The following is a 101,610-nucleotide window of genomic DNA, read 5'->3' as shown; positions in this document are numbered from 1 at the left end:
CCCCCCCCCCCCCCCCCCCCCCGCGCAGGGTGATGTTGATGGAAAGGGCAATTGCTATGTTCACACAGCAACGCTGAACCAGCCCATTCCGACCGCTCACAACCATCACATACGTGACAAGCGGAAGAAATAGACAGTGTGATTTTAGAGGCGTTCCAAATGTTGCGTGTAAAAACATGTATGATTCAGGACCTAGTATAGAGTCAATGAACGCCCTTCCAAATGGTAGAGTCGGAACGTTCCTCCCTCACATCCTACCCAACCTTGCAACCTTCCATCTTCTTGTGCCTGCGCTTTCCCAACGCACACGTGCAGAGTCTGTTTACACTGCAAGAGCAGCAAGAGCATCGTCATTAGAGCCAAACCTAGGTCTTTATAAACAGCTCATCCCCCCTCCTCCCACTATCTTTCTCCCACCTCACTTTCGAATCAACTCTTCACATCTCTCGTCCTGTTTCCTACTCTTATGAAGTCCTGCAACCCTTCTTGGTCTACCTTCTTGGTCTACCTCAACCTCTTTTGATCGACCATCCACCGCCCTCGCTTCTCATCGAACTTCAGAAGTGCTGCGTTTGCAAGCAATCATCATCACCAGTTCAACAGCTCCATCGGACGTTCTCAACCCAGCAGACCCACCCTCTTCACTCTCGACCGCCTATCTCCTGCCTCCTCGGCGTCCTCGAGTACCCACAACAATGCGTCGACTGAGCAGAAGATACATGCTGGGGTTGCTCGGGTTCTGAGGTGGAGGATACAAGGGCAAATTGCAAAGGTAGGGTCGGCCTTCCCAGTGGTCCCAGTCCACATTGCTGAAAATCGAAAACGCACTGCGGTGCGCGGAGAGGTTGGATGGTGGGTATGTTTACCCCCTCCCCTTGCTGACGAGAACTTAGATACTACAGCAGAGTGGACGCAAGGATAGGGAAGGCGGGCTTTTTACATTGCACACAGCTTTTTCACCACCCTACCAGTCAAGTGTGGTTCACACGCAGGCTGACACGAAAAAAAATGTGTGCAGGTTCGTTCCGCGGTTCTCACAGCTCGTTTCGTTCTTATCCGGTTCCGAACCACGGTTTGCTCGGCTCACCTGCAATACTTGTCCGCGAAAGTCGACGCGCCGCGCGTCTGAGTCCCCATTTCCTCTACCTTCGCTGGTACCGAGCCCAGTCCCGACGCTCATACGCTCGTTTCGTCTTCGGGTGAGCCAGTGTTCTTGGTACAACTGGCAGGCTGAGCTTTGGTGTTGGACTTCGGGTTCGCGGACGATTTGCGGTAAGGGTTGGCAGCAGTGTGTAGAAGAACCAAGAATAAACGTTTGTCTCATCCACGATTCTTGCAACGCGTTCCAATCAACAATGGGTGAGTTCCAGTTGTCTTGTGGTTTCGCAACCCAGTGCTTTGCAACGTTTGTCTCCTCTTCGATAGACTGATGTATCGCTCGTAATGATGAAATATGCCCGTGCGAAGACTACCGAAGTTTGTACACAATTCTTGAGCGCCTTTGAGACTGCCCATAGCCTATGTACGGATAGACTGATCGAGAGCAGAGGCTATCGAGGCCAGGTGCAACGGAAGGAACGCAGGAGTTTTAGATGCCATTAGTCTACTGATAGGTGGAACCAGACACGAGGAATGTGCATTTTCACTTGAATCTAATCTTTTCCAAGACTACGAGATCAGATCAAGCATCTCTATGACCATCGTGTTCCTCCAACTCTCGCCTCTTGCGTATATGCTCGCCGTAGATACCCCAGAAACAAGCGAAGATACCCAATATGCTCGATGTGAGAGTGACATAGTACGCTGTGCGGTAACACGAGAGACCCAGCTCACATCCACGTTGACCATCTGGCTCAACTACCGAGTTGGAGTCATAGACCGCACCGTAAAAGAGATTGAAGACGTTTCCACTGACGACGGGTGCCAGAGTCATGAAGCCCCAGTTGACGGCGAAGCCATCGGGACCAAACGCATCGACTACAAGCGCTGGGAAGACACCGAATAGAACGCCATATGCGAGTCCGGAGAGTCCGGACACAGCCCACAGGAAGTGGGGATCCTCAACACGAATGGCGGCGACTTGAGCCAAAGCAAAGATTGTGGCAGAGATGGCTGCGCACCAAAAGCGTGAGTGATGTAGTCGCTTGACAATAAGATCGGAACCAATGCCTGAAGATAGACGTCCTAAGAAGGAACAGAGCGAGATTATGGACACATGCCATAGCTGACGGTCAGCGACAAAGGCGTTCTTGACGGAGTCGTCCCAGTATTTCCAAAGGGCCTGAACGTCGTGACCAATATTGCTGCACCAGTCAGTGATGACCACGATGGAAGTCTGGAGTATACATACTTGATTGTCATCAAACCAACTCCAGATAGGAGACCCATGAGTACCCATAGCTGCCAGAATTCCGGTTTGTTCAGAAGTGCCAAACCAGTGATATCTACACATGAGTGAGCCGACTTTTTGCTTGCTGCATCGTCGTCATTGTCGATGATGTCGCCAGGGCCAGACGAGAGAAGTGACGAGGTCTCGGTTGAGGGACGGTCCTGTTCTTCTTCGGCTGCTAGAAGTGGTTGGCAGGTGACAAGGGGAAGACAGGGGTGGAAAGAAAGCAGCGCTTACTAATTTCTTGCTGTGGAAGAGCAGATGATTTGTACTTGGAGCCGTTGGATCTCGTCTTGTGGAGGACATTGGAGTTGCGTCGCGTACGTTCGCTGGTGGGTAGCACAGCATAGCCGGTGCCAGCTTTGTGGTCGACGACGATGAGGAAGGGTATCGATACCAGAACGAGTAGGGAGGTGGCGAGAGAAAGCATCATAAGCAACCCAGAGGTATTACCTGGGAATGCTATGCCGGCGATGAGAGTGTAGAAGAAGGCGCTCAATCCGAAAGCAGCCAATGGGCAAGCAGTAGCCGATCCGCGATGAGTAGGCCAGTTGAGTGTCGCTGTGATTGTTAGCATAGACCCAACATGAGGTGATGAGGGTATTACCCGTCTTCAAGGCAGCCTGGAAGGCAGCACAGCTGCCCACACCGCTGAAAAAGGAACACAAGGATATCAGGCCAACGCTCATGTAGCCTGGACCTCCATCATATGCTGGCGACAGTTAGACAACAATCTGGCGAGCAGGTACTAGGTATTCTACCGAGCTTGATCGGATAGTAGCCAACAAAGAGCGCGAACATGCCGATAATCGCAGCAAGTCGCGGGCTCTTTCTATCCGTTATGATGCCCATGGGTATGCCAGAAGCATACATGCCCAGGTTGGCGGCCGTTCCCTATTATTGTAAGACGACGTTCGTGTGCAGGAGGTACGCAGGATGGCATACGACGACATTACTCTGGGTCGCAGAGAGTTGGAGCTTATCGGCGAACTGCGGTGCCCATGCTGAGTAGGCATACTGGGGTCTGTTAGCATCCCACTCCAGATGTATGACGGAGACGTACATTTGTACCACAAGCAAGCGCGATTGCGGTGGCAGCAACGACGGATATAATGCGCGTCTTCTTGTGGGTGGGAGGCTGCTCTTCGGCGACCATGTTGGCCAGTGTGAATGAGGTGTTATTGCAGTGCGCTGATCATCGAGTGCGGGAGATATCGAGTTGCGCAATCGCGGACTGGAACTGATATCGGCACTTGCTAAGCCGAGGAACTAATAGCGCAGGTAAAGATATGCAAAAGAAGCAAGCAAAGAACGAAGGACGTGGAAGGAGTCTATAGTGCGAAGCAAACAAGAAGTCAGGCTAACCCCAAGACACCACACCGATGTTTGTCGAGTGAATGGAGAGTCGAAGTGAAGCATGGCCGTTGCAGCTGATCGGAGATAAGATGGCCAAGGCGTGACTTGGCGGCAGGAGCCGCGACACAAGCGCATGCGCAGGAACGTCACCGGCCTCATCCTCGTGCCTCCAGCTTCTCCACAACACCACCCCGGCGACTCACGGCATCTCAACCATGGGCGCATTACTATCCGTCCCCTTCCTGGCTATGCCCGCCATGGGCACCGTACGTTGACACGCTCCGTCGCGACTGCGCGCCGCTAACATGGCCAGGTTTGGAGCGTTGCCGCCTCCTGCTGTGGCGCCGCGACTTGCAGCGCCGTCATGGGCTCTTGCGGAGGGAAATGCGGTAACAGGTAGGACTACGAGCCTGGGAGATATGTTCATCGTATACTGACTGCGCGCAGCATCGCCACCCGTATCGCATACGCGCTCATCCTCCTCATCAACTCGATTGTCTCATGGATCATGCTCACCGACTGGGCCATGAAGAAGCTTGCCCACCTCACGCTGGATTACGTCGACATCAAGTGCCACGGCGAACAATGCTACGGATACGTTGCAGTGCAGCGCATCAACTTCGCCCTCGGTTTCTTCCACGTCCTCATGGCGCTTATGCTCATCGGAGTACGGTCTTCCAAGGACGGTCGCGCCACCATACAGAACGGCTTTTGGGCTCCCAAGATCATGGGCTGGATCGGCATGATTGTCCTGACCTTCTTTGTCCCGAACTCGTTCTTCATCGTCTGGGGCAACTACTTCGCCATGGTCGGCGCGTGTCTGTTCCTACTCATCGGTCTCATCCTGCTCGTGGATCTGGCGCACAACTGGGCCGAGTACTGCCAGGAGAAGATCGAAACCACCGAGTCGCGCGTCTGGACAGGCATGCTCGTGGGTAGTGCCATGTCCATGTACCTAGCGTCAATCGCCATGACCATTGTCATGTACATCTTCTTTGCAAAGAGTGGATGCGGCATGAACCAGGCAGCCATTACCGTAAGTTGACTTCTGGACATATGCTGAAACTAGCTAACTCAGTCAGATCAACTTGATTCTGCTCCTAATTTCATCCGTCGCCTCGATCCACCCCGCAGTACAGGACGTAAACCCCCGAGCTGGTCTCGCCCAATCCGCCATCGTAGCCGTTTACTGCACTTACCTCACTCTGTCTGCCGTGGGCATGGAACCCGATGACCATCAATGCAACCCCCTCATTCGCGCCCGTGGAACTCGTAAGGCGACCATCATCATCGGCGCCATTGTCACATTTGTCACAGTTGCCTACACCACCACCCGCGCAGCAACATACGGCCTCGCTCTGGGCGCCCAAGGCAATCCTCACGGAAACGGCTACGCTCAGGTTGGCACCGAAGACTACGAACATGGCCTGGTCACACAGCAACCCGAGTCCCGTCGCGACATGCGCCAAGCTGCCCTACGCGCCGCCGTAGAGTCTGGCTCTCTCCCCGCCTCTGCACTCGACGACTCTGACAGCGAGGACGAAGACGATGAGCCCTCCAGCAAGAAGAACCCGCGCGATGACGAGCGCAACGCGACGCAGTACAACTACACCCTCTTCCACATCATCTTCTTCCTCAGCACAACATGGGTTGCCACTCTCCTCACCACAAACTTTGACGAGAAGGATGTATCCGGTAGCTTCGTTCCTGTCGGCCGGACGTACTGGGCCAGTTGGGCAAAGATTATCAGTGCATGGGTGTGCTACGGCATTTACACATGGACACTGGTTGCTCCTCTTGTGCTGCCAGATCGATTTGACTACTGATAGCAAAGCAGACAATTAGATCACGGCATACTTTAGTTTGTCTTTGTACAACATGTTTTAGGATTGTATTATCATCTAGTACTATGTATGGTTTCGCGTCCGCCCACGTGTCGCGATTTGAGTACGAACAGCATCCCACGTTTTGACCTTAATGAAGTATTTTGTTTGTTTCCTCGATCCATGGTTTGCTCCTGAAGTGGCCATTTGGTGATGTCTGGGAATCTTGGGAGCGTAGCCGGAAATCCATGTCTCCCCATGATCCACATGACTGGGGTGTAGGCATCTTTACTCAATGATCGTCTACGAAGTGCAGGTGTGAGTGATTCCCATGTTCGGCATATCATGCTCATGTTTGGCCGGACTGTGTGTTCTGACTCGTCCACCTCGTTCATGCGCCATTGTCGATTGCCCCGCTCAGCTCCGCGTGGCTATATGCACAGCCCATAGCTGTGACTGGAATCGTATGTGCACTGAATAAGACGCTCACCGTCGCCGCTTGTGTGGGAGTCCCTAGTAGGACGAATGAGGATTCGATAAACCACATTCTCCGAAAAGAATGCGAGTCTTCCCACCTCAGCCAGTATCAACAGGTACCTTGGGTTTGTTCTTCGATCCAGGGGGTCTTCCCAACCGTGGACGGCAGGTAGGTATCTGCTGCCTCAGCTTTTTATGACGGTGAGGGTCCTTCGGCGGCTTCGGTGGCTTCTCTACCACCACAGGCTCATCGCCCGCTCTACGCTTAGTCTTCGATCCTGGGGGCCTTCCCATGGTATGACCTTCGGTAGGCTTCTTTAAGGTGCTTGAGACTTGGCCTCCGCGTGGACGAGGCGCTTTCTCGGACCACATTTTCAAGGGCCGACCGAGCTTGGGCGCAACGGCTGGAGTGACCTTCTTATCCTTTGCAGAAGCCTTGGAACGCCCTTCGGGTGGCTCTTCCACTTCAACGACTGGGGCGGGTACATGCAAAATGTTGGCTGGGATCTGGCGCATGAGCTTGAGGGTTTCCTGGTCGAGGTTGTCCCTGTCTGGAAAGATGGGCGATCCCATCCAGGTTAATTGTATGTCTTTCATCGTTCCCGAAGTCTTGAACTTGTCCTGACTCTTCTTTGATACCTTCGTGTCTTCTTCTAATCCCTCCTCAGGATCTTCCAGTAAGGCCCGCGGGGTATGCCTCACCGTGACACTTACTCCTTGCAGCCCTCTCTCAGTTGCTGCCCGGTTCCAAACAAATTGCTCCACTAATCCCTCCCGCGATATCAGTATGAAGCCCATAGGGCACAAACTGTTCGCTATGGCTTTCATCACCCCCGTCGTAGCCTTTTTTGTTGTTACCAATAGCCCCAAGACGTCCTTGTTGCGCCAATGCGGTGGTACACCCTGAAAGGATCCTTCGAGTTCGCGGATATGTTTCGGGTTGACACTATTACTCCTTGCCTTGCACTGTACGATGACGGGCATGGGTTCTCTGAGAGGTCCCAGCACCCAGTGTCCAATCAAGTCTATGCCCGCATCCCCCATACGACCTATGCGTAAGAGAGAGAAGCCTAGGCGCATGAGCGCCTGCGCCGACATGTACTCGTAGATAGTACCGATAGCGAGAGTCGAGGTCAAATTCAGATTGGTTTCCTTCGCATATTCGAGGAACGAAGTAAGCGAATCGTGATACAGAGAGCCGGGCGAAAGTCTCAGTTTGGGTAGATCAATTGGCGCAGCATTGCGCGCTGAAGTGGTCGCGATTCGGCGTGGGACGCGGTGCGGAGTAGTTCGGGGGAGCCGTGCGAGGAACGAGGTTTGTGGGAGCCATAGTGGGCGGAGGGAAGGTCGCATCACGGTATCCTGAGATAGCGCTTGGGATATGACATATTTACACGAGAATTGACGCGACCTAGAGTGAATGTGGGTGCCAGGCGTCGAGTGGGGTGAATTGGAGGGAAAGAGCATTCGCGTATAATTTGAGCCCTGGATATGGCGGTGACGCGCTGGGCTAGCCCAGCCGGCGCATTCTACAACTCGGACGCGATACTTGTCTGTAGCATACACACTCAGATCAAGCACGCCAAACTCGCAGCTTCGAGACGCGAATCCCCAGAGACTTCTTAACAGCTAGAAGCTTCACGAATTCAACATATCCACCTGCCACCATGGGCGACATCCTCACCCAAATCCAAGATGAACTGGACATGGTACCACCCTCCAACCAACACACGATCCCTCCTCCTAACAACCCCAGCTCCTAAACCAAATGTCCGCCGCCCTCCGTCAAATCCGCGAAAACGCGCCACCAAGCGTCCCCGAAGGCCAACAACCCCTCGAAACCTTTGCGCAACTAGAAGCACGCAACGCCGCCGAGAACACACAACAAGGCATAGCCCAAGACCCCTCACAACAAACAATCGCGGCCCCGCCCAAACCCTCCCCAGAGCAGTTTCAAGCAGATCTGAAAGAAATGGCACAGGATATTACGTTGAAGGAACAGCAGATTGAGAGGTTGATAGCGCATCTACCGGGTTTGAATTGGAGCGAGAGGGAGCAAGTGGATAGGATGAAGGAGTTGGAGAGGCAGTTGGAGGATCTGGAGGGGGAGAGGGTAAAAGCGGTCAAGGATAAAGATGTCTTGATGAAGATGGTTGAAGATAAGATAACGGGCGTAGGGAGGGTCAGATGAGGTTATAATGCGGCTGAAGCAGGCGCTTTTAGGACTGCGATCGTGTACGTGTCGCACCGGTACCTCACGCTACGTCGCATACATCGTCCGATTTCTCAAGGATATATCATGACGAAGGCCGTCCGACCGCTTTCTAGCTGCTGCAGTGCCGCCAGCATGTCTGCCGTTGCGGCAACACGGATTACGTTGAATATTCAAGAAGCACGCGGTTCTGCACCACTATAGTGATACTTGCAGCTGTGTCGAGCTCAGCACTTTGCTATCACATGTTCCTCTCGCGGAGAGACTGATCACCGTGCAGCAGGATGGCAGCAGGATGGCAGCACTCTGAAGGGCCTTTCAAGGCAAGGAGTAGGCCGTGCCACTCAATAGATCACAATTTACTGATGGTCGAGTTGGAGGTTGAAGTATCCGCATTTTGAAGGTATCGTAATCTCATCGCATTCAGACTGGTCATCTCGCCAGTTCAATGCACGTTCAAGTCATCAGCAAGTATCATCTTCATCTCTCACACCAACTTCTTAGTGGTGGAACAACCGGATGTGCTGCTCAACAAAGGTGATACCCAGCTTCTCAGCCGTCTCGAACACGGCGCCATCGTTCTGGCTTCCCGTAGGCGCAGCAATGTACTTGGCACCACTCCGGTGCGCCCTGAAGACATTGTCGATGAAGGGGAAGAAGGCGTCAGAGCTGACAGCGACGCTCTCCATCTTGGAGAGCCACTCCTTGCGCTCATCGGCGGTGAATGGCTGGGGTACCTCTTCGAAGTTGGCCTCGAAATCGTCGCGCTCGATGCCTGACTCGGGCACGAGACCAGAACACAGGAGGTCGATGGCGTTGGATTTTGAGGGGCGCTTAGTGCCCTTCTTGAACTTGAGGTTCAGCGTCTTTGAGTGGAAACGCATCCACCAGTTGTCGGCTTTGTCACCAGCCAGGCGAGTGCAGTGAATGCGTGCTGTACAGGGATTAGTGGTTGCTCACCATATAGGATATTTCGAACTTACATTGCTGACCAGCTCCGAGACCGACGATCTGGCCATTGAGCGCGTAGCACACACTGTTGGACTGGGTGTACTTGAGCGCAATGGTGGCGACAGTCAAGTCGCGCTGGGCAGGCTCCGGAAGAGCTCCAGAGTTCTTGGGCACAATCACGGTGTTGAAGGTATCGGCAGGAACGATCTTGGCGTCGTTGCGGTGCTGCTTGAGGGTGATGCCGAATACGGTCCTGGTCTCCTCGGGGCCTGGGACGTAGTCAGGGTCCATCTGAAGGACCAGGTACTTTCCACCCTTCTTCTTCTTGAGGATCTCCAGAGCTTCGGCGGTGTAGCCGGGTGCAATGACACCGTCGGAGACCTCGCGGCTGATGATCTTCGCAGTCTGGACATCGACCTCAGCGGACAGGGCAATCATGTCGCCGAAACTTGACATCCTGTCAGCACCACGCGCCCTAGCGTAGGCCTGTGCCAAACCCGACTTCTCAATGCCCTCAATGTCGTCGACCATGTATACCTTGCGCTCCACCTCACTGAGGGGGACTCCGATAGCCGCGCCCGCAGGCGAAACGTGCTTGAAGCTGGCTGCCGCTGGGTAGTTGAGCGCCTTGGTCAGCTCCTGCACCAGAGGCCATGCGTTGAGCGCATCGAGCAGGTTGATGTATCCGGGAGAGCCGCAGAGCACCTTGAAGGGCAGAGACTTTTCCGGCATCGAGACGGTCGCGGGCTTTTGGTGAGGGTTTGCGCCGTATCGGAGGGTGAGGAACTGGTCGCCATCGCCTGCGTACTTCTTCCTGAAGAACTCTGAGATGGCGGTATCGTATGATGAGGTCTGCTCGAAAGCCTTCAACGCGTAGCGCTGTCTGCTGTTCTCTGAGACCTCGCCGTCTTTCTTGAGTTCGGTAAGGAGGTCATGGTAATCGTTGGGGTCGCTGATGATGGTGACGCGTGCGTGGTTCTTCGCGGCGGCCCTAAGAAGGGTGACACCTCCGATATCGATCTCCTCGACGGCCTCTGGGATGGTAACGTTGATGCGCGCGACGGTCTCGGAGAAGGGGTACAGGTTGCATACGACGAAGTCGATCTTGTCGATGCTATTGGCGGAGAGGTCTGAGTCGTCCGAGTCGAGGTTGCGCGCGAGAATGCCTCCGTGTACGGCGGGGTGGAGCGTCTTGACGCGTCCACCGAGCATCTCAGGCGCCTTGGTGATGGCAGAGACATCTTCTACGGGGAAGTTGGCCTGGCGGATCATCTTGGCCGTACCGCCCGAGGCCAGCAGTCGGACACCGCATTCGTGCAGTCCCTTGGCCAGGTCAAGAAGACCGGTCTTGTCATAAACTGACAGAATCGCTGTCGCAAAGAGTTAGGAGTAATCCATGGGTACTGGTAGCGTGTGATTACCTGTCTTTTGGCCTCCCATGTTGACTATGATTTGAGTGTTCAGTTGTCAATTGAAGAGAGAGGCAGTCAAGTAAAGCAGAGATCTGGGGTACAAAACAATGGCGCACGACACACTGTGGAGTTTTTTTGGCGTCGCGGGGCTCAGAAGTGACCTCATTTGCCTGCCCCTCCATGGCTTTAGCCCGATTGGCCAGAGCTCGTCTCCGCTACGCGACTGCGAGACGCAAACTCCAGATGACTACGGCTCGTATCCTTTAGATATACACGTAGCTCCCGCCGTGCATCGCCTGTCTTCCCATATCCATGTGTCGTACCGATCATGGCGTCCACTCACCGCTCGTCAGCTCTTCCACGCAGTGTTGAGCTATGAGCCAATCGCCATGGCCATGTCAATTATCGCGCCTCGGTTCTCCGTTGCGATACGCATATATCAGCCGCTGAATCTCTCAAGAATCACATCCGCCGCCATTTGGACCTCATCGCGGCGCGCGTTTCTTTTTTGTGTCACTTGCATGCACATCAGTACCCGCGACAAGTCACCACCCTCTCTAACTTGCCGCGGGCCTTCCGACCCATCCATCTTCGAACGCGTACTTCCATTCCCAACGCATTGAGATCCCGTAGACATCATGACAACACATAGTAGTACCGAAGACCTCGTCAGCCATCTCCAGTCCATTCTGCTGGAGCTCAACGCGAACCCCTATCCTGATGTCGCGTGTCCGCCAAACCTGCCTAAACGCGCTTCTGTAGCCCTCATCCTTCGCATACAACCAAACTACTCGCATTGGCCTGACAGCTCCGATAGCCCTTTGCCGCCTCGACGCAGACGATCATCTGTCGCACAGCCTCATTCCGAATTCGACTTTGAGTCGTCACTAAGCGCCTTCTTCTCACAAGAATGGGTCAAGCACGGCGACCCCGAGCTACTGTTCATAAAGCGAGCTGCACGGATTGGTGATAAGTGGAACGGACATGTTGCGTTGCCAGGTGGAAAGAGGGATCCAGAGGATGAGGACGACCAGGCAGCAGCAGCTAGAGAAGCGCTCGAAGAGGTTGGCATTGATCTGAGCCCTGCCAATGCGATCGCGGTCGGTAATCTGCCGCAGCGGATCGTCACGACGAGCTGGGGCAAAGTACCGTACGTCGTCACACTCAACATCACTTAGACTTGGATCATGGAGACTATAATCGACCGAACCTCGGCTGACCACAAGCAGACTCATGGTACTATGCCCGTACATCTACCTCCTGACCTCTCCCGCCTACCCACAGCAACGCCTGCAGCCCACCGAAGTAGCCTCGTCACATTGGGTCCCCATTCGCGCCCTTCTCTCGCCGGCTCTCCGTACACACGAATACGCCGATGTCTCGGCGCGTCTGGCAAAGTCTGAACTTGGTATCAAGCGCTGGTTCCTACAAGCCATGCTGAGCAAGATGATGTTTGCTGCCATACAACTCGTACCAGCCAACTCGACGCATTGCGCAACCATCCCCGATTTCATACCCGTCGAAGCAGCGCCACAGAGTGTCACAAATACAGTCAGAGAAGCATTGGCAGGCCCCGAGGGTAGATCCAGGGACCGCAAGCCTCCATTATTGCTATGGGGTCTGACATTGGGCGTCGTAAGCGATTTTCTAGAACACATGCCGCCACACAACGCGCTGGAGCTCTGGACATACCCTACGTTTACCAACTGGGACGTGAGGTTCGTCATGTGGGCCATGTCATACCGGTTCCGGAAGCAGAAGTCTCTGGAAATGAGCACAGCTGCCTCGAGCGTGACAACGACGAATAGTCAGGATGCGACAGGACTGCCTACACAAGACTTCCCAGGTATTGGCAGTGAAGCGCTTGGGTCTTTGGAGGAAGAGAAGCCCGGCGAGGTCGGCATAGCTGGCTTGGGTGTAGGAAGAGGGTGGGGACAAAGCGGGAGAGCGAAGATGATGGCGAGAGGCGCTGCAGTCAACTCCATGTTGGAGGGCTACTATCCGCTTGTCAGGAGGGCGGTTGCCACGGCACTTGTTGGGCGGATCAGTGTTGTGGCTTTGGTTGCGTTTTTGGCTTGGAAGAAGTTGGATGTTAGATCGCTAAGAGCACGACTGTAGTGGTAGAACGATACATCTTTTTGACGCGCAAACCTTTCGATTTTCATCCCCAATTCTCTGTCTGTTCTGCCATTATGCGCAATGCCAGACTAGGGTAGTCAACCTCATTTCTTAGTATGGTGGCCTGATTTCGCTGACAGCTGACTAGATAGCATTCGGGCTTCGTACTTGAGTCTAGTTACAGGTAAGAGCATGCTTCCGACGATGCCATTGGAACTGTCATTTGTTGAATCCATGTCAGGCTTTGAATACCACATCTGTATATGCGCAACGGAATAAACACTCCCAAGATCGACGTATCCTCCTCGTTCATCCATGCTGTACGTGATAGCTACTAGCGGACGAGCTGGTCTGCCCCAGTGTTGCTATTTCCTGGTTCAGTAGTGACTACATCAATACAATGAGGGCTTCATGAAGGGACTGGTCGGGCCGAAGATTGAAACATCGTGCTTCAAGGCCGTAGGGTCTGATGCGAAGATCTGCTGAAATTTGCTTGCACAGCACAGTCCCTACCTGCCCTTACGACATACCCTGTAAAGACCCCAATACAACATCCTCACACTTCGCATCATACTTCTCCGGTCTCGCAAACGAGACCTCCGCTCGATTCCCAACAGCAATCTCACCCCAACTCTTCTTCTCCGGATCAAAGACCGGCCAGCCCAGCTTCGTCAGTCCATCCTTCGAGTCCTCAGTGAACGCCGCAACAGCGCGCTGCACAAGCCTGACAGTGTCTTTCTGTGCCTGCGTTTGAGGGAGGCCACTGGCATCCGCAGAGCCACCGAAAATCATGTTCAGTTCAGTCCCGTGATACGCACCAGATGTAGGATACAGACGGGTATTGTTCCAGTCGCCGTAGTATCGGTAGACCCATGTGGGTACACCAGCATCGATGCGTGCATTAGCTTCATGGGAAACGGGGCAGACGAAGGACTCAAGGAGGAACTGGTCACCCTGCGCCTTCGTCACATTTCTACCTTGGGCAAAAGCTGGGATGACATAGTAGCTTTGTTCGTGGTCGTTGTGGCCGTGGAAATAAGGCAGTTTAGCGAAGTCGCCGGCTGCTGAGCGGGAGAGGTAGTCGGCGAAGATGGTTTCGTTGTCGACCAGGGGGTAGAAAGGCGGTGTTGAACGGACGGGACTGCCGCCTGGGCTGGGAGCGATCTTTGCTGCGGCTTCTGACAGGACTTCCCAGGTTTGACGGCGCATGCAGGATAGTGTGTCGTTTGATGAGCCGCAGCCTACTAGGTTGACGATGTCAACCCAGTTGGATCGTTGCTTTTCTGGGGTGTTCATAGGGAAGCTGAATGCGTTTCCTGATGTGGACATGAGACCGTGGACGATAGGGTTCTCCTTGTACGCATAGGACCACCAGTCCACAGCTGCACCGCCGGAAGATTGACCGGATATGACGATTTTCTTCGCGTCTCCGCCAAATGCTGCGATGTTCTTCTGGAGCCATTCCACTGCGAGACGCTGGTCCCGCAATCCTAGGTTGGTTTCTGCATCAGGGGCACCAGGGAAGCCAAAGACATTGAGGCGGTAGTTGACTGAAACGACGACGATGTCCTCGTTGTTTGCGAGGTATTGGCCATTGGCAAAGGGCGTGTTGGTATAGCCACCAGCGAAGCCTGTTCAAGTAAGACAAGTGGACGTTGGGGATGGGAGGACAAATGATGACCTACGTCCTCCATGAAAGAAAACATAGACAGGTTTCTTCGCCTTAGCAGACTTAATGCTTGGCTTCGACCAGATGTTCAAGGTAAGACAGTCCTCACTTGTGGGCATTCCAGCACCACCAGCAAACTGAAATAAGGGTTCAAATCAGTACCTATTGGCAGGTGTGGGTAGTGTTGCATATCAATGGTAACGTACTTGGAACGGTTAGCACAGTTATAGATAGAGTATAGGGTACTTCGTGTGTGTCAAGATGCACGAACTCGCGAGCTGTCGCTACGGCGTCTTGCACTGATATGCCCTCTGTTTCTGGGATTTCGTACCGGAGTCAAGGACAGTCAATGCTTGAGGAGTAAATCCAGGAAATTCGGGCCAGCTAGGAGGTTGTTGTGGGCAGCCACTGTGCATAACATCAGCCTAATAATACATGCGGCATCAATACCAGACGCCTACTATCCCTGTTCTGATCGTCAACACATTTGCATCCTATGGGCTGGTAACGCCAAATAAATGCTTACAAAATTGGCAGCAATATAATCATCCTGGCCTTTGTATTTCTGAGGCGCAGCGAATCGTAAAGCACCAAGTGGTGGCTGCGCAAATGGGATGCCCAGATACTCCCAGACCCCGTTGACTTTGGGTGAACGATGGCCTGTGATCTGCCCGTTCTCCGTCTTCGCGTGCTCGTAGGAGAATGTCTTCGGCGCAGCCAGAGACAACTCAATGGCACATAGCCACAATGATAGGGTTACAAGACTATGCATCTTGATCTAATCACTCCTTACAAGAGCAGCGATTGTCGACAGAGAGGTGCGGCTGAAAATTGGTGTCCGTAGGATTGTGTGCTCTTTGAGATGCAGGAGGCAATAAGAACGCTGGTCGCAACCTTAGATTCGATTGCTGCCGTGCGCGAATATAGTTGGAAATGCCTTCGATGTCCTTATGTCCGAACTACCCTGCAGGACAGCTCGTACAACTACGCCGCATACAAGGTTCCTTGACGCCTTTCCTCAAACGGGAGGCCGACGCGTGAAGGATTGTCGCTTATGTGTTTCCCGGGGTCGGAGGAACACTGATCGGTTCACCCGACCCGAAGATCACCACATTCGATAATGTCTCTCCACTGATAGCGATATGAGCTGTTGTTACAGCCAGTGAAGTTGGGTCCATGACATAGAGACGTGAAAAGGCAAAGTGGGCTCCACGGCACAAGCATTTGGTTGCAGACCGAAGGATGAGAACAAAGCATTCAGATAATGACCTTGTCCGCTCGAGGCTTCGACTTAGTTGTGTCTTTCGCACAGAGCAATTTGTCGAGCGATACGGACTTCCATACGAGATGACGTTCAATATGGGTTTCCCATTAGATGGTGAAGCCAACCAAGGATGGAAGCTGTACTTGACATCTCTTGTAATGATCATTGTCGCTGGCCTCACGGTCGTTGCCAGAATTGTCGTTCGACTTCGAGGAGATGTGGCATTACGCGCTGACGACTACGCGATCGTAGCGTCTTTGGTAAGTCCAGTGTATGCTCGCTGGTGTTCTGACTAAGACGTATTAGCTATTCTCCATATCGATGTCGGCCTTTGTTCATATATCTGTTGGGTACGGCTATGGCAAACACAAGGCTGATCTTTCGATCGAAGAGTTGCGGACGTGCCTCAAGTTTTTCTGGTTCGCGCAGACACCATACAAAGTCGTGATGTGCCTGAACAAAATCTCCGTTATCCTGTTGTACAAGCGCATTTTCAGTTCAAGCATGCTCATCTCACGCCACTTCCGTTGGATGTATTATTGCGCGCTTTCCATCGTTGTCGCGTCTGGGATTGCCACTGTTTTCGCGACTATCTTCCAATGCGTCCCAATCCAGCGATCCTGGGATAAGGATATCGAAGGAAACTGCATCGACAGCTCGGAATTTTGGGTCGCAAACGCCGCGATCAATATTACGACAGATGTGATCGTATTGGCACTGCCCATCCGGGAAATCTCGGGACTACGGCTCAAATCCCAAGAGATGATTCTCCTATACAGCATATTCTTGCTCGGCGGGTTGTAAGTATTGCTTGTATAGACAGCTATCTTGCGTGTGCATCACCATATGCTGAACATGCACTGACAGTATCATTAGTGTAACAATAACGTCCATACTACGTGCTACAGCCGTTACTAATAGCGTGCGCAACCAACGAGACGAAACCTGGGATTTTATAGAGCGAGGCCTCTGGACGTTGGCCGAGGCAAATCTAGGCATAATCTCCGCATGTTTGATTGTGCTGAAGCAAGTCGTGTGCCGCTATTTCTCGTCAGCACTTGGAAGTATAAGGAGGACGCCCAAAGCCAGGAATGAACACTGATAAACAATGGTGCTTCCACCTCATACAAGAAAAAAACCTGAACAGGCCTGCGGGCTACATCAAGACAAAAACCTGAAAAGTGGGTGACCCAACGTAAACGTAGGCTCCAGGGTGTTCAAGTTTTTCCTAGGGTGGCGTGCTTCACTATAGCATGTGTTGTGTTGATCGTGAACCCAGTGCCACACTCAAGGTCCACGTATGCGGTAAGTGGCCAATTGTGACGAGTACCTCGGAGACACGTGAAAACCCCTTTAGGGTCTGCGACTAGAGTGATCGATTTCCAGCACGAGACCTGCCCGGTGCATTTGAGATCATCGCCGCCCCAGCAAAACGTTTGTAACATGTGGAAATCGCCATTGAAGCTCGTCGCTTGCTAGTATGCGCCAAGATCAAGGTTGCAAGTCCCAGGATCGATCTGAGGGGCCCGATAAAGCCGTTGAACGTGTTTTAGGGGCGATCCTCCGCTCAATATTCTCCGTGATCCACTTGCCGGTGGTGATGGGGTAGTGGGGTTGGCATGTGAAAGTCCCGAGTACGTAGGTGCTAGTCGCTACAGCGCGACCACACTTATCGAAGATGGCCGAGAGAAGGCTGAACGCAGTTCCAGAACCGGATTAGTCTGTAAAGAAATGCGTGATGAGAAGAAGAAAGTTGACATCATTAGAGTGTGTTTGGGGCGAAAGATGTGAGACGTCCTGCTACAACGGCCCGAACGGAGGTGAGTCTCAGCAAGAGACCTTGAACGCGAGCAAAGCATAGCGAGTGCAATGTGTTCTGAGTATCGTGATACAGGTGTAAGAGGAGTACTGCGCTAGACGCCAATTCGACGTGGTTCGAGGACCGTTGTGGTATGGCTTGCGAGATTCTGCTAGCAAAGATAAGATAGACTAGCGTAACCGAGAGCGCCAAGCGATGCACCTGGACATGTACGGGGCAGTCGCTAGATGTGAGATGACGATGTATAGTTTGTTGGGACCGACAAAGTATGTAAGCCGACCGTTGAACAGCCGCAGTAGATAAGCGTCGAGGAGCCCGTCATGCGGTGCCACGCCATGAAAAGGCCTCTGGTAGCGATGGCAGATGTGATGGGAGCTCGAGACGTGGCCCAAAGGACCCCTCCACGTGTGGAGACGCGTTCGAAGGGCGAAGGCTGAACCTCGGCGGGGTCTGCGGCGAATCAATCTGGTTGAATGGTGCCTGGCGCGCTAGCCCAGACCCTGCAGCGAGGCCTGCACCATCCGTGGGAGGCATTCCGACTTTTTGCGATGTGCGCCCACAACGTTTTCGAGCCATTGCGGGCCTCCGTAGAGTGCGCATTGCTTTTGCTCGTGGTAGGACATAGTAGCCTACACACCCAGTAGTGTAGCGGGTTTCATTCGGCGCCAACTCAGACAATCGCCACCAATTCAAGCCCGGCAGATATCCACCTGGTACCTGCGGGCGACGACTCTAGGCGAGGCGCTGGAGTGCGGGTGGTGATGGGCACAAACAAGCGGTCTGCTTGCCATACTCGTGCCTAGCGACGCGCCAAGCCAGCGGATGAGAGCGATCTGCTGAAAATTCAGGGCCCCATGTAGACTGGCTTGTTGCGGGAGGGAGCTAGAGAATGCAGTGCTGGACACGCATGCCGGTGGAGATGGCACCGTGTACCACGCCTCTCGACCAGGACAGAGCTGTCCGTGTCCAGTGCGGTGGCGAGGGAGGGCAATGGTGAAAGTAATTTTTGCCGAGTGGAGAGAGATGCACAAGGTGTAGAGAGAAAGCGTGCTAGTTGATGGAGCCGGACCTGTCTGATTATCGAAGCGAAACGGCTTCTCGAACGCCCCTGGCTCGTCGACCTGCCCATTCCTACCCTGGCGCATACCCAGAAATTCATCGACACCGCCCTGAGGGCCCTGGTTTAAATTCCCACCTGTCCCGCACACACAGCGCCCTTCTTCACCCAATCTCTCTCACTCTCTGAAAGTCGTACAGACATTCATCCACCTGCCAGTCCCGGCACACTCACCAATTCGCAGCCTGCCCTGCATCTCAACAGTTGATAGCCCTCTGGTGCTGCAACTGCTCAGGCTTGCTCCCCACCCCCAACCCTCGTTCCCCTCCACCACCACACCACAACTTCTCCCACCATGGCAACCTCGACTGCCCGCGCTCAGCAGCCAGTGCTGAAGAGGAACATGACGGCCGATTCGACTGCCAACTCAGTCTCGGCTTCACCCTTCGACTCGCCAGCTGGCTCAGCCTCCAACACGTCGCTGTCCTCGATGGACGAGCAGCCCCAGCACTCTAAGAAGGCTACCGGCAAGCTCCTCGACACCTACGGCAACGAGTTCGAGATCCCCGACTACACCATCAAGCAGCTGCGCGATGCCATCCCCAAGCACTGCTTCGAGCGCTCTGCCATCCGTGGTCTGGGCTACGTCGCCCGCGACCTCGCCTCGCTCGCCGCTACCTTCTACGTGTTCCACAACTACGTGACTCCCGAGACGGTCCCCAACATGCCCCTCCGCGCTGGTCTCTGGGCCCTATACACTGTCCTCCAGGGCTTCTTCGGCACTGGTCTGTGGATCCTTGCCCACGAGTGCGGCCACCAGGCCTTCTCGCCCTCCAAGGTGCTCAACGACACTGTCGGCTGGGTCTGCCACTCTCTCCTCCTCGTTCCCTACTTCTCCTGGAAGATCTCCCACGGCAAGCACCACAAGGCCACCGGCCACATGGAGCGCGACATGGTCTTCGTCCCCAAGACCCGTGAGGTCTACGCCACCCGTGTCGGCAAGGCGATCCACGAGATCTCCGAGCTGGCTGACGAGACTCCCATCTACACCCTGCTCCACACCATCGGCCAGCAGCTCGGTGGATGGCCCATGTATCTCATGGCCAACGTCACCGGCCACAACAACCACGAGCGTCAGATCGAGGGCAAGGGTAAGGGCAAGAAGAACGGCCTGTTCAGCGGTGTCAACCACTTCAACCCCTCCAGCCCCCTGTACGAGAAACGCGACGAGCACCTCATCCTGCTCAGCGACCTCGGTATCGCTCTTGTCATCGCTGCTCTCACCTTCATTGGCAAGAGCTACGGCTTCAACAACCTCTTCGTCTGGTACATCATCCCCTACCTGTGGGTCAACCACTGGCTCGTCATGATCACCTTCCTGCAACACACCGACCCCACCCTGCCCCACTACGATGCCACCACCTGGACCTACACTCGTGGTGCCGCTGCTACCATCGACCGCGAGTTTGGCTTCATCGGACGCACCCTCCTTCACGGCATCGTCGAGACCCACGTCCTCCACCACTACATCTCCACCATTCCCTTCTACCACGCCGACGAGGCCACCGAGGCCATCAAGCCCATCATGGGCAGGCACTACCGCTCTGACACAAAGGATGGTCCCATCGGTTTCTTGAAGGCTCTGTACAAGAGTGCACGCTGGTGCCAGTGGGTCGAGCCCAGCGTCGGTGCTGAGGGCGAGGGCAAGGGTGTTCTATTCTTCCGCAACCACAACGGCCTCGGTGTGCCACCGCAGAAGATCGATGCTCCCGGAGCTAAGAAGGCTACGAAGATGGAGGTTGGCCCTGAGAGTGACAACGAGTAAGCGATGATTACGAATCTTATTTTTTAGAGCGGACTATTCTGCCACGGCGTTCGGGAGTCGCCCGATGAGGCTGCAAACTTTACTTCTTGCGGCGCACATTAGACTAGAAAGACCAGTCAAAGTATGATTTCGGTGTAGTGTAGATCTTTTGTCGCAGGCCCTTGAGGGATCAAACAATTTCAAAAGCTTTTCAATCAGAAGAAACCACCATGCAGTCGTGATTGTGAAGAAGTGAGATGGGTAGCTCGAGTTTCCCCGCACACGATGTCCGCGGTGACCCGGCGTAAACGTGACGTTGGCAGAGCCGCATACCTAGGTACACGTACGAAAGCCTGACCGGCCCTCCACACGCGTCAGATAGACTTCTTGCATCAAAGCCGTTGCCGCCTTGTTATCCCGGCTGCTTGCAAATGTTGCCTCACGAATACCCGCAGGGTTCAAGCTCGGAAAAAAACCTCTACTACACGCACACCGCCCCGGCATAGGCATGATGGCAAGAGTGGTGGCCACCATGTTGTAACTCATCGAGAGCAACGCGCCGTGGGCCAGCGTGGAAAGCATGTACAGTTTCATCGCCACCTATCATGGAGCGTTGAGCCATCTCAAGCTCCACCACACACAAGCAAAGCTTCTTCTTCAGTCAAAATGTAGCGACGTTGGTAAGGAACAAGATATCATCAGAAAACCTCGTCTGCTCCAGCTACCTCGCACGGTGAGTCGTGCTCTTGGGCACGTAATAGAGGATAGCTAGGTGGAGTGCCAAACTTTCCTACAATAAATTGTGCCCGAAATGAGTGAAGAAGAGAAGGTCGGAGGGCGGCCGGCGAGAATTTTGTGGCAGGCGCGAGCGGCGCACTGGCCAATCACGGCTGGATTATTCAGTCGCCAAGCCTGAGCGATGCCATCGTGAACGTCAGTTGGAGCTCCGCAGCCACAAGTCCATCGCCATCTTTCAGAGCCTCACAATGCTGCGGCAACAGATGATCCGGTCGCTGCGGAGGCCTGCCTTCCGCGCAGCCCTCAATGGCAGCCGGGCCTTGAGTGCCTCGGCCCGCCGCCCAGCAGACGTTGAGCTCACTATCGGTTTGTGCCACTCCCCATTGCGGGCGGCGAGGTATGCTAACGCCCGTGTCAGATGGAGAGAAGGTATCAATCGAAGGTACGAAGCCAGAACACACCCCCTCGTGACTGCCCACACGGTTCTAATGCGCCCCAACAGCCGGCTCGTCCCTCATCCAGGCCTGCGACAAGGCCGGAGTTACCATCCCGCGATACTGCTACCACGAGAAGTTGATGATTGCTGGAAGTTGCCGTATGTGCTTGGTCGAAGTGGAGCGGGCTCCTAAGCCAGTCGCCTCTTGCGCATGGCCTGTACAGCCCGGCATGGTCGTCAAGACGGACTCGCCTCTCGTCCACAAGGCGCGTGAGGGCATCATGGAGTTCCTGCTCGCCAACCACCCTCTGGACTGCCCCATTTGCGACCAGGGAGGCGAGTGCGATCTCCAGGATCAGTCCATGCGATACGGTGCCGACCGCGGCCGCTTCCACGAGCTTGAAGGAAAGCGTGCGGTGGAGGACAAGAACGTTGGCCCATTGGTCAAGGTAGGATTCTACAGTGTCTGGTCCCAAGAAAATGGCTTACAGATAGCAGACCTCCATGAACAGGTGCATCCACTGCACTCGTTGCGTCCGTTTCTCCAACGACATCGCTGGTGCTCCTGAGTTTGGCTCTTTCGGCCGTGGCAACGACTTGGAAATCGGCACATACCTCGAGACTGCCCTTGATACCGAACTCTCCGGAAACGTTATCGATCTCTGCCCCGTCGGTGCCCTTACTTCGAAGCCGTACGCGTTCAAGGCCCGCCCATGGGAACTATACAAGACTGAGTCCATCGACGTTCTTGATGGACTTGGCTCAAACATTCGCATCGACGCCCGTGGTATCCAGGTCATGAGGGTCATCCCGCGACTCAACGATGACATCAACGAGGAATGGATCAACGACAAGACCCGCTTCGCCTGCGACGCTCTCAGCACACAGCGCCTCGTCAACCCACTAGTCCGCGTTGACGATCAATTCCAGCCCGCCACCTGGGAGCAGGCGCTGGTCGAGATTGGCAACGCATACAAGAAGATCGCACCCAAGGGCAACGAATTCAAGGTTGTGGCTGGCCACCTCGTCGAGACTGAGGCGCTGGTTGCCATGAAGGATCTTGCCAACAGACTCGGCTCAGACAACCTGGCTCTTGACCAGCCCGGTGGCAGCGAACCCATCGCTCACGGAATCGATGTCAAGTCGAACTACTCCTTCAACTCCAGGATCTATGGTGTTGAGGATGCCGACTACATTCTCCTCATTGGCTCCAACCCCCGATGGGAGGCTGCCGTTCTTAACGCTCGCATCAGGAAGCAGTGGTTGAGGACAGACCTTGAGATTGGCTACGTTGGTGAGGACTTTGAGAGCACATTCGAGTACGAGAAGCTCGGAAGCAACGCCAACGACCTCAAGAGCGCTCTTTCTGGGGAGTTCGGAAAGAAGTTGGCTTCGGCCAAGAAGCCCATGATTATCGTCGGTAGTGGTGTCACTGAGCACGTTGACGCCAAGTCGATTTACGAGCAGGTTGGATCTTTTGTCGAGAAGAACAAGGACAAGTTCCACACCGAGGAGTGGAACGGCTACAACATCTTGCAGCGAACAGCTTCCCGAACTGGTGCCTACGAGGTTGGCTTCACCGTTCCCTCGTCTGAGGTCGCCCAAACCAAGCCCAAGTTTGTCTGGCTTATGGGCGCGGATGAGGTTAACGAAGCCGACATCCCCAAGGACGCCTTTGTCGTCTACCAAGGTCACCACGGCGACCGCGGCGCACAGCTCGCCGATGTCGTCTTGCCTGGTGCCGCATACACCGAGAAGTCGGTCACATACGTCAACACCGAGGGTCGTGTACAAATGACCCGTGCTGCTGTTGGCCTTCCCGGCGCTTCAAGAGAGGACTGGAAGATCGTCCGAGCGGCATCAGAGTACTTTGGCGCCGAGCTGCCTTACGACGATGTTGAGGCCCTGCGTGACCGCATGGAAGAGATCTCACCTGCCCTCAGGAGATACGACCTTGTTGAACCCGCATCGCTACCTAGCTTGAGCAAGGTTCAGCTTGTAGACCAGAACCAGGGCGCACAAGCAACTGGTCAAGCGCTTAAGAACCCCATTGAGAACTTCTTCTTCACAGATGCCATCTCGAGAAAGTAAGTCATTTCCACGTTACTCGCCCACTTTGTCACATCTACTGACCATAACACAGCTCGCCAACCATGGCCCGTTGCTCGGCAGCCAAGGCCCAGAAGAACCCCAAGACAAACTTCATGGCACCTGGTGAGCCATACCCACAAGTCGGCTATGGTCCTCAGGTAGCAGCAGCAGCGAACGTTTAGATGTGCATTTGGTCATGGTTGAATATTGGGCTTTATTGGGATTGTAAATAAGCATTGTGACACGTTTTCTCGATTTCGGCACGTGATCCGCGATAAGTAGAGAATCGAAGCGGTACCCGCGCCAGGTTGTTCAAAAATCCAGTCCCGTGGCATGTCTGTAAAGGTTGAGGTATTTAATTCCAAAATACCAAGCCTTCACACAGCCTTGTACAAGCCGTCAGCCAAGGCGCTACGCGTGTGCGACCCACGTTCGCCTTCGTCGCGATCTCTTCAAGATGCCAACCACTCCCCACATTTTCCACTTATATTACCACCTGTTGCTTTCTTGTGCAGACCAAGCCTCTTGTCATCACCACCAAGCTTTTGGTGTCGTTGTGTCTTGTGATCGCAGACCGCCCAAGTATCACCGAAACGCTAACATTTACCCCACGGATCGACCGAACAACTCTACATAAAAGGCGAACACCACTTTGCACAAGAAAGAGAGGGTTGCAGTCGCTTTAGTCGTCTCTCACAACCTCGTGAAGCAGGAGAAGATATTTGTTAAGCTTTGCCGTCAAGCTTCGCCGAGAGTTTAGCAGAGCCATCGAAGAAGCCGACATAGCCGTTCGCCGGATTTTGAGGGTCCGTTCAGGGTTCGGTGGCCAGCCATGCCTACCTTGGCGGTCAACAACTTCAACATTGTCTGTGCGACATTGGGAGGGTTCATTACGCTTTTCGGCCTCGTCAGCTACTTGATGAAAGAGCATTATTATCTTAGTGAAGCCTGTAAGTTGCTGACCGCCTGGGTCTGGACCATGGGAATCTTGGGCAAAGAAGAGCGCATAGCTAATCTGCGTGTGTTTAGTAATATCACTTATCGCTGGACTCATCTTTTCTCCACATGCGACGAATTGGATCAAACCAGAAGAATACGCTCTCAACGATGTCGAAGTGCTGGATACTATTACCCTGTACTTTACGCGCCTGGTGCTGGGTGTCCAACTTGTCCTCGCAGGTGTGCAGCTTCCCTCAAAATATCTGAAGACAGAATGGAAGAGCTTAGCTTTACTACTCGGCCCGGGCATGACGTTCATGTGGATCGTGACCAGTCTGCTTGTCTTCGCTATGGTCCCGCACATCAGCTTCCTGCATGCCCTGGCCGTAGGCGCTTGCGTCACACCCACGGATCCTGTATTGTCCAACTCCATCGTTAAGGGAAAGTTTGCGGATGCAAACATTCCGAAGGAGTTGCAGAAGATTATCGTGGCTGAATCGGGAGCCAATGATGGCCTTGGGTACCCGTTCTTATTTCTACCGCTCTACCTTATCGAGCATATTGGCCATGGAGGTCAGGGCTCGGACAACAGCACTAGAGTTGCAGTAGGCCTGTGGTTCGGTGAAACTTGGGGCTACACAATCATACTCAGTGTGGTTTACGGAGCTGCCGTGGGTTGGATTGCGAAGGAATTACTGCATTGGGCTGAAGAGCGGAAATACGTGGACCGCGAGAGTTTCTTGGTGTTTGCAATCACTTTGGCTGTAAGTTTCTCATGAGAATCTTGATGATGTGAGAGTCACTGACCGCAGAATTAGCTCTTCATTGTTGGCACATGCGGTATGATTGGTAGCGACGACGTGCTTGCCTGTTTCATCGCAGGGAACACATTTACCTGGGATGACTGGTTCCGCCTCGAAACGATGGACGACTCATTCCAGCCTACCATCGATATGCTCTTGAACGTATCCATCTTCATCTGGTTCGGCGCTGTCTGCCCGTGGCGCCTCTTCGCACACTCGCCCGTCATTCCCATCTATCGGCTCATTCCCTTGGGTATACTCGTACTGCTGTTCCGCCGTCTGCCCATCATCTTCGCTATGCACAAACAGATTCATCAGATTGAGCAAAAGCGACAAGCACTCTTCGTGGGCTTCTTCGGTCCCATCGGTGTGAGCGCCATTTTCTACCTCTACATCAGTCTCGAGTTTCTCGCCAAGATTCAAGTCGATGGCGAAGTCAGGGAAGATGCTGCATACCTGATGGAAGTCATGAACGTGGTTATTTGGTTCTTGGTAATCTGCTCAGTTGTAAGTACACTCGTCTTCCGTAATCTGAGAACCTTGTTTTCTAATGTCAACCAGGTCGTTCACGGTCTGTCCATTCCTCTCGGAAAAGTCGGCTTCTTCATCCCTCGCACCCTCAGCACAGCTTTGTCCTTTGCCCGCACAGGCTCTAACTCCCCCGAGGACACCGGTCCAGCTTTCCACATCGAGGGAAATGACCAGACCATCACCGATGCCGAAGCGCGTGTTCGCCGCCGTCCAGGCTGGTCGCGCAACGGTGGCGACTCGCTGCCAAACCGCGTCGTGCGCATCGGCAGGTCTATAATCAGTTCGGGGACTAGCTCGGCGAGTACATCAAGGGCTACATCAAGGGCACCTAGCACGAGCCGCTCAGCTAGTCAGCCACCAGTACCGATGGCCAGTGTCAACGCCTTGGTCTCGGACGGGGAGGGTGCGGCGCCCAAAGGAGGTGTGAAGGCTGGTGGTGAGAATGGCGAGGCGCCAGACCCGGCTGAGAGAGTCATTCCTGGAAGGACGATTCGCTTCCATGATGAGCAAAACAAGACCAAGGTTGGAGATGAAGAGTAGGGAATTGATGGTCGATCTTTTTCCTATGTTCAAGTCTGTGTGTTCAAGTCGAACACATTGGTGGCATTTAGCGACGGTATTTGAGCTATTTCGAGATTTATCTGAAGCCCGTTGTATCATCATACTCATTAGAGTATTAAAGACGTAAAATATCGTCATCATGTCCCGATTATGTCCACTCAAACCACACCAACAACGCCCTTCTCCCCACCCTCCCTCCTCGCGATCTCTTCTACATCCACAACCGTCCCCTCCCTAACACTCTTCTCCAACTCCTCTCTCTTAACCGCACACCTCGCACTATACGTCGCCTGATCCCTCTTACACTCCTTTTCCCAGAAGAAGTTTTCACCCCAGCACGCCACGCCGACCAATTCAAGCACTAGCACAGACACGACTAGTCCCGTGGTCGTTGCTATCAACCGCAGGCTATCGAGGTGTGCAAGAGGAAGAGTGAGTATGATGACAGAAACAGCAGCGCGGAAGAGGAGACGCACGGGTTTGCGGAGTCGCTGGTTGGGAATCGTGCGGTGGACGTGTGTTGCTGAGATGACGGTGAGGCAGAGGAGCGAGATGCCTAGACCGCCGCAGTAGAACCAGACTAGGCCATCGGAGATGTGGTCTTCGGAGCGGGAAACGAAGGTTTCTGATAGAGATTCTAGGGGTGCGGAGGCGGCGTCGTGGGCGCGGACTAGGACGCCGAGGGCTGATGCGGATAGGACGAAAGACATGATGAAAGGGAGGTGGGCGGAGAACCATGTCAAAGCTGGTTGATCGTTATTATCGGCGTGGGAGCGTTTGGGGGTCTGACTTACCAGAGAACACATGTCGGCGGATAGCATGTGTATGAAGATTGAACGAGTCAATCTCAAAGTACACCCAATTCAACACGAACGTCTGCACCAAACCCAGCACCGCCTTTCCAAAGAACGCATTGATACCCATCGCCACACTACTCTGATACAGCAAGCCCAATACACAAGACCCAAACACCAGCGTAACGAACGCATTCGTCCGCTCAATTCGATGCTCGATATTCGTCGCGGGATAGAACTCCAGACTCCTCTTCCACGACTCAGGCACGAAGCGCGCGATGGGCGATCCCGGCCGCTGAAGCAACACCATGCTAAACTGGCCGAAAAGATCGAACAAGATAGCCACCCAAATAAGTCCCTGTCGCTTCGGTTCCTCCACACTCACGCTCGCCATCCAAAGCACCGCCGGTATCAAAGAAAGTAACGCATTCCCCAACATACTCCCCCTCACCATGGGGATACGCCATGCGTACCAAAACCAACAGCTCGTCACAAACAGTCTCGCCGCGAGATAGAATCCTACAAGCGGTGCGTACGTTCTCTCCCACGCCTCAACCATGTTCGTCGTAAAGCCCAACAAACACGTTAGCAGAAAGAGTACAGAAACCCGCCTGATCACATCATCGCTATCGAACCACGACACCAGCACTCCGATGTCCGTCCAGAATTTCCAGCCCATGATGAAAGTGATTGTGAAACGGAGCAAGGACTGCGCGGTTGGATGTTCAGCTGCAGAATCGCCTGTTATGGCGATGATGCCCACGTAGAAGAGGTCAATGAAGAGTTCGTAGCTAGCCACTTCCTGTGCTTCTTTTGCGCGCCAGAGGAGCCCCTTGTGGAAGTACTGTCGTACGATAGGCTTTTGGTAGAAGTGGATTGCTGTACCGTGTTGACGATCAGAGTGCCATGTTTCTTTATCGAAGGAGGACTCAGCGAGGGAGTCTGTTGATGGGCCGTCTTCTTTGGTGCGTAGATGGGCTGAGTAACCGTATTTGGAGAAGTTGGCGTCGAGTTGCACGGCGTGCGAGGTTAGCATGTGGAGTTCGGTGGAGAGGGTGTCGAGGTCGCGGATTACGCGCTCGAATTCTTGGGCTAGGTCGCCATGGTCTTGGTGCAGTTGGCGGTGGTGCGCAGTGTGGTGGGCGTGGGTGTGGCGGAGTGCTTCGATCTGTGTGCGTTAGTAGAGCGATTGTTCCATGCCATGACTCTCTAATTCTTGTGTAGAACTAACATGTTCGGGAGATCCATGGATGACTAGGTCGAAGTCTTCTTTCTCGCTCGCATTGCTCAGCTTCCTCCTCATGTGATTTGCTTCATCGGGGGAACTCGCAATGTGCACCTTTCTTCCATCTGGTCTCAGAAAGTGTTTCAGCCTCTTGCCCGTGTGGTGACCAATGTGTGCATGATGGTGCTGGTGAGGATCATGCTGTGCGCTTGTTGTCGTGCTTGTTGGATCGTCCATGTCAGCAGCCGGCATGTGCGGAATACCAGCCATCTTGCTCATCACGAAGTAGGTGAAGGCGCAAATAACTGGGAGAGATAAAGAGAGGATCCCAGATACGCTATATGAACTGTGCAACGCGATTGTACCGACGCTGTCTCGCTGGGTCGAGAGTGTGGCTTGCTTCTACGGGGGCTAGCGCATACCCGATTGGTCGAGATGGAAAGTCAAGAGCGTGAATAAGCAGCTACAACACTTGGGTAAGCTGCGGGGCGGAAGCTGGAGTTCAGCTAATGTCGATTTACGAAATGACAGCTCCAAGATGTAGCAGGATTGTGTGAGACAGGCTGCTTTGGTTTCTTGGTTCCTAACTGATGAGGAAGGAGCGAGAGATGCCTATGAAGTCTGACTACGACGAGAGGCTCCTCAGCTATCTGTATGATCCTGCATAGATTAGTCAGGAATCAAGCATTGTGATGGCTTTTGCCCAGACAGCTAGGTCGGAAAGACAACATGAAGCGATAGGAACATGCGCATGCGGATACCGCTAGCAGTCGCCGGATGTCTGATTCTGTGAGATTCCTCCTGCTCATGCCGGAGACTGCGTATGAGGCCTTCATGGAGCGGACGAATCGCTGCAGTATATGCGTTTCCTCTATAAGTCAAGAACACAGTCCTAGCTTGTTGATAGTGTATATTGCTCGCTGCCGATATAGGCATACTCTGTGTCGAAGGACCTGAGCGCTTCGCTGTCCTCCGAGACTCTGTGTGTCCGCTGTCTATCGTTTCTTCGTCTGCCCTGCAGGACTCTGTGTACGTGCGCTCGCGCTGCCCGAGTCGGTCTTACCGGCCATCCACGAGGCGAGGTCAAAGTTCTGTAACTGCGATGCAGTGTTGGTGTTTCCGGAGCCCAGGACGCCGTTCTTCTTCATCTCCTCGAATTCTTCCTTCATCTCGGGGTCCACTACGCATGTGTCAGTAACCTTGGCAGTACCTAATGGGCTGCCGAGAGACTTACTGTTCTCCATCAGTTTGGGCATGCCGAAGATGAGGCCCATGGACACTATCGCCATGAGAATCATAGGATTCTTCAAGAATGACAGCGGTGAGACTGCGGCGTGTTAGCACAATATCCCCATTGCGCATTGTGGCGATGTCAACTTACAGCCTTGCCTCTCTTGGTAGAAGTACTTGGTTCCTACCGGCCTGGCTTCAACCACCAAACCGCTACCGCCCTCGCCGCGGCTCTCTCCCTTGTTGTCCCATTCGTTACCCAGGAAGGTCTGGTATGCCCTGATCATCTCCTTCTTCTCCCCGCTGCCCTCTGCCGCCTCTTCCACGGTGACATCAATCCTCAATGGCTCGAACGCATAGTCGCGGCAATGCACGGTAGCAAGGTAGCTTCCGGCGCTCACATTGTTGAAGTTGAACGTGTTGGAGCGCGTGAGATAGGCATCAAGGGGCGGGCCGGAGGACTGGAGCGTTGCGTGCGTGGTCGAGGGGAGCGTGGACGGATTGACAAGGACCGAGTTCGGGATTTGTAGCAGCAGACGTGCAGCGCTTGTGAGCGTCGCGAAAGACGAGAGGGTGGCGAGTGACGTCTTCATCGTGGCGTGGGTTGAGCGGGTCGTGAGGTTGATCATGTCGCTCTGGTGGGCGATGCTTGATGCGCGAGAACGCACGGGCCTGCTCAGACATACCACCTAGGTCAGTACTACTCCGTACTTCACTTTCCGCTGGGCTATCCCGAATGTCCGAATCAGAACAACAACATGTCGAGATTCAGGATGCTGGTCAGACCTTGAAGCTAAATCCTGAGCGGCCGACATTATCTAGGTATCGTAGCACTGGTAGCACGAGAAGTCAAGAGGAACAGCATCACGTAATGGTGAGATGTTGAGCTACCAAGACGAGGAAGTAGCGAGGTTGGCTTCATCTGCTACATTGTACTGGTACCTGAGTAGTATACATCGAGAAATGCTGCCTCCCACTCCCTCCTTCGAACTCATTGCTCACTCACTATCACTTTGCCTTGGATCCACTAGACTGAGGCGCGCTCTCACTTTGCTGCCTGGACTATATTCCCTGAGGACGTCATAGGAGTGGGCTCGTGCGCCCGCCACTGGACATATATTGTGCCCGCCCAGCTACTTCTTTCTTCTAACCCACCCACACGCCTAACTACCGCCATCGACGGTCTTTTTAGAGCAACGAACCTTCAACAGTTTCGGAAGTATCTTACACGCCTGGTACTGCTCGATGATATTGGTATTGGACTCTTGACGACGGCAGTTTGGCGCCGTGGTTTCTTCCTTTCTCTTATCCGCAACCCCATCCTATCGCTGCTGAGAGTCTTCGTAGGGTTCTCCTTTCACACCACTCGTCCGTTTAAATGGGCACTTCAACAGTGCCAGGGAGAATTCTTTCCGGTTCTAAGGCGGGGGTTAGCTTCTGCTGTTTGAACAGCCGGGTCAAAAGCTATTCTCTACTGCCGTCTTGAGGTGGGGGTCTCTTGTCAGCGATAGTATGATGTTGCGTCCTCTCTTCCTTGGTTCGCACTGAAGACATCCATACTTACCAGGTAGAACAGGCCGTTCTACTCTCATCTACCGGCGAGGTGTCCAGGTGCGAGCTGAGGATCGACAGGTCCCTTACTCACTATCATCTCCGCCAACTCCAGGCATGTTGTCCCTACTGATCAGTGGGCGAGAACCAGGTTCATTTGGCGTGAGCAACGGATCTCGGCGGAAGTCCCCGCGGGGGGCTACAATTTTTCTTTTCATTGATATGATCACCTTGTGTGGTCAGTTGAGGAAGAGAGTGGTGGCGGGTCTCGGCTACATGCGTAGTTGCTCGTTTGGAAGAAGTATAGCCCAAATACCCAGATACTGAGGTTAGTTCGGGACGGAATAAACGCAGTGGAAGCCGTATGGTAGCTGCTCGCGTATCGCATTCAGCTCGCAGCCCTAGATAGCGTCGTGCCGTTCCGAGGAAGGTTCAAAACGTCCTGCGTTGATGAGCCTGAAAAGATGAAGAATCTATTTGCGTGTACTGGAACAAAAAGGCAAAATTCAAACAATGAAAAGACACCTTGACTACTACACCCGTCGCCAGAACAGTCCAGTCAACCGCAACGGACTCCTTCCTTCGCGAGAAGAATCAGATAGTCCCGCACTGACACCCGGGAAGCACAAAACATCTTGAATCCTTATCTCCTCAAACCCACACCCTCACTACGTCGACCTTCCAACACATGGGATTTTGCGGCTCGCCCACAAAACCTATCTTCCATGCCAGCGAAAACTGCCTAGAGTCAAACCTCATAGCACACAGATACCAATTCTTGACCTTCTTTCGGTGGATCAACCCAATCAGGGGCCTTGCGAGTATCATCTCCGGCGATTGCAATGTACATGCTAGCGCTGCCCTCTTCGAAGCACACCAGTTGGTATGTGTCGGTCCCGGGCGTGAAAGTCGCGTACACGAGATTGGTCCCAGCAACATAGTCGAACTGCATTGCGGACGAGACGGGATCATCGGTGCCCCAAAGAGGCGGGGGCCAGTTGAGAATACCCTGGATGTCGTCGTAGGAGGATACGTTGTGGTAGAAGGTAGTGGGGGGACGTGCAGGGGTGGCAGTCGTGTCATCGTACAGGCATAGGCCTTCGTGGACTGCGGACCAATGGCAAACTCCGAGTGCGTGGCTGCTATCTGTCAGGATGAAGAAAAGGGCTGAAGGGTGGTCGTATGTACTCATTGAAGTTTTTGTCGATTGACTTGAGGATAAGACGGAAGCCATTGGACTGGTGCTTGAACAGACTTTGGGCGATCGTGACCGTCTGGGCTAGCAGAGTTGCGAGAGCTAAGGTAAAGAACTTCATGGCGTGCTAAGCTTGTGGATACTGGAAGGATGTGCTCGGATTTGATCAGCAAGCTTGTGGCTGTTGATGATGGAGTGCAGAAAAGGAACGGAAAACGGAGGCACGGTGCAGCTTTTGTACGGCATCGATGACGGGTACTTTCCCAGAAAGTGCGGACATAGATCGTAGGAGCTATGCGAACTTGAGGAAGTGGCTTTTACACAATATGTTTGTATGGCAGGAATTAACGTTGCAGCTTCTTACCCTTCTACGTCAATCAAGAAAAAGGCTAGATCGGCCTGCAGCCTACATTAATATAGAAGCATACAAAGTAGTTAACCTAGCGTTAATGTAGGCTCTAGACCTGTTTAGTTTTTTTTCCTGTGTAAGGTGCTTCAAGTGTCTTTCGTGAATTCTGAATGCTGCCGCCACTTCTCCCCAAACTTGAATATGCATAACGGGATGATGACCAAACACAAGCTCAGTGCGCCCAAAAGAGTGAAGCCTAGCCCATAACCAAGTGCGTCAGACAATGGACCAGTCGTGAGTGGCAGGAAGGTGCCCATAAGGCATCGCGTGACGATGACGCCCGTCATAGCCGATGCGGAGTACATACCGCAAGCGTCAACGACGTAAGCAGATAACGGTATAACAGTCAGAAGGAGCGAGAACCCCATCAGGGCCACCGAGGCGAGAAGCAGGAGTACAGGCAGACGGTATTCTGCGATCCAGCCGTATGCGATTACCGAGAAAGGCAAGAGGATCGCACCCAGGATAGAAAGAGGAAGGCGGTACTCTGGTTTTCCTTTTCCGCCATCGGGCCCGCGAAGCTTGACGTATATCCTATCGAGCGTAAAGTTGCATACTAATACACTGCAGAAAGATCCGACGCCTAGATATCTGTTAGCTGCCGTGGGTTCAAGCATATCAAGATACTTACTGAACGAGATAAAAGTGTAACCAATCTGGCCGAACTTGAAGTCATACCTGTCAAGCAAGATCGAGGGTAATGAAACGCTGACAACGTAAAAGAAGCTGAACGCGACCGAGGCAAATAGCGAGAGAAGCATGAGTACGCTCGAACCGAACAAGACCGCAAAAGGCCTGGTGATAGAGTGCCAGAGCTTTGCTAGATACTCATGCGTGCTCTTCGACTCCGGAACCTTTCCAGTTTCCTGCATCGTCTTCGCTGCTCTTCTTCTCAAAACAGCCATCTTGTACGTCTCTCTGAAGTAGACGAGGAACAGAACTTCGCACACGATAGCTAGTCCGGCGGCGATGGTCAACATGCGTCGCCACCCTATCGTCTCTGCGATGGTGCCAGAGATGGCAGGGCCGATAGCTCCTCCAATGAGCGGCGCAAGCATAACCAAAGACATTGCGGAGCCGCGTTGCTCGCTCTCGAAGATGTCTCCGATAATGGCTGGATTGAGGACGTTTGAAGCGACGCAAAGACCTGTGAGCATCCTCGCAGCAATGAACATGCCGCTGTTCTGGCTGCAAACTGCTAGGATAGTCGCAGCGATGAAGCCGATGTTACAAACGTTGAAGACAGGATAGCGTCCAAAAATCTCCGATAACGGTGCGATAAGTAATGGTCCAGCGGCTTCTCCAAGTTCCCAGATAGTCACGAGGAGCGCGCTGTTTGCAGAGCTCGATTGCTTTCCATCGAGATCCGAGACGATCTTGCTGGCGACCGGTACCACGCCAATGCAAGTAAACGTTCTGTAGACATGGTCAGCGTCGAAGTTCTTTTGACAATTGGAGTGCTGGGAGAATATGCATACACGGTGAACGCCATAAGAGCAAGCAACAAAACGATACCCCATTTGAAACCTGGCGACCAGTTGCGAGGGTCCTCAGGGTCCAGAGGCTCAAAATCAAGCGCGTCATTTCCAGCTTCCTCGGCATCATTCTCTTGTTGGACGCTTTCGTAGTCATGCGATATTATTCTGAGCAGAGGCTGCTCTTCGTCCGTGAGCACCATTGTGGCTTTTGTTCCACGGAAGGATTCCTCTAACAATATTCAAGATGAGATGATTGCGAAGCACCGAGGTTTACAGGACCCAGGAACTTTTTCACGGGACGAGCGCGGCGGATTGTGACTAATGAACGCCCTAGGGCGTGTTTGGGTATGGGGTAATCTTTAGCGTCGCTCAACTGCGGTGGGTGAGGAGCTGGCATCTGTTGAGCCGTCAACGTCCGTGCAGCATGCTTCCAGCCTCATATGCACGTCAACTAAGAAAAACAAGAACCTAAACAGGCCTGCAGCCTACATCAACATGGAAGCTTACAAAATACATGACCTGGCGTCGATGTAGGCTCCAGACCTGTTCAGTTTTGTATGAGGTGCGTGCAAAGTAGGATGGTTGGTGGGCATGGCGTTGTTCTCACGTAGAAGCTCAGCGATCTGCTCAAGTTCGATCTGTTCCAGGCTCATACTCTACATCATACAGCTGTGGCCGTTTGCACCATCGTACTCCTGCTCATTCCTCTTCCAGAGTCCAAAACGTTCACAATTCTTCCAGGTACCGACCCTGGTCCAGAGTCGAAAGATCAGGGTGTGTTCGACAGCAAGCACCAGTGTCTGAGCAAACCCTAGATACGCTTGCCGCTCGCATATCGAGCTATTCGGGTAACGTCAACCTAGGGACAAACTGAACAGGCCGCAACCTACGTTTTTGTGGTTACAGCCTACATCAACATGAAAACATGCAAAGTAGGTAACCTAACGTCAATGTAGGCTCTAGGCATGTTCGGCTCTTTTTCATTGTATGGTATGGTATCTGTCTAGCTATCGCATCCCGTTTCAGCCATAGTTTGTCAATCCTTTTTCTTTGATTTCCCGCACCAGTTCAAGCTCAAATCCCTCATCCTCTCCGCTGTCTCCTGGGTAAGCGAGTCTCGCGGGTATGCGCCGATAGCGAACATCATGGACAGGATGTCGATTGGTTCTAGATCTCGAGCCACTTGAAACCACAGCTCCATGGGCATCCGATCGAGACCTTGCGGTAGGGGTCGTCTTCTGTTGCTTGTATTCGAGGTCCTATCCACACGTACTATGCTGAAGTAGGTGTGCGCACTAAGCTCCGGGGCGATCCGATGCCGCTGCAGGGTAGGATAGATGGCTAGAGCAAGGTTCATAATACTACCGACACCCGCGTAGTTGATTATCATGAGGAGCAGTTCGGCGGGAAGGAGATTGAACAATCTATCGCATTTGTCATCAGACGGTGGCTTGTGCGGTGGCGGCGGAGGTGGAGGTGGAGGCGGAGGCGCTGCAGACATTGTTGCGTGAAAGTGCGTGAATGACAAGCGCACGCCAACCTAAAAAAAAACGAACAGCCTGGAGCCTACGTTGGCGCTGGGTCACCGCCTTTGCAAGGTTTTGACTTGATGTAGTCTGCAGACCTGTTCAGTTTTTTTCTTGTATGAGGTGGCTGCTCAATCGGTGTGAGGTTTGCTGGGTGACTCGGCAGCGACGGAAAGCAGCCAGCGGTAGATGTGGCCGGAGAGAAACCAGGCTCCTAGAGCGACTGCGGTAATGTATATCGCGATTGGGCCAAGTGATTGTGGGAAGACGTTCAGTATGAAGGGATCGAGTACTATGGTTGTTAGACGACGCATGACATGTTAGTGGGATTAGACGTACTGATATCGGCATCAACTGGAGGCGGGTAGTCCATCAATGTGCGATTGGTCGAATAGTAGGACGCTGCAGCCTGGAGGCGCAAGAACAGTACCGACTCTGGAGCTGCGGGCGGCGCTTCCTTGGTGTTTCCGTCGTCGTCCACTGGGTCGCGTCGAATGACTGAGTTATACTCTGATAACGAAGATATGAACTCGGGAGTATCAAATACGTGGGTGACTGAGTAAGTGTCAAGCCAGAAGTCGGTGGGTTGCTGGGCAGGTCAGTACAAACAATCATGTGAGACGATGCATGCGATATGCAACGGGAAGGAGCAGTAGACTCACGGTGGCCGGCCAGCAGATGCGCACCTCGTACCTCCTGCCGTCTTGCAGGCCGCGAAGCAAGTACCAGGACTCGAGACCGCGGGGCAGCGACTCGGTGGGAAACTGGACAGGGACTCGGATCGGGAGGATGGTGGACGAGGGCGACAGGTAGTGCAGGCCGAGGTCATCTAGCCCGGGGCGGACATTGGAGAGAGTCACAGGGCTGGGACCAAGGAATATCGTCTTCTCGACGTTGGCATTCACCGTCCAGGCCTGCGTGACGATGCAGAGCAGCCCGGCGGAGAGGCGCATCTTTGGCGGACAGCACGTGAAGATGGGGGAGAGTTGGGAGGACCGCCATTCATTGTCTCTCACGTCGGCCAGAGCAGCGCCATAGGCAGGCAGAGGAACAACAGGCTTGAATTCGTCCGATGAGGTCGTGTTTCTCGCGCAACGGCCAGGCAGCTGCATTGGACGTGTAGCTTAGCGCCGTGGTCCGTGATAGGCGGACCCTTTTGGCCTAAAAGTTCGATTCCACAACACAACAGCACTTCTCCCCCACTGCTCCACTCCCACCGACAGCAGCTTCAACCCTCGCCGCCCAGGTTCCCCCGAGACTCCATTTCGATACCCCAATTACTACCTTTGCTCTACGCCACCATGAGAGAAGTCATCAGTCTGAACGGTATGTCGTCCCTTGCGCCATGCGCGCCCTGACCGCCTGCAGCGGGACATCCCTGGCTATTTGTTGATGCTGACTTTGTACGCGTCTAGTCGGCCAGGCCGGTTGCCAGATCGCAAACTCTTGCTGGGAGGTGAGTTGCACCCGACGACACGCGCTGCTGCTGCTGCATCCCATTCTACGCCGGAAGAAGGGGCTGCGGATAGCTCACCGCCAGTGCGCGATATACTGACTCGGCTTTCCAGCTCTACTGCCTCGAGCACGGCATCCAGCCCGATGGTTTCCTCACCGAGGAGCGCAAGGCCCTGAACGACGACCACGGCTTCAGCACCTTCTTCTCCGAGACGGGTAGGCAGCTTTCGCCCCGGAGCGCCATTTCGACTGCTAACACTGCGCAGGCCAGGGCAAGTATGTCCCCCGTACCATCTACGCCGATCTTGAGCCCAACGTCGTCGACGAGGTCCGCACCGGCCCTTACCGCTCCCTCTTCCACCCCGAGCAGATGATCACAGGCAAGGAGGATGCCTCGAACAACTACGCCCGTGGTCACTACACCGTCGGAAAGGAGCTCATCGACCAGGTCCTCGACAAGGTCCGCCGCGTTGCCGACAACTGCTCAGGTCTGCAAGGTTTCCTCGTCTTCCACTCCTTCGGTGGAGGAACTGGATCTGGTTTCGGCGCCCTGCTCATGGAGCGTCTGTCCGTCGACTACGGCAAGAAGTGCAAGCTCGAGTTCTGTGTCTACCCAGCGCCCCAGGTCGCCACATCGGTCGTCGAGCCATACAACTCCATCCTGACCACCCACACCACACTCGAGCACTCCGACTGCTCCTTCATGGTTGACAACGAGGCCATCTACGACATCTGCCGAAGGAACCTCGGTATCGAGCGCCCCAACTACGAGAACCTCAACCGTCTCATTGCCCAGGGTAAGCTGCCAGAGCCTGCTTAGAAATCCACTCTGCTAACCTGACTCAGTCGTCTCGTCCATTACCGCCTCCCTCCGATTCGACGGTTCCCTCAACGTCGACCTGAACGAGTTCCAGACCAACTTGGTCCCCTACCCTCGCATCCATTTCCCTCTCGTCGCCTATGCTCCCGTCATCTCCGCCGCCAAGGCCGCACACGAGGCCAACTCGGTCATGGAGATCACCAACGCCTGCTTCGAGCCCAACAACCAGATGGTCAAGTGCGATCCTCGCAACGGAAAGTACATGGCCACCTGCCTGTTGTACCGTGGTGACGTTGTCCCCAAGGACACCCACGCTGCCATTGCCCAGGTCAAGACCAAGCGCACCGTCCAGTTCGTCGACTGGTGCCCTACCGGTTTCAAGGTTGGTATCTGCTACCAGCCCCCCCAGATGGTCCCCAACGGTGACCTCGCCGCTGTCAACCGCGCTGTCTGCATGTTGTCCAACACCACGGCCATTAGCGAGGCCTGGTCTGCTCTCTCGCACAAGTTCGACCTCATGTACAGCAAGCGTGCCTTCGTCCACTGGTACGTTGGTGAGGGTATGGAGGAGGGTGAATTCTCCGAGGCTCGTGAAGATCTCGCTGCCTTGGAGCGCGATTACGAAGAGGTCGCAGCTGACTCCCTCGGGGATGATGAGGGTGTTGAGGCAGAGTACTAGACGGCTTCTCACCGTACTGTGTAGCGTGTTCAAGAGCAGTATGGCTCTACATTGTTGATTGGAGTGTGTCTTGTTCGAAGCCTCGCTTTTGAAGAGAGACAAGTACCAGATTGATAATGGCGGGCTACGGCGTTTACAAGGAGAGCTTCTAGCGTACCTTCTTCTCCATACATGAAGCGATTTGGGATCAATTGTCCTCTTTCTATGTTACTCCCTTTAGTAATGCCAATAAATTGTCAAGCGGCACTTTCCATGATCTAACATTTGATCAAGTATTATAAGATGATTGATTGATCAGTAGACCCTTGCACAAGAAAAACATTAAACAGGCCTAAGGCCTACATGAAGATAGAAACACGCAAAGCAGGTAACCAACCGTTAACGTAGGCTCTAGGGCGTTCAATATTCTCCTCGAATTATGTGCTATATTGAGCAGCGAACGCTCGCTGTGCTACCCAGATAAATCATCACTGCATCAAAGCAACGATTGCACAATATCCCTCATTTAACCCCAGTACCTAGAAGTCGTCCTCATCGGCATCATCCCTAGCCAGCGCCTTCTTCTCCGCCAACTCCCTAATCTTCTCTCCAAGCACCTCCCTGCCATACCTACTCGCCACCTTACCCGCCAAATCCAGCATCTTGCCATTCGCATCCCTCATCAAACTAACAATCTCCAGCGCCTTCATCCCATGATCCTCACCCGCCAGACACTCCAACCCAAGCAACTGAAGCAGCGCACGGTCAATCGCCACTTCGAGCGTACTCAGCGCCGATTTCTGCGACGCCGTCGGACGCGTGTGGAGCAGGGTGGAAGAGAGTTGCGAATGTAGTGTCGAAGCGAGGATGAAGGCTTGTTCGTGGTCTTGCTGTTTCTCCTCGTTGGTCTGAGGCGCGTTGGCGTCTTCGTCCTCGTCTTCCATGTCGCTTTCCTCGCCTCCTCTTCTGTTCTTCTTGCTCCTGGCTTTGTCGATGACACTCGTGAGCGGGATTTCGAAGCCGAATTCGGAGAGGTGCGGGACGGGTGCTGAGGGGTATTGTTCTCGCCCTTTGATGATCATGCAGTGGAACTTTGCGCCTCCTATGCCTTCGGAGGATGTGGGTGATGAAGCGACGCCGACGGGCCAGTAGGACTCTTCTTTTCCGCCGCCGGCGCGGCGCGAGAGGAGTTTGGTGTCGAGCATGGGGACCCAGCGTGCCTGGCCGGTGTTTCTCCAGCCGAGGAGGGTGAGGAGGACGCCTGAGGAGTCGTAGATGTAGGGGTCTCCTTCTGCGGAGAAGAAGACGGAGGTTAGAGTTGTGCCTGGGGGTAGGGCGAGGATGTCGGAGTCTTGGTAGACGACGTCGTGTTTGATGTTTTCGATCGTGTAGAGGAGTTGGGTGCTGAGGTCGTTTTGGATGGGTCCGTTGCCAATCGTGAGGATGTAGTCGCGCCACGCTGCGCAGGTGACTGCTGGAGAACTCTTTTGCCTGTAGACGCGTACCGGAAGACCGAAGAGTGAGTATATGCGCACGTAGTTTGTCGATGTAGTTACGCAGACATATGAATTCGATAGTGCAATCGCAGTGACGGATTCTCCAGTCGGCAGATTGGTCCGCCATTCGGTTCTTGTCGTCCATGTCTCGTGCGGTCGGTAGTATATCATTGCTGGGTTGCCGTCACCTGTGCTGTTGGGTTGGCAGGCGAACAGTGTCCCGTTCTCGTTGAGGCAAGATTTGTCGTATAGGAAGACGTCGGTGAAGTGGAAGTTGCGGAATGTGTGTTCATCGTAGAATTTGACGCTTACTGTATGATGCTTGCCCTCCTGTTCCACGGTCTCGACATATCCGGTTAATGAACAGCAGAGTAGCCGGCGGTTTCCGCGCCAGGGTGTACTACCTGGTTGAAATGGCTCGTGTACTTGGGGACGGAAGAGGGCTGAGCTGTATGCGCGACGTTTCGAGGCAGGTTCTACGCCGCTAGTGAGATGTCCGTTTGGACGTTTCTTAGCAGCTGTGATTGCAGGAGCATATCCAGCGCCATCGTCGTCAATAACGAAATCCTCCATCTCTTCATCGCCATCCACTTGAGCTTCATCGTCCTGGAACTCTGGGCCCAAGATATCCTCTAACGAGTCCGGAGTTCCACTCCTTTGTCTCGGCCGTCCAGGGAGAGTCTGTACGTTGCCGTTCGTGAGCTTCGCTGGTTGTGGGACACCGGCTCGGCCTTCCGAGGGGTCGTGAAAGAAAGGAGCGGAGACTGTAGGCTTTTGTAGTAGGGGGAGATGTTCGTCGGGAACGAGGTCGGTATGGATGAAGAGTTCGCCTTCGTTGTTGGTGTACGATAGAATGTTCTCCGTTGGGTGCCATGCCATTGCGAGTATTGTAGCCTTGACATCGTCGAGCTTCTTGAGCTGTTTCTGTGTCTTGGTATCCCAAAGGCATAGGCTCAGATCGCTCGAGGTAGTTGCTAACAAGGCACCGTTCGGTGACCATGCCGCGGCGGTGATGTCGGCTGTATGACCTGTCTTGAAGACTCGCTGCCTCTCCCAATCACTCGTCGACATGACCTGTATCTGGCGCATGGCGGTGGGTGTAGCAAAAGCTCGCCCATCTGGATGCCAAAGGACTTTCGAACTCGTCTCCGCATCTGCTTCTAGGCTCTTGATCATGCCCTCCACTCTGTTGACCATCTCAGGCTCTCCGCCCTCCAGGTTATACATGTAGATGTGACCGTCGGTGCAGGATACGGCTAGTTGGGTCCCGGTCTTGTCGAAGGAAACGTGTTTGACGGCTCGAGGCTGTTCGCGCAAGCTTTTCATGCTCTTGTCTTTGACATTTACGAGGTTTACGACGAGTTCACTGCATTCGTTAGTGACCAGATCGGACGATTAGAGCCACATACGTACTCGCTGGCAACGGCAATCCAGTTGCCATCCGGGCTAAGAGCTACATCCCGTACTGGGAGCGTAGTCCTGACCAGAATCTCTTCGAACTTGCCATTATCGAGCGAGAACTTGCTCACTGTGCCGTCCTCTGAGCCGGTGATGAAGTAGCCATTCTGCCTAAGGATCAGTATGTTGCCCCAACCCTGATCATGTTGTATTGCGCACCCCAGCTACGACAGCAGTGTTGTTCTCCTGACATTCATCTATCGTGACTGGCTCGTCATCGGAGCCCGTAGTGAAGACGCGGCAGTAGTTGTCGACTCCGGCTGTGACGAGTTTCTTTCCGTTGGGTGTGTATGCGAGATAGGTTGCGCCAGGGGCATCTAGAGCTTCAATCAGAATGGCAATTCTTATTTATGATCCCGGTTTACTTACGGGCCTGTCGAGCGCGGAGGCGCTGTGTGGTAGCCATTGTGGTATGGTGTGATGGTTGCTACTCGGGAGTGCACCGCGTTCCGGTCGACGCGACCGCGTAAAGTGGGTGAGGCTAGCGCGCTTTGAAGACGCCCCCGCCGCCCTCATCATTCCTCCCGTCAACAACATCCGCCATCGTGGACTGTCCTTCGCTTGCAATAATGCTGCTGAGTACATTTTCTTCGTTATGTCTCATACCGAATCCGACCCGGAACTCTACGCCCTCCAGCACGGGAATAGAATCTCGTAACGCTACAATGCACAACAACGACTGCACCTTATACAAGAAAAGACCCGAACAGACCTGGAGCCTACATCGACGTTAGGTCACCTACTTTGCATGTTTTCATGTTGATGTAGGCTGTAGACCATCTCAGGTAATGTAACATTTCCATAATCGTGTACACTGTAAATAAATCATCATGACAAACGCCACGCTATGCACCCAAGCCCAGTACCGTCCAAGATCAGCGCCAATCATGCATCCACTTCTCTCCTTCCCTAAGCGTCCCTTGGAAATTCATCTTCCAACCCAATCGTCACCTTGACATTCATACTACCCAGCTCCTGAATAAGAAGCTTAGCAGCATACGGCATAGTAATCTTGCGAACCGCCTTTTCGCTCTCACAGAGCTTGCAGTAGCCGCTGTAACCCATTTGACCACCTGTCATCATCATTAGCAGAGGTCTTGTAAGGAAAATTCGAATAGTGAAGGGAAGAGAGCGACTTACACTTCTCACAGACATCCACATTATGCGCATCCGAACTAATCATCAACCGCTCAAGCAGTAGCTGACTAGCTCCATACGCAATCAAACAATCACGTTCCATCTCGCCCAGACGCAATCCACCGTCCCTCGCCCTACCCTCCGTAGGCTGTCTTGTGAGGATAGCGCGCGGACCCCTCGCACGCGAATGCATCTTATCCTGCACCATGTGCTTGAGTTTCTGGTAGTAGATCGGGCCGAAAAAGGTGTAGAATTGGTGGGCTTCTCCTGTGATGCCGCTTGTCAGGTAGTCTTTTCCTGTGTAGGAGAAGCCTTTTTCTACGAGGATCTGCGACATGTCTTCCACGGTGGAGCCGCCGAATGCGGTGCCGTATTCTAGTGTGCCGTTTAGAACACCGGCTTTGCCTGAGAGGAGCTCCATCATCTTGCCGACTGTCATACGCGAGGGGAATCCGTGAGGGTTCATGATGATGTCGGGGCAGATGCCTTGGTCGTTGAAGGGCATGTCTTCTTGTTGGACGATGAGTCCTGTTGTTCCTTTTTGACCGTGGCGAGAGGAGAACTTGTCGCCGAGTTCGGGACGTCGTGTTTGGCGCATGAGGAGCTTGATCAGGGTCGTTCCGGCTTCGTTCTCGGTGATGCAGGCTTTGTCGATGTAGCTGCAGTCGGGCATCTTGTACTTGTCGGGCTTGTCTTTGTAGACGTTTGTTGCAGGCCCGGCGGTGTCTTGGGGAATGGATTTCAGAAGATAGGCGTCGCCTGCTTCTATGCGCGCACCAACTTGGGCGATACCGTCTTGTCCGATGGCTTGGTGGCTGGTGTTATCCACATCGAGAGCGCCGGCATTGATACGGTCAGAGGTGCCGTTGGCATAGGTCTTCAGCGGTGTGACATGCTTCTTCAGAACCTGGCAGCGACCGAAGCCACGGTCGCAGGAGGCCTTGTTCAGGATGAGCGCATCCTCAATATCGTATCCGGAGTAGGACATGACAGCGACGGTTGCATTTTGTCCGGCAGGCAGCTTGTCGTATTTGGTGAGCTCAATGGTGCGGGTCTTGACCATGGGCTGCTGTGGATAGACCATCAAGTATAGCAGTGTGTCTATCCTCTTGAACTGGTTGTAGGCGATCGCGCCAATAGCTTGCTTACCCATAGCGCATTGGTAAGTGTTACGAGGCGACTGGTTGTGATGTGGGTATGGGATGAGACCAGCAACGGCGCCCAGTATGGTGAAGGGCTCGATTTCGAGATGTGTAGTGTATTGGTTGATTTCGCTCTCCTTCAAAGCAATGTTCGTGTCGTTCTCTTCGTTGGTATCGAGGTACTCCACCAGACCTCTTGTCAGGAAGTCCTCAAACTCCATGGTGCCCTTGCGAAGCGCCTTGAGGTAGCGCGAGGTAACCTTGGACCGTTGGTTTTCGACAATGATCATCGGCCGGCAGATTCGACCTTCGTCCGTGGCGATGTGAACTTCGCAGTGGTCGTGATCGATGTGAATGCTAGTGAACTCGGAGATTCGTCCCATTCTCCTGAGTTTCCGGAAGCTGTTGAGGAATCGTTTAGGTGTGTCGGTGACTGCGATAGGTGTACCGTTGAGACACACACTATATACACCATCTGCGTGGATCTCCTCTCCAGTCTGGAAACAGATATCTTCGGCACCCAGCATAAACACGATCTTGCGCACTGGATCATCGTCATCTTCGGTTGTGATATGCGTCATGAGCGCCAGGTTTTTGACCAAACCACAAGCTTCACCTTCAGGCGTATCGGAGGTGCACAGCATGCCAAATTGCGAGGGTTGTAGCGCACGGGGACCAGAGACCTTACGCGTCTTTTCGAACTGCGAACTGATTCTCGTCATCATACCCAGCGCCGCAATATAACTCAGTCTGCTCAAGACGTGAGTCACACCCGCCCTCTCCATCTTGAAACGCTTCAAACTCCAATTTCCAGTCGCAATGGCGCGCTCGACACCCATGGTGATATGGTTCTTGTGTACGCTGAAGTGCGAGAAGGCGTCAAATTCTTGCGCTCGGACGGGTTTCTTCAGTACTTTGTCGATGCTCAACTTGAAGTCGTGGTTGAAGCGCTTGAAGTGATCTTCGAATAAGAGTGACAGCATCTGTCCAGACAACTCGAGACGCTTGTTTCCGACATAGTCGCGATCGTCTACAAGCTTCGGGTCTTGCATGGCCATCAGAACTCGACGTGCCATGAGGGCCACGTATAGTGCCTTTGGTCGGTAGTTCGTGCCTTCGACTGGGACGTGGGGAAGGACAACGTTGGACAAACACTCGATAGCCTCTAAGTGATAGTTCCGACTGCGCGAGGTACCGAGCGGCTTCTTCACTAGTCGTACGCGGTGGCCGATATACTCAAGTGCTCGCTCCTGAGTGTGTATGCCTTCCTTTGCGCACGCCTCGAAATTGGCAGCGAAGTTATCTTGGTACGCGGTGTCCTCGCCGGCTATCAAGAGTATGATCTCCTTGTCGGAGTGTACACCCAGTGCCTTCATTACGAAGACAATCGGGATTTCTTCGGAAAGCGTGTTGTGGCGGAGGTACATGAGACCCTTCTTCTGAATAACGTACGTCTTGGTACGCCTCTCGTGTGTAGAACTCGTGACGCTGGCTTGCATGATGCCTTTGGCACTCTCAACAATGACACGATTCTTGTTCAGCTGCTCTTGAACCAGGATGACCTTCTCTTGTCCTCGGGTGATGAAGTAGCCTCCTGGGTCTAGCGGACACTCGTCCATGACTGCCATTTCGCGATCGTTCTTCCCTGCAAGCACGCACTTGTTGCTTTTCAGCATTATAGGCATACGCCCAATCTTGATACCCGTCCGCTTGACCTTTGAGTTCCCACGGGTATATATGATGTCCACTACTATCGGCGCCGCGTATGTCATGTCGCGCAATCGGCACTCGTTGGGTGTAATGGTACTGCGGTGGTGGTCGAGGTCATCTTCTTCCTGTCGATTTGGGGAAAGGACGCGAATGTCTGTGTACTCGAGAAGGAACTTGGGGTCGGTATCGCTGCGGACGAAACGGTTGGCCTTGAGGATTTTCTTGAGTTCCACATCGACGAAGTGGTTGTATGAGTCGACATGCTGCTTGACCAGTCCCTTGGTCTTCAGAAAGGCCGGTAGAAGATTCCACTTATCGCGCGCAGTATTGATCGGATCGGTCAGACTCTTTCCGTAGTAGAAGGGCTCGAGGAGGGCGGCAAACTCGTCTTTGGCGTGGGTAAGCGGCGCTTTTCGTTTTCGCGTCGCCTCTGCCGATGTGGAAGCGTTGGGATTGAGGTCAGTCGCGTCGTCGCCTGCTGTCGTATGAGGCTTTGCGCCTACAGCGTCCACGTCCATAGCATCGTCAACTTTCTGTACTGCGGGAGCAGCAGTCGCAGCATTCGCCTTCGCGGCCCCGCGCGGGGCAGCTTCGGGCTTCGCGACTTCCTAAAGTCAAATTAGTCCCTGGTCGCTACGATCATGCGAGACTTCTCACCTTCTTGCCCACCATTTTGTGCGACAGTAGAGCAGTCGGCGAAGGTTGAGGCGGCGGGTGAGTAGGTTAGTTCGACCGACCAGCTGCAGCAAACATTTGGCGTTCGGCGAGTCAGAAGTGAGAATTAATACTGACCAATCGGTAATCCGCAATAGTCTCAGCATCCGTCTGGGTGGGTGACCAACAATACAGACACCCAGACTCGCGCGAGCGAAACTTGGAAAAAGAGAACGCGCTTACAACTTACACAAGCATCACGAAGGTCTCAACTTAGCTTCCGTTGTCGGTATAAAGTGTCTCGGGAGTCACTGAATCATCACAGGTAAAGCACAAGTTATCTGCAGACAACGTTCAAGCATTTAGTGATCAGGACTCGGTTGCTACCAATGCTATGCCATTCAACGCCCGCTATGCCACCAGAAAGCTATCTTCCAAGATCCAGATGCAAGCCAAATCGAAACTATCATCTCAAGTCTCCAAGAAACCTCATGCCAAGGAGCCACCAGCCGTGAATCACCAGTCGTAGTCTGCAAGATCGTCACCCAGCGAACGCCGGTACTAGAAGGCATCGCTGACATCCGCCTCCCCGTTTATGCTTCGTAGTGAACCCTCTGCAAGATCAACCCTCAGCTGAGCCGTATCCGCCTCGCGTTCAAGACTGTCCCACTCCCTGAGTTTCTGCCTCTTCGCATCTTCCTTCTTATCGATCATCTCTCTCAACTTCTGCGCCTCGGCTTCAAGCTTCAGGATCTTGCTCTTGTCGTACAACTCGGGTGCTCTTTGGCCACCAGGGATCTCCTTGGGGAGGTCGGAGAGATGGTCTCGGAAGCGCATCGTACGGGGGTAGGTTGTAGCGGTAGAGTTGTTAGATCCGCGGAATGAGGGAGCAAAGGGTGCTGCTCCACTGGGTCCGCTGCTGGAACCACGTGGGCCGGATGGCGCACCACCGTAGTAGCCTCCTCCTCGTGGTCCTGCGCCCCAAGATCCTCGTCGTGAGGATGGGCCTGAAAAGTCTCCTCGTCCTTCGTATCCCCCAAAGCCACCGCGGCCACCACCACGCGGTCGTGTTGGCGCTGCTAGAACAGGGTTATTGCCCCGGGGAAAGGAGGGGGCCTGTGGTGTCAAGCTCGAAGGTCCAACTGGAGGGGATATCGCAGGGGAGGGATAGCTCCTGCTGGAAGGTCCTGTTGGTGGAGCTCTGGCAAAGTTGCTGTCGCCATTGCGGTACGAAGACGACGATGGTCCAGTAGGAGGCGCGAAGTCTCTATCTCCGCGCGGTCCTGTCGGAGGACTGTCGCGTCGACGTGGAGGCGATCGCTCTCGCTCGCGACTGTAGTCTCGTCCTCTATCGGGGAGACGCTCACGGAAAGGCGATCGTGGTGCTGAGGCGGGCTCTCTGACTGGTCGGTCTTCTACCAGGGCAGCCCGACTGGGGTGGATGGGTGGTGGGGAAGAGCGGCGGGACGTCGCTGCGGAGTCCCTACCCGACGCATCGTTCGAAGCATATGCTGGCCGCGCTGGCGAAGGAGACCTGCGACTCCTCCATGTATCCGCAGTGTAAGGGTCGGGACGCTCGCGTCTTGGAGAGGGTGAGCGGCGTCGGTAGTCGCGCGTGTCACGAGTGTCGCGGGCCGGAGAGTATCTGCGGGGAGGGCTTCATATAAGGTCAGCAAATGGCATGGCGCGAGGGGATACTGAAAGCATACCTATTCACCCGGGAGCGCGGCTCTTCGTACCGGCTCGGACGAACAGGCGAGCGTATACCCCGGCTCCTAGCTGGGGAGACATCGCGCTCTCTTGGTGGTGGAGACCTTTCGCGTGGTCGCGGGGAGCGAGTATACGAGTCGTACTGATCGCGGTCCCGTCGCGGCAGCGGTGACCTTGCCCTGTAGTCATCACGTCTAGGCTCATCTCGTCGCGGCGAAAATGCTCGGCGAGGCGGTGATCGAGGGCGTGCCCTCCAGTTGTCGTCGCGACGTGGGCTCCGGGATCTTCTCCGGAAACCAGGCGATCGACTGCGCGGACGCGATGAACGGCCACCAGGAACATATGTATCTGCCGAAGCTATACCGCGACGGATGGGCGAGGCGCGACGAGGAGGAGGCGAGGCGCGGCGGGGAGGAGGTGAACGGGCTCGGTAGCTGTCTCCGCGTGGAGAGCGTGGGCGAGGGCCAGGAGAACGCGGACGGTATGTGTTGGAGTACCTGTCGTCTCTATGGCGATGTTAGTAGATGCGCCCATAGTAGATGCCGCATGCCTGGGAACATGTTTGCGCATCGGAGCCTAGGCGGCCCTTGGTTTGGAGTCGACAAACCTTCGGTCTCCTCGATCTCGCTCACGATCCCTGTCCATTTCTGCGGCGAGGGTGATGTGCTGTGCCTATCGCAGGTAAACAATACTAAGTGATGTGGTCGTAGCGATTAGTCCGGGTTGATAGCTAACGACTGCGCTTGCTGGGCGGTGGTGGCTGGTCGTGTGTTGGGTCGCAAAAAGAGAAGTTCAGAGCCAAGCCTCCAGCGACTGGACGCGTTCGTAGGTCACGTGCGGGGGAGGCGTGCGAGCACTGGCCGTGGGTCAGTCACATTGCAAACAGCCAACCGTTTGATTCACATTCAACTTGGTCGCCGGATGTGCAATCGGGCAGCCGAGAGAGGGTACTGTGTGCGTGTGCGCGGTAGATCCAGAATTCCGTAGATAGCACTTCAGACAGCATCTGGTGTCTTCCCCCCTGCGCTCCTGACATCGCTACATCTTTTCGGTGCCCTCCAAATGGAAGCCTCAATCTACTCCTCAGTAGCCAAGACATTGTGTGTCTGTCGTCCCAGTCTGATGGTACCACCCCTTGACTCACGTTTTCAGCTATTGTCTTTCACATCCTTTGTCCTGCATGTCGCATCCGTCAAGCCTTTCGTCGACACGAGACGTACCGCCCCCTCCATAGTCAGCATACAATTCTTCCGTCATTCTTGTCCTTGGAAGTGAGAAATTCTTCATCTTGATTATGTTCAACTGCGGTCAACCTTGGCTGCCGCATGTAACGCCGTATCCCAATGCTGAATGTGCCGAAGCCCTACTGACCATTAACATCCGTGACGCCGGCTCCCTGACAGAGCTCTTGAAAAATGCAATCCGTAATCTTTTGTACAAAACACATGTCCTTTGCGGACTCTTGACCAACAGACCTAGCGCCTGGTCTTTCGCTCGTCCTCCCGCTTCGCGCGCTTCCTGCTCTCCTGGTTGATCATGTCCGCCAAATCATCTTGATCGATACTCTGCCATTGGCCTTGCGCTTCGGCTCTTTGCCTTGACTCGTACTCTTTCTTCAGTGCGTCCTTATCGAGCTTGTCACTATCTGCCAACTGGTCGACATCAACCGACACGTCGATGTCTCCAGCCTTACGCTTCCTTTGTGCGTGTCCAAGTGCGTCGCGCCTAGCCGCATCCAGGTCATAAGCGTGCTCTCCGCCAAAGAAACCAGTCGCCGAGATGTTCTTCTCAGGAAGCACTGTACCGGCGCTGCGGGGTACACCCGGCTCTTCAGTCTCGATTCCTTTCCGCTGCTTCCGGAGCTGGAACTCTCCACCGATGCTCTCTGCTCCTCCAATCTCGGATGGCATGGCAGATGCTGTTGTCATCGATGTCTGGATGCCGCTCGCGTCTTCGTCGCCTCCCTCCTCGTCATCTTCGTCTTCCTCCTCTTCTTCGTCGCTCTCCTCGTCTTCACTTTCGCCCTCAGCTCGTAGTGCTCCCCAGATACCACGCTCTACAGGCTCGCCGACATGAGTAGGCTGTTGTTGCTCTTCCAGTATGGCTGTTCCATACAAATCGCCTCCAAATTGTGGCTTGCCAGCGTCGTCGATTGGGGGTTTACCCCACTGGCCGGGCTGGAAGCCCCAGGAGGAACCAGGAGGGATTGGAGCGTTTACACCAGGGACGCGCATGTTCGGGTAGGATGGGGGAGGACCGAAGCGCTGCATGTTGATGAGCCAAGGGGGCGGATGGCCTGGCATCATTCCGAGAGCCTCGCGGAGCTCCTCGCTCAGCTCGCCGGGCTTGAGATTCACGAGATTGGTCTCGAACTCCTTGCCCTCGTAGTAGACCTCGCCGTACCGCGTCAACTCTGGCTTCGTCTGTCGCCTGAAGAAGGCATCGTATAGTTTTGCATAGTCGATGTCGAGCTTGCCGAGCTTTCCTTGGACGCGCTCTCGCTGCTTTTGCCTCATCGTCATGTCTGCTTGCTTTTCCAGTACTGCATCACGCATCTCTGCGATACCAGTTTCCTGGATGAACTTGGGTAGGGCGAACGGAGGTTTCTCGATACCGCGTTTCGATGAAAGGTACTCGCGCTTGAGTGACCAGTGGGTCGGGACGGGAATGACGTTCTTCGCCCCCTTGATGGAGATGAGCAGCTGTGGATTTGAGGATGACACATCCGTCCACTCAACCAACTCAGGCCGGGGGACCAGTGATTTCAGTTGCGCAACCGACAACTTGTTCATTTGCTTCCGCTGCTTCTTGGAGAGCTTGGGCTTGCCATCGTCCTCGTCCTCGCTGGGGATGTCGTCGTCGGAGAAATAGATGTCTGGCTTCTCCTCGTCCTTGGTCGCCGCTTCCTCCTCGGTCGGCTCCCTGAATTTCTCGAAGACGCTCTTGTATTCCTCAAACACGGGGTCGTCGAGGTCGTACTGGTTCGCGATATCGTCAACGGTGAGAAGGTTCGCGGGCTTGACCGCCTGTGCTTCGTTATTGCTGTCGCTTTCGGGTGCGGGAGATTCGCTCTCACGCGCAGAGTCAGCGGCCTCGGACGGTGTCTCCTGTATGGCTGTCAGTACAATGTATTGCGATGCGCAATGCGATGCGCGTGGTTTGCTTACAGAACGCTGTTGCTTCTTCTTCGCCCGGCGATAGGCGTTCTTGTTCACCTGCTTCTTGCCCTTTGCGACTGCGCCTGACATGGCGGCGGTGATTGCGCGGTGCGTCACTGGAACTCGTGATGTTTGATGATATGCGCGGCCCGGTCCGTGTATACAATCGCGCGATGTGGGTGGGTGCAAAGGGTGATGCGCGACAGGTCGAAGTCGAGGTGGAAGTTGCTGAGCTCGCGCCGAAAGATTGAGAGCCTGTCTTGGCGCTAACGGGGTCGCCCCAACCCAGCCCTAGCAGTTGTATTCACCCACGCCGGAACTTCAGCGGCAATTTTCAAACAACATCAAACAAGCTCACAATATTTGTGTTATCAAGATGTGCATGGTTCATCACTCTTGGTCTGCTATATCAAACATGACCCACGCGCTGCTTCATACAGCTCCAGGGCTGCTACACTATGACTGATCATCATCCTTGAAGATGTGTCCCCAGAATCCGCGGAAGTGCTTCTTCTGCCCAATCTCATTCATATCCTTGATCTCCTTAGGCGTCAGCTTGAACGTGTTCGCCCTCAAGTAATCACTCAGCCTCTGCTCCTTTCCACTCGTCGTAATTGGCACAATATCCTGGTCCATGCACCACCTAAGGTAGATCTCGTTCTCGCCCACAGCATACTTCTTCGTCAGTGCTCCCACGTAGTCGTCCAGAGGACCGGGCTTGGCTTTGGTGGCAGGAGTGAGAGGCGCATACGCGACGGTGGCAATGTTGTTCTGCTTGTGGAATTCGAGGAGTTCTGGCCTTTGCAGGTAGGGGTGGAGCTCGATCTGGTTGCATACTGGCTTGACTTTCGCGGTCTTCAGGATGGCGGCGAGATGGTTAGGGAGATAGTTGGAGACGCCGATGGACTTTGCGAGGCCGGATGCTTGAACGGCTTCCATGTCAGCCCATGCCTTCTGGAGGTCTTCGTCTGAGCCTGCAAACCACGGCTGGTGGATGAGGTACCTATGCTCGTCAGAATATAGATTGTTGATGCAGATTTTAGAGACATACAGGTCAACATAGTCCAGTTGCAACTTCTCCAGACTCGTCTTGATAGCTCCCGCAATATTTTTGATGTTGTCGTTGTTGACTTTGGTAGTAACGTATAGCTTCTCACGCGGGATGCCACTCTCCTTGATCGCGGTGCCCAACTCGGTCTCGGTCTTGTAGACTGCCAGTTATCAGCAAGGTTCTCAGACCCGTTAATGTGCAACGACTAGCATACCCTCGGCGCCATCAAGATGCGTGTATCCTAGCTTGGTCGCAATCTTGACAGAATCAATGATAGCCTGGTCGATCTTGCTTTCCTCGCCAGTCTTGAACCAGGCAGTACCAGTACCGTAGCCTAGCATTGGCATCGAAGTACCATCGTTGAGCTTCAACTTGGGAATGGTGATGTCGAGGTTGGCCATTGTTGCGAATGCTTTTGCTGGTGGTAGAAAGGGTATTCTGATGTGGTGAGACGAGATCCGATTGGATTTAAGCTGGTGTCGGGCGGGACAACTTATGCTTCGAGCGCAACTGAGCATCAACTGAGAAGGAGTGTGATGGTGGTCAAGTCCTACTGTGTTACGTGATTACCAGGATGCCGCGCGTGTCTCAATGCCGAAGGTGGGGTGATGCTGACAAGCGACGTCACCGCGAGCGCCTGCCCTAAATCCCGATAGAATACATTTCATTGCACCATTTCGAAACTTAGAGCTTTATCGCTACTGTACTAGGACAGCTATTTAGAAATTACTAAGCTGTTTAACATGCGCCGAGCTGCTGCTTCTAGGATTGTGTTCCTGCATGTCCGACGCGCCGTCTTGACTGGTCGCCCAAGCTACTGTTGGCTAGCCTGATGAAAGCACTAAAGGATATGATACGAACTTTAGAGAAGTAATGAAATGCCTTGCGATTACAGCAGTATGATGCATCGCGAGATGTTGAGAACATCGTCGTATCTACTGTGCTTGTACCAAGTTCTACAACCTCCAGGTCTGCGGCTCCCTTCTTAATGAAATATGAATACAAGTCGCCCGAGATGGCACACTATCAAGATGACTGAATATCAATATGGCCGCCCGTACAACCAAACGCCTCCTACTAGCCTTTACGTCTGTGCCAAGAAGATCAAACCCATCCGCATTACAGCGTGACGCTGGATCGCTGACGTGGTTGCAACCCACCGTCAAGACCGAAATGCTATTTTGTCTTCTCATGGTACGTCGTCTTCTCGTGCTGTGTCGACACGCGTTGCAGTGAAACGACTAAGTACTGTTAGCAACTGTCGCAGCGAAATGTTGATACCTATTGTACTCACCGAAGTCCTCGAGGTTCCTCTGCTTCTGCTTCCTCTTGAGAAGCTTTCCATGCATGAGATTGTCAAAGCCTTGACTACCCTGTAAAATATAATACACTCCCGCCATGATGCAGAAGATGCCGAACGAGAAAGCCCACACGCGGACCACAGCAACGATGTTTGTTCTTCCTCCTACAAACCAGCCAAAGATGGTGAAGCATGTAGCGAGGATGTCGACGACTAGGATCGCGCCAGCTAGCTGCCATGAAGGGATGGATGACCAGAATGGACCATTGGCGCGGGTGATGAAGATGAGCCAATTCTCAGTCAGGGTGATCTCGAGGAAGAGAATGGGGTCACGCTGGCCATGATTCTGGACAATGCCACCTTCGACGCCCTGTTGCTCGCCTGTGAGGTAAGGCAGCATTGTTGTCATCGTGATCCAAGTGCCTACAGCGAGGATGACGCCAAGGAGGATCGACATTCCCCATAGTTTGGGGAGATTCCATTTGACCGGAGTACGGCTATATGGCGCGTTATCGTAGGCGATAGCCAGCGTCGCTGCCTTCTGGTTAGCCCATGCACGAAGCACGCATAAGGCAAGACTTACCAATGTCAGCAAAGATTGCGATGAACACTACTAGTTGTAGGTTCAGACTTTCGTTGAGGATAGCGATCCAGAGACCCAGAAATATCTCGAGATGTAGTGATAAAGCGATACGGTAAACGACGTAAGCATACATGCGATGGAAGATCTGGCGCGAGGTCTTCAGCGCGTCGATGATTGCAGAGAGACCAGGGGCGAGGAACACAATGTCGGCAGCAGAGCAGGCGGCGTCAGAAGCGCCTTGCACGGCAATGCCAGTATCTGCCTTCTTCAACGACGGCGCATCGTTCACGCCATCGCCAGTCATCGCGACGAGGTATCCTCTCTGCTGCAGAATCTCTACAACGTTGTATTTGTGCTGTGGGAACACTTCTGCAAAGCCATCTGCACCTTCAACGAAGTCATAGAACTCTGAGCCAGGCATTTCGCCGCCGCCGCTCAGACCGAGCTTCTCAGCATCGAAGATGTTTGTGCCTATGTCTAAAGTCAGCCAAGGTTTACGCGTCGAGATAGTTCTATCCTTACCTAGGCCGAGCTGACGCGACGTCTCTCGCGCGATGCCAACAGCGTCACCAGTCAGCATCTTGATGGAAAGGCCCAGTGACTTCGCTTCGTTGATAGTACGATACGTGTCGTGACGCGGAGGATCTGAGCATGGCATAATGCCCAAAATTTCCCAGCGCTCATCTTCGCGCTTGCGAGCAACACCAAGCGAGCGAAAGCCGCGCGTAGCAAACTCCGCGACCTTGTTCTTGTACGAGTCTACGACATGCTCTGGAAGTTCACCGTCTTCCTCAACGGTCCGAAGCACGAAAAGTGGAGCGCCCTTGACGCATGTTATGCGCTCGCCTTGGGGTGACTCGACGACTGCCTGAACTTTCTTGGATACTGGGTCGAATGGATGAAATCTGATGGCTTTGTACTTGCTGAGCACATATTTGGCACGCGGATAGTGGCGTAGAGATTTGAGGAATGCCTTGTCGATGGCATCAATACCTTTCTTCTTCCTCGATGCGGCCAAGCAGGCAGTAAGCATCAAATCCTCTGGATCCACCCCTGGAACAGTATATGGCTCAGCTAAGGAGAGCTTGTTCTTTGTCAACGTTCCAGTTTTGTCAGAGCACAGGATCTCAACGCCAGCAAGCGATTCGATGGCGGAGAGCTTCTGCACGATGGCTTGCTTCTTGGCTAGGTACGCTGCACCGACTGCCATAGTCGTCGTTACAACAGCAGGAAGGCCGACAGGCACTCCGACGATCGTTATGGCGAGTGTGAACCGGAGGATAGTGACGATGTCGTTGGATCGATAGAAAGAGCTAATCCAGACAACCAACAATGATACGATGACCAAAACCAAAAGAATCGTTCCAATGCCGTGTAGTACCTGGGTGAAGTGACCAGGCCCGCTGGAAGCGCTTGCAACGAGCGATGCTGCACGCCCAACGAACGTCGAATCGCCGGTAGCTGTAATCACAACGAAAGCCTCGCCGCGCTTGACTGCAGAAGATGCGTAGCACGTATCTCCTCGGTGCTTGTCGACAGCCAATGATTCTCCAGTGATCGAAGATTGATCAACCTGCACGAACGCATTCTCCGTAACGATGCGCCCATCAGCTGGAACGATGACGCCCTCCTCGACTTGCAGAATGTCGCCAGGCACCACGTCAGATGCTTCAATCTCAATCAAAGTGCCGTCGCGTAATACAGTAGCCTTGAGGGCCAGCGTCTTCTTCAGTTCTTCCACGATGGAGCCAGCCTGGTACTCTTGGATGAAGCCTACACTCGCGTTCAGGAGGAGCAAGCCGCAGATGACACCAAAGTCGACCCAGTCCTGGAGTCCTGCAGCGAGAATGGCAGCCGCTTCCATGACAAATTGGATTGGTCCGACAAAGAACATCAGAAATTTGACCCAGTTGTTCGTTGACTCCTCTGCATATGGTGAGCAAGTGCTGATGGTGAGAAAGAAGAATAAGTACCTTTCATTTTGTTTTCGCCGAATTTCTTCCGCCGTATGAGTACCTCTGCGGACGTCAAGCCAATGCGCGTGTCAGTCTGTAGAAGTTCTTCTGGGATGAGGCGTGCGCCGCCTGGTTGTTGCGCTTCTTCCTCTTCGTAGTCGGCGTTTTCGCCATCTTGTGACTCTAGATCTTCGATGAGCTGATCTATGTCCTCATCCTCTTCTTCATCGTCCAACTCAATGTCATCCATGTGAACGTTCTTTTCCTGGAAATGGTACTTGTCGTATGTTTGGCCATTTGATGGATATATGCCGTCGCGATCCGGCGACGTACCGGCTGGCGACTGCATTTAGTCAGCTCTGATTAGACAACTGGTAGGTCAAGCCTAGTAGTGTTGGGGCTCTATGACAACTTACCTCGGACATCTTGATGTAATGCTAGTCGCTAATAATGTCAAACACTGTATGTAGTTTGCTGTTTGTATGATACAAGCGGCCAAGAAATATTTGTCGGTTACGCGAAGCGACTAGCTATGTTGCGAGTGCATCTGCGTCGATGTTGAGTGAAGTGTGGGCCAATGCGCTTTCATCCGTGGAAAGGGCTCCTCTGAGGCATCGTTGCGCGGGAAAGACTTCAGAGCGCAGAAAAACAACCCTGAGCCTGAACACCACGCGGGGTGCGTTAACAAACACAGTCGCGATCGCGCAACGCGACGTTTGTCGTCGGAGGGGCCTGCAGGAACGACCGAGGTGGGTTGGAACGACTCTGACCGGAATGTTGTGAGAACCCCACGGGTTGATGAGGCCACAAGGACGCGCATGATCAGCCTAGCCTGTTTTGAAGTTAAAGGGTCACGTCGAGAACCAGCCGCCAAGATAAGGTGGCCAGCTTGCGGGATCGCTGGGATTGTGAGCTGCGGCGGCCTGCTCCAGGGCTTAAGATTATTAGCTCGGCCCTTGGGGTTTAGTGCATTTGGCATCGCAATCTGTTTGGTATGTAGTCTGCGTGTCTATATTGCGTTAGTATGAGCAAAAGACACCAGACCATAATTTCATCTTCTAGAAACCGCAACGTATACGACCCTCATCGTGTGACTTGTTTTCATGATGTTCTGCTCGAGGACTCGTGGTGGTGTATTGCGCGATAAACTTCCGTGAGTAGAATCCTAAGCCCGCGCCTAGCATGGCCATCCCATGTCACCAATTCAAATCGACCAAATATTGTCACGGATCATCTTCGACATGACGTAGCGCGTATTCCTGTCAGCTTACCGATGACACACGAGCCTCGCAAGACGATCTATTGCGACTCTTCTAAGAGGCTGGACATGGCAGAACGGAACACGAGGATTATATGGATGAGCTGTTCATCAAGACTAAGCTTGACAAGGGCGCTGCGACGCACAGGTCATCCTCAATCTGAGTGGCGCATAGTGAAGTTGAGTTCTTCAATCCGTTGACTCGACGCCATAAAGGGCTCCAAAAACTAGATACGATGAACTTCGTGAAATTGGGTCGGCGGCAGCGCCAAGTTTGACTCGACCCATATCGAGTCCTACGCATCCGTCAAGCATTTGCTTGCCGCAAATATTCTATCCCGAATTTCATGTCAGTGAAGGTCTGGCTAGAAGTGTAAGAAAGTCTTGCCACTACAGCAGCCCATCGCGATGTGTGTGTCTGTAAGACCCGGTTTACTGCTTCTGGCGGGATGTCCCTATCCCGTCTGCGTGGAGAGCTTGCACAACAGTCTCTTCCAGCAGGCAGATAAGTAGTATAGGACAGAAATTGAGTCTGCCCTCATGAGAGATTGACCGCGCGCTGAACTCGTAAGGCTGACGCGTAAGATCCCTGAGCAATTGCTGTGCTTTTGGGGAGATCTGAGCAAATATTTTGTAGGATTCCGGTAAACGCACCGTGGACCCAGTTGCCGTGACGTTTCTTTTTCTTCATCTGGAACAGTATTGCTGGTGCACGGTGCACCAACGTGGTTCCAAGGTCGCCTCCGTCCGCCTCAACGCTACCCATAGCGTGATCGGACCTTCTGAAGCCCTTCCGTCAACACAGCGACTTGAGTAGGGCTCGAAGGACTGTCACACTAGACGTCTCCCGCCGCACATCATTCGAGAAGCGTTCTTCTCATATACTTGTAACGCATACGTGCATTCCTAAACTCAATTTCCTCGCGGCCTCCTGAAGCAGATCGGCTTACCTCGCTCCCTCTCTCTGGATCGACCGTTCGCGCCTGATGCAACCCTACACTGCCTGCGGAATGCGCGTAGATAAGGGAAGAGAACGCGAAGTGTCGTCCACCTGAGCGTGGCCGAACCGCGGGATGCCAGCTCGTCTGCTACGCGCCGCTGGGACATAGTAGAGCTGCGCATAACACCGCTTCTGCTGAGTCTGCTAGGCTGTCCGTTCCACAGATACAGACGGAGAGGTCGATGATCGATGGATAGAGAGACGCGCTGGATTACTGGCTCAATATCGGCGTTGGCTCCTGGCTGACAAGAACTACCCATGTAGGAACGAGGGAGGTCGGTCGCGTCGATTTGGTGCAGACTCTGACAAGCAGCTCGACGTCTGGACAACCGGAGATTGTGCCCATGTTGCGCGTCCTCCAAGCCCTGCCGAGTATATCTCTTTACCACGAACGTTATCTAGCATTGCAGCCAAGACACCGAAGATGAATGGCAAGTTGGCTGAGGACGCGTCCGAAGTTTGGTGGGGTGAGGCCCGTGCGCGGCCCGAAGACACTTCCACTTCCACTTCAAACTTCGCCCGTCTCCACGAAGTTTGTATCTTCATCATCCCTACAACTCTCGCTTGGGGTATGACGCTGTCGGAATTCTCACGACCGAAAGCTCTTTCTGGAATTCTTTGCGGCCATCCACTTCGCTAGCACTTATCGCTGCCCCTCCATAGACCTGCTCTTGCTTTCTTGTTCGTTTGGTGTTGTGGAAAAGAGATCGGCTCGCAGCAGCATTTCCAGCGACGGCAATGGGTATCTTTCTACTCCTGCATACTTGAGGTGCTCGCCTGAGTCCTGGTATTATGGTAGGCTATCTGCCATCTTGAGAGGTATCCGTAAGACAAAAAGAGTTGGGATCCAGTGATTGCCAGGTAGGCGGCGGATATCGCACCATCTGTATCGACATACCAGGATACGACGACTGGACATGCAATATGATGGACCGACGGCGAAAGTGTGATACAGTCGGTTCGGGGTTGCCTCAGGTCCCATTGAGGCGTCATGCTCCCCCTTTTCCAAGCCCTTTGTCCGCAACCTGCATCGAGAGGACAAACATCGTCTCGTTGTGTTCGGTGCCCATGCTAGCTTCGTGGGCGCATCGGGTGTCGTCCAGCGTCTGGTATAGCTGTCGCGTGGGGAGGGTAGTTGGGTCTTCTGCCGGTCGATGAGCGTCGGAGGAGGCTGCCACTGCCGTCAGCACATCAGGTCTGGCGTCGTCGAGTGTCATTAAAAGGGCGCTCCACTGGAAGGCGTGGTAGTGCACCTAAGATCGCTATAGGAGGCATGTCCGTCGGCAAGCTGTAGTCTGGTCAGCACGACTGGTCGCTCTACCACGAGAAACAGGGTGATGCACTTATCAGAGGCGCCGTCGATGTCTCCTTCAGCCAATGCTCTGCTGTGGATGGTCAAGTCTCAGGGACCCTTGCTGTGAGGGATGTTCGCGCTCATTACAGCGAGGGAAAGGGTCGGCTGAAGCGTCGGTTCGTGTAGCTCCTCTGTCGGTCGCGTTCTAGCTTGCTCCTATTGCAGCTGGCTAAGATGTCTACCCAGGCTCGACTTGGAATACAGTGTGACCCAGCGAGCTTCATAAAAGTAGCAGGCCTGTCCGGTCAGCCTCGTCATTCCGTAGGCGGCGCTCCGGGAGTTAGCGTATCTTGACGCCCGAGCTTCAAGCCACTGCGTACAAACTCGCTCCCTCCCTTACCCCACCACGACGATACATCAGTCGCCGGCCACGATTTCCGGGCGGTTACTCAGTACATTGGCTCGTAAGTTACCCCTCGCTGCATAGCTCAGGATCGAAGAGCTATCAAGTTCGCGTGCAGCAACCGTTGACAGACGTTGTGAGCAGAAGCGATACAGAAACTTCACGAGAGTTCGCTACTACGCACAATCTTAGCAGACGTCTCATCGGTATTCAAGCATTCTGATAACGAAGCGGCTTCTACTGCGGCACTGCAACGCCAACACACGAGTCCGACAGACCTCACCGTGAGTAGTCTGCATTCCTGGCCGCCTGCTAAACTGTTATTGACGTCTCGCACAGTTACGTTGCTACGCTTGCTACGCAGAAGTCCTCCAGCTTCGTCGTGTACAGCCATACGGTCAATCAAGACGAGCGACCACGAGCAAGTCCGCAGTCACCATCTACCACCCCGGAGAGCAACCGAACCAGAAACGCCCAAGATCATGGCCAGCGTGTGAGCGACAATGCTAAGGTTGTTCTAAGTTAATACTGACATCTCAAAGGCAAGCGTTTGGACCTCGTCCCCATACACATTACGATAACAAGGTGAAGCCTTGCCTGAGCGCCATGCCCGTCGAGCTCCAACGTAACACTCTGGATTATGTCACCGACACCCCTTCGGCTCTGGTCAATATGTGCCATGCCTCGAACGTCCTTTCGCATGTCGCGAACGAGTTTCTGCAGGCGGGTAGATGTCTCGAAACAAGTGGCGAAGCGAATCGCACCGCGTTCGACTTGGCTGAGTACCTGTTCGCCTCTGGAGGTGTCATCCGGCAACAACCCATTTACGGCTCAGACACAAAAGATAACACAACTGATCGTGTCATGATCATGGCTTCAGTGTTCACTACTCTCATCATCACTCGACGCTCGCCCTATCTCCGCCCGACCGAGCTTCACCCACTCGATGATGGCGCCATGGCGAAATACAAGAAAACCATAAACTCCTTCCGGGTTTTGTCATCGCACGCGAAACAGGAATGGTGTGAAGCGCTTTCGCGTGGCGAGGACCGAGCTATCCTCCTCCTCTTGTTCTCAGTCTTTCGCCGCCTGGATAACCTTGTCCTGCGCGGCAGCACACACTGTCTGCCTTTAAGGAGGTCTCTTCAACCCACGGCTGATTTCTCCGCAATCCGCGTTCTGGAATTATCCGACATCACCGACAAGGCGCTTTCTGACAGCTGTCGCTATATCATGACACTCTCAAGTTTGGATGAGCTGACATTCTCTGACATGAGTCTGACGCAGCCCAAGATCCGAAATCTGAGGGTAGACACGCTACACATCGACACCCTTCGCTTCCTACGTTGTTATGCAACGCCTGCAGCTGTCGCATGTATGGTTACAGCCTGTAGGTACCTCGAAACCTTCGAGTATACGGTCAGCGGTGTGCAGTACTACAAGTCTCACGATACTTACATCGGGAACAAAGATCTGCCGATGGTCGATCAACTGGGCCACAATGATCTTGTGCTGAAGAAAATAACGATCAGCTCCATGGACTTTGTTCCCAAGCTTGGCTTCTTGCGCATGAGCCCACTGCCTAGGTACTGGGTGCTGGAGTATCTGGACGTTGAGACGCGTTACTTGTTGTCTGATAAGGTGAACGCAATGCCTCAGGATCGGATCGATCATTCAATCGTGATCAATACGATGAGCAACTTGCTCCAGACGCTCATTCTACGCGATTGCAGCTGGGACAAGATGTTGCTGGTAATGAAACTGTTTGTGAGAGCGAAAACCATTGGAGGGAGGTGTCCTGACTTCACAACACTCTTCGTTAGCTACAGGAGGCCCATGACCGAGAATTCTTCGGCCCTCGCAAAGTTGCGAAAGCTTGCCTCAGCTTGTGAGGCTGCTGGTATCAACGTTGTCACCAAGGCCAAGGAAACAGGTTGGCTGAAGAAGTCCCGTAAGGGTCCCGCTCGTAGGTGATACTGTAACTGGAGTTTACGTCGCGACTCTATCCTTCTGCGAGTGTCACAAAATTCTGCCTGATCCTGGTAAGAGGTAGCTAGTAATTTTGAAAAGGCTTTCATGAACACGACAAGCTCATGGCAATAACAGACGCTGGTCTCAGTCCATACTGTCGACTACACAGCCAACTACACAGGTCGCGAATGTACAATAACCTAATACATTTTCTTCAATAGCCTTGATTGACAATTCCTTCTGTCTTTCGATTCATCAATGTTGTCCCCAGGTACTAGATCGATGTTGCAACAAGCGACATGAGTGTTGTGCTTCGACGTTTCGGCGTGCAGTGCTTTTTGTAGATGAAGGCGAAGTTGGAAACTGAGAAGCATCATGCACCTTTTTATGACGTAACCGGAAAGCACAATTGAAGAACGCGCGAATGTGCTTTGTGATAAATGCCCTTGCTTGGAAGGAGAGAACAACCGAGAGTAGTGCTCGTATATGTCAATTGGTGTTGCACGAGGCGCGGCATCGGAGCTTCTCAGCTGGCCAGAGTTGAGGTTTCCTTCATGCGCGCCAGCACACGTCCTCCGGACCGAATGAAGAGAGTGCGCCTTTGACTCAGGCTGTGGTCTAGTCCTGCTCCGAACTCTTCGACTCGTACCTTCCCATCATCTCCCAACACGCACCACAATGCGCAATACGCTTTCGCGCATACATGCAAACATCGTCCGCATCACGACCTCCGCACACTTCGATCGATCTGGGCGCACGTAGTATGCGCTGAAAAGCAAGGCTACCGTAACGCTGGTGCTTGAACTAGCACTAATCCGGTCCGCACCACACCCTTTTGGGCGCTACCCCTTCGCTAACGCCATTTGGCCAGCTGAACCATAACCAATTCCAGCATCACAACGAATAGCTAGGCGAAGCATGGTGTACTCGCGTGAACGCCCTCGGTAGCCCCGTAGGCGCCTGTGGGCTGATAACAAGCCTTCATCTGCGATGGCTGAGGAATCACAGCGCGAGGGCCACGTACTGAATTCCATAGGGCTGGCGTAAGGCTTGAATGAACGGTACTCTAGAAAGTATTTGGTTGGTACTACTGACTTTTGCATCGCGATAGCGCAGTGATGCAGATGTTGGTATGTGATAGGAATCTTGTGGCGTTGCTAAAGGATGCATTCACTGAACTGAGGCCTTCATGTGGCTTGCTGTATCCATCTTTCACAACATCAGTGCGGTAAGAAGCCCTCTGAGTATTGTTTCGTGCGGTTGATCCATATATCATGCACCCGTTCCTTTTCTTGAGACACGGCTCGCTACCCGACTACCTTTCAGACTCTGCGTTGGGAGTTGCATACGTTCATAGCAGGCCATCTGCTCTTCGCTCGTTACTTTCATAAACTCCACTCTCGTTCCAAACATCATGAAGCTATTCACCTACGAAACCTGGGGGGTGCCCAGGGCCGGCTTCGATCCTTCATACAACTTCGTCCGTTCGCACTTCGTCTCACCCGTCGTCCTCGCATGCGTCCGTGGCTTGCTGAGCATATACTGCTTCACGACCATCATAACATGCTATACCTGGCTGGCGAACGAGACGGCTACAATCAAACTCAAAGATGTGAACATAGGATCCTATACCATCCAACAAGGCAATGCAGCTATCGGGCAGTCGTTCTCATTCTTCACCTACCTCACCTTCTGGTCACTCGGTTTCTACTTCCTCGTCTCGAGCGTACACACATTCATGTATGCGTCCCGGCAACGAACATGGTTACACACGTGGCCAAAGTACTTGCAGCTCTTGCATAGCATGTACTACTCCACCATGACCTCATTTCCGTTCTTGGTCACGATCGTCTTTTGGGGTACCATGAACTCTGGGTGGCCAGCTGGACGATTCGAACAGTGGATCAACATCTCCGTTCACGGTCTCAACAGCGTCTTTGCTGTGACTGAGATCATGCTATCAGCAACCGAGCCACAGCCGTGGCATCATCTGTCGGTTGTCCTTGGAGTCTTGTCTATTTACCTTGGGCTCTCGTACCTCACGCGGTATACTCAGGGCTTCTACGTGTATGAGTGGATGAACCCGGCACACGGCAACGCCAGCATCGTTCTGCATGTCTTGGGTTATGCAGGCGGAATGATTGCGCTGTTCGTGCTCGCACGGTACGCAATTATGGCCAGAAATATGCTAGCGCGACGACTGCAGGGGTCTGAAGAAATGGAGTATGGCGAGAAAGGCATCCAGCTTGAAGATGATCGGTCCGATACTTGGTCGGCGAAGGTCGGGGTGGTCAAGCCGACGCCCATGCGCGTGCAGAAGAAGCCAGAGATAGTCGTTTCCGAAGTCTAGGAGGTAGTGCCGAATTAGCGTCAGGGTTTATGTTAGACATGGATTCAGTCATGATATTGCGCAATGCCATCCTTCGGATATGAATCAGCTTCCCTTTTAGGCTATGGAGCAAGGCCTTTGTGATCTGACATGTGCACCGTCAACTGAAAGCCTACTCCGGTCCCGCTGATCCATTGTACACACTTCCACTTCTGCATAGGTTGATCCCTGCCGGTCACAGCCTCAATGCAAAAGTATTCAGAGGCCAGGCGGAAGGCGGCTGTCCATGCGAGTTTCAGTGTTGGCTTGGAGGCCTAAGGCCGGGCAGTGAGGGGCTGGATGAGAGTGAACTCTCCAACGATCAACAAAACAATCCACAGTTCTCGATGTCATACCAAGACTGAAGCAATCGAACCCACGGGTGTCGCGGCTACGTGAATGTGCATTGTCGGTGTAGTGGTCTTGTGTACTGTCAGATGCGCAGTTGCCTCCTGTTTAAGAGACTCCCTGGCATCGATACGCGCAATTGATCACGTTGATAAGTGCTGTGCGATCTCTTCGGGGTTGCGAGTCCTGTACCGTCTGTCAAGCTTTGTCGCAGTACGTGCGAAAGACGTGTTCACCGCTCCCTTCTTGACCCACCATGTGACGAACCCGAGTTATAATGGGCACTGAATCTCGTCGACGGTCGCAAGAGTACTCCATATACACATCACGACTGGGCTAATCGGAAAAAGGCATTAGACACAATGCAGTGCCTGTAATTCAGACTTGGAGTAATTTCTGTGGGGTTTGACGCAGGTCTTTCATGAAAGTGGCTGATTCGATAAGGCCAGCGTCGTGACGCCATAGCTCGACATCGCCAACTGTCTTACATCGCGAGAGACGATGTCAAGGCGGCAGATGATGAAGACGAAGTCTGCCTTGTTGATAAGCGTCACGCCCAAGGTCCGTGACTAAAGAGATGTCTTTAGATCGATGATGAAAGCCTTCGGTACCGCTCTCCAGCGCCTTATGGTCCAGTGCTAAGAAAAAAGGGCAGTAGTAATGTTTCCTTATTGTTCCGCAGCTGAAAGCATCACGAGACAATGGAATGCCGAGCTAATCTATGTCATCGCCCGTTCGCACTGATGCGCATCAGCACCTGTGCGTTCATGTGGCTCAGCCCAGACGGGCTCTGACAAAATAGGTAGGGCCAGAAACGGATTGACAAGACGCACAAGAAACAAGTATTCCGAGTATTCTTGTTGTTGCCGCTGAGAAGGTGTGGTGATATCTGGACGCGACAGTGATGGTTGAGGATGCACGCGGACAGGGGACCGCTGCCATGGATGTGTTGCAGCCTCGGCTACGAAGTACTTGCCACGTTGGTGCTTAGCGCGCCCTCTATCTAAAATTAGGAGATAGGGGAGGCAGTGCTGGCGTACTCTCTTTCATCTCAATGGTCCTTGGTGATCGCGTCTTCCGTTACCCATTGCCACCTGCCCGACTCGTTGCATACTCAGAGTAGGATTGTTGCCGCTGGGCGCGTTCCCTCAGCGCCCTCCTTGTTGTTGCGCTGAATGCAGACCTCGGGAGGCGAGCGGCTGGCTGCACAAAGGTCGAGTGACCACGTACCGCCTTGAGCCTCACCGCTTACTGTTCGGTAATATCATGTCAGTAATGCGTAGGGCGTTGGAAGGGTTTCTCAGGTGCCGGACCCGTATCGAAGACGGCGAGCCTTGTTGAAGCTTGGGCGTTTGGCCTGAAAAGTTAGGCCAGCAATGCGTCTCAAAATCCTTTCAGATGAACCCAGATATGGAGTCCTCTAATTTCACATCCATTTCCGTCAGATCTGAGCTTCAATTGGAGATTCTCTGTCTTGGCCCCGTTGGTATGACTTGAACATGCACCGTTTAAGCAATCTGCACGTCCTTCTGTAAGGATTGTCCCTTCCGACATCTACACATGGCAATTTACCAGCTCACGCCTTACCCCTGCGCCCGACGACCACCGCCACCCCTCTGCTACGCCGCACTAAGGTTGCCAACCATATGTATCGCACCTGTTCCACTGGCAATACCACGCACCCGGGATTTCGGAAGCATAGAACAGTTGGAGCTATCGGATCTGCGAATCGGCTATTAGCATCGTTTAAACTCGCTCGAATACTACAGTGGTGCAGTAGCGCAACGCCCTCAAGCCGCACCTCACCTCCACATTCAACACCAAGCTCTTAGGCCTGGTCTGCGCATCCCTGCGTTCAGCCTTGGACATATCTGCATACGGTGCAGCTCTCTTTAGGATGCTACCCGGCGCCCAGCTGCTGACGATCCCGACCGCATCGTCGAACTATAAGCTTGACGACATCTCGTCTACAAGCAAGCTAGTTCTATCCTCCAATCGACTTATTCTCCACCTCCAGGGCGGCTCGACGCACAACGAAGACGAGGAATACATGGCACAACATAATCACCGTTCCAGCCGCTTGCAGACTGAGAATGAGCTGTGGCTAAATATGCCTGCCTCTTCTGCACAACAACAGGAGCATGGCCATCGATTAGAGCCATCCGCCTACAAAGCAACCTCGCAGCGGATCAGTGTATGTCCTACGAGCGGCTCGAACCTTAACAAGCCACTACCACCATCGCCATCCGGTCCAGAGAAACGATCTCACAAGCCAACCTTGTTGCGAGGGTTTCTCCGACGCGAATCTTCAGAGCAACCGGAGTCAACCCATCTCCGACCGGAACCGTATCAACCAAAACGGCACTCGGCCAGCCTGAACGTAGACACAAACAGCCAGCACCGCCACACTTACTCCAGAAGCATGCCGAACTCTCCCTACGGGTTCGGTCAATCTACTTATCAGGACCTGGCGACCTATCCTCGGGCGCATTCTTCAGCCTCAAATCACTCAGACGCCGTGCAGTACCAACCGTACTCGCTGCCACCACAATCGCAGTCCTCCCGGCCTCTACAACAACGTGCTGTTTCTATGAATCCTTACTTCGAGACAGCATCAACACCACGATCGCGCACTTTCCCCGAATCTACGCTTGGCGTTACGGCCCGCGACAACGCCTCTAGTCGGCCACGGCCGCACACAACATGGGGCTCTCCTACTGAGGCTTTCACTGACGTGTCTCAATTTCATCTTTTCGCAGAGGCTATGACCGGTCTACCAAACGACAACGAGTCCTTTTCACCAACCGGCCCACCGCAACTTCGAGGTTCACTTTTCGCCCGAAGAAACACTAATGACACTATCCCAATCCCTCTTCAACATCCTCAGCATTCGTCGAGAACCCTACCAACACGGCGGCCTGAAAGGGAACAGAGAGATGACTGGCAGAATTTTGAGCCACCGCCGCTTATCTCGTCACGAGCAGCACCTGCACTGAACCACACGATGTCGGTGCCCAATCCACCTCTCGATGCTTATCAGCAATGGCAGCCACCATCGCACCTGGACGCCGTTACAGTTGAACTGAACCTGCTGGGGCTGAATGACCCTCAAGGATCCGATGATGAACTTCCGGACTATCAACAAAGCCAGGCGGAAATGGCAGCGAAAAAGAGACAAGAAGCGTCAGCAAGGGCTCGCGAACTAGAAGCGAGGTGGAGGGGTACGCGGAGATGAATACGGCCATCGAGAAAGAGATCATCCCAACAAATCAAAACCAAATATACTGCATAATATCAAAGTTCACGTTCCTTCCGCATGCGAATGTTAATCTCGTCAGCCTTCGCGAAGGCTGACGAGATATAGGCTCCAGACCCAAATTTGGAGTCACTACTCCATATCGCCGGCTTTTCGATGGGCCAAACAATATCTAGGCTGCATATAGCCCCGGCACATCGCTCATGATACCTGACTCTAATACATCATCCGTGTTTCTCAACACATATTGATATCGAAGTAAACCATATACGCATGACTGCTGCAGTCATGGGGATGATGCAGCGTTGCGGCACCGCCCCCGCGATCGTCTGTCCCGGGCCGGTCTATCGTTCGATTATATGTATTGCCTACATTGGTGTCACGCCAATAGAACTTGTAAGGGTCAGATATTTACCGGAAAGGGAATTCGGCCCCTACATTGATTGACACCATGCGTACGAAAGAGTAATTTGCATGGATACAATTTCCAAAGTGAATACTGGTGTAGCTGATAGTCACGATAGGGAACATGGTCAATACTGTTGGACAGGTGTCTCCGGGCGGGTATCGCGCTAGCACACCTAAATTGAGCTGAGTAGTCACCCATAGTACATCCCTTCACGCCTAGCATGTTTGACGTTGTCACTTCGCTGTAAGCAAATTGGACATTGTTCAGTAGAGATCCGGACAGCTACATGAGATGTGACAAAGACATGGAAATATGCCTTGCGGACAGCCTCGTGCGGATCGAAAAATTGACTGCGTGATGTACCTGGCCGGTCATCATCCGGCTTGACAAGAGAGCGGCATGAACATGGTCGGTGATACGTACTTTTGAAGGCTGGCCAATCATTGAAGTTCTGAGTCACACCCTTTCCATGCCACGTTTTTGGGGCTTATCTAGGTACCGTCACATTACTAGGTTCCGCATGCTGTGAGAAAACGAAGGCTTGGAAATCATGTATGGTACACTCCTACAACTGCGCGTAGTCAACTGACCAGTCTACACATCACTAACCACGTTAATGGTAACACGGAAGTACCTAAGGACCAAGTAAATGCACGTAAGTCTCGAAAGAGAGCAAAGTAGATGCGGGGAGTTTGGGGGCGGAAAAGCTTATCATGCGCACGTTGTATGCTGTAGCATACCCAGCGGGCCAAGATCTCGACCCAGCACTTTCGACTGCATAATGTATCAATGAGGTTCTAATCACCGAAAAGTACAGTATAGCCAGTGAGTGTCCAAGTGGCAATGCTACACACCATACCTTTTTGTAGGCAAAGCACCACACTATCACCGCGACTCTCTCGCCATTCCCTTTTTAGGTAACACTACCGCTTCTGCGCTGAACGACCATTCCGCTGCATGAGCATGTGCAAGCCTAAGCGCAACGTTACACGGAACAGAGGCACGGTCGCTGTCGCCGCTACCAAGAGTTGTGGTTTACTATGCCCGCCAACCCGGAATTGAGGCTGTGCACACGCACGTCAGATGCACGCGGGCCGGAACGATCAACAAATGTTTGAAAATAGCAGATGATGCATAAGGGGGGAGATGAAGGAATTAGCAAGTCGATAGTTTACAGCTGCAGCAGTGATCACAATGCGTCGTTGTAGAACAAAGAGTATGAGGAGGGGTAATGGTTTGGGGGGTCTGGAAGAACGGTGAGCTCGCAGGTGCAGGTGCAGGTGCAGCTGACTGGAGGTCGCATACAGGCCAGCGAAGACGGATGTCTTCGCCTAATCGATCGACTGAAGTCATGCATCCCATGATGCTCCTACTGCAGGTGCAGTATTTGACTTTTGCGTTGAGTGAGTTGATGCTCGTTTTCCGGTCGGGATTTCGGCGGCCCTTCCCAAGATTTCTCTGTGCCCACGCTGGACACCTTGAGCTAGACCTGTGAGCGAGAGCGCATGACTTTTCTTTCCAGCTCCTTATCAGTCATGCCGTAGTCATCGTACGACACCTGTGCAAGGCGGAGTGGACTGCTGCTGTGCAGAAGTGTAGAGCATTTCGTTGATGTTCATCCCTAAGAAGCCTAGTGCAACTCCAGAATGATGACGTCATGATCGCGTGTCTCCTCCGCGCGACTACCCAGGTATTGATCGATGTAGCTGTTCACATTCACCGTTGACTACATGCTGTAGAGTCACATTTCTACGACTACCTAAAGCATTCTCGTTATCGATGTACCTTCAATTGATCGCTGCCTAGGCCAAAACGGAACGTCCTGCTACTAAAACCTTGGAAGTATCGACGCCTAGTACCCTTCATTCTGTATTTGATGTGGAAACAACAGGGTAATCGCTGGGCGTGCCTTGATCAATTTTCTCACACTCTCGAATGTCTCTTTCCCGTTTCATGTCATCAACCCAGCCCTTGAAGACAATCTCCCCCTTTTGTGGCCGTTGCATTACGCGGTGCATATACTGATTCTCCGCCGCCAACCAAGGCGGCTGGTAATGTTTGACAGGTAACTCCGGTAAGTTTAGCCTTGCGCTGGCTTCCCAGTCCGGATCGGTGATGGCTCTAGGTTCTAGTCCTGGTACCCAGAGAACATCTCCTCCAGCAAATTCGCCAGTGTGATCAACCCAAACTTTACGTGCGAGCATGAGCATGTACGTCTCATATGTATCCGCCACTATGAGACCATCCAGGTTGTGGAAGCGACCGAACTTTACGGCGAAGCCATCTAGCAAGACACAGATCTGCCAGTGTTCGCGCTTGGTGCTGCGCGATAGATCTTCCAGCATCCGGATCAGTGCGCTGCCGCTTAGTACTCCATCTTTCCAGCGTTCCTCACCAGTATCGCGCACAAGAGGAGCTGTCCCACGAACAAATCCGGGAGGCTGGCCAACATGATTGTTCCGAGGATCTAGTTTCATAGGTTGCTTCAACCTTGGAGGCGCTGGAGGGGGCGAGCTTTCCGGCAAGGGCGTTCTGTGTGAAGGGTCTGTCCAGAATGGCGACTCTTCCGTAGTTACGGCTTGCGAAGATGGAGGCTTTCGAGGTCTAAGGCGCGACAGAGCCTCTGGCGGCGGGTCCTGCATCTCCACATCGTCTGGCGAGTAGTCAAGATCCATTGGATCATCTGTGATGGGTTCTTTCCCTCGACCACGCCCACGAGATCTTAGATTCCGTGACATTCGATGAGATGTTGCGGTGAGGTTGTTATGAGATGATGATGATGATGATGATGATGATGGTCTTGCTGACTCCGTGACTAGAAGTACGTGAGTCCTCTCACTATTTGAAGCAGAAAGGTTTGCTATGCTTAAAAATACCACGTCACATGAGGAGTCATCAGCGAGACAAGTATGAACCACGAGACGCGCATTGCATCCTGGTCAATTTACGCATCACAAAAGCGTGATGTAGCACTTTCCGCCTTCAACACAACAATGGAAGGGCTATCGTGATAAAAACGATCGCTGAGACCGATCGCAGGCTACTCAAACAAGAGAACGGGTCCGTTGAACCTGCATTTTGCCACCTTCCACAACGTTAACCAAATTTCCCCTGGGCCCATCGTTGACCACACCCCTGAAAATTTCACACCAACGGCGATATCCTGGGACTGCGATGCCCAAAATTTGCAAGAAGCTATCCGTAGACTATCAACCAAAACCGAGGGAAAAATGGACAGTAATCCAGAAGCTCGGTAGCATGGGCGGAGGTCTGAACGGCGGCATAAGCAAAGTCCAATGTAGCAATCCAAAAGCTCGGGTTATGGTATTCATTGAGAAGCGCTTCAACAAAGAGGCGTTCGAGAACGATGTACCGCGCAAAGAAATCCAGATCTTGCACCAGGTCCAGGACCACGAGAATATTACTAAGATGGTGGACCACTTTTTTGATAAGCGCAAACCAGACGGAGCTGTGTATCTGGAGTATTGTACAGTAGGTAACCTGGCAGACGTCGCGCTCAATGTTGCTATGGGCGCCCACGTCAACGAACATAAGATATGGAGATGGTTCTTTGAACTGTCGTCTGCCCTTACGTACTGTCACCGTGGCCCGCAGCCAAATATGACCGATGACGAGATATTCCTGTCCGGTTGGAGTAAAATATATCATCGCGACATCAAGCCTGCGAACATCCTACTGACGATGGAAGGTGATACAGTTATAGCGAAGCTTGCCGACTTTGGATTAGCAGTAACTGAAGACTATCTGTCGCTTGAGCGTAGTATAGAACGCGCTATAATGGAACCAGGGGGGACGCCTGGGTTCGACGCTCCAGAATTTCCACTCTTCAGCGGCGCTTCAGATGTCTGGCAACTAGGCTTGAGTATGGTCTGCGCATGTACCGGAATCGTAAGCCCGCGAAGCAAAGAGTTCCCCCATGGTCAAAGATGGGACAAAGAACAACCGGCAGGCTCCAGCTATACCAGAGAACTCAGTAGCATATTGAAGAAAGCTCTAGAGAAAGACTTTGTAGAGCGGGTGCGCATATATCCCCTGTTGTTGAACATCAAGGCTGAATATGCGAAAATAAGGGAACGGCTTCCTGTCGACAAACGACTGCATAGAGTCTACGATCTAGCCGAAGAGCACGGCAATGGGAAGCCGCCAGCGGGACATCGCAGACCAAAGCATCATTTCACGAAGTGGGAGGGCCCGGCTCGTCCCGGACATACAGGTGACCATGGCAACCCAATGCCATTTTACGGAGCGGGATTCGATGAAGATGAGCTGGACCAGTTCAACCCCGGAATGGGATTTGGGCCTTATATGCCCGGTGATTTCGACCCGAGGCGCATGAATGCATTCAACTAGGCTTTATGATGAGTCCAAAGGCGTGATAAGGTAGCTGAAGCGGTCGGAGATAGCCGCATCATGTATTTCAAGAGTTGTGCCAACCCCACGACTCTTCGAGTTGGTTAATGGCCGCTGTGGGAGGAAAGCCATGCGATCGTTCACAGGCATACCATAGATCGCGAAGCTGTTCTTGATCCTCACGAAGCGTGAAGCGATCGCCGACTGGGAATGTTAGATATAGAAGCAATACAAATGTTACACACGACTACTCCTCGTCATAGTCGCGTTAGGGGATCGGAATGAGCTTACCTAATGCGATCGCGAAGCAGGCAACAAACTTGCAAGGAAACCATTTGGAGTTCGATTGGGCCACTCCGCATAGTGTGCGGACGTTGTCTTGCACGGCTCTATCCACAATAGCGCGTGATGCTTTGTGTGCTGGTCCAAGTTGCGGAATCGTCGGATCATGTACAATCAGCAGCATATGAGCTAAGAGGTTATACTGGGTGCCCATAACGTGGGTCTTTTGGTGGAAACGAATGTCCGGGAAGTTTCTCCCGCTACCGTCTCGATCTTGCCGGAAATAGTATGGGTCGAAGCTGTCAGGCCTACACTGTGTCCAGGATCTGTTCTCGTCCATCAGTTGGTTGTAGCGAGCAATGCTGTTTCTACCTTCCCCAAAGACGAAGTTGCTCACGTCGCCGAGGTGAGCAATCGTTCGTGTAGCCCAGATGGAGTCGTTAGCCGGCTCGAGTGAGCGATCAGCGGGGAAGATGTGTAATTTAAACGCGCGTTGCGTCATGAGTGAGATCCACAGTTCCTGACGAAAAGCAGCCCAGTAGATAGCCTGCCGCCGATCAGGTCCAGATGTTGCAGCGTATGATTGTTCAGCAGCACGGATTATAGCCTGGGTGCCGAACAAATGGCCCTGGGGGTCGGAGCCGATAATCGAGATGTTCATCTCTTCCAAGAGTCGCAAGATGACGGTTGCAGCAAGTAACGGCTCTTCTTTGATGGTGACGTTGTCGTTCAGCGCTGGAATCAGCGTGTCAAAGCATCGCTGATAGTAGGCATCTGCGATGTAAGGGTCGAAGTCGGTGGTTCGACTAAGCTGACGAGCAGATAGCGCAAGAATGGCGTTCCTGAATAAGAGTGATGATTAGTCGATTGCTAACGCATATACGCAGTAGACGCACTACATACATCAAGGTACTATTTTGCTTAGCCATCTGGACGATGTGAACCCCAAAATGATCTCTGGTGTCGACCATGTCGAACTTGCATTCGTCAGTCAAAGGCCCATTCTCCGGACAAAATACTCACGAATAATGCGACGTTCTCGATGTAATGCTGCAGCAGCATTGCCTCTTGCTCATGCTCCAACGGCCATAGGACAGGTTCACCGGGAGGCTGTTGATACACAAAGGTACTAACTCCCTCTTCCTGATGTGGCTGGTACGTGCTTGTGTTCGCTCGGTGGCCATGTAATGCTGGAGGCGCAGGTGCTTGGTGCTGCACAGGAGATTCCGAATTTAGTAACGACAGGACTGTGAGGTTTTCCGTAGGGGTGAACAAGGTTGAGTTTGGAGTCAAAGCAGTACCCGGAGCACTTCCAGGGGTACAGCTGGGTGATGGCGCATGAACTGAAGGGCTGTCGAATGGAGAATAGCCATCCTGCACATATTGAGAGCGAATTTCGCTCGATTCGTCCAAAAATTGGACTGCCAAATCGTGTCAGCGACAGATGCAACAGACCCGGGTAAGTTCTCACTTCGCGGAGGGTACGACACCCAAGGTTGTTCAACACTGAACGAATCTGAGATTGACGACCGCCGGAACCGTCTACCGCTTTCGTAGACGCATTCTTTCTTCGCCTGCGCACACCTTGCACATGCCGGCTGCTTGCCATCACCTATCGCAACGTCATCAGTATGCCGGCATCACTAGCGAGAGGCTTCCAGCTTACATCGATAATGACGCGTGCGGCATCGATTGCTACGAACGGTTAAGCGATGTCCAGGTCGTGCGCAAAGGATGCGAAGTCTCGTACCATGGCATTTGCGATAAACCTTAACGTAGTCGTGGAATCGCGAAGGATGCGTGTGCGGGCTAATTTACGAAGCTGGGACACGCGCGATAACGATGCGCAAAGGGGTCCAGGACGAGGAATGCCCGCCGAGATGAGCAGAGTCGTGCCCAACCATGTTCCACCGGTTACTAAGGACGGGCTTTGATGATCGCGTCCGCGGCTTCGGAAAATCCAGATAGCGTGTCACAGCGGCGACTAGCCCCGCTTCCTACCCCACATCTTGGCAGGGACGAAAGAGGTAAGTCTCCCCGGCACACTCGTCTGTCGTGTACAGATATGGCAGTGGCGATAGGTTTACACCACGTTTACGTTGCCGGAAGATTTTAGCAATAAGCTAGACACCCAAATATTGTCTCTCCCTGTACGGACAATTCGAAGCCGATTGCTACTTCATCACATCATTCATCATGCCCCATGCACTATCACCGGAGCAAGACGTGCCGAGCTTCAACGGCAAGAAACTCTTTGTCAACGATGGTTTGCTTCGACCAAGTCAAGTCGGAAAGTTGAAGGAGTCGTCTCCAGATATGCCCATGGAAGAGCTGCGTCAGCGCTACAGCGAAGATGGATATGTCTTCCTCAAGGGGTTACTACCAAGGAACGATGTCCTCAAAGCCCGCGAAGAATACTTCAAGGCGCTTGCACCGAGCGGCGTGTTGAAACCTGACACCCAGCCAGTAGATGGCATATTCGATCCTGAGAAGGACGCGGCAGACTTCCCTGGTATTGGCGCTGGTGCGGCCCCTGGGAATGGAAAGCCGGGAGAAGCGACAGCGGAGAAGTTCGTTAGTCTGGCGCTCGAAGCGCACTATGCAGATTGGTACAAAGAGACGTTTTGCAAGCACCCTGCGCTGAAAGACTTCATTGCCCGGATGACAAACTGGGGCGACAACACTCTAGGTGTCCGTAGAAGCTTATTGCGCAACAACACACCAGGAAACAAGGCCATCGGCGTACATTATGATCAGATCTTCCTCCGGCATGGCGAGCCGACGAGTGTCACTGCCTGGGTACCTATGGGCGATGTAAGCTTGACTGGAGGAGGCTTAATCTACTTGGAGAAAGGTGAGTCCTCTACTTCGTGATGGAAGATTCAGCAAAGTTAACGAGTCTGGTAGGTCATACGCTTGGCCGTGAGGTAGAGGGAGACTTCAACCGAAAGGCAGCGGAAAGTGGATTGAGCGACGAAGAAACGAAGAACGCTTTCAATCAGAACATGCTATCAACAGGGCTGCTCGCTGACGGTCCACGAGAGTATTCTGACACCTTTGACAGGCGTTGGTTGGTGACGAACTACGAAGCGGGCGACGTAGTCCTCCACAACCCGTTTGCGGTAGGTACCCTTGGGTTTGAGCTGACGTATATCTTGGCTAATAGTAGTCAGATACACGCATCCACATTGAATTATGACCCAAATAACGTGATTAGAGTTGGTACTGATCTGAGATTCGTCGATGGCAGCAAGCCATGGGACACTGTAAGTAAGATGTGCACATAAATCTACATGTTGTTGACCAGCATAGCGATGGGACAAAGACTACGAGTTCAACGACGGTGTGTAAGCGGGTCAATCCTGGGTATGTCTTTGGCCGCGATGGACAAGCGACTGGGATTGTAGTTGCGATAAAGCGTAGTTCACAATCATCATTCCTCAGACGTTCAAGCCCATACACGTCTCCACCCGTCAATATGGTACTTTGCTTGCCATAGCTTTCCAAAACTCACATCGCCCGCCCCTTCCACCCTCCCATGCATTTGCATCGGCCAAATTGATCTGGTTGCTGACGCCCGGATCGCTATAAACGTAGTAGTAAAGGTCGTCTGTCGCTTGCACCAAGGAAGGGATGCCGCCTGTAGCATTCATATTCAGTAGTACCGGCTGGTTTTCGTTCCACTTTGGCCAAGAGATGTCACTCGAACCATGCCCAGTCGCGGGCGGGATCGTCGAGTTTGCGACACCGCCCTTCGCGTCTTCGAAGCTTATCACCGGCGAGTTCTTTGTGATGAAATTGCCCCAAATCCTACGGAAAGCGTGCTTGAAGCTTTTGCCGGGCGTTGGAGTTCCGCTCCATAGCGCTTGCAGATCATAGCCATGATAACTTGGAGGCGCACTAAACTGATACTTCCAGCCCTCTGTAAAAGCTCCAGCAGCCCAGTAGCTGGGACAGACGAAGGCGTACTCCGCAAAAACGTTCAAGAGACGTTGTTGATTTCCTGTCCCAAATTCACTCATGTTGAGTGCCGTGGGTAGACCAGTACCAGATGTAGCGAAGCGCGTAGCATTGGGCTTCACGTCAAGGTCATCCCCAGAAAATGAGTATGTTTCTTCCAGTCGGGCTTTGTCGGATGCAGAGAAGTCGGGAAATGTCAGATCAACGTAGTCTCGGAAATCCTGCAGCGTGCGCGCGGTGGGAGGCGAGAGTGGCACGCCTTCGTTTGCCATGTTACCCGATAAGACACGCCTTCCCTTTAGCGACTTTGAAGTAAGGGTTGTGGAGAGGCGGTCCTGGACAAATGTACCGTCGGTTACTGGCAAGAAAGCGAAGGTACCGAAAGGGCCAGCTTCCGAAACTCTGGCGCTGGCATTCTGAAGAACGATGGTATCCGCTGCGCGGAGGCAATCCATACTTTCCTTCGTTTTTGAGCAGCCAGATGCTTCAAGGAACGCCGCATAGGCTTCTGCGGGTTGTTCATCGTCATAATCATGCTGATAGGGTACCCATGGACTCGCTGTGATAACATTACGGAAGAGGTCTTCTCTCTGCCGCCCACCGTAGGCTTGAGATTGGTAGAGAACAGCGCCTGCTCCTGCACTCTCGCCTGCAATAGTGACCTTGCTAGGATCGCCCCCAAATTTGGCAATGTTAGCTTGGACCCACTTCAATGCAAAGTTCATGTCAAGGAGCCCAGCGTTGAGCGCACCATGCTGCTTCACCTCTGGACTCGAGAGAAACCCGAAAGCGCCCAGGCGGTACTGTATTATGACGCTGACGAAGCCATTCTTGTTCGTGGCCATAAATTCGCTGGGGTCTAGCCCAGAGGCGCTGAATAGCCCGTACCCTCCACCATCTTGATCCTGTTAGCGAGGTCCGCTACGCTTTGTGCATTGCTTGGAAAGTGACTTACGGATCCAGAAGAAGACAGGCAGGTTCTTCGCGTGAGCTGGCGCGTATACGTTCAAGAACAAGCAATCCTCGTTTCCGATCGCGGAGGTGAAGCCATAAGCCGCTGGGGTCTGTGAAGAGGCGCCAGTCTGCGGACAAGCTGGTGGATCGCTCAAAGCTGATGCTGCCGTTCTATTCCGCACAGGGGCTTGAGGAGCCGCAAATCTGAGCTTTCCGAGTGGCGGCGCTGCATACCGAACACTGCCGCGCAAGGTCAACCTTTGGAGGATTGGGAAGATCTCAGACGGAAAAGTACCTTTTGAAGATATTGATGCTGGTATTGGCATCATGACTCCCCTCATAGACAGCGTAGCCCAGGTCAACCTTGGGTGCTTTCACAGCCCGCGGTATCGGCTCAGCGCCAGATCCAGCGACAAAGAGCGCAAGCGCCAACAAGATCCCCTGACATCTCATTTTGACTGTTGTTTGTGCTCGGAAAAGTATGAGCGGTCGGGAAAGGTGTCACCGTCGCTAGAGGCTGATGTAGACCGTGGCACAAAGCCCAAGGTTGCACGCCGTTGAAAATCCTCGCTGCATGTCAGCATCTTGCAGATGCTCACGATAAGCGAAACTCTTCGTCGTGAGCATGGCTCAATGTGCGCGCGATCGATGCGTTGATTGGCATGCTCGTACGGATGTCCTCCGTTTCGGTACGCTTGCCGTCTCCCGCCTGCCGCAAGAGCCCCAGCCAGGGGGCATAGAGCTGCAGACCTCGGAGGTGCAGATTGTCGTCATTGGACTCGATTTCTAGACACTCTGTTCAGATCCTCATGATTCGCGACCCAGGGTCTGAAATGCCGAAGACGCGCATGTAACGTGTTGACATTGTATAGTGTTGGACATGCATGCTGGGAATTGTGGTGGATGGTAGCCTCTAGGCTAACGGATCCGGCGCGTGGTGCGCTCAGCGATGACGTAGACGACGCGTCGGCGAACAATTGCCAGCTTTGGGAATATCGAGACTCCGAGACGTTTCGACAACGCGTTATTGAGCATGGAATCCGATGCGATTCTCTGCCTCACATGGATAGTATGGAGTCTATGGAGGGCGACGACACTGGATGGACTATTGCACCACATCAGCTACCCAGGTACCGTTCACCATCGCAGCGCGTCTCTTCAAATCAGTCTGTCGCGATAATCATTCTGCACCAACGGTCCATCGACACGAAAGACTGTCACAATGCATCACACGACTCGAGCATATGTTTACGCATACGTCTACCAGGAAAGGGCGTGACAGAGGACTGTCAGGGAGCACGAGCCGAAGAGAGGTGATTACGGCTGCTGTTGAATTCAATAATGTCAGGACAGCGACCAAACCTTCCACAATCCACGACTACGCTATACACTTTGTGGCCTTGTAGGCTGCCGGAAATACCTGCGCCAACTCACGCACCAGACATCAAGTCACACAGAATACGCGTCGAGTCCATGTCTGGCTGTCGCAGTCAACTATTCATCAATCCAGTCCTCGTATATAAATCCTCGAGGTTCTGCCTTTAATTCCTACTCATCGATCATATCAAGCGCATCTAACATAACGATTACTAGTAGTTTTCAGCTTCCAATTTATACACAAAGCAGCCGCAGCCAGCCCTAAACGTCTAAGCACCAAAAACCACACACATATCCGCCAAAACCCGCTCAACATCATGTTTCCAGGCGGCCGCTCGTACTACCCCTACCAAAACTCTCTTCAAGACGCAAACAACGGTGGCGGCTTTTACCCCGACCGCATGTATTCGCACCAGCCCGGAGCCCGTCGCGGCGAGACACGATACAATCAACTCCACGGCAGTGGCGACAGTGGTTGGAGTTATACCGGCGGTGGAAGGTATGGAAGGTTTGAGCCGTACGATAGGAGGGGCCCGCAGAGGCGGAGACGCTGATGGTAGGGGCAAGAAAGTGGTTCAGAGAGAGGAGAGACACCATTAAAGTTCGGGAATGAGGAAAATTGGATATCATGAGAATCAATGATGATCATTGTCATTGTAATAGTTTCATGCCTAAACTATCCGTACAATCACTGCGTTCAGTGCAGCCTGAAGATTTCCTCAGTGTCCCTTCTCCGTGTTAACCCTGTTTCGCAAAAGCCCAGATCTGCCGGAACTGAGGATACAATACTGGTACCGCGTTGGGTACAGCGTTATACTCGGCATATCTCTTGATCGTCTCCATCTCTTTTCTCTCGATTTGGCTCTCTTCGATCGGTAAGTCCATTGTAGTGCCGTTGCTTGTGGTGATGCGAGCGAAATATTCCGCGTGACCTGGCGGGTAAGTAGATGTTGTGCCGTTAATGAGGGGCGTTTTTGCAACAACTGTAGGTGGTGGCGTTGGCGGCACCGCCTGGTAAGGAGATTGGTAGGGCTGGTGCGAAGACGGCTGAAGGGCGGGGGAGCTGGTCCTGCTAATACCGATGCTCAAGAAGTGATTATCCGGAAGCTGCGAGGGTGCAACGCTTCCCAAACCGTATGAAAGCGTAGCACTGGCTTCTCTGACAATGGGAGTAGGCTTTATAGTCTCCTCATGGCTAGCCGCCGCATGGTCTTCGACACCACTCATTACCTCGTCTTCTTCGGGAGTGGATGATCCCTTTGAGCATCGTTTGGATTTTGATGGCTTTACCGAGGTTGAAAGCGACCGTTTGACCGGTGCCTTGATAGGCGGTTTTGCCATCGACGTTGCATCTGGCTTGCTGATTTCGGGCGCGTTCAGATTTGCTGCCGCAGAGCGTCTGGTAGCTCGACGTGTTACCATCTGAGGCGGATCCTCTGTCTCTGTGACCTTCTCGTCTTGTTCTTGAGCTGGCTCTTGATCTGATGTGTGGCTTCCGTGCTGCTCGGACTTCCTTGGGCGGCCGACTATTCCACCGTGTTTACCCCGCTTCCGGTCTCCAGACGTGGCAGTTGGATCACTCTTTCTTTTGATGGACTTCCTAGACTTGGGAGGCAGCTTGTCCAAATTTGACGGTACTGGATCAGCCGCGGCTGCAAGAAGATACGCAGGCGTAGATCCCGAGTCGGACGCTACTTCGTCCTCCACCTCGGCCTCTTGCTCGCTTGCGGCTGCAGGGGATGCAGCTAGATCGGTTGTGGATGATGCGACGATGTCAAAAGCTGGGTTGACAGAATTGACATCTTCTACTCCATTCATCTCCTCAGCCCCATGGCTAGACACTGGAGGCGAAGGCGGCTGAGCATCTGCCATGAAATCTTCATCTTCGGCTGGTACAGTCGCTGGTTTTTCGCCGACTGTGCTTGGTGTAGGTGATTCCAGTTTCTTCATATTTCTCAAGCCCGTACGGGGCTTGACTGCCTTCTTCGGCTTCTTAGCCTTTTTGGTCTCGGGCTCGACGTCGTCCTTGGGAAGGTAGCGTCCATTTGGGCCGCGAACCTTACCCGCGCCCGCATCTCGTACTGCCGACTCTGCCTGCAAGTCCTCGCTGGGGTTGGAGCTGATGTGACGCGTCACGGTACCGCCTACGGGCTCTGATAGAAGAGCGTCACTATCGTCGTTAGGTGGGGTCTGGCCAAGAGCTTCTTCGGCTTTAGGCAAGCCCGATGCGGGTGGCTCGGTCTGAGACATTGTATGGCCGTCTGATTGTGAGGAGAAGTCTAGCGCTTTTTTGTCAGCATGATGAAGGAAGCAAAAGCGAAAGTGAGCCATGCGATGTGGGGTAAAGTGAGGTAATCAAGCGAGATTGGGTGAATTAGGTGACGGTAACATACCTGTATGCTGCGGAATGCTCTGTGAAGAGGCTGCAGGAATCTGAGACCGATTGGAAGGTACCGCCTGGCTCTCAGAGCTCCACTCTCCAGATGATTTGGAAGTAACATTGGAAGGAAGTGGTACAAGAGTCTGCCGTGTCGGACGTGGGTAAGTCTGCACGTCTGGTTGGTACCGGCTAGGCTTATTTGTAAACGGCACTTGGAGCTTTGGCCCTGCGGAGGCTATGATAGCAGAAGTCAGTATTTGCAGGCAGGATTGGGCGAGAGCTTACTTACCATTAGGGGTGACAAACCCGTTGGGCGGCTGCCCAGCTAGACAAGCTTTCTTCTGCAATCCGTCAATTGGGAACATGACTCCGGGGGCGGCTTCACCGCGCGCGTTATTTCGAACCATCGCTGATGACATCTCCTTGAAATGCATGTCGAGAATTGGCCATTTGTCCTGGGTTTTGCCACTGAGAGACCGCACCCTACGGTAAGCCCTGTCTAATCTGCCGAATTCCTGCGCGGTACGCATCGGTTCTGTTTCGGAAGCGTTCCTGGGCGCGCTGAGGTATCTTTCCTGTATCCATGTAGCGAGCTCGACGTCATCCTGTGTTTCGCTATTGCATAGAACCTCGTGAATCTTCACTAGAGTTGGGATGTCGGCATAACCGAAGCATTCCTCAGGAAGTAGTGCTTCGGAAGCGACGTAATCAGCGGGAGTGTATGGCATGCTGTATGTGGGCGCCATAGTCGTAGTGTTGACGAGAGCTATTTTGGTTTGGGTGGAAGATAGGAAACAGCGTTGGGTGCCCAGGTGTGTGGGAGCCGAGCTATTGCGAACTTATCTGACCACGGTGACCGTGGAGTGAATACAGTTGAATAGATATGGTGCGAGTGGTGTAAGTATTCAAGTCTTGCTATTGTCGCGCGACCCAAGTGAAGCCAGCGGTGAGGATTTTGACCGGGTAGCGGCCGGCGTCGGGCCCACGTGTGCGCCTGCGCAGTGCGAAAAGTGCAAGTGGACGTCGTTGGATCGGACCCAGGCGACTACTGTATGAGACCTGGTGGTAGTACTCGAGAATTTTGAGCAACTGGAGAGTTTAGAGCAAAAGGTGGGGAGCGAGTTGGTGACGGCGAGGGTGGAAGTCCGTGCCCAGTGGTGGTGTTCTAGAAATTCCGTAGCTTCGATGGAAACTTCAGAACGGCACAAAATCTGTCACCACCTTGGGAGCCAAAGAACTTGCCATTTTTTACCCGGCACAACACGTCTAGTACCAGGTGCAGTGTACTGTAAATGTGACTCTTTAGGCATCTTCGTTGAGTGCAAAGAGATCTCGGGATGGTCCGCTGGTACCTGGCTACCTAGGTACCTACTTCGAGCTTTCCCGCCGCCGCGCTGAGTGCCCGCGAACCTGGAACTTTCAACATATGAGCAGATGAGACCCTCAGAAGCGAAACCCTCAGACGTCTATTATATGACTAGCCACTATCAACACACTGGATATTCGCCAGCCCTGAAGCTCACTATCTGCATCTCTATCTAATCTCGGTTCTGAACACCCCCACACACGCGCGAGAGCTCCTCTCCCCAGCCCATCATATCTTCCCTACGCAGATTCGCCTCCGACCCATGTTCCCAGGCCAATCCCCGCGACGTGAGCATACTTCTTGCCATGCTGAAAAGCATCGGCCAAGCGTGGTCATCTACATCGATACCGCGAGGCAACGCATCAAGTATCGATTCTCTGAGCGTGTCTTCGCTGACGGATAGCGGATCGTGATCATCGGCATGATTACGAATCTGATGGTAAAGATGGTTGCTTACATACCAGAGATCGCGAACGACGCGACGACAGCCTTCAAGTGTGAGGCGACTGTTTATCCCAATGATCTCGCCACCGAAGAACAGATACTGCTCCGGTGCAGCATGCGCTCTGTTGGCTACTCCACCTCTTCTATCACTTGCTGGCGCATCTCTGCCGCCCTGGTCTCGTAAAGCTCCGAACGGAACAAATGACCAGCTTTCGGTCTCTTCCGCATCCGTTGTTGACATGAAAAGCTTGTTTCTATCGAGTGGATATGTATTCGCGCCTTTTTGGAACCACTCTTGTATGCATGGCTTCCCAAATATGTGCCCACAAGGACGCAGAAGAACCGGTTCGTGATCTTTTGTGTAACTATCCCAACAAATGTGGCAAGGATCTGCTGCGGAACATATTGCGACGGGTATCAAATCATTCAGATATGCCTCCCTCGTGGGAAGTGGCGTACTAACAGGCATCTGAAACGCTGATGAGCTTGGTTTTGGGTTGGATAGTTCACTACGAGAAATGCACGTTAGGAGCCGGGGCTAAGTCTCTTATACTGGTATGACGAACAGGCGTCCAAGAAGTGAGAGAAACACCGGTGAGACGTTACAGGTGACTACTACGGTTTGCTAGACTGATACCTAATTACCGTGTTGGGTGAGATTTCGTCATATGCTACATCACTCCTGACGTAGCTATGTATTTGGGACCGCACAACAAGTGTGCGCGCGCCAATAAGTCCGCATCCTTGCTTCCTTCCGGAATCGGTATCAACACTGTGCTATATCCACTCTAACGTCATAACTTCCGTGGGATGAGTACAACCTCTAAAGCTCGTCCTGGGGTTTTAGGGTCGTTGCCACAGTTTACCGCTTCATTGCTTTGCTGACGCGGTGGCACTCGTCTCGTGGCTCTGCGCGCCGCTTTCGAGACATATCGCAGCTATCAGAGTAGTCTGGTCGGTATCCTACAAGGGTCTGTGTCTTTGTTGGCTTGTAGCATGCTCTTATGGTCTGAGTGAGCTTTGGTATGGGGCTTGTCTCAGCCCGCGATATGATCGAAATGCGTAGCGGAACCGGCGCGTTATTCTTCTGCAGCTGCTCCTTAGTCACAAGGTGCCAAAATATCTTGGCAAAACGCGAACGAGCAGCTGGTGATGATGGCGACCCTATTTGTAGACTTAGACTCAAAGAGCGATTTCGCCACTGAGATTGCAGCGGTCTCAGATCTTTCTCGATCTCTGGATGGTCACTGGACACTACCCAGGCCCCACGCTGGTCCGACAGCCGTATCTTGAAATTAGCGATTGGTGCTGCAACCGCAGTTGGTCCATACTTGGCTACAATGCTCCATGTGTCGTTCCGAAACCATTGCGCTATGTAAGACATGGGTACATCGCAGTACTCCTTACATCCAGTCTCGCTGGCCGTCTTTCGATCTACCCATATCTTACGCATAAGAAGGTGAGTGCCTGGTCCCGACAAGTCTTGAGGGTTAATTACGGTGCCGAACATGAAGTGTTCCCAGCCATAGCCCCACTCAGCTTCTGGGCAGTCAGCTCGGATGTGCGGCTCCCTTGTATTGCCCCGTCGCAATATTCCCACAGCGTGGGTAATCTCATGCACGAGTGTTGCAGCAAAAAGGAAATCGTGCCGAAACTGCGCACATCGCGACGCGGCTTCGTATTCACCAGTCGAATAAAAGTTACTCAACCAGTCCGCCATTTCGATCCTACAAGAAAATTTGCGCTGGAACGCCGGACAACATGAAGCGACATGGTGTGGACTTGCATTGTCCCGCAGTGAACGGGCGTATACTCGCTTCGCAGACGGTAGGAAGTGGAAGGAAACGCTGTGCCCAAGGCAATGCAAAGCCTCACGCACTCCGGCTAGATATTGACTGCGTTTCTCTTCGGACGCGTTGGCGAGCGGGTCTGAGAGGTAAGTCTTCTTTGCATCGTTAATTATGCCTATCAAGTCGCGTCCGTATAGAAGCGGTACAAAGAAAGCGAGGACGGTGTCATGGCTGAGAAAATGTGATGCCAACCGAAGCATCTGCCGCATAGGCCCGTTACTATCAAACCAACGCAATGTCGGATGGATCGAATTGCGCAAATCTCCAGGCAGAACACTTTCGTCTTCTAGAAGTTTGAACCTGTCGTTTTTGTTGCATGCCGCGATCAATCCGATGATACCGGGGTTGGCTTCTGGGGCGACACGTTTCTGTCGCAGCGGCGTCTGTTCCGTCATCGTTTGCGGATATGGAAAGGGTGTTTGCGCACCTGTACTCGTCATAATCCAATGAAGTATACATATTGGGGGCATGACCATTGTGGAGAGCCAACCGCAACATAATGAGACAAAGCGGTGAGTCAAATGAACGACATGCCTGCCAGCTAAGAAGAAGGGTGGCCAGACTAGAACAATGCAGAAACAACACTTGGTTCCTAGAAGTTCGAGAGACATTGTGGTGAGCATGAGAAAGTCACCGTAAAAGAGACTTCATCACTGTGAACCAGGGTGGTGATCGGACGCATTGTGCAGCGATATCTATCGATTCTTCGGAGAAAATTCGGACAGTGGCATTTAGGTAAGTCGAGAAATGAATGTGATAACGACCGCTCTGCATGTGACCACACATGTGCCTGAGCCAGCTGGAAGCTATTCTTTAAACGTATTGAAAGACTTGGCGCGCTTTATGATAGATGCGTGGACAATAACGCTGTCGTTCCGAGCTCATGTGGGTGACTGGGGCGGCTTCGTATCTTCGCAACATGTCCAGGGAAACGATCCAGTTGGTACAATGCTGCGAATAGCTTCGAGATACTGCATAAGACTTATAACACACTATCGTTCTTGTCGTGAAAGGAGTGCGTCATCGCAACGAGCTGCAGGTGGAGGTAACAATCAAATTAATATCTCTTAGTGTCGTGCGCATAATAGGGACTTTAGAAGTAGCAAAGCCCGCGCTCAAAGAATGCAATGGTTTTGAAGACTAATGAATGTTGTAATGTTATGATAATCACAGAGTGAAGTTTCGGACGAAAGGACAGCAGCGAAATCGGGACGCGTCGAAAGGCTTGGCGTCATGTGCTAGCGTGTCTTAGCGTGTTCAGACGCGTTTGCCCCGCTGTTTGCTCTCCAGGGACCGTTGGTCACGTCCAACACATTCAATCTCCTCATTCACCGTTACACGCACTAGCGACGAACAACTGGCCAATGCTTCAATGCTCTCAGTCACACCATCCTGCAAACCCCGCCAACCCCGCCATCGCTAGTTCGCAGCTGCATGCACCCGTGGATAGCTCCCACCTAATGCGTCAAATCAGCTTCTGCATACATCAATACATTGCCGCAGCATCTCACTCATGAGCATAACCTAGCAATGGACTGGGACGACTTCCATCGACGCGCCAAGCGTGTTGTACCACAACAGGAGCTCAAAGCACGCCGGTGCTGGATTGGTGTGCTCGATCACCGCAAGTCTACGCAGGATGAGTTCAAGGAAACCGACTTCCTATGGATGATAGGCCACAATGTAAGCTCTATAGCCTTCCCTGTTCCGAGATAACGATGTTTTGGCGGCGTCAATGCGCGCGGAATATACCTGGAATGCGCCGATGCAGTACCACGCCCATCCGCTGACCTGCCTCTAGAAAATTCCTATCAATAAGATTCAGGATACTTACGAGAAACGGCATGATCTTATCGGTGTTCGCATTAGTTACAAAGGCTGTGTCGTCGACCAAAGCGATATCGTCAAGTCATTCTTAGTGCCGGAAGACAGCGTCGTGGTCTTTAATGCCGTAGACCCGCTCAACGCAACGGTACAACATCAAACACAAGACCCTCCATCGCACAGGGAAGAGCTCATTCAAGCCGAGATCGCGCGTCGGCACCAGGAGATTGAGTCTGGTCATGATGCTAAACAAACAGCAAACAGCCATGCCAACCCTGGAACGATGGGAAGAGAGCCACTACGCTATGGTGCCGAGACAGCCTCCATTTCCTCTCATGGTGCATCAGTCCATTCGGCAACTCAACATAATCCCAGCTTTGCTTCGCCGTTGACATCGAGGCATGCCAGTACTTTGAGTAGCCGCGCACCTGCACTCGACTCAGATGGGTACCCGCCGTGGTCTCAATCACGGTCTCCTGTTCGATATTCTGTGCAGAACCGATCTCATCAGCTACCACGGCGCTCTTCTAGTGAACTAAGCACACCGTCAATTCCAGGGGACAATTTCCGCCAGGCAATTCCTCGACCAACCGCTGCTTCAGTTACGGAGGGTGCAGCGCAAGCTGCTCATCGTGAACCTACTGATGCGCGTCCTGCGGCACCATCGATGTACCCAATGAACAATTTTTCCGCCGTCAAGGAGGAGAGACAATCGCCAATCCCTTTGCAACATACGTCCCTTGCCCAAGATGGCCATGTGGAGCCGGAGAGCAGTTTTGACCCGGAGAAGATTTTCAACAGAGATGCCTCGCCGGAACAAGATGTCCAAGAAGAGTTGGGCTCCGTAGATCGATGCATTCGCTCAGTCATTGAGCTACGAGACCCTGACATGCTTGAGGCTGGCGTCTCCACATCGCTCAAAGTGCTCGCAAGCCTTAAAGACAAGTTTCTGAAATACTCAACATCTAATGCGGACGCTGCGGCATGGGCACAAGCCATTGAGAAGCTCATCCCTCAAGCGCAGCGAAAGCGCACTGTGGTCGGCGTAGTGGGCAATACTGGAGCTGGGAAGAGCAGCGTCATCAACGCTATGCTTGACGAAGAGCGGCTCGTACCTACCAATTGCATGCGTGCTTGCACTGCGGTGGTTACCGAGATCTCGTGGAACAGCAGCACTGACCCGGGCTCTAAATACTGCGCCGAGATTGAGTTCATCAGCCAGGCGGACTGGGAGAAGGAGCTCACAGTTCTTTTGCGCGAGTTCCTTTCCGAGAATGGTTCCCTCTCGCGTGAGGCGCAGGATCCCAATTCTGATGCCGGTATCGCATGGGCAAAGTTCCATTCCGTCTACCCGTCCGTCGCCAAAGATGCTTTAGGTGACTGCACCGTTCCTACGCTCATGTCCAAGCGATCCGTTGTCGACGTACTTGGGACTACCAAAAAGATCCACACGGCCAGACCTCAGTCTTTCTATCGAGAGCTCCAACGCTACGTAGATAGTAAAGAGAAGGTCGCAAAGAAGGATAAGAACAAGGAGAAGGTCTCCAAGCCTGCTTTTCAAACCGAGTACTGGCCCTTGATCAAGGTCGTCAAAATCTATACGAAGAGTCATGCACTCTCAACTGGTGCAGTCATTGTGGATCTGCCGGGTGTTCATGACAGTAACGCCGCGAGAGCCGCTGTTGCTCAGGGCTACATGAAGCAATGCACCGGTCTCTGGATCGTTGCTCCTATCAATCGAGCTGTGGACGACAAAGCCGCTAAGACCTTGCTCGGTGACTCGTTCAAACGGCAGCTCAAATACGACGGCGGCTTCTCCAGTGTTACATTCATCTGTTCGAAGACCGATGACATCTCTATCACTGAAGCAATCGACAGTCTCGGGCTCGAAGAGAACGTTGCAACGTTTGAAGAAGAACAGGAACGCCACGATGAGCAGATAAAGCAGATTCGGAGCAAGATTCAAGAGTTGAACGAATCGCGAGAGGTCTATAAGCTTGCGATGTCGAGCGCAAGTGAGGACATTGAGGTGTGGGAATCACTCCAGGAGCAACTGGACGACGGGAAATCTGTGTTCGCACCCCAACCCAAGACTCACAAACGCAAGAAGGCCGTCTCGAATAAGCAGGCACGCAAAAGGAAACAGCTTTTCGATGACGATACAGATGATGATTTTGAGGATTCCGATTCCGATGAGTCTAGGAGCGACGATGAAGTCACATTCCAGGGAGAAAGGAAGCGGCTATCCGAAACTGACATCAAAGAGAAACTGAAGGAGCTAAAGGAAACGAAGAAGAACGCTAGGCGAGAAGGGATAGCAATCAAGCACTCTATGGACGACTTGAAACCTCAAATTCGAGAACTGGAAGCAAAGAAGGATGAAATCAAAGCTGAGATCAGCCGCATTTGTATTGCAGGCCGAAACCAGTACTCCAAATCGGCTATTCAGCAGGATTTCGCTGCCGGTATCAAGGAAATCGACCAGGAAAACGCGGCCGAAGAAGACGAAGACAACTTCAACCCCGACGAGGAGATGCGCGACTATAACCAGGTTGCTAGGTCTTTGCCGGTCTTTTGCGTCAGCAGTCGCGCGTACCAGAAGATGTGCGGCCGAATGCAAAAAGACGATGAAGTGCCCGGATTCCTAACACCCGAAGAGACGGAAGTGCCCCAACTTCAGAACCATTGTAAGAAGCTTACTGAAGGTGGACGCATTCAAACTAGCCGCGCGTTCTTGACCAGCGTCTGCCAAATATTAACCACTTTCAACCTCTGGATGTCAAACCACGGGGCGGGTTCGAAGATGACAGACGAGGACAAGCGCAAGCAGGCCAGCTACCTAGTGCGGCGGCTTACTCAGTTAACGGAAGGATTAGAGGCAGCCATTGGTGCTTGCATCAAAGAGATGCGATCTGAGATGAAGACTCAAATCTTCGACAAATGCCCAGAGCTCATCAACAAGGCCATTGAATCTGCACCAGCTACAGCACATGCTTGGGGTTACAAGGATCAAGGTGGCCTCGCGTGGGGATCCTACAAAGCTGTCGTTCGACGCGACGGCGTTTATCATTCTTCTGCGGCCGGCCACCGTGACTTCAACTCCGATCTTGTGGATCCCATCATCAAGCAACTAGCAACGGGTTGGGAGCGAGCCTTCCAGACGCGCCTTCCAAAAGCATTTGATGCGTATATCAGCAATTCAGGCACACTTCTTCACAAGTTTCACGAAGCCATAGAAGAGCGTGCGAGGACCAGCGGCGTTGGCCTGGCGAATCTCTCAATCTTGAAGACACAGGTCTGCAACTACGAGCAGCTATTCAAGGATCTTGGGGTTACGCTCATCACTCAAATGAACGAACTCCAGCGGGAAGCGAACCGTGACTTCAGCCCTTGCATCGCAGGCATTATGCATGACGTATACGATGTGTGCACAGAAGAGCGTGGCGCTGGATCTTATAAGCGCATGAAACAACACATGGAAGATCATGTGGAGCGGGAGCGACACAGGATGTTCCATGAAGCCATCGCAACAGTCAACAAGCACCTTGATGACATGTGTAAAGCACTACAAGAGTCAATGGAAACCAAGGTTGATGAGATTTTCGTGCAGATGGACAGGGACTATACCCGAGTGCTTGGTGGCGCGGCTGGCTGTCAGCCCCTTAATCTGCAATCAAAAGAAGAGAGGGAGCTGAGGTCGGAAATCAGAGAGATCTTGGCAGGCATCGATGCACAATTTGAGCCCATCGCTCGCGGCGACATCTTAGCAGAGAAAGATGCAGAAAACAGTACAGCCGAGGGAGAAGAGCAGATGGACGTGGATATGGAAGACGACCGCAGCATCGTTGACTCCGCACAGGACTCCGTCGAGGAAGACGTTGATGAGGCAGCTCCGGTGGAGACTGAATCGTCCATGTCCAAGAACGGTGGCGACCATGTCGACCGGCGTGCCCGAGTCGACGACGAGGTAGATGAGGAGATGTAGGTGTGCTCACGACACAGCATCATCTCAGCCGTCGATACCCGTATTGCTTCATTGTTCGCTGCTTTATACCCCAGGCGTTAGTCGAATTGCCAAACGGGCGTTCAAATCGGGATGGTTTTTTCCCCGAATCAGTTGATATGAAGGGCCTGATTAGGTTGACTCGCGAGCACACGTGAGAGGAACTGGTCTATTCTGGTGATAATACGAGAGGAACGAGCGATCTTTCTTGCAATTTCAGTCGGTACTTCTCCGGTGTACATGGTGTCTTTAGCCAGTCATTTCTGGGCCGGGTGGAGACATGGATACTTGGTGTCAGTGCGTTACCAATGCAGTCTCCAAAACATCTCCATGAACGTGCACTCGTGAAAGTGAACCCATCGGTAATGTATCAGCATCTCATACAAAGAGAAACCGAACACTCTGGAGCCTACATCAAATTGGGAGAATGCAAAGTATATGATCTAATGTCAATGTAGGCTCTAGGTGTTCACCTTTCCGCAGAAGGTGTCAGAGTCAACAAGTCTTTTGTTCAAGCGCTCCTGAGCGTCTATTGTCCTTAAGCAAACCCCGTAAACGCCGCGTCGTTATGCCATGCCCGATACCAATGGATTGCCACGTCTAATCGTCCCACTCCTCGTCCAGGTTGTCTATTAACCTATCCTCATCTTCATTCCTTCGTCCCCTCCGTCCGCTATCCTGGCCGAGCGAGACGCGACTGTAGCCCCGGCGGGAAGGCATGAAGCGCGCACACGACGAAGTAAGAATGATGAACATGTCCTTCACGATGTCAGCAACACCAACAAGACATTCGAGCGTCTGTCATCACCACCGGGCGCTACTACTACTCCTTCTACGACAACAGCGGAGTAGACTTACAGAGAAGAAGCGCCAGATGCCTGCCCACATGGCGTAGTTGGGCAGCTGTCTCCATCCGCGCTGGTGCATGACGGTGCGTTGGTAGACACAACCACCAGCAAAGTATACGGCTACGGCGATCATGACGATGACACCGAAGACGCCGCCGGGGCCTAGTGCTTGGGTATCCTGGTGTACGCCGCCGCATGCGAAGGGCGAGCGGCCTTCGAAGAAGTACGAGCAGTCGTCTACCGCCGCGACGAAGGACACACTTGTTTTCGCGAGAGGGTCGTTGTCGCAAAGCAGAGAGATGATGGTAGTCTTGCGGCGCTCAGTCTTCTTTGAGCCTTTCTTTTTGTCTCCGTCGTCCTGGTCATCGTCATCGTCGCCGTCAATGATCTCGCGGGTGTCAAGAGAGGTGGGTTCGAGCGTGCGCTTGGATTTCGAGGACAGATCTGGGCAGAGCGAACCTCCGGTGTAGTTTAGAATAAGCTTGCGACCGCGGAAGATGGGTTCTGAGTTCTCGAGACTGGAAATCGCAAGGTGTCAGCATTGCGCTCCAATGGATCCTTCTGCCTGGTCGTGAACGAGCATCTTAAGCCCCTCCATCTATCCTCACTTTGTAGGGTGTCAAACTCACCCAATAGCCCATTGCTTGTCTCCTCTCTCGTAGAATGCGCTGACGTTCTTCCAAAGGCCCTTGTCTAGATCTTGCACCTTGTCCAGCTCCTCCACTACAGGTCCACAAAAGTTGATTGTGAAGTTGGCATTGTAATCGTAGCCCTTGGCATGCCAGCTGCCTTCTTCGCCCTCCTTCTTGCTACTTTTCTTGCCGTCCGACTCCGATGGTGGCTGGCGGCGCATAGGGTTCAGGTCGAAGAAGCGCTCGGACGTGGGTGAGATGACGGTACATGGCTTGAGCTGTTTGTCCGAAGCGGCCGCTGCGAATGGGCCCGACGCTGCCAGAAGCAGGAGCGAGTATAGTAGGGATATCATCGCGTGGTTGATCGGCGCACTACGCACTATGAGGGTCGAGGCGTGGTGACGGTGAAGGTGGAGCTGATACGATTGTCCATCTTCGCAACACGTTGACTTCCGGCGCCGCGCCTTCCATGTCGAGTGCCTTGCAGCGGCAGTAACGACGGGCGGTAGCGCCCAAAGCAGCTAGCGCGGCCAAGATGGCGTGTGCGCGTCATTACGGCTGCAATGGAATCCGAGGTCCCTTTCATCGTCTGATGCGCCCAGCCTCATTCATTGCTATATAGGACACTACACCCGTGGCTGTCTTTGGTTCAGGCGGCGCGACAATCACCCTCGGCGAAGACAACAACTGCGACAAGGAACCTCTGTTGTGACGACGCGACCGGACCCCTATTCCTCGAGCTCCCTCATTCGGCGGATCTAGCCGGAACGGAAAGAGCTGGAGAACGCGACAATTCGACATTGAAAACATGTCGAAAGCGAAGACTGACAAGGCGACTAAGTCGCTGGCTGAAGAGCCTCATGGCTATGAGTTTCTAGGACCGTAAGTCCATCCACGACTTTTGCGCGCCCTGACGATCACAACGCTAACCTCGTTCCAGCCCTGGAGCTTTCATCATCTCTTTCGGTCTGCCGGTTTTGGTGTACGTCTTCACGTTTCTGTGCAATGACATCTCTGGATGTCCGGCGCCTGTCCTTCTCCACCCCTACAGCTTCACTCTTGAGCAGCTGAAGAAGGAGGTAGGATGGACTGGCTTCTCGGGTCTACTCAACACCCAGGCTTTCCTTGGTACCCTGGCCTACTATTTCCTGAGTCTGTTCCTCTACCGATTCCTTCCTGGCCAGGAAGTTGAGGGTACCGAGCTCAGGAGCGGCGGAAGGCTCAAGTACAGGTTCAATGCCTGGAACTCAGCCCTCTTCATCATGACTCTTCTCGCTGCCGGTACCATCTCCCAGGGTGCGGACTTCCCCGTCTGGACCTTTATCACCGACAACTACGTCGGCATCCTGACGAGCAACATTCTCATCTCCTACTTCCTGGCCACTTACTGCTACGTCGCTTCTTTCAGTGTCAAGCACCCCAAGGATCCGTCTATGCGCGAGCTTGCCGCTGGTGGCCGTACCGGCAACATGCTCTACGACTGGTTTATCGGACGTGAGCTGAACCCTCGTGTCAACATGCCCATCTTCGGAGAGGTTGATATCAAAGCTTGGTGCGAGCTTCGCCCCGGAATGCTGGGATGGATCATTCTCGACTTGGCCTTCATCATGCAGCAATACCGCAACTTCGGCCGCGTCACTGACAGCATCCTCCTCGTCACCATCGCCCACACCGTGTACACATTCGACGCGCTATTCATGGAGCCCGCTATCCTAACCACCATCGACATCATCGCCGATGGCTTTGGTATGATGCTTTCCTTCGGTGACCTCGTCTGGGTGCCCTTCACCTACTCAATCCAAACCCGCTACCTCTCCAACTATCCCGTTGATCTCGGTCCTGTTGGCATTGCTGGTGTGTTGGCCGTCCAGGGTATCGGATACTACATCTTCCGCTCGGTAAACAACGAGAAGAACCGTTTCAGGACCGACCCCAACGACCCGCGTGTCAAGCACCTCAAGTGCATCGAGACAGCCGCAGGTTCCAAGCTTCTGATCAGTGGCTGGTGGGGTATGGCGCGTCACATCAACTACCTTGGCGACTGGTTCATGAGCTGGAGCTACGTTCTACCCACTGCCATGTCCGGCTACCTCATCAAGAACGCAGCCCAGTCTCCCATCACAGCAGCTCAAACCGATGTTTACTTCTACCAGAACAGCTACGGAAAGTACGCCGTCCCTGGTGAGGCCAAGGGCTGGGGTATGATCTTCACCTACTTCTTCATGGTCTACTTTGCTATCCTGCTCATCCACCGTGAGCGTCGTGATGAAGAGAAGTGCCGCAGGAAGTACGGCAAGGATTGGGACCGCTACGTCGAGCTTGTCCCTTACAGGATCGTACCTGGCATCTACTAGAAGGTCTCTTCCAAGACTTCTGATTGGATGTCAGAATCAGGGTGTGACGCTACCGCTTCGTGCGGTTGAAGACGTGCACTGTTTATGTTATTGTTTGTATATATCTGGAGGCTTAGGGTGGAATGCTACCGCAAGTTCGGTTGAAGACATACATCCATGTATCATTATTGGGAAGGAAGATGGAATGCTACCGCACGGCCGGTCAAAGACATACATCATGGAGAGCGCGACGGAAGTAGGAAAACGGCTGCAACGCTATCGTGAAGACGATTGAAGACGTGCGCCGAAAATGTAGGGACAGGTAGATGGACATGTAGCGCTATCGCTCTCGAGCGATCGAAGACGAACATGCCAAATTATAATAATGTTTATTCACATGACGTAAGCCGACCATGCAATGGAAGGTGTGTTGTAAGAAGTTGAGAATACATTGATACTAATAACTAGAGTCGTGCTGTCCAGCAGCGTATAAAGCAGGTCATTCCTTCATCATCCCACGTCATTTCCGTCATAAACCGTAGTTAGAAAGGACAGAAATCGTAACGTCATCGAGAGCGTGAGCAAACCATAATCATGATCGTGAATGTGATCACCTCACAGCCGCACCCTTCCGATACGTCCTCGTCTTCTCATCCCACCCATCATCCCCCGCCCTCCTACTCCCACGATGACTCCTCCTCTCACTCCCGGCGTAATCGCTCTTGCTCCTCTGATCAGCATACTTCCTGCCCCCGTAGCCACCCAGGACCAACCCAGCCGCTGTGCCCAAACCAGGGAAGATCACATCCCCGATGATCGTGCCTGCGCCTGCGCCGAGGAATGTGTCTCTGTTCTTGTGCTTGTCCTCGTGTGCCTTGTCAAATGAGTATGATTTGCGCGGCTTGTGTCTGCGTTCGTTGCGCGAGCGGTCGCGGTCGCGAGAGGTGGAACGGTCGCGGGTGGAGTGGCTGTGATGGCGGTGATGTCTGCTGCTGTTGCTGTGCCGGGGTGGGGAGTAGTCGTCCGAGTCGGACACGGAGCCTAGACTTGTGCTGCGGTCGGAGTCTTGATCTGCGAAGCGTACGCGCGCGGGTTGCGAGTGGCTTCTGTAGGGTTGTAGAGGGGCGCCGAGGTAGCCGTTGTTTTGGGGCATCGGCTGTTGGGGTGGGTAGTAGCCGCCTGCTGGTGGTGTTTGTGGGTATGGTGCTGTCATGGCTTGGGCGTTCTTCTTCTCTGGGTAGTACTGGTGTTGCTGTTGTTGTTGAGGTGGGTAGCCATAAGGTTGTTGTGGCGGGGCCTGGGGATATGCTGAGTATGATGGAGGCGGCGTGTTCGCATATGGAGGATTGCTAACGTGTGGTCGTGGAGGTTGCGCAGGTGGTTGTTGGTATTGTGGCGGCTTTGGTGGCTGCGGTGGATATGGATTTGGCGGGTGGCTGCCTGGCAGTTCATGCGCAGCCGCTGTACCCAGATAATATTCTTGCGCTGCCATCTCTTGTAGTCTGTTCGAGTGTTTGCTGGTGACGTTATTTGTTTGGAAGAAGAAGGTACGACTGGTGATATATGTGGGTACGATGTAGATGAAGATGCAAAATGCGAAAGACAACAAGATCACAAGGCCTTGGCTAAATAAATACCAAGAGCGCGTGCAACTGTCACCAGTCCGTAGAAAGTACGACGTTGATACGTCATTCGATCAACGGATCTGCTTCGGGAACGCTTAGCATGCAGCTCGGCCTATCCGGGGAGCTCGGCAAGCTTGTCAGCACGAGGCTCATATAAGGTTGATCTATGGCGAAGTCCGGAGGGAACTTCCGGCACTTTCTTCGCGCAGCGGAAAGCTGACGTGATGGAAGAAAAACGAAGAAATGTTGACTCAGAAAAGGTCATGGGTACGCTATTAGAATGTGGTACTATAATGCCCGCGGGCTGTTGGGTATCGATCATGAAAATGCGTCTATGTTGTGTTCGCCGCAACGCCACAACTAGACCAAACGCCAAGAGGGGAAGGGAGGGTCCCGCTCCAATGAGCGTTCTCATTATCCCTGGCTGCGCAACACAAGGCGCTGGGCAGATTCCTTAGGATTTCGTCGCCACTCCTGTGGTCACGAGTGGAATGTTCTGCGCTTCTTCGTCGTCTCGCTGGTCTCCATAATCCCTACGCATGGGCACACCTTCGACTTTCTTGACGTTTTTGCCCTCGTGCCACATCATGATGCCTGCAGCACCCGCCACTCCGCATCCCAGAGCCACGAACAGACCAGTAGCCCAGGAAGGCCGGTCGATGCGATTATAGTGCCACATGTAGAAGCATAGAACCACCTGGAAGAAAGTATTCCATACATTCATCCATATGACGAAATCCATCTTCCAGCTCTTAGTGGGTGGGGCGCGAATCGCCGTGGGCGGTGGGTCGGGGATCATCTGGACGGGAATTGGTACAGCTGGATCTTCGGGATCGACGACGGTTGCGCCTGCTTTGTCAGGCAGCCGATCTGAACCTGGAAGCCGAAACCATCCCCGATGTATGCCAGCAAGACGTCTGATGCCCGTCTCCGTGCGGGATGACCCTCCGATTCTCCAACAAGCCCAGTAGTATAGATCGCGGAACCTCCAAGGCGCGAGACCAAATCCTGTAACGCAGAAAAGTGCGTTGAGGATTTGCGAATCGTACTCTACCCACTTCCGGCGCGGGGAATTGATGTCGTCACAGGTAGGTGTACACATGGCGGGTGCGGCGTTACAGAGTAGGAGGAAGAGCATACCGCCCCAGGCGACAACGTTCAGACCGTAGAGCGTGATGAGGAAGCCGGCGGGTGTGAGGAACCACTTCCAAAAGCCTTTAAGCCCGATCATGAACGATTTCTTCCACGGCAACTTGGGAGGTGGTACGTAGCCGTTGGCATACTGCGCCATGATTAGCATGCTTGTCTGGATGGTGGAGGAGAAGACGTACCCGTCCTGATGATGTCCGTTTTGGCTGCTGCGGCCTATCGTCGTCAAAGTGCTCTGTCGCGGATTCGGAGCTGTGCTTTGATTGTCTGCCGGTATTGGGCCGCTCGTCGTAGCCATCGTATCCCGCAACTTGTCTTGTATCCTCTTCAGCTAGAGCAGGAAAGGCTTCGGTGTTCAATGCATTGCTCGACGAGACCTTGCGTTGACCACCGAAAGACGGACGCTCAGATTGATCTATCGGTGATGCTGCGTTGGTGGAAGCTCGCGACCGCTGCTCGCCCTGGCTTGTTCGTGAACCTGCTCTCTTCCGTTGCGAGTCTTCGTTCCATCCGTCAGAACCAAATGAGCCCTTTCTGATGTCCGTTATCGAAGGTGCTTTGGCGGCAGTCGTCCCTGCGGCAGCCCACATGCCGGGCGGCGGGTTCACGTCCATCAATTTACCAGTCGCGGTACGGATCTTGTTGGAGACGATGGAGGCATTAGTGGAAGTTCGTTCGCGAGTCTTGGGCGACTCTGCGGTAGGGCTCGCTGCATTGGGGTTGCGAATGCCCTCAGGCTGAGGGAACGGCACTGGCGTTGGTACGTTGCTGTTCGGGGAAGCCATAGCTGGTGAAAGTGAAGTGCACGCTCGCGCTTGCTTTGTAGGGGATTCGCCCCGTTGAAGCGCGTGTGCGGTTCGACGTGTCAGCCAAGTGGTTGATCGTTGGTACGATTGGCAATGACACAGTGCCTTGGCGAGATCCCTGCTTTCTGTTCGCTATCACTTGGGCCGGTATAGGGGTGCTTGTATGAAACCGGCTTCGAAGAATAGCAGGAGCCGTCTGAAAATCGACATGGTTGCGAGTGCTGGGCACCCAAGGTTATATGGTGTTGGCGCTGGCGTGGAGGGAAGGAGACGGCCTAGATTGTTGTAGACGCGGCTCCTGCCAACCCCAGACCCACTGACGTGCAGCGCGTATAAGCCACCGTTAGATGCCCGGGTGGCTATACGAATACGCGAGAGGTACTTCGCCACACGTAATGGCGTCGCAGTCCGCGCGTCACGGTTAGACTTGCGAGATACATTAGAGTCTTGGGTGATTATTGTTCTTCGTTTATGTATTGTATTCAGCAGAGTTTTACTGCGAATGCACCTTTCTACAATGGTCCCATCGTTCGAGTGCATGCAGTATTGGCAACCGGAGTCGCTCCGACGCGCACCAACGCAGCCGTCGCATTGACAACACAAAACAAACAACTGATTTGAACAGTCTGACACCCTCGCTCTCAACCTAATACTCACAAGAAAGCCAGAGCGCCGGCAATAGCGACAACGACGGGCATGTCGCGACCCCTCGCTGCGGCAGCGTTTTCTGTCTGCTCTGGTAGACCAGAGCTAGTCGCACTCGCGGCCGAGCCAAGGCTCGAAGAAGGCGTGTCAACAGCGCCGCTAGAGATGGGTGTCTCGCCCTCAGGAATTGACATGGCGCCAGTGGAGTCTTGAGGGGGGATTGATACGTCCGTTACAGTGGGCATAGGAACAGGCGTTGTGACGACCGAGATGCCAGACTGTGGTGGAATTGAGACGTCCGTTACGGTGGGCATGGATACCGGAGGGATGATGGACACGTCCGTTACACTAGGCATAGAAACCGGGGGGACGCTCATCATGCTGCCGGTGCCTACTGTTGTTAAACATATTGCGCGATAGGCCGAAGAGGGTGTACTTACATGCCGGGCATGGAGGCTGAACGCACTCCATGTAGCACGACCATGGGTCGACATCATCAGTAGCGGTCTGAGTCTGAATGGTATACAGTGCTTCAGACTCCGGCGTAGGACTGACGAATGGCGAGGTCGCGACTGAGGGTGTATCGTCTTGGGCAACGGCAACGCTAGCCAGAAGCAGAAGTGTGGGGATGGAGATTGCTGCGAGCATGACGACGGCCTTGGAAAGATGATTGAATGTTTCTTGGAAGTTTCGAAGGAGTCTTGAACTGCGAAAATAACCCAACTGGACAAGCTATAAGAATGGACGCTGTCTGCTGCCTAGGCCGCGTCGCCCCTTCCCATGGTCGCTCGGCAGCCTTCGCGTGACTGGCGGGGTGTTTTTTGAGATCTTCGCTCCTTCCACAACCGAGTAGCTTCGTCGACGTGCGAAACCTTGCACCACCAATAGCCCTCCAGCACTTCTCCGCGCCCAGCCTCCAGTATGACGACAGTCGCCGTAACGACAGAGATGAAACGTGCCGTTGCGCCCGCTGCGCTGCAGACGTTCGTATCAATCGCTCCCGAGGCAGCCGCAGCATCAAGCCACCTTCCGAATGAGTTATCGCTCGCCCGCCAGATACTGCATAACCTCCAATACCAGCACTATTGGTCCGACCTCCACGTACACACGCACTCACCGACTACCCACGAGCCCCTTGCCCGCCCGCTGGTCTCTGGCCTGCCCCCGCGCCGCCTCTACGTACACCCCGACGAGCAGGTGGAGCTGCTGAAGAAGGCCGACCGCGAACGGAAGGCGCGCGCCGAGGGCGAGGCAGGTGGCTTGGAGGTCAAGGCAGAGCCGGAGCGCGAATGGATACTGCCCACCAGGCTGAACGAGAAGTGGACGCTGCGTCGGCTGGCCCACGTCTTCGATGCCATCACCATGGTCCCGCCGGCAGCAGACGCGTCGACAGTAGAGGGGGACCGCCCTACCAACCCTTGGAGAACAACGAAGCGCGTACTATTAGCGTCGGTAGACACGGACAGCACAGTCGTCTACTACATTGTGCACGATGGCGTCGTGAAGCCCCGCCAGAACTGAACAAGGCCTTGCGCCAGTTGTCGCACACATCTACTATCGCAGCGCATATTGCACAGGCTGTCACGGAAAGGACACGTGCGAGATATTTCATACTGCTACGAAGGACCGAACATTTCTCAGCTACGTCCACTGACATACTCAGCGTCCACGACCCTCATGGGATCTCAGGGAAGATGAAATCTCCCGGCTTCGGCATCTCGTAGAAACGGCTCATGTTCACCTCCGTCTCTGGTGGGAGCTGGTGCGCCTCCGCCCACTCTCGAACCTGCTCATAGTCTCGGCATCGGTGCCTTGTGTTGAAGTCCACGAATGGCGTCGGGTCTGGCATAGTGTCGGCCTGCCACCACACTTGACCAAGTACACCTACGTCTGGATTACACATGAGCACCTGCCTTATTATATCCAAGCAGTGCGTCGTGTGCACTCGCACGATGTACTCGCTATTGACGAAGGGTCCTTCCTTCTTTGCCGAATAATAGGAATAGTTCCAATATAGTGTTTTGCGGAGAAGGTCCTTCGAAATGTTAGTGACGTACTTTCCGCTACCTGATCTTGCTGCGTACCAGACAGTGTAAGTGATGGAGGCCTTCTACGTTCGCTGGGAAGCCACCTCCATACTCTTGGCTGACTTTCACCTGGTCGTGCCGCAATCCGGTTCGCTCAGCTTCGTCCTCGGGTATCACCACACTTCGATCTAGTATGGGAATCAGAACTGAGTGTGCGTGTTGCTGGTACTGCTAGACTATCGACTTACAATTGACACCCAGCGCATCCCATGCAGCATCAAC

General features: G+C 53.3%; 33 protein-coding genes across 33 annotated transcripts; 14 read left to right on the top strand and 19 right to left on the bottom strand.

Annotated features, from left to right (window-relative positions):
- Positions 1-1,681: 1,681 nt before the first annotated feature.
- J4E90_008728 (uncharacterized protein) lies at positions 1,682-2,398 on the bottom strand (the record flags this gene model as incomplete). The annotated part of the gene is made up of 2 exons (XM_051438250.1): positions 1,682-2,184; positions 2,395-2,398. 2 exons carry the CDS (start codon positions 2,396-2,398, stop codon positions 1,682-1,684), a joined length of 507 nt encoding a protein of 168 aa, XP_051288249.1.
- A 1,711-nt stretch (positions 2,399-4,109) lies between these two features.
- On the top strand, positions 4,110-5,571 carry J4E90_008727 (uncharacterized protein; the record flags this gene model as incomplete). The annotated part of the gene is made up of 3 exons (XM_051438249.1): positions 4,110-4,141; positions 4,193-4,781; positions 4,828-5,571. 3 exons carry the CDS (start codon positions 4,110-4,112, stop codon positions 5,569-5,571), a joined length of 1,365 nt encoding a protein of 454 aa, XP_051288248.1.
- A 573-nt stretch (positions 5,572-6,144) lies between these two features.
- J4E90_008726 (uncharacterized protein) lies at positions 6,145-7,029 on the bottom strand (the record flags this gene model as incomplete). Its single annotated transcript, XM_051438248.1, is given in 2 exon segments — positions 6,145-7,011; positions 7,024-7,029. 2 exon segments carry the CDS (start codon positions 7,027-7,029, stop codon positions 6,145-6,147), a joined length of 873 nt encoding a protein of 290 aa, XP_051288247.1.
- Positions 7,030-7,712: 683 nt separating this feature from the next.
- J4E90_008725 (uncharacterized protein) lies at positions 7,713-8,236 on the top strand (the record flags this gene model as incomplete). Its single annotated transcript, XM_051438247.1, has 2 exons — positions 7,713-7,754; positions 7,802-8,236. 2 exons carry the CDS (start codon positions 7,713-7,715, stop codon positions 8,234-8,236), a joined length of 477 nt encoding a protein of 158 aa, XP_051288246.1.
- A 521-nt stretch (positions 8,237-8,757) lies between these two features.
- Positions 8,758-10,648, bottom strand: ADE17 (bifunctional phosphoribosylaminoimidazolecarboxamide formyltransferase/IMP cyclohydrolase; the record flags this gene model as incomplete). Its single annotated transcript, XM_051438246.1, has 3 exons — positions 8,758-9,191; positions 9,241-10,578; positions 10,630-10,648. 3 exons carry the CDS (start codon positions 10,646-10,648, stop codon positions 8,758-8,760), a joined length of 1,791 nt encoding a protein of 596 aa, XP_051288245.1.
- A 610-nt stretch (positions 10,649-11,258) lies between these two features.
- On the top strand, positions 11,259-11,798 carry J4E90_008723 (uncharacterized protein; the record flags this gene model as incomplete). Its single annotated transcript, XM_051438245.1, has 1 exon — positions 11,259-11,798. One exon carries the CDS (start codon positions 11,259-11,261, stop codon positions 11,796-11,798), a length of 540 nt encoding a protein of 179 aa, XP_051288244.1.
- A 55-nt stretch (positions 11,799-11,853) lies between these two features.
- On the top strand, positions 11,854-12,738 carry J4E90_008722 (uncharacterized protein; the record flags this gene model as incomplete). Its single annotated transcript, XM_051438244.1, has 1 exon — positions 11,854-12,738. One exon carries the CDS (start codon positions 11,854-11,856, stop codon positions 12,736-12,738), a length of 885 nt encoding a protein of 294 aa, XP_051288243.1.
- Positions 12,739-13,257: 519 nt separating this feature from the next.
- J4E90_008721 (uncharacterized protein) lies at positions 13,258-14,823 on the bottom strand (the record flags this gene model as incomplete). The annotated part of the gene is made up of 2 exons (XM_051438243.1): positions 13,258-14,369; positions 14,817-14,823. 2 exons carry the CDS (start codon positions 14,821-14,823, stop codon positions 13,258-13,260), a joined length of 1,119 nt encoding a protein of 372 aa, XP_051288242.1.
- A 4,079-nt stretch (positions 14,824-18,902) lies between these two features.
- Positions 18,903-20,372, top strand: FAH12 (Oleate hydroxylase fah12; the record flags this gene model as incomplete). The annotated part of the gene is made up of 1 exon (XM_051438242.1): positions 18,903-20,372. The coding sequence occupies one exon, from the start codon at positions 18,903-18,905 to the stop codon at positions 20,370-20,372; it is 1,470 nt and encodes a 489-aa protein (XP_051288241.1).
- A 965-nt stretch (positions 20,373-21,337) lies between these two features.
- Positions 21,338-23,798, top strand: NUO78 (NADH dehydrogenase (ubiquinone) 78K chain precursor, 5-prime end; the record flags this gene model as incomplete). Its single annotated transcript, XM_051438241.1, has 5 exons — positions 21,338-21,455; positions 21,508-21,531; positions 21,592-21,974; positions 22,024-23,612; positions 23,669-23,798. 5 exons carry the CDS (start codon positions 21,338-21,340, stop codon positions 23,796-23,798), a joined length of 2,244 nt encoding a protein of 747 aa, XP_051288240.1.
- Positions 23,799-25,342: 1,544 nt separating this feature from the next.
- J4E90_008718 (uncharacterized protein) lies at positions 25,343-26,429 on the top strand (the record flags this gene model as incomplete). The annotated part of the gene is made up of 2 exons (XM_051438240.1): positions 25,343-25,347; positions 25,409-26,429. 2 exons carry the CDS (start codon positions 25,343-25,345, stop codon positions 26,427-26,429), a joined length of 1,026 nt encoding a protein of 341 aa, XP_051288239.1.
- Positions 26,430-26,608: 179 nt separating this feature from the next.
- J4E90_008717 (uncharacterized protein) lies at positions 26,609-27,256 on the bottom strand (the record flags this gene model as incomplete). Its single annotated transcript, XM_051438239.1, has 2 exons — positions 26,609-27,195; positions 27,253-27,256. 2 exons carry the CDS (start codon positions 27,254-27,256, stop codon positions 26,609-26,611), a joined length of 591 nt encoding a protein of 196 aa, XP_051288238.1.
- A 2,208-nt stretch (positions 27,257-29,464) lies between these two features.
- J4E90_008716 (uncharacterized protein) lies at positions 29,465-30,292 on the bottom strand (the record flags this gene model as incomplete). Its single annotated transcript, XM_051438238.1, has 3 exons — positions 29,465-29,649; positions 29,704-29,796; positions 29,851-30,292. The coding sequence occupies 3 exons, from the start codon at positions 30,290-30,292 to the stop codon at positions 29,465-29,467; spliced, it is 720 nt and encodes a 239-aa protein (XP_051288237.1).
- Positions 30,293-32,940: 2,648 nt separating this feature from the next.
- On the bottom strand, positions 32,941-34,532 carry J4E90_008715 (uncharacterized protein; the record flags this gene model as incomplete). Its single annotated transcript, XM_051438237.1, has 2 exons — positions 32,941-34,270; positions 34,333-34,532. 2 exons carry the CDS (start codon positions 34,530-34,532, stop codon positions 32,941-32,943), a joined length of 1,530 nt encoding a protein of 509 aa, XP_051288236.1.
- A 2,627-nt stretch (positions 34,533-37,159) lies between these two features.
- Positions 37,160-38,812, top strand: J4E90_008714 (uncharacterized protein; the record flags this gene model as incomplete). Its single annotated transcript, XM_051438236.1, has 5 exons — positions 37,160-37,184; positions 37,274-37,314; positions 37,427-37,529; positions 37,580-38,110; positions 38,160-38,812. 5 exons carry the CDS (start codon positions 37,160-37,162, stop codon positions 38,810-38,812), a joined length of 1,353 nt encoding a protein of 450 aa, XP_051288235.1.
- A 518-nt stretch (positions 38,813-39,330) lies between these two features.
- Positions 39,331-42,151, bottom strand: J4E90_008713 (uncharacterized protein; the record flags this gene model as incomplete). The annotated part of the gene is made up of 4 exons (XM_051438235.1): positions 39,331-41,653; positions 41,701-41,852; positions 41,905-42,062; positions 42,115-42,151. The coding sequence occupies 4 exons, from the start codon at positions 42,149-42,151 to the stop codon at positions 39,331-39,333; spliced, it is 2,670 nt and encodes an 889-aa protein (XP_051288234.1).
- A 503-nt stretch (positions 42,152-42,654) lies between these two features.
- On the bottom strand, positions 42,655-46,406 carry RPC2 (DNA-directed RNA polymerase III subunit; the record flags this gene model as incomplete). The annotated part of the gene is made up of 3 exons (XM_051438234.1): positions 42,655-42,818; positions 42,886-46,342; positions 46,392-46,406. The coding sequence occupies 3 exons, from the start codon at positions 46,404-46,406 to the stop codon at positions 42,655-42,657; spliced, it is 3,636 nt and encodes a 1,211-aa protein (XP_051288233.1).
- A 543-nt stretch (positions 46,407-46,949) lies between these two features.
- Positions 46,950-47,884, bottom strand: J4E90_008711 (uncharacterized protein; the record flags this gene model as incomplete). Its single annotated transcript, XM_051438233.1, has 2 exons — positions 46,950-47,860; positions 47,881-47,884. 2 exons carry the CDS (start codon positions 47,882-47,884, stop codon positions 46,950-46,952), a joined length of 915 nt encoding a protein of 304 aa, XP_051288232.1.
- Positions 47,885-49,573: 1,689 nt separating this feature from the next.
- J4E90_008710 (uncharacterized protein) lies at positions 49,574-51,346 on the bottom strand (the record flags this gene model as incomplete). The annotated part of the gene is made up of 2 exons (XM_051438232.1): positions 49,574-51,205; positions 51,266-51,346. The coding sequence occupies 2 exons, from the start codon at positions 51,344-51,346 to the stop codon at positions 49,574-49,576; spliced, it is 1,713 nt and encodes a 570-aa protein (XP_051288231.1).
- A 366-nt stretch (positions 51,347-51,712) lies between these two features.
- J4E90_008709 (uncharacterized protein) lies at positions 51,713-52,708 on the bottom strand (the record flags this gene model as incomplete). The annotated part of the gene is made up of 3 exons (XM_051438231.1): positions 51,713-52,259; positions 52,308-52,467; positions 52,522-52,708. The coding sequence occupies 3 exons, from the start codon at positions 52,706-52,708 to the stop codon at positions 51,713-51,715; spliced, it is 894 nt and encodes a 297-aa protein (XP_051288230.1).
- A 775-nt stretch (positions 52,709-53,483) lies between these two features.
- Positions 53,484-56,170, bottom strand: PMA1 (plasma membrane H+-ATPase; the record flags this gene model as incomplete). The annotated part of the gene is made up of 5 exons (XM_051438230.1): positions 53,484-53,548; positions 53,602-54,141; positions 54,191-54,661; positions 54,713-56,116; positions 56,164-56,170. 5 exons carry the CDS (start codon positions 56,168-56,170, stop codon positions 53,484-53,486), a joined length of 2,487 nt encoding a protein of 828 aa, XP_051288229.1.
- A 4,536-nt stretch (positions 56,171-60,706) lies between these two features.
- Positions 60,707-62,074, top strand: J4E90_008707 (uncharacterized protein; the record flags this gene model as incomplete). The annotated part of the gene is made up of 1 exon (XM_051438229.1): positions 60,707-62,074. One exon carries the CDS (start codon positions 60,707-60,709, stop codon positions 62,072-62,074), a length of 1,368 nt encoding a protein of 455 aa, XP_051288228.1.
- A 1,411-nt stretch (positions 62,075-63,485) lies between these two features.
- J4E90_008706 (uncharacterized protein) lies at positions 63,486-64,421 on the top strand (the record flags this gene model as incomplete). Its single annotated transcript, XM_051438228.1, has 1 exon — positions 63,486-64,421. One exon carries the CDS (start codon positions 63,486-63,488, stop codon positions 64,419-64,421), a length of 936 nt encoding a protein of 311 aa, XP_051288227.1.
- Positions 64,422-71,710: 7,289 nt separating this feature from the next.
- Positions 71,711-72,823, top strand: J4E90_008705 (uncharacterized protein; the record flags this gene model as incomplete). The annotated part of the gene is made up of 1 exon (XM_051438227.1): positions 71,711-72,823. The coding sequence occupies one exon, from the start codon at positions 71,711-71,713 to the stop codon at positions 72,821-72,823; it is 1,113 nt and encodes a 370-aa protein (XP_051288226.1).
- A 268-nt stretch (positions 72,824-73,091) lies between these two features.
- Positions 73,092-73,916, bottom strand: J4E90_008704 (uncharacterized protein; the record flags this gene model as incomplete). Its single annotated transcript, XM_051438226.1, has 1 exon — positions 73,092-73,916. A coding segment is annotated over one exon (825 nt), but the record flags the coding sequence as incomplete, so codon positions are not given.
- A 2,662-nt stretch (positions 73,917-76,578) lies between these two features.
- On the bottom strand, positions 76,579-77,910 carry J4E90_008703 (uncharacterized protein; the record flags this gene model as incomplete). Its single annotated transcript, XM_051438225.1, has 1 exon — positions 76,579-77,910. One exon carries the CDS (start codon positions 77,908-77,910, stop codon positions 76,579-76,581), a length of 1,332 nt encoding a protein of 443 aa, XP_051288224.1.
- A 2,224-nt stretch (positions 77,911-80,134) lies between these two features.
- Positions 80,135-82,068, bottom strand: J4E90_008702 (uncharacterized protein; the record flags this gene model as incomplete). The annotated part of the gene is made up of 2 exons (XM_051438224.1): positions 80,135-81,675; positions 82,062-82,068. The coding sequence occupies 2 exons, from the start codon at positions 82,066-82,068 to the stop codon at positions 80,135-80,137; spliced, it is 1,548 nt and encodes a 515-aa protein (XP_051288223.1).
- Positions 82,069-88,009: 5,941 nt separating this feature from the next.
- Positions 88,010-91,245, top strand: J4E90_008701 (uncharacterized protein; the record flags this gene model as incomplete). Its single annotated transcript, XM_051438223.1, is given in 2 exon segments — positions 88,010-88,017; positions 88,035-91,245. 2 exon segments carry the CDS (start codon positions 88,010-88,012, stop codon positions 91,243-91,245), a joined length of 3,219 nt encoding a protein of 1,072 aa, XP_051288222.1.
- A 618-nt stretch (positions 91,246-91,863) lies between these two features.
- On the bottom strand, positions 91,864-93,096 carry J4E90_008700 (uncharacterized protein; the record flags this gene model as incomplete). The annotated part of the gene is made up of 3 exons (XM_051438222.1): positions 91,864-92,022; positions 92,122-92,629; positions 92,741-93,096. 3 exons carry the CDS (start codon positions 93,094-93,096, stop codon positions 91,864-91,866), a joined length of 1,023 nt encoding a protein of 340 aa, XP_051288221.1.
- Positions 93,097-93,551: 455 nt separating this feature from the next.
- On the top strand, positions 93,552-95,097 carry J4E90_008699 (Delta(14)-sterol reductase; the record flags this gene model as incomplete). Its single annotated transcript, XM_051438221.1, has 2 exons — positions 93,552-93,625; positions 93,684-95,097. The coding sequence occupies 2 exons, from the start codon at positions 93,552-93,554 to the stop codon at positions 95,095-95,097; spliced, it is 1,488 nt and encodes a 495-aa protein (XP_051288220.1).
- Positions 95,098-95,686: 589 nt separating this feature from the next.
- Positions 95,687-96,568, bottom strand: J4E90_008698 (uncharacterized protein; the record flags this gene model as incomplete). The annotated part of the gene is made up of 1 exon (XM_051438220.1): positions 95,687-96,568. The coding sequence occupies one exon, from the start codon at positions 96,566-96,568 to the stop codon at positions 95,687-95,689; it is 882 nt and encodes a 293-aa protein (XP_051288219.1).
- Positions 96,569-97,155: 587 nt separating this feature from the next.
- On the bottom strand, positions 97,156-98,635 carry J4E90_008697 (uncharacterized protein; the record flags this gene model as incomplete). The annotated part of the gene is made up of 2 exons (XM_051438219.1): positions 97,156-97,983; positions 98,033-98,635. The coding sequence occupies 2 exons, from the start codon at positions 98,633-98,635 to the stop codon at positions 97,156-97,158; spliced, it is 1,431 nt and encodes a 476-aa protein (XP_051288218.1).
- Positions 98,636-100,222: 1,587 nt separating this feature from the next.
- J4E90_008696 (uncharacterized protein) lies at positions 100,223-100,822 on the top strand (the record flags this gene model as incomplete). The annotated part of the gene is made up of 1 exon (XM_051438218.1): positions 100,223-100,822. The coding sequence occupies one exon, from the start codon at positions 100,223-100,225 to the stop codon at positions 100,820-100,822; it is 600 nt and encodes a 199-aa protein (XP_051288217.1).
- Between the last annotated feature and the right edge of the window lie 788 nt (positions 100,823-101,610).

The sequence above is a fragment of the Alternaria incomplexa genome (assembly GCF_024043165.1).
Source record: "Alternaria incomplexa strain BMP 0042 chromosome Unknown scaffold_13, whole genome shotgun sequence".
Lineage (NCBI taxonomy): Eukaryota > Fungi > Ascomycota > Dothideomycetes > Pleosporales > Pleosporaceae > Alternaria > Alternaria incomplexa.
This window is presented reverse-complemented; position numbering and strand designations above follow the sequence as displayed.